The sequence below is a fragment of the Gymnogyps californianus genome, chromosome 2, assembly GCF_018139145.2.
Source record: "Gymnogyps californianus isolate 813 chromosome 2, ASM1813914v2, whole genome shotgun sequence".
Lineage (NCBI taxonomy): Eukaryota > Metazoa > Chordata > Aves > Accipitriformes > Cathartidae > Gymnogyps > Gymnogyps californianus.
In genome coordinates this window covers 128533906-128657923 of record NC_059472.1, presented here as the reverse complement: position 1 = coordinate 128657923, position 124018 = coordinate 128533906, and the positions used below count along the sequence as shown (strand labels likewise).

The window sequence follows — 124018 nt, the reverse complement described above, 5'->3', positions numbered from 1 at the left end:
TGATGAGACTAACAAAAAGCCATAATGAGTTCGTTAATTATCTGTATAGACAGTTCAAGTCAAGTCCTTAAGTGGTAGAGATTCCCATTGTACATTTGAAGACCTCAATAGGGAACATTTAAATTATTAAAAACACTAAATTATTACTGAATTATTAAAAATGTTAAACAGATAAGACCTTCTCTTTGTTAGTGGCTCTTTTCCTTGAGTTAAATGTTTCGGACAATAGTCAAATAGGTAATGCAGCAAGGTTCTTGCCATCAGCATCCCTCTGCTCCGCCTTAAACAGAGGTTGCAAGGATACCGATCCCATCGCCCGATTTCCAGCCTGCAACAGCACTGTTGGTGTGAAGCACTTCATTTTTTCAAGCAGAACTTCCCTGTGCTTGGCGAAAAAGGCCTCCAGCCCAGCTGTAGTTCTCTCCCAAGAAATCATTTCAGCTTCAGTATGGCGAGTTTAGCCTCTAGTCTTAACCTCTTTTTACCAGAGTCTCTGATCTGTTTTACAGCTTGTAGGACACCTACTGCCACATCTACCTCATCTTCAAAAACCAGTGAGATGATAGCCTAACTAGGAAACGCCAAGCCCTTGCTTTGAGTGCAGCACAAGATGGCTACCACTGTAATTGTTGCAGAAGTTGACTGAACAACTGAAATAAACAATCCTAGCGCTTTCTGAGCGTCAGAGAGAAGAATCCGTACTTACTGCAGCTCAGAACAAACAGGACTTAAGGAAACAGGCTGTATTTTCAGTCAGGAAGAGGTGACTCTGAATGATGGACCTTACGGAGTTGCCTTTTGGGGACAGTACCGTGATCAGGGTTTGCCCGTAAGCTTTCATCTTCTGGTGCCTGCAGCCTCATCCACTTCGGTTTGTGCTTCTGCGCCATGCGGCACTACACGCAAGCTGAAATTACTTGCCTCCTCAGCAGTCGCTGCAGAGCCGGAGGGGATGTCTCGTCAAATTCCCTCCTGCGCAAACGAGAGGAAGATTCTTTCCGAGTACCCCTATTTCAAGGAATGGTTCCTTGTTTGCTCACTCTAGAATGTAAATGGGACAGCGTGCTTGTCACAAAAAATAAAACCAAGGGGGTTTTGTGTTCACAAAGATCGCAGTTGACATGTCGGAGCTTGATGCTTGAAGGAAGCAGGGTGGTTTTTTTCCTAGAAACGTGCAATACATTGCTATTGGGAAGTACTGGTGCCCTAAAATAAAAACCACGCACTAGGCTCCTGCATGTTTTAACAGTGTAATGATAAAAAGATTGTGAGAAGCCTTTAAATGTTTTTCTTATGACTTTTAAATCATTAAGTGGATTATAAACTGGTTTACCCTTTTTTTTCCCCTTAATGCACAGGCTTTCTTCAGCCCAAATGACATTTCTTTCACAAACCACTCCTCAGACTTGCACCAAAACATCCATTTAACAAAAGGCATTTCAAACCCCTTTGCTTCTGTAATCATCCTCCTTTCTCCCTAACCTCTTTCTGTCATCCCCTGTTACACTCAGATTGAGCGCTATGGGGCAAGGACACATCTCTCTAATTGTATGGGCTCACCCGCTTGAAGAGTAGTAGTAAACACACACACACGCACGCACCCACACGCGCACGCGTGCTCTGCACCAAAAGATGGAGGAGAAGAAAAGCTTTGTGCCTCCCCACCCCCAAAAGCTGGTCACCTCAGTTACTGTTAACAAGAAGTTCGTTCTTACCTTGAACAGTTAGTTACCCTGCCAAAGGGCGCAGAACGCCTTCATTCCAGAACACACCTGAGGGTAATAAATGCCGTTTCTGAGCCAAGAAGCCGGGGAAGCCGTTAACATTCCCTTCCTCCGTAGCTGTTTCCTGTTGATGCTGAAGGATCTTTTGGAAGTCCCTTCTTTCTAGAGTTTAGTGGTCTTGTAGCAAAACATCAGTTTCACCTTAAAGTCTAGTATTGGATCTCAATTATTGGATCCATAATTGGAGAGACAAAACCCCTGGAAAATTAACCTATATAAACATGTGCTCTGCAAATAATTAAATAAATGTGGTACTAGCCTACAGTGGCGGGAACAGAGGGCAACCCCTGCTGTTCTTCAGCAGCTACTGAGTTGGAGAAATATTCTCATCACGTTGTCGACTCATAACATGTAATCTTAGAAAATGTTTATTCCTCTTACATTTGTGTCATCAGCTAAAGAGCGACTGACGAAGTAGACTGATTTTTTTTTTTTTTGGCAACAAAATATGAGGAGTGAGATACGTGTCCATCTATACATTTATATTTAAACTTAGTGAGATGGTTTGTGAGTTACCTGGTGTTACAGCCTTATTAGACTGAATCTTTTACTTCTTCCTGTGACATTTATTTTACCAGTTCGCTGTGTGCTCATCTGGTACAATGAATATGAAGTATTCCTATAGGATTTGCATTAATTAACTGGAAAAAGAGTGGCTATTCAGTTATCATTACATCATTGGAGTTAGTAGGGTGCTTTTAGAGTGAATAACAGAAAGCACTTAAATTGAAAAGCCTTTTTTCGCCCTTCAGCATATAGGTAAGGTACTGATTAGAGTCAGCTGGCACATTCAGCACCACAGGCACCTTTCTGCTGATGGAGGCTTTGGCAAGGATCGCCTTTTAAAGCCAGACGCGCATCTCCACTAACAGCCTTGGAGACATACGAATTGCATCTACAACGCTTAATGCATAGGTGCGTTGGTGTTGTTAGCCAGCATTCCTCATACTTCTGAGAAGCATTTATCAGCAAGAAATTAGTATCTGCTCTTCTTACACTCTTCAGTTCCGGGAGGATGAAATTCCTGCATGAAAAGCTGATCGTGCTTTATTTCTGCCCTATAATTGGCTCCCTGAGGCAAATGCACAGAGCCACGGCAACTACAAAGAAAAAGCAGGGTATCCAAATGCAGAGCCCTTCCTCTGCTCACCTCAGAAACTGAGGCTGATAGAGAAGCCAAATTAGGGGGGGAAAAAAAAGCATATTGTTTTGTACTTAGCTTCATTTCCATGCATATGTTAAAGCTACTTTGAGCTATTTCCATTATACTGTTTTCAAGTGCACAGATCCAATAATCAAAGAAATTATGGAAGATGAAGTGCCAGTCAAATCGTTTGTGCATTTAACCTCTCCTAAACTCTATGTAAACTATTTTCATTATGATGCTTCAACATTTTGGACTTCCTACCCATCTTAGTTCTACCCCTCTACCCCTGCCCCCCGCTGTTTGTTTCAATATAAAACCCCTTTTCCATCCTTCATTTAATTCAGCCACTCCTCTTTGCCATCTTCATTCAGCCGTTGACATTTCTTCACTTGTCTGAGCTGGATTTTCTCCGTTGACCTCATCCCATTTAACAATTGTTGTCCTGTTCAGATGACCACTTGCTCTAAACACCAGCACGCGTAACTCCTTCTCCCGACAGAGTAGCCCGTGTGCTCCTCCCTCAAAGAGAGGAGACTCTTGGGACTGGTCTACACACACGAGTATTGTTGGTGTAACAAGGACATGTTCATGTTAAAATACGCCAAAGTGCCACTTGCGTGTGCCGTCGTGCTTCATTGTCACCAGCCCGCATCGGTAACACGTGGTAGCACAGCCCATCAGCTCCTTCCCTAGGCATGCCGGCAATACTCAACTGGTGTCTCCTTCCCTTACAAGAGAGGCACGGTAAGATTAGTTTGCATCCTTACCGGGAGATTCTGCCTAGTTTGGGGGAAAAAAATAGATTGGGCTTAAAACGGTGGCTCTCTGTGGGAAAGGAAAGGGCCTGGCCTCTCTCTCCACCTTCTGCTGGGGGTGACAAACCCTGCTGCGGAGCTGGTGGCTCAGCGTAACTGTGGCTTCCCTGGGTGAGAAGTCAGTATGGAGTCCTGCCCTCCCACGAGTTGAAGATCGAGGCTGTACCTCTGCAGCCAAACTCCCACTGCAGCTTCTCCCACGCACGGTCTCTCCACCGTTGGCGTATTTCCCCGCATTGGTCAGGTTTTCAGATACAGGAGTTAAGCTCTGGCCTAGCCCTTTCTCTTCTCCATTCAGGTGTCAAATAAGGTGATGACTGCTTGCTTTCACTTCCTTGGCCACTCTGGTGGTCTTGTTTTTTCAAGCCCAAAATGGCAAAGGCAGCTGAGATAAAATGCACGTAACAGCCGCGGAGCCTTGCTGCTGTACCCCAAGCCTGCCTTCCCCAGCCCTCATCCCATCCGTATCATCCGTCTATGAGGTGATTTAAGCTCTGTTTACTTGAGACAGGGGCACGGTGAAAGCACCCGCACAACTCCAGACAGCTGAACTAGCGCAGAGTAATTCAAAGTCACAAGTTGGAATTGATTATGTGACTATAAAACCAAAACCGTTTGCCCTTTTAAAACTAAAAAAACAGGAAAGTTCTCTTCGAATCTTCCCCACCCTAAGCCGCTCCGGCATTTACAGGAACAAAGTTTTAAATCAAGCTTTCCCTTAAACAAGTGCAGCTTCCTCATAGACCCTTACGTGCTCTGTCAGACTGGTGACGGAAAACCAAGTAGCCAGTTCTCTAGAACTAGTAACTACTGCTAATTCAGTAGTAAGGAGCTTCCCTTCATCATCACTTAGAGACCCCGAGTTCCTCCTTTTGGGGACAAATTATCGGCAGTTGTGCAAGTACCACAAATAAGAAATTTCCTCATGACCTTTATTTTTCTTTAGTTTTGTATGCAGTTGGGATCCAGTTAAACAAGGTCAAATTGCAATCCAATAAACACTTTCTATTCAGAAGTATTTGGAGAGTTCTTTCTACTGCAACACTTTCTACTAGTAAAATGTTCATTAAATACAGTATATTTTTAAACAAGATTAATACAAAGCTGGTCCTTGAAATAGAAACCATCAGTAGAAGGATCTTACGCTAATAAAATTTGCAAACAGGTACTTAAAACTGTCCAGAGCAGAGACCTTGTATTTAAGTAGAACAACTGAAACAACCTATTTTTTGAGGCTATTGCAACTTCAGTCTAATTTCAAGAAACAGAATGAAATAATTGAAAAATACCACCAGAAATTGAAGTTACTTATAATCCTGTGGTTAAACCACTGAATTCAAAATAAAAAACTCTTTAATCAATGCAAAAAATACCACCGTGCTTTGTGTGTGAAATCGAATGGTTTAAACTTGAGTGCCGTTGTCCCAATTAGATGAATATTCAAAGTGGTATGATTTTTCCCTTCTCTGCAATGTTCTGCCAACTGCGTAATTTTTAGGCATGGAAGATGCTTTTGAACCATTCTAGGTGCACATTTGATACAGAAAATAGTTCTTTGTACAGCATTTGGATTTGAAGACTAAGGAAAATTATCAGGCACAAATCAGTCCAGGGAAAAAACAGCAAATCACTTTTGGAGCTCCTGCTTTAGAAAAACAAAAAGCAGGGGAATTTAGAATGTATTTCTCACCTTGTTCCCAGATTCCTTGACCACTTCTAAATAGGGATGAAGGCGGTTAAGAAGAGAGAAACAACTACTTCCTACATTTTTAAGAACACTGAAGTACTTGCAGAACATTGGCACAGAAACTATGTTACACATGTACATTCACTTGTAAATATTTTAATGTAGCTCCAAACATAAAAATGTTGGTAATTTTACAGAATTCCATTAGGTATCAGTCCCAAAATATGGTTACTTGTATAAAAAAAAACCCTCTATTAAGGTATTTGCATTTTGTAAGGTCATTTAGTGACATTTGTTGGCCACAACATATTTTATAACAGTGAGGAAGTGATGCAAAATCACCTGGAAGGGTCAGGAGGTAACGTCTAATTCCAATTTTAGTGAAGACAGCCACTGAAAGATGTACATTTTACCTGCTTTTTTCCCCCCTGTTTTTCTATCTTCTGAAACCCCCACAACTACTGAGAAACTGTTGACTGGCAAAGAGAACATAAACGCGAGTGACTAGGAAATGGCATTTTATATTGGAATCATCTGCCTCACACAAACTTACCACAGGGTTTGTTTACCCAGCGTGCCTAAAATAGGCACACGATTTGCTTATTGCTTAAAGATCTGCAAGAGTTAATAAAATTCAGAAGAGAGTATCATCAGTAAGTATGCAATTTGAGATAAATACAGATAACAGCCATCTTATCTAAGCTTTCCAATTTCAGCCTGTTTAAGCCCAAATACCATTTTCATGACACTACAAGCTTAATGACAAAATAACATATGGCACAATAACTTCTCCAGCAAAGATACGTGGACAAGAAAGTACTATAGAGTAAAATCTGACCAAGTGGAACGTTTGCACTGACCTAGATACAAACCTAGTTTGCTAAGGTCGGTCACAGAAAAACCCGAGTATGTTTTCTGTCCCCACTTTTTAATTTAAAATGTAGCTCTAGGAGATAGCGTAGGGCATTTCCCACTCTGTAAAGTGGACAGAATTTTGCAATTCATTTCTGTGGGTTAAAAAGCCCGGGCCCTGTAGTTACTTAAAATACCAAGATATCGGTGTGCTAAGGAGCTAAGTAAGTACAATGCCAAAGAAATGCTGAATTGAGCAATGGAGTTAGCAATGGTGATTAGCAAAATCTGTTCTTTTGTCTTGGCAAAGTATCAGCAACTCACAGGATTCTTGAAATGTAGGTGTTATTCACAGGAGCAGTCCACGGCCAGCCCTGCCCCATCGCTGCCAGTGCAGCCGTCCGAGACTGGAGCACAGCCTCCCCCCTCTGTTACCTGATCCGCACAGCAGCCAGACGTACTCTGGCTGAGGCAGACCTGCGCGTCATTGTCATCAGTATCGTAACTGGCAGGACATGTTTCTTCTGATGCCCCGTCGTGATGGGTACCTCTGTCGTTGGTCCCTGCTACCTCATCTCCCAAGTCTATGACATCATCCAGCTGCTGTTCTGGATCAGGCTTGGCTGCTGTTGAGATCTGTGCTTCCAAGTTTCTTGTGTTTTCTGTGACTTCAAATTCCTGCTTCTCCTCTGCCATTTGCTTCTCCCTAGTACTTAATTTAGCCTTCGTGGATTTCTTTGTATGTTTGTTGTGCATGTCTTCTTTGGAGAACCTCCAGTGAAACTACAAGTAAGAGATGCAGATGTTAAAGACCATTAGAGACAATCTCACATGGACAGTTGCTTTCCTGAGCAGAAATGTTTTTATTATTTATTTTTAATTCAAAGACTAGTTTGACCAAAAAGACCTACGATTAAAAAAATGGCATGACTGAATCAGACGGCTTAAGATCATTTGTGCCTACACGTATGTATCTGTTACACAGAGAAAAGAGACTGTGATGCATTCTGCTTCTGATGTTTCACTTGCCTAGTGGGTTCCTCTCCACACGCTGTGTCACTGTTGAGGCCTACAGCATCCTGGCAGACAACCTGCACCACGTGCGAAGCAAGAATATGCAAAGCTGCATAAGTGCAGACAGAGGAAGCAATCCTATGGTGTTATTCCAATGTTTTTCACCAGGTTAGCAGCAGAACTAACACCATACCCAAGACTATACCCAAACAGTAAAATATTCTGAACCATTTCTATGAATGTTTTCTGATGAGAAAGCATGAGGCTGCCTCTTGCAGCACTTGCCACAAGACTTACCATAGCCGCCATTTCAGAAGAACTGCTTTAACTGCTATTAAAAAAAAAAGGCGAGCTAGCAGTACCTTGAAATACTGACTCGACAGGTATAACATATATAAAGGCTGACAAATAAGCCACTAATATATCTGCTTCGTTTGTCAAAAATAAATGGACCTTCCCAAGGAAAGCCAGACCACGTTCCAAGCCACTGCTGAGCCATCCCACCCAAGTTTGCTAAGTACATGTGAATATGCACAACCATTTCGTCAGCAGTGTCCACGCCGATGGAAACTCAGGGATGAGTTAGGAGGCGATGTCTGAATGGCATAAATAATCTCATCGGGACATTCAGCAAATTCAGCTGTGGTCCAAAAGCCATTTTCTCCAGTGCAACCAGGTCTGTGCCGAAGTTGGTCAAAAGAAGGACTTGTGTTCATCAGTTTTTGATCTAGCTATTTATTCCTTAACCAAAAAGCCATTCAAAACGTATTAAGTTTATTAGATTACAAAGATGGAGCAATGCTGTTTCCTTCTGCTAGCCAGAACTTAATGCAAAAAGGAAAACAAAAAAAAGAAACTGGCTTTCACAAGATTCTTCTTCGTTTTACTTAGAGGAAGCTATCTTTCACTTAAATATCATTACAATTTAGAGAAAAAGGAAAGATAACACCTCAGTTCTAGAGTTCAACTGTTTAAAATTCAGAGACACCTGAATATTTTCCTCTTTGATTTGCAGAAGTGCTGGGCACCCACAGCTCCCCTTTAACTCAAAGCTCTCTTTGACGGAAGGTAAGATCAGGGCCTTAAATGTGATAAAGATCAAACTGTAGGAGACTCTGTGTGTATGTGCAAATATATGTATACTTAGTCAGGTATTTATATTGTGTTTCACAAAAATGCATGCAGCCAGTTTCTGCTGAAATAAGCATCACTTTTGTATAAAGTGAATGAACACAATTACCTCATCACTGACTGAATATCGCACTAATAAGAGTACTTCTGTCTTACTGAAGAGAAAAATAAGTTGTACCACTCCTTGCATGTTTCCTTTTCTGTTCCTCTGGCTAAACTGAACAGCAGGTGGTTGGTGTGCATAGATAGGATGGATCAGTTTCCAACACTGCAACGTCCTTTTAATCTTATCAGTCTATTTCCCTCCTCCGAGGGTTTATCTATAAACATCTTAGACATGCCGTATCACAAGTTAAAAAAACCCTGAGAGCCTCTGACGTTGTATGTACAGAATATTCAGCAACTTAATCAAATGCTAGGTTTGGCATCTTTGATGTGACTCCAACAACCACTTACAGACGTTGAACCAGTCTTTACATTAACTATATATAGCTATACATAACTTTATATAGCTATGCATAACTTTATATAACTATATATATAACTACATAACTATAATCAATGTACCCCATTTTTCCTTGACCTTTGGTATGAAAATGTGCTGTAGTGATATTTGTCCTCAAATATGTCTGTATATTTAATACTGCCAACGAGTAAATCCTTTGTTTTGTCAACCAGACATTGTTAAATAAGTTTTTTATATCCCCGAATGAAAAAATTTAAACAAAGTTTTGAGTCATCTGGATGGTATGCATTTGTTATTATAAGAAATCAGTATGGTACTAATTTCTCTATTTGAAGACACACAATTGCTTCTAGGTTCCCACCCTCTCCATTAAAACCACGCAAAGTGGTAGGAAAAGAATGACCAAATACAGGCACTCCAACCCTCATCCCAAGATCCCTTTAATCACCTGAAAACAAAGAGAAAAAACAAGAAAGATGGGCTCTGTAACACATTCACAGAATACTCTGGGCTCCAGCTTCGCTAATGAGAGAGGGTAAATCCTAAATCACAGTCATGCTCCCAGCGGTTCTCTCCTACTTCAGTCAGTTCGAACACTCTCGTGGTCTCCACTGTATCGAAAAGGCAACTTTCACAGAACCTGGCTCCAAACCAGTGAGGGCTTTAGAGACGAAAACTATCTGTAGCTATCCAAAATGTTGGGTAAAATGCTCCTAGTGCTCAGCTCTGCTTAGCATTTCCAATCTCCTACTCCAGCTCAGCTTCTACAGGGCCTCAAGCGCACCACTCCTTCAGGTGCCATTTGGCTAGCCAGCTCTCACCTAAGTGCACAGAGCTAGAATAAAAACGAGCCTTTATTAATTAGCAACCTTTTCATCATGTGGTTTCAGAGATCCTTTCCATACTTCACCTGGCTTTTCTGATCCCTTTGCATACTGAGAGGGCAAGGCAAATTCGAGTACTATAGGAAGGTCAGAACTTCCCCAGTTTCCAGTTTAAACCAGTCCTTGTACTTCCCTCTCAGCTGTACGGCGTGACAGGTTTGGGCAGGGGTTCCCACAGCTACACATTTAAAAATGGAAATGGGAATACATATGTGTATTCACATATGTACATCATTAGCTGTCACCTAGTCTCGGATAATTTAGCTGTATTCAGGGGGCTTTTTTTGTTAAATGCTAGCAGAATTCATTAACATTCACACAATAGATAGAAACACTAGCCAAGATCAGGCCTCCACCGTGCTAAGCTCTATCAAAACACATAGCAAGAAAGAGAGAGCAATTTAAATAGAAAAGACAGGCAATGGGTGAGAGAAAATAGTATTGGTTCCACCTTGCAGGCAGTGAACATGGGCAGAGAATTTTTGGTAACGTATGGAGGTTTATGGCTCAGCTGTAAAGAGAAATCTACATCTCTTCTGCTACCGTGAGTTCAACAGAGAACGAAATATAAGAGCTTTCACATCATTTGAGCATTTTTTGTTTCTCTCATTTGAACAGTTCAATTCCTTGCATCTTGTTACTGTAGCACAGAAACATCGAATAGGCCATTTTTACTTCTATGGGAAATCAATTACAATATTAAAATACCCCCAACATAAAACAAAGAAACCAAGAACTCAAGGTTATTTACCTTAGATTCTTTCTTCTTTGCTTTCTGGGGCAAAGAAGGTCTCTGAAGAAATACAATTTGCTTTGTAGATAAATTCCCCTCCCTGAAAAGAAACAAATGCACACTCCTGAGAATGAATTAAATTCACATCCAGCATCATTCAAAGCGAAAATCCATCTCAGTCATTTATTTCTGCAGGTCAAAGAACAACAAAATGAAGAATGACCTAAACATTGCCTGTCCCCAGTGTCTTTGAGCAGCCTGGTATTTTGGGGGGAAAAAAGAGCAACTGTTCGGCCTGATAGAGCCTGCCAGCCTGTGACATACTTTTCCTGAATGTTTTAGCATTAGTGTGTAAACACAGAATAAATTGTTTGGAGCAAAAAGCAAGAAACCTGAGCCCCACGGTGCCTGTGTGTAGCAGCGTCTCAGCGACAACAGAGTGCTCCCTCCCTCCTGGGGCACCGATCTGGAATGGGGCTGGGTGCTCCCTACAGGTCTGCAGCACAGCAGGAGGCACAACCAAATACCACCAGCGGTTAAACTGGGTGGCTGCCCTCCTGCACTGTCAACCTGACCGGTGTTACTGAAGTTATAAATGGGATACAGAAAGCTAGAAGAGAAAGAAACCCATATATACCTTTAAGAGACAGGGCTTACAAATCATAATTGTGATTTTCTATTCATTCCTATATTTAAACATAAATGAAAAACTTAAATACCGTTTTTCCCCCAGCACAGATGGCCTTTACTTTTTAGGTTTTTATGTGTAGGAAAATTCAGAAAGCACCGTCTTCATGACTAACAAGTGGGATGATTGTTTTTCACCACAGTTATGAAAAGTATTTTTAAGTGATTTGCATTTATAGCTAAAAACTCAGACTATTAATAATAGCAAAGTAGACCGCAGAATTATTTTATACGCAAACAAGGCTACTAGAGTAATGATACACTAATCTCACATGGTTCTTCTCAGCTAGACTGTGTATATTAGCAGCACTAGACAGACATTGATTAAGAATAAAATCACTTCTCTTCAGATAGGCAACATCGCACTCCAAACGTTATCACAGGTTTTGCTCTTAGAGGAGCTACTGGGAGATCCAGAGCAGGAATTTTTTACAATCAAGGAGTTTACAGAGAGGCAGAGACAATACCCAGAAAATTAATGCAGAAACCACACTGCCACCTTGCAGTATTTTGCCCGCCAGACACGTGCTTCCTGCCACATGTGGCTTGTGATGCTCAGAAAACCCAGAGAACAGCTGCAGCAGGGTTTGCAAGGGCAGCTGCTGCGCGCATGCAAGGAAATCCACGCTAACTGCACAGAGAATTGCTTGTACAGCCTGTGGTGCTTGTACAGCGACTTCCCTGGCCGAAAGGCAGCGCCCACCCCCTCCCTACCTGTTTGTCTTCACAATTGGAGTAGGAAGCACGCATGTCAGCTGCCAGCCGTACATGGCAAGGGAATTCAGCAGCGGAACGTAATCTGTCTGCACTTCAACTCCCTAGGAAAGAACAATCAACAGTTAGCATCATCACTTGGAGTGCAACATTCAGTTCGACACAAAAAAAAAAAAAAAACCATGAAAAAATATGTGTGTGGATTTTCTGGGAGGGAGAATGGGTTTTGTTCTGAAGTGGGTCATTTGGAATGTTCAGCTAGGCAGGAAGAAAAACGTTCGAAACCATGAGACACAGTGACCGATTGCCTGTACATCCTAAATTGTTAAATGAGTTTGTTTAAAATGGTAAACATCTGTGACCTTGTTTTTACACTGCCTGAGTCATCCATCTAGCTTTAGGTGATTCCAGACCTGAACAGGACAAATTCATTGTATTTTATCAATTATCTCCTCCCAAGCAAAAAGATATTCAAGTAGTTAAAAAATGACAACATTGCTTTGCCCGGATTCTGCGCTTGTCTAGGCTAGAGAAAATCCTGAAGATTTCTACTGAAAGCAGTCGAGTTACTCTGCCATGATGGATCAAGAGCAAAATAGCCAACAACAACAACAAAAAAATATAAGTACAGATCTATTCCTTTTATCGCCCACAAATACACATCGCTTCCTTATTATTTTGAATCAGGAAATCTGTGGGCAAGACCAAAAGCATTGCCTTTCAGTGCAGAAGTCTGGCTCCAGCCGCAGATCTACCCAGCAGAGCCTTGCTAATTCTCTTTCTACTAAATAGAAGACCCTGTAATTCGCACAGAAAGAACCACTGGTGGTTTCAACAAAGATTGCTCCAGTGAGGTGTCTAATTGCCAAGACTTCCAGTAATTTAACAAATAGATGCTAGAGCATATTTACTAGCTTTTAATTTTAATAAACACAAAGCAGACAAATGGTAACTACTAGTCTCTACAAATATAACTATAATCCATTGGAATAACAATTATATTTGCCAAAAAGCTCAGGCACTTACACTGGTTTCATGTGCACGCAAGGAGTTTTAACTGCCAATTCTCAACACTGGGTAAGGCACAATAGTTTTGCAGCTCCAAAAAATCCATTTATTCCGCAGTAATAAAATAGTCATTTGATCGCAACTAATCCAAATCCTGCTGTAGTTATTTCAAGGTATTTTAGTGAATTCCAGTCTCAGCTATTCCCTTCTTCTAACGAATGTAATTTAGGTCACTTGATATCTTCATAACTGAATGACTGCCTGACTATACCTATTAAAAACCTGATCATGACTACAAATGCAAATAGCTGAAGAAGCTGTATCTCTCCTGCTTAAAAAGGACAATGTTTAAAAACTCTACTCCAGAAAGTGCATGCAAGAGAACACTCTACTAACGTTACTTCTGATTTCTGTACAGAGGCTTTCAGGGACTTACAGAGATACTGCTACTTTACAACATCACCATGTACAGACCAGAATTGCTAACTCCAGGAGAAGAAAGAGATGCCCTGCAAGTGGGGAGCAATACCACGTGGCCTTTGACTCATGTCCTCTGAAGCGATCAGGATTTATCCTACAGCTGTGATCGTGCTAGATTCAGTGTCTCCTCAGACTCCCACTTCCCTCCATAAGATGGGTATTTCTGCTCTCGTTCCAGTTTTTAAAATAGAGTGTCCAAGGGTAATGCAAAAATTATGACGTACGTAGATGCCTTTGAGAGCTAATGTCTCAAGAAAACACATTAATAACACACTGAGATTTATGAGATTGGTCAACAACGCCTTCCAAAAATAAAGATGAAAATAGGCAACATGAGCATTAAGAATAAGGTCAGAGCATCCACCATCGCAAGCCTGCCATGAGGTGCCTGGAAGAACACATAAAAGGATCCGACCAAAACATTCCCTCCATCAAACAGCGTTTGTAGAGGAAAAACCAGAAGGAGCTCACTCATTTAGAGGGTGGAAGACTAGCAGGTCAGGAAAGACTGGCACGGCAGACCTTGTTTGTGCCCCAAGCAACACATTGCAAAGAGGATTTCTGTTTTGAATTCATTGCTTAAGGTTGGTGATTAGCAAGGAGAACCTTCTCCTTGCATCAGGATGTGCAACAAACATCAAAAATCAGAGGGAGATGACAGCAATGAGGAAGGACATCAATACCACGCAGAGCTTATTTGGCTGCTGCAGAAGCCAAATTGTTTCAGGGACGCGCCGTCACTCCTGCCACAGCCCACTGTCCCTGCAGGCTCTGAGTGGTGAGACAAGGCTGGCTTTGGACCTGTCTGACTTGTCAGGATTTAGCATCATCGGCAGCAGATGATGTTCTATTTCACAATCCCAATGGTACAGAAAGGAAAAGAGCAGGTAAGCACATTCAAAAGTGTAAAGTTATCGGAAAATAAATTTAAGATTAATTTAAAGTCAATTAGGCTTAAAAAAATTTCTTTTTTTAAAAATCTGGAAATGTAAAAAACTTTGTTGAAAGAGTGCTATACAACTGTTACAAAAAGGTGACCTCTTATTTTTCATATGTGCTGGTACCCGACACCACAATCTGCGTGTTATGCTGTTTGGAGGAAGAAAGCATATACATTATGCAGAGGTGCACACCTCCTCCAAGCTCCACATGCTCTTTAACAAGCTCTCTCTGACTCCGCACAACGCTTCGCTGGAGTCAGACACTGCACCTCTTCCTCAGGTCCCTGGGGGAATAAACTACTCTTAATAATTGGCTGCTTTTGAAGATGACAGACAAGAGAAAGGAGTCACTCCTGAATAAACAGGTGTAATTCATATGGGCTTCAAGCTCCTTACTTGCAAATACAGATGATTGAAGCTTTCTCTAAGACCACAAGAAATTACTTCTCCCTACCCATCCTGAATCATCAGTTGTAATCCTATCCCACGACTGCAATTTGTGTGCCAGCAGGAGTCATGCTTATACAGACCTTTAACTGGTGTCATATTAAATGCTTTCCAAAGCAAAAATGCTTCTAAACAAACAATACACTGGGGGACGGGTACAGACGAAAGGAGTCATCCTGTATTCATTGTATATTTAATACAATAATTAAAATTATTTTATCTACTACTATTTGAGACAATGGAAATAAAATTTCAAACATACAGTTCCATAAGATGAAATTGCAATGCTCTTTCTAGCTAGCAAATATTGGATTTGAACACCAGCAGAAGTAGAAAGTACATGCCAGAGCTCTACTGAAAAAGAAGTGCTCAAATAATGCATCTCAAACTGGGAGACATTTCATTCAGTGAAAGGGTGGAAAATTTTAATTAACTTGCTTCCCACTCTCCTGTGGATGATAAGTAATCTCTGATCACACCTTGAGTGTCAAGAAGCCAGAGCATATTGAGCTAGGTTTTTCCCTTGACTTGCATCACATGAAAAGAATTCATTTTATTTATAGTTGTACTGTTTGTTTTCAGCATTTTCTCATTTCACAGTTGCTTCTGCTCATTAGAAAAAAAAAATGATTAAAAAATGATAACGATAATATCTAGGGCAAGCCACACAAACAACTGCATTAACAATTTTTCTTTTCTTTTTCCCCCCTACTGCGGCAATTTTAACCACAGCAAGGTAATAAACAAGACAAATACTAAGCTCTTGTGAGACAGAAAGAAGTTCTTTAGAAATCGTTCTTTCCTGGGTTAAGTGAATGTGATTTAGTTACAAGGCAGCTATGGATTGTCACTATTTAATATTTTTTTCCAACATGGATTAAAGAGTGGAAGATTGAAAATCCCATTAAATAAATCTTAATAAAACCTGTATCGGCAAATCTTAAAGACTGCATACTAAGATCTATAGACAAATGGCAAAGAGGATGGGAAGTAAAAACCACGAGTCGCTTTGAAAGTGTAACCTACTGTTTGTGGGGGAAAATGGGCAGCGCCTTCAAACCTAGCTCCTTACAAAAAACAGAAGGGAGAGCCCACGAGGGAGGCAACGTGCACCCCCAGCCAGGGCAGGTAACCAGCCCCCACCACTGCCAAAGCCAGAGCTTTCTCCTAGGGCACTGAAGGGAGGAAGAGGAAGTGGCAAAGGCAGGACTTGCACCTTAGTGGAAAAGAGGGAAAATAAAATGAGAGAAATTGAATATATAGGCTGTGTGAGAATGACCCGGTAAAAGCATGCTGCAAACGTTTTATGCGTGCAGTCACACAGCCGACAAGGAGACTAAATCCAAGCTCTAAATTTGTGAATGATTTGCCTTGTTCCTTTTCAGACTTCTTCCAAAAGGTAATGTCTGCTAATAATATAACATTATCGATCCATTAAAAACACTTATTGTAAGCAAAAGAGAAGTTTCACAAGTGTTTCAGCAATAAAAGTTGGACTATGCTCCTCTAGAATTGAGCTGCTCCTAAATTTCCACGTGCAGTACACCACCGCACCTGGCTAGCAGACACTTGCTACACATCCATTAGCTGTATAGCAGAGGGGTGTTGGACGGCTCCTGCACCCTTAGAAACCACCAGTGGCTTTTGGCAGCAGATGGGTCACTGATCAACACAGACTAGCTGCCAAATTGGGATCTTACTAGAAAGTTAATAGAAAAAAAGTAATAAATCCACAGACAGGCTTTTTGCTCATTATTCTGGGCATATGTAATTTAGACTTATTTATGATTACTTAATATATGTGAATTCATACACTGTGAAATATTTTGAGATTATAATAAGGCTGTAACACTATACGGAGTAGCATGCTGTTAAGACAGTTTTTCTGTGATTCAGATGTATCCAGTCACAATTTCAATACACACATAGGCTGCTGAGTAGCATTCACATCTGTCTCCACATCTAGGGCAAAATAAAAATCAACCAACAAACCCTCCTGTGCCCACAAAGCCCACTTCTCTCAGTGACTTCTGTGAATGCAAATCCTACTTTCTAGCATATGTATAAACTAAAAACACATTTGAGTGCTCCTGATACTGCCTGCACTTGTAACATAGAAGCACATTTGCATAGCAACACAATTTTGCATTTATAGAAGCACAGGATAGGTAGCAAAAGCTCCACAAGGTGAACGTGTTGACACGAAGGGTTCTCCACAAAGGAAGCATGGGAGCATCTTATGAAAAGTGTTAAACTTACCATTGCACAGGCAACGTACACGTGATAGGACAGCTCCACGTAATTGGCCATGGAGCACAAGAAATAAATGTGATCTAGCAATCCATCAGTAATCCATCAGTACATTTTCTTAAATAACTCTGACATTTTTCGTTTCACAATTCCTGCAACAGTTGTGCACCGTACCTTAAGGTGAGTGCTGATTTTACTGTTTGTCCATCAACTGTTTCTGAGAAAAAACCCAACACAGAAAAACACTACCCGAGAACTTGTACGCTCCAGGGTGCCTTACCACACACAGCTTAATCATCTCCATGCAGCTTCCCCAACATAATTTCCTTTGGTTATAATTTATTCTCAAAAAAAATTTGGCTTTTGCAAAAAGGCTTTGTGCACCACTCCACCATCATGGACGAATAACCTATTTTCATGCGAGAAACGCAGCTGAAGCACAGACCCTCTACTGCCATCGGTTCGGGCAGCAGGAGAGCAAACGTTGGCACTGCCCTTCACTTACACGCAGGCTGTGTATGCAATTTATGGGGTCCCAGCACCTGCTTCCCATGCCCCTCAAAGTGCTGAGGCCCCTCCCAAACCTGCCTGGCAGCAGCAGAAGGACAAAGAGGTGCATTAGCCAGGGCACTACTGCCTGGCTAAAGGTGACCTGCTGGGGAAAAGAAACATGACTTGTGCGCTGTGTGATTTTTGAGAAAGATAAAAGAGGACTGAAATGCTTTTTCTCAGCTTGTTCTTAAAAGTTCAGATCTGGTATGCTCACTTTTTCCTGAAAGATTTTACGAGTGAGCAGAGAACTAATTCTTATCTCTGATCTTATCACAAACTTAAGCAAACCGTGACAGATAGGAAGTGATTTTTTTTATTCACACTGTTTTAAATCCTGTTCTTTTCTGCCTGTTTACTTCAAGTGCCCTTTACTCATGTGGAAGAAGTGTTCGCTTGTTAAGACGTTCAATACTGTGAGCACCACAAGAAAGTATCAGGGAAGTTCCAAGTTCATATTGCTAGATTTTATTACTAAATTTATTAACAAAACCAAAGAAAGATTAGCCTGTGGATTTTAATCCTGTATAGAGCATATGTCTACTGAGTTCAGTAGACAAATATATACATATATATGCTGCTTTCATATCTTACATAAAAGAATGAAACAAGAATTATAAAAACCTTTTGAAGATAACAGGCTCCTGAAGGTTTTTGTTCAGCTTTTCTTAAAAAGCAACAAGGGGTAAAATGCTGAAATATTATGCCCAGGCAACATATATGTCCTTTGGGTGGTAAAGAGGGTCACGCACAGAACTGCTTTTCATGCCCATCGCCATCAGCTCCTTTGCTGACCCGGTCATGCCTTTCTCCCGTGGCCAGAGACAGCAGAACATAGCTTAACTGACATATGACCTAAATCAGGTTTACAGACAAATCAAATCCTCATTTCCAGAGAATTTGTTTCAAGGCTTACATTAAGGCAACTGGCAACCTAGGCTCAGCAGAGATCATTTTTTAAATCTTTTGCTGTGTCGCACTTTAAAAGGTTTACCGTGTCTACAGTGGACATTGACCCCATTCAATGCTGCCAGGGAAATGGCAACATCATGAAGTACTTGAGATTTTAATTCATGTCAGTACACCAAAGATATGGTATAGCAGAAAATAAAGTGATGAATCACCAGCTTAAGATTTTCAATGAGAAAATACCTGTAGATTAAGGACAATATTTTCAAAATGAACAAGGCTTCAGAAGCAGAACAATGCAGAAATCTAAAATAAATGTTATAGCACTCAATTTTAAAGACAGTATTAGCTATTTTGTCTTGGGTGATGGGGAAAAGAAGGTGACAGATTAGAGCTGGGGAGAGGGAAATCACGCAGGCTCTGATTAATCAGAACTGTCTACCCACATTTGCCTACACAAGCAGAATTAAAACCATCAAACAAGTTTTAGGGCTAGATCTCAGAGGCTGCAGTGGAAATAATATGCCCTGACATTTTTAGAGTTAGTGATAAGGATGAGAGCAGCATTTTGTCATTAGAAGTCCTGTGGTCATTTGCAGAGGATGCCACAGCTCTGCTTTGAGAAGAAAGAGTTAAATTACTCAGAGCTATTACATCCTGTCTGCTGCTTGGCTGGACCACATACTGTGACAGCTGCGAGCTTTACATCCTCTACAAACTGACATTTTACACACATACTGAGTGCATCACACTGTTCAGCTTGTTTTCTCTATTAGCCTTAGCAACTAAAAAGGCAGCACTTTCTCTGCTAAGAGGTGTGCCAACCCCTCTCTTTTGCCTTTATGGTTAAACAGCAAAACTTTACTTTTTCATTTAGAAAGGTTCTCTTTTTATTACTAAGGGCATTGATACATGCTACATGTCTTCCTTTTTAAAACAGCTTTCTTTTGTTGTGGGTGGGATTCTTTTGTTTCTTCCTCTTAATTAGGATACAGCACAATAAATTTACATTCAGTTCAGACCACATCTGAACAAGTCCATAGCTCACCCAGATAATGAAATCTGATACAAATTTAAAATAAGGATCCATTATACACATTTATGTCATGCTGCCCATCAGGGCTTCTTCCACTGCCTTGGTACAAATGAAAACGACAAATGGAAAAGGTTAATCTAGATCAGAGCTGAACCTATACCAAAAAAATAAGAAAGTCTACATTAATGAGTCATTCCACTGCTCCATAATTATCTCTGTGATAATTATACTTTGAAGTACTCATAACAGAAACAAAGCCTTTACTGGCTTTCGGACATCTTCTGTCACTACCGAACTCCGTCTCCTTCCCTCTACATCCCCCATTTTACAGTCCCTTCCTCTGCCACTGCATTATTCCACGTTTATGGCAAATAAAGGTGAATTCTGACGGGGTTTAACAAAGAGGTGACTTGGTCTTCTGGGTACGACACTGGGCAAGTACAAGTGCCTACAGATCCCCCGGCTTCCAGTCTTTCTTTCATTCATTTGATGACTTTACCTACCTACGCCTGTTTTGTCTCAGAAAGCATGAGGCATGAAATATCCAGGCAGTTATTTAAATGTCAGGAGAAGAAAACAGAGATGGTCAGCTCTGCTCTTCCTCTAAATGGGTAAGACCTTTGCAAGAGTTCCCCAATGCTTCAACCTCTTTCCTTCAGCAGGCTTTTTCTTCTCCATATTCTTCCACTTTCAGGTTCGTGGGTAACACGTTCATAATGTCCCCAAAAGAGGGACACTTGATCTCAGAAGAGCAAAATTGCCAGGGAACACCCAGCATCCAAATTTTAAATTACAGCAGTGAATAATCTGATCATACCAACAAGCTGCGTATATGCTATCAGTCAGTTTCTGAAATTGCACATACCAAATCTTATGTCTGGAACAAGAGATACTCCACGTTAGCCCTCACACAGACATGGCGTGCAGCAGTACAGCATCTCTTGACACACCAGATGGCATTGGGAGGTTGATTCCTTAATCTGTTGACCAGCTGTGTCTCTAGCATGGAATTGCTAGAATTGAAGGCAAATGATACTCCACCTACCAGGGCTCTAATGCTTCAAGGGGCCCTGCTAGAAGATACTCTTCTGCTGTGTCTTAGTGTTTTGGTCATCACTCTGCCATCACAGGATCCCCATTATCAGATGCTGTCCTTGTCATGTAGCTTGAGACAAACTTTCTTGTGTCCACACAGAGCAAACTAAGAGGTGCGTAGGGGCCCTTATGCATAACATTGTTGCAATATCCGACTGAGACAGAGACCCTTTCACTGGCTGTCTAAGAGCCAAACTGGTTCAGACCAAGAATCCATTTAACTCAGAAAGCTGTCTCCAACATGGCTGTAAGTGACAGCTAAAGAAGAGTAATATATATCAGGGCAAGCATGTAGGATACCTGCCCCAAATATTTTGTGTACTTCCTCTCAGCACGTCTGATTTAGTTTCTACTGAAAGGAATCCAGTTTGTGCAATATGAGACCATTCTGTGATGTGAGGTGAGGCATATCAAGTGGGGAGGATCAGTGGGTTCATTTCAGAAATGCACTCCTGATCTGAATTAAAATGCTTGTATAAACACAGAGACAGAGAAGGTAGAGGAAAAAACAACATTGCTTCCACCTGAACCCATCTAAACTTCTTGAACCCACAGCATTCTCCAGAAAGGAGTTCCACAGATCAGCTGCCTGCTGCATAAAGAATTACCTGAATTAGCTCCTTTTTGTTAGCTTTGCACCCGGCCCCAACTAGTGCCATTTGACAGTCCTTAGTTCTTATACTGGAAGAGATGGCAAACAGTCAATCCCTATTTACATGCCTCCCGTGATTTAGGAGACCTCTACCTCTTCCATTCCCTGTAACTCTTCTCTTTTCCAGGCTGCAAGGACACACCATGTAAAATCTTCCTAATATGGAAGCTGTCTGTATCATTGATCATCCTCACTGCTCTTCTCTGAACAACCACAGTGCTAACATAACCTTCTGAAATAAGGTGCTGTCAAACCACGGCTTATACAGTAGTATGTAGTTGTATATGCTTGCTGTTTCACCCTCTATTCCTTTCCTAACAGTTTTTAACATACGGTTAACATTAATGCTGCTTAATATTTGCCTCCTTGATCAGCACTGACCTAATGCACTCATGGAACCATCCGTCATTATCCCAAAACCTTGCTCCTGAGTGGCGACACCACAATTTGACCCTAAAAATGAACAAGAACTTACAGTCAAGTCTGTAACAACTGGAATAACATTAAATGTAATATAGGAATCGTTTGTTCAGATGCACATTAGCACAAGAAAAGCTGCCATTAATGCATTACACTGTTCTTCAAGAAGTTTCTAGCCATTATTATATGGCCATTTCTTGCTACACTACAAAGTCGTCATCTAATAACCAAACTCTTACTCCTAGTCTCCTGGAATTTTACACATTTAGTCTAGCATCTGTCCCATTTTCCCTTAATCCATCCTTTTGGCACGTGTGTGCCTTGCTTGTCTGTCTCAGGATTTTACACCATTTACAATATATGCCAAGTGAAAAGATCAGGTATTGCCCTTATAGATACATAACATCAATTTCTGGCAGACGAGGAATCAAATAAAACAAACAAAAAAAACTTCTAAGAGTTACGCAACGGTATCTTCCTATCCCCCATGATCTTTTTGCTTCAAGTCACAAAGAATTTTAAGCCCAGCTTTTCAAATACGTATCCGTGTATCAAATTTGCTGTGGAAGATCGGTACTGACTGATCTGATCTAAACAGTGTTTCTACTGATCTGAGTGTGCACTTGGATCTGTAAAAAGCCAATCTATGACACACACGGTTTGATTATAGGGACCTATCCGAATATACAGTTCTTTCAGCATATGAAGGACGTCAGACAGAAGCAAATGCAGTTATCTGTGCATTCCTACTGCAGCTAAGCCTACCTAAAGGGCCGCCTTCTTTAGAACTGTGATGCTACAGTGACTTGTGTGATCATGTTGCCCTGACAACCAGTGGAGATCCTCTTTACAGTTAATCTAGCAGACATCTGTATTTTGGGGAGAGACAGCCCTGAGTTTCATTGCTCAGCTGAGCTTCCTACCCCCCCAATAAAGCATGGAGATTATAAAAATCAAAAGTGCATCGTACAAACCTAGAGTGTGGTTAACTGGTGTTACTGTTATGTTGCATCCCTTTACCTCAGATGCCTGTCTGGTACTGTTGAAGCACAGATCAGTACGTGAGAATCTGCCTCACAGTTTTGGAGTGTTTTGATTTACAAAAAAAAATCAAAGAAAAACTGCACACATACCTTCAGGACAGTCCACTGCTCTACAACAATTGCATCATAGCTCTGCATGGTTTTACTGTCTTCCACAGTAACATCTTCAAAGAGAAATACTCCATCCATTGTCCCATGTAAAGAATCTGTCAAAACACAGGGTTATCTGTAAGCTTTATGGAAGACACCCCATGTGGAGTGAGGCATTTGAATTTATTAATAACAAATTCTTCCAAGGATGTTAATAAAAAGTGCATAGACCTTCCTCTGATAATCCACCTCTATTAAAAGAATGAGACTAATATCTCTAGCAGTTTTTAAGAGCAATCCTATTCTCTAATAGCAAACCTCACTGTTCACTCTCTTATTCCAGTTTGTCCTCAAAAAACAAAGCTCTCCCATTTTGAGCAGGCAAAATTAATTCAGTCCTCAGTTCAGCAGTACTACTCACCTACTTGAAGTTATACACACGCTTTAGGGGCTAAAGACTATGTATTCTGTCAACTTTTCAAGGGCTTTTGAAGGTACACTGATATTAATGACTATACCCATTCACTCAGACAAGTCAGAACCCTACATATGGATCAGCTATTGCAGTTACAGTGATCTACATGGACTAAGGATGATCTGGCATATCTGAACAGTGTGAAAGAAAAGATACATTCATAACTATTTAATCAATTTATGAAGGCATTTTGACCATCTGGCTTAGTGGCTCGCTACTCTCATTTGTATTCCCAGCACGTTCAGCCTTTTTTCAGACAACATATACTATTAAAGTTACTTGAGCAGCACTTTCTCCTTCAACTTAGCCATATATTCCATAATCAGCAATCACTCCCATATGCAAGAACTCAAGTTTTGTCAGCTCCATGACAGAACAGAATCAGAATAACTGAAAAAAAAGACTTACCTTTCTTTGCTACAATAAGCTAAATGATGAAGCAATAGAATTATATTTAGAAAAACTGTAAATAAGCAGTACTGTACGCTTTATGAACACAGAAAACTTCTCTCACATTTTCACAAAGCGTGTTTTTCAGCCTTTCTAGTTTAAATAATACATTTACCCTGTATGACTGATTATAAAGACCTTGCTCATCCCCTCCCCAAGTGTTGTATTTTGCATTATAGTTTCTTTACATTTTTAGGAAAACTATGTTCCTTGCACTGGTATGATATACGTTTTTGAAATGCAACCACACACGCCAAACCGACAGATTCCTGAACTGACAGGAGAGTCTTCTGGATAAGTCTGCTTAGCTGTTTCATCAGGTCCTTCTGCCTTCCCTGGTGGATGTTACGAGGTCAAGAAATGCCAGTGGGAAGGCACTGCTGCCTCCAAGGCAAAACATGTATCAAACTCAGAACCAATTTTCACAAAGGAGGCAGTGAAGAAGATTAAGAGGCTTCCTATCTCTTGCAGACACACTCTCAGTCAACAACTTCCGATGTCATTAGATGATCTAAATTCAATTTATTATCTGGAAATAATAAATCTGTTGTGGGGAAAGCCCCCAACAAACCAGACTCCTACAGTTGGAGGCTTATGCCTACAAACACACTGCAGCAAAGACTGCTGCTGCAGGTGTCAAGCATTTACACACCCCCTTTCTTCTATTTGCACAGTCCACTGCTCTCTCTTGCTGCAGTTTCAATCAAGTCATTAAGTTGTAGGTGAGCAGATGCAAATACTTGTATCTAAACTAACACAGCATTTTTTTTTTTTTTAGTTCAGTTGTGAAGGAAAAAAGTTGTAAACCACTTACTGGGGACTCTCCTTGGGATTCTGTTGGGAGACTCAAAGAAGTAGAAAAATACACTGCCTACTTTCACACTGTCTGTCTCCCCAGGCAGGTTTCCTGTAACTCTGTTTAGAATAAAGAGAGACGAAGACTCCTCACCACTACAGCAAGCCAATATTACACATTGCTCCAAGGAGGATGAGCTGGACTACAAAGCAGTAACTTCTGTCATCTGGAAAGATTTCTCATCCAAGTGAGGAGAACAGACATTTTTGTTGTGAAATAACAGGCCAGATCACTAAGTAGCTGGGTTACAGGTTAGAAAACATAGGGACAACAAGCATGCCACATACAAATGGGTACAAGATTTAATTATTGTATTTCATTCAGAAATGGCACTTTGTTAGACCCTACATTTCAAAGCAGGAACCAACTCAACTTCTGTGCAATATATCACATTCCAACACCCAAACTCATACCCAAGTCTATTTTAGGATGCATAATGTACAAATAACTCTTTAATTTTCCAAAGCAGGGATGACAGGACAGCACCTAAGGTTGAAAGCAGAAACCCATAGATACTAGACACAGACATCCAGATCTTGCCAGGAAGCTTTATACAGTGTCGATGTACTGCTCCTGTATCGTGAATTCTCCTAATGAAATTCAGTGTCGCACTGTTGGCACAACTGCAGCCTGAGCTTGCCCCACGCGTTTGACAGCTAATTAATAAGCGATCAAAACACAATCAGCATGCGTGTGTTTACACTCACTCGTAAATCATCCTTTATGTTTCACTCTGCTGCGCATTCCACTCATGCAGTTCACAGCTTCCACATATGTGAACATTATGGCACATATATAATGTTTTAGAAACTAATAGCTGAGCTTGTGAGACCCTACAGGCAGCAGATGAACTTGGCAGTGTTAGGTTTACAGTTGGACTCAATGATCTTAAAGGTCTTTTCCAACCTAAATGATTCTATGATCCTATAACTTCACTTCCTTGTTGGATGTACAATGATTACTGTTGAATGCTACATTCAGTCAATCCGAAGATCCATTAATTTTTTGGCCAGGAAAGAAACCTATAGAAAATGAGAAAATGAGAAAACTGGAAGGGGAAAAATTATGAGGGAGAGACAGCTGCTGCATACTGGTGTTTGTTCAACAGAGTGATGCTGGTGAAAAACTCTGTAAGAGAAACTGGTTGATGACACTCATTAAGATTTTCCCTCTTAACCATAACCAACCTCCTCTCTACCTGTCATGCCACAGTGTTTAAACTTTCATGCCATGAATGCATGTCTGCCAGTTCTCACACCTTGGCCATACATCTTCCCTTTTACAGGTCATCTACTACTCTTCCAGAGAAAAGGAGGCGGTAAAGGAAAGAATAATTGGATCATTAATTCCTTCGCATGTGAAGTATTTGGGATGCTGAGAATAATTGGGGGAAAGGAGAAAGCAGCAGAGAGCTAACGGGGTCTTATTTTGGAGAAAAGGCACACATAACCCATGCTGTGGTGTCAGGATCAGCAGGAATTTCAGGGAAACTCTTACACAGAGGTGTGGAAGGGCAAGGAGATGGACACATGCACTGAGTCTACCTGCAATACCTTTATCACACAGATGATCTAGCTCTAAGAGCAACTTAAGTCTACAGTCACATGTTCTAGAGCTGGCCCACTAGGTGAGATTCACATAATCTAACATTAGATATTTATGATATAGAGGTCTACAGCCGAGTTAGTCATCCAAAGCTCTCTTTACAATTGATGGAGAGAAATAACCATTATTTCATTCAGGACCCAGTTTCATAGAAACATAGAATAATTCAGGTGGATGGGGACCTTAGGAGGCCTCCAGTCCAATCTCCTGCCCAAAGCAGGTTGAATACAAGTGCAGACCAGATTGCTCAGGGCTTTATCTAGTTGTATCTTGAAAATCTCCAAGGATGGAGACTGCACAACTTCCTGGGCAGCCTCTTCCAGAGCATGACTGTTTTCATGATGAAAAAGTTTTTCTTTATATCCAACCAGGATGCCTCTTGTTTCAATTTATGTACATTTTTTCTCATCTTCCTAACATACACCTCAGTCAAGAGCCTGGATCCATCTTCTTGATAGTCACCTCATAGGCACTGCCAGGCACTGTTAGGTCCCCCAAAGCTGTCCCTTCTCCAGGTTGAACCAACCCAGCTCCTTCAGCCTTTCCTCACAGGATCGGTACTCCAGCCACTGACTATCTTGTTGGCCCTCTGCTAAACTAGCTCCAGTTTGTCAACATCTTCCTTGCCCCCTTTTGGGGGAGGGCCCAAAACTGGACACAGTATGTGGTCTAGATGCAATCTAATAAGCACCAAGTAGAGGGGGATAATCACTGTCTTATCTACTGGCTATATTTTTGTTGTTACAGCCTGGTACACTGTTGCCTTCTCTACTGCCAGGGCATACTGCTGGTTCATCTTCAGCTTGCTGCCTACTAACATTCCCCAGGACCTATTCAACAGAGCTGCTACCCAGCCAGGCAGTCCCCAGCCTGGATGAGTGAAAAGGCCTCTCCCTTCTCAGAGGCAGGACATTTGTCCTCATGGAATTTCAAAAAGCTCCTGCTGGCACGTTCTTCTGGACAGCAGCCCAGTTCTAAAGCACATTAACTGCACCCCTGAATATGGGATCATCTGCAAATTTGACAAAAGCAAGCCCCGTTGCCTCCTCTGCATCATTGATAAAGTTGTTAAATGCAACAGGTCCCAGGGTGGATCTCTGTGGTACTCGACTTGTTACTCCAGGTAAAGTGTGACCTATTAACCATGACACCCTGAGCCTAGCCATGCAACCAGTTTCTCACCTGTCTAGTTGTCCTCCCATCTAGGCTGCAGGGTCCTAACTTGGATAAAAAAATATTGTGGGAGCCACTGTCAAACTTCCTTGATGAATTCACCCAAAATGACATCTACTACTTTCTCTTCATCCACAAATCCAGTCATTTTATCATGGAAGACAATCAGTTTCAAGTCTTGATTTACTCTTGTTAAACCCACACTGACTGTTCCCAATCACTTTCTTCTCCTTCATGTGTCCAAAAATGTGTTCCAAGAGGACTTACTCAATGATTTACCCAGGAATGAAGTGAAGCTGACCACTCTGTAGGTCCCTGGATTGTCCTTTTGGCCTTTTTTTAAAGATGGGTGCAACCTTTGCCTTTCTCAAATGTTGGAAACCTCCCTTGATCTCCATGACCTTTCAAAAATGACTAAGAGTGGCCTTGTTACGACATCAGCCAGCTCTCCCAGCACCACTGGATGTAGACCATTTGGTCTTAGGAACTCAAGCAATCCCTGTCTTGATCTTCATCCACTGCTGCTAGTCCTGCACCTCCTTGAACCTTGCCTCTAAGCTCAGAGGCCTGGAAGACTGTGTCAGTGAAGACTAAGGCAAAGGAGGCACTGAGTATCTCAGTCTTATCTAGGTCTGCTGTCACTAAATCACCCACTCCAATCTACCTGATCTCTTTTACACATTTGATGTAGGATGCGGTGGATCACAACACAAATCCTGCTGACTACATTGGTCTAGGCCTAGATGTCCATTGATTATAATGGCACTTTTGGGTGACAACTCGTATGCAGATACCTGCAGGACAGATGCCTACATTTATTCAGCTAAATCTTACCTAACCTATCTACAAAGATCAGCCATCTAAAGCTTTAGATGGAGAGCTGGTCCTTCCAGTTTCCACTATTTCTCATGCAAGGGATTTCCTGATTCTGATGCAGTTGTATTCTCTTTTGGTAATCTCTTGTTTAACAAGATTTAGCTCCTGGAACTTAGCCTGCATTAAAAAGGTCTTTAGTAATTCCAAACATTAGTTCATCTGCAATAGGGCAGTAAGGAACGCCAATAAAACAAACCATTTTGACTTTGCTGTTTGTGGTATCATTTCCCAATCTCTACTCTTGAATTGACATAACTTCACTCTTCCTTAAAGAAAAGGCTCCGAACATAAAGGTTACAATCACTGTCCTTCCTCTGAAAATGTTCCATTACCACTGCATTTTTTATCAAGGTACCCTACTGTGCACAAAAAGCTATTTTCACTGGGTTGTATAAATATTTGATGTAGCTCAGTTGACAAAAAGCTATTTTGATGTTCTTGCTTCTGATTTACAAGAAGTATATGGGAAAGGATTTCTTACTTTACCATGACAGGTTTCCTAGCGGGCAACAATTTTTCCCCTGTTGTCTTTGAACTATAAATCCCCCTTATCTAGGAAACTAACCTTTAGGCTGCTGTTGCTCTCAATGAGGAAAACTAGCTATCTGTGGCTTTATGTGGCACGTGACCTGAATGTTGGCCTTTGCTTCATATTTATATTCCTCCCTCCTCCTCAGTATTTTCACCTTCAGTAAACACAGAGAAAATAATTCCATATGGATGATAAAAATCCCAGCCACTATAGCGGATAAGGTGACTATAATTGGCCAAATACATCACTGGTTCATCTTTGTCAGAGGCAGTGCGAATATAACAGAGACAATCAATCTGACCCTCTAAAAACCTGACTACTCTCCTCTTCCAAGCAACTCACATTTTGTTTCATTTACTTTGTCTTTAAGTACTGTCAATGTTTTCTGGTTGGCTGGCTGGCTTTTTCTAAGTTTGAAAGACAGGAAATTCACAGACAGAATGGTAAAACAAATATAAGAATGCCAGGCATTTAAAGACCTGCAGTTCAAAACAACTAAAGATGAGCAGGCTTATGATTACTCTGTTAAGGCATCAAAATATAACCTTAGCTTTGACTGTTCCTCCCTTCTCACTCTCACCTTCTCACACTGCTGATTGGAGACTTGCTGTTATAGGAAAGAAGGAGACCCCACCTGTTACATCCTTTCCATTTGCAATGGTATTAATCTGTAGCTTGCTGCTAGTCTCCACTTCTCACTAGAAGAGGGCAAGGGTGAAGTCCTATGATCACTTTAGATCACTAGGCAGGATCAGTTTACACCTGGGACTACAGGCTGAATAAGCAATGACATGAGTTGGATGAAAAACACCAGCAAGTAACTGAACTCCAAATTTAAATGACTGTTATTTGTCAACATAAGAACATTCAAGGACGAAACAAGCTGCTGTTTCTCACTTACTAGCAAAATCTGAATACCTTTAATATATGGAGTAACTCTGCATGGTTTACATATTGTAATTTGCAATTGTGTTATATTTCTGTTTATAATTATCTGGTACAACAAGCAAAAAGAAACAATTGTTATCAGTGAACTTTAAAACTCTTTTAAAGACTGATTATTAAACTGTTGGCAGAAGGAAGAAACAGATTTATGACTACTGACAATCTAGAAATCTTCACTTCATTGGGCATTCCAAGGACGAGGGGGAAAAGAAGACGACAATGACCCTGCTTTTAAGTCTAATAAGCAAAATAATGAATTTGTACTTCAAATTCATCATATATCTGAAAACCCCCAGAACAAAGAAATGTGATATAACCAATTAAAGAAAGTATGCTAATATTACCTTAATTTGGGAGAGACTTAATCAGTGAATAAGGAGACCAGCTATGAAGAGCTGGATAGGCTCATAAAAGACTAGAAAAAAGTAAGGAGCTGAGAAGCCCTCAGCCCCCTCTTTCTTCCCTCCTCTGTACCCTGGGTTGTTTCATACTGGTTGGCATATAAGTGAAAAAGCTGTTCCATTTCTCTACACCATAGGAAAATTTTAGGATTTAAATCATAAACATTTAACTGCAACTGATAGCAACTTACAGATGTTCTTAGCAAATGTTCTTCTAATACCATGGGCATGTTCACAGTGTTTTAACATAACTGTTCTAATTACTACATTTTTAGAAACCTTAACTGAGCTTTTTGACTTCTAAACCTGTTCTTCCTGTAACTGTAAAATGCTAATAAAAATGTTTATTAATTGTTCATCTTCAATCTCTAATCTAACTTAATCCTGAATCTGTCCACTTTTACATAATTTGTTGTCCTGTTTGCATTGAAACTTTATTGTCATCATTCAAGCCTACTTCATCTATGTCCGCAGGCAGTTATCCAGCACTCCTCACTCTGGTATCCAAGTACATGAACTTCCCCCAGGCCTCTGTTATGTAAATGAACTTTAGAAGTTTAAATAACAGAAAAATGCTGTGTTTAAAGCATTTTAGAGCGCACTGATAAGCAGTTTTTATTAAAGAAAACACTGAGCCTGATAGAGCCAATTAGGTTTGCCTCTATGAGTTGCAATTTATACACATAAAGTAAATGACCATTTGTTTTTAAGCAAGTTAACTAGCAATTACAAGGCTTTCCAGGAAGCTGTGTGAAAGCATTCCATCAGCTGAACTTTAGACCTTCCTTTTTTGCTACTTGCTTGCAAAATGAAAAATTAGGATTGCCTGTTAATTTCCTGATTGACTTTTACCAGAACCAACTCATATTACTGTGTTTTATCATGGGTCCTGGAACTCTGACCAGCAGCAAAATGGGAAGAAGATGCTCTGGAAGCAGTTCCCCTATAATCTGGAGGCACAAACCCACTAATCTTAGTAGCAGTGCCCAATCTGTGGGTTACCACATTCCTTTTGAAGAATGCAAAACAAACCAAAATTAGGTGAAAGATTCAGCCATAAGCACTTTAACCATGAAGTATACTAGTCACATAATTTTCCAGTAAAATTAATCTGACTGTAACTTCAACATTTTTACGTTCAAGTACTTCCCTTGGTTTGTTCTCGTTGTCCTTTGGTTACATCTCTCAGATCCCTACTATGCACCAAAGCCTTTCTTTGTACAGCAGGCTTGTCTTCAAAGCCATGGTGGCCACAAGTGTAGTACAGACTGGCTACAGTATTAAGCTGGACTCAGTGCCACATTTTCACAACGTGCAAAAATCTGTGTTTTAATCTTCTCGTCTTAAATTAAGACCAACATTTATCCATCACTCATAAGAACACACTAGCTAGGATGAAACAAACATAGAAGACAATTTCGTAAAACATTGTGCCATCAAGGTGGAAAGGGTCTCTGCAAGAACTGGGAGTAACTGACTACATGTTGGCCAGATGAAACTACAGCATCCTCACACTGACCTGCAATCAAACCCAGATGCATTGTATGTCTGGACAGCTAAGAGGAAAGCCACTCTTCCATTTATGTCATCTGCTTTACAATCTTGTTAGTTTAATTCTTTTTACTTGGTACTGTTTATTAACTCTGTATATTTCTGCAATTACAAGATCATCTCTAGTATGTTTATATAATACAATACACGATCTGTTTTCCTTATTCAAATACCAAAATATTTTCTGTGCTTTCATTCCATTTCACTGAAATAGGCTGATCTAAACCAAATCTGCCCCAAGTGTATATTAAAGCACCTCCCAAACGTCTTCTCTTCAAAGATAATGACATCTATTAGAGGAGAAAGGAAAATAATCACAGCATAAAGCTTTCTGAAATTTCCATACCATTTACCATTCCAAGGCTGAAGATGGCATTTACCAATGAGCCTCCTTTCCTGAAGTGATCTGTCATGTGCTCCAGCCAATTTGCTTCTAAGCTGTTGACAGTCTGCCCATTCCTGGAGATCCTCATAGGGATAGTCACTGTGTAATACTGGCTGCATCTTTGTGGGGTTTTTGGCTTGTTGAAGAGAATGAAGATCTCTGCTTCTACCAAAAAGTAAAAAATGGAGTAATGCAACAACCATTTCATGATAAAATAATGTATAACCAACCCACTGTTTGCCCTTGCCTGATTACACTGTGCAACTGCAAAAAATATTTTGGGATATGATTCTCTCCTTAATACGTTTCTGCAGTGTCCAACACAGTAGGGTCGCAAAACCCAATACAAGATTTTGATTGCTGTTACAATATTTGTTACTAATTATGGATTCACTGTTGATAATAAAACATTTAAATACAGTAATACCTGAGTACTAATGGACAACCCCCCTACTGGAGTTTATCAGTGTAAACCAAGATAGGAAAACATGCTCCACAAACTGTTTTAAGTCCTGTAGCAGCCACAAAATCACTAAGAATTAATGCACAGAGTACCTTTATTTTTCTACCGAGTGAACTGTTAAAAGAGCTGTGACACTGAAGACAGTTAAATACAAAATCTTACTGCAAATTTAGGAGAAATAGCATTCTGTAGATCATGGCCATTGAACTAAAGTATTAAATAACTTGGTTTTGATAATACAATGGCATGGAACCAGCAAGTTGTAGTCTCATCTGAAGAAAATGCAATGAAACATTACTGTAGAGACTATGCTAGCTGGTTAGTTGATTTACTCTGGGTCTGAGCCAAGGTGAAACATTAACACAACAGTAAATGAATTTTGAAAATGGAATTGTGAAGGGTCTTACAAATGAGAACGTTTTCTAGACTCTGCTCCATATCTCCTCTAGTATATCGTAGGAGCAGTTAATGTAGGCTTACCATCACAAAAAAGTCACTGTTGACCGCAAAGGTGAGCTTTCACAGCCCTAAAATCGGAAGCAAGTTTAAGTGCAGATACACATTGCAAATTCTCAGAAGGTTACAACCATCAATAGAATTACTGAAAAATAATTTTGGACGTTAATATTTTACTTATTAATGTGCACGGAAATCAGTGGTAAAATTTCTATTGACTTCCAAATGTCAAAAATTCTCCCAAAATAAATTAATATAAAAGGTAAAGACATTATATGAAATTCATTCATTCAATAAGCTCCTCTTGTTTCCAAGTTGTTATATTCTAATCTCAAGTATTAAAGTAAAGAAAGAGATGTCAAGAGCAATGTTAAGATTGCTCTCTAACAAACGTCACTGAGCAAGAAGTAGTGTGTAAATTGAAAAAGGTATTAGAAGGGAGATGCTCAGAGACAGGCTGGCAGCACTTGAAGAAGACAGCAGGAAGCTCACGATATAACCAAGCATGAAAAAGAGACCTAATAATCTCAGACATGAACCACGATTCAAATAGAGTAGAAAGGAATAAATTGTTAACATGAGTCCTCTTGCTGTTTACCACTTGTTTAGAAAGAATAAAATTATGATAATCCTAACCCAGAAGAGCATACACAGAAAACTTCTATGATTGTTTTGATTCTGACCCCCAAAACAGACTGATGTTGGAAATGGAGATCTCTTTGGTGTATATGAAGACATTATATTAAAAATAGCAAATCATGGAACTGGAAAACTATAGGAAGATGATAGTTTGGATTTGACACAACATGCATTTAAAATGTGTGGGAGTCTTTCAGTGGTTGATTTGGTTTGTCACCATTATTGAGTGTATAGTACACCAATCCTAACCACCGTTCAAGTCACTATTGACAATAGTTTTCACCAGTGAGTCTGACTGCTCAAGCATGGACAAAGACACCTTCCGTTTGGTTCTAGGTAACACAGCACTTTTGGACATACCGCTGGAGTATCTGTGCCTTGTTCAGAGGCAAATAATTTTCAACACTGCTTTGAAGAGCCCTTTAATAAAAGGGAAAGTGAATGAGCACTACAAAATATTCAGACAAAAAAATGAAGCAGCATAAAAATAAAACTTCAATAGTATAAAACCTAAAATAAAGAACAAAATTAAAATTCCATGAATAGCAAGAATTTTTTTTTTTTTTTTTTTGAAGTTTTATGTAGGGAAGACAGAGTTCAAGAGTGGTAACTTCCTATGGAATAAGTAGGCTAACTGGAAAAAAAAACCCAACACCTGATGCTTTATGATCTTAATGTTCCCAAGGAAGGATGGAGAACTGGTGCCAAAGACTGAAATACATTTTCCATGGGAGGAAAAGGGAGTGCTGTAATAACAAAAATTCATACAAGAGTAATAAAGAAATCAGCAATGTTGTACAGGCAATCGATTTGGGAAAATCCTACTATAGGTGAACTGTCACATAAAACTGCCTTCTCAGACCTTCAGTCTTGGAAAGTATTTGCATAACTTAACAATTAAAAAAACTGTATGAGAAATAAAAAAAGCCAAAAAGCACTCAGAGAACAAAAGATAAATAAGGAAACTAAAGGCATTTTTAAAATAAAACCTCTTATCTGGCAAATCAGCAGCTGTAATAAAATCCTGGGGTGTCACAAACAGATATAAGTTGGGAAGATTGGAGGTGATCAGCTTCACATTACACAGAAATATTAAGAACATGGTTACTTGTAGCAAAAGATTTCCACTGTTCAGTATGGGGAAGAATAGCATCAAAAAGATGATTAAACTTGTTGGTTAACTCTCTCAAAGACAGTGTATGTAAAAAGAGAAAGAACTGGTCTGATTAGACTTGGAGATAACTAATTTAGAACTATAAAACTAAGAGAGGTTTTATAATGTGTAAGATTCTAGTGTCAACCAGAACAAATTATTCAAATAATAGCTACGCTTTGACCAAATCTGGCTGCCTCCTTGCCCAACAAAAATTGAACAAAGTATGGTGAAAGGTTACTAGAATGTGATCCAAATCTGATGGCAAAAAGCTAATTACACCAAAATGCAACGGAAACCAAGACAATAGTCCAAAGAGGGTACAATGCAAAGTCATTCTCAGTCCTACATACAAAATCCTCAAAGGGGTAGGATTGTTTGACTGAATCTGTGTAAGACATAAAGAATAGGGATAAATGAAAGTCAAGGACAGTCCCAGGTGAAAGGAATGTAGATGGAATTTCCTTACGTAGATTTGAAGCTTATAAGGAAAGTAAGCAAAGCGATAAGAGAAATGAGCGTACACAGTGTTTTCTAGGATTTAAGCAAATATAGGAAAGAAAAATATTTTGAGGTTTAAACTGGAAATCAGGCAAGAATATTTTTTTCTGATGACTTTTCATTTTCTAAATTACTGTGGTCTACATCCTATTTTGAACTACCATTCCCGCTACTGAAGTAATGTCTGAGCAACAAATACCTTAAGGAGGGCATTTTGAGACCTCAGCTGAGATTTTTGTTTTTTGATGGCATAAAATGACATTTAAAAGTGGAAAGCAGACCTGAGGAGAAATATGTCAAAGAAATGAAAGAAAGAAAACTGGTATATGAAGAATAATCTTAGAAAAATATGAGAATTGGAAGGCAAATTATTAGCAGCATCAATTCCAAGAGGACCTTTATTATGAATTAGCACACATGAGCCATTAACAAAGTAACTGCTGCTTTCCAGTAATTACAATTCTGACTGTAGCATTGACCCCAGACTAACTATAGCATACTAGGAGACTTCACAGTCCAGATCACATATATTCCTGCTGTTCCTGATGCAGTTTAATTTCAGCTATCTGTTCACCTGCTACAAAGGGGCTAACTGTGATAAGGCTTTGTGACTTACTCCTTCTATTGCTGCAAAACCTTGTCAAGCAGATTAGCAGGACTTTGTATTCAAATTGGACAAAAAGGATACAAAGATCAAGAGCTCTCAGGGTATCACAACAAATACAAAAAAGAACCAATTCAGCTGAACAGCAGACAAAAATAAGTCTTTACACTCAGGCATACAAACGGGCCATAACAAAGTTGCACCCGCTTATATCATCTCTTCATTTGCCATCTGACTTAGCTCAGTTGTTGTGAACTGTGTAACCATGCTGAAATCAGGTTAAGTGGCTCGTTTGGTACATCTTTTCTTTGCTATTACAGTGGTAAGGTCCTCCCCGCATCCCCACCCCCCAAAAGAGCTGGGAACATAATTGAGGCAATTTTAACTTGGCTTTTATGTATGAGAGGTCACTACAATACTTACTGCCAGTAAGTGGTTTTAAGCATGGTGCTGGTGTTTCATTCTCTGCAAGTCCATTTGGCTTGTCTGCTGTTTCTCTTACACTTGGGTTCGCATGTTCTTCGTTTCCCTTCGCAGACTTGAGATTCAGCTCTTCAGTAGCCTGTCCTTCACCTCTCCAGCCCTCCCTGGATGTGGCACATTGGTCAGCACTTTCCTCACTCGGTGCTGGAGTATTACATCCATTAATACCATCTATTTTCTCGCCATCCGGTGAAGCATGATCCTCAGGGTAATTTGAAACGTTTTTATTATCTCTTGATTGCACAGAGTTGTTACTGGCGGGTGTCAGGGAGGTGCTGACAAGACAGTTCTTTTGGGAATGGTACTGAGGTATAATTCCAACAAATTTCAAGCCTTGACTTGCAGCATCTTGAATCTACAAGTTGAAGAAGATTAAATTTTGAACTGTCAAGCTGTCTTAGCTAAATAGAAATACAGAAAATAATACCCTTCAAGGCAGCTAGCATGTCATTTTGCTACTTTTGTCCACTACCACAAGAAATTGTCATGTTACATTTACATAAAAAGTTACATTCTAGAGAAGCAGAATGAAGTTCCCTAAACCATCTGAAATACTGTGAAAGTGGAGGAAAAAAAGAAAAGGGGGGAAAAAAAAAAGAGAGAAAATGCCTACATATTTCTTCATAAGGGATAAAGTATCTGTTTGTAAAGTTTATTTATGCTAAATTACCAGAAGTGGTATTACTCACAAAAAGTTTTAGTATCAACCTTATGAAGTCAGGGACTTAATATTATACCTTCTGCTGTATTAGGTGTGTGATTATGACATTTATGCAAGGAAAAGGTTATTAATTCTCTCTGTTATATGCATCATTATAACAACAGTTGTTGTGTGTCCTATTTTGGATTGAAACACAAATGGCAAACTTCCACATAATGAGTACATAAAAGCAAAGCTATTTTAATACATCACTTTTGGGAAGATACAAAACTCAAAATAGATAAAGGCATTGCGAGATGAGCTAAGAAGAAGAAGAAAAATGGAAACTAAGGGGCGCTATTATCAATCCTTTACACTTTAGGTAAAGGAGGAAAATGAAGGAATCGAATCACAAAAGATCCCAAGAAAAAAGCATTGGGCTAGTACTAATAACAATTAGATAAAGCTGGAATCAACTAAGGAAGGTTTGAGACGAAGCAGAAAGAGAAATCTCTTTTAGGCAGACTCAGCACTACCGATGCACCGTTCATTTGAGTCACCAGTCTCACACTCCTCAAACCCAGGAGAAGCTGCAGTGAGAGCCAGACTTCTGTGAAAACATATGAGTGTCTGCTGATTCATTTATCAAAATCACCCACCGAAAAGGAAAGGTTTCCATGTAATGTATACTCTTCATATAATATAAAGTTTAAACACACGTAAATATTTAAAAAAGAAATGCCTTGAGAATGGAGAAATAATTTTACTTTCTCTGCATACCATGTAATTCCAGAGAGTTAAAGTGCCTTAATTATTCTCCGAGGCTCAATTTAGTATGAACTTATGTGAAACAGTTCAGGCCTTTTGTTTCAATAGCAAGTAAAGAGGAAGAATTTTATACAATTTTTTTTTTTTTTAATTTATTTAAGAGGAAGCACATTTCTGCATCTTCCCTACGCAGAATTTATTTTTTTTTAAATGAATCATCTACTTCCTGGTAACGTGTTACTGTTCTGAACACACAAACCTACAGATGATACCTGATCAACAACAAGAACTTCCTCTTTCAAACCACTATTATATTTCCCATATTAAATTAACTCTTGATTTCGTGATCCCAGGAACTTAAACAGAGCTCTCCAGGAAACAAGGCAATGGTCTTCACAGGTGTTTAGCCTGGTGAACACGGGATGCTGACTTAACTAAAGCTCATTGCTAAAGAGGACAATAACCTCCAAATAAAAATACTACTAACAGTATCCTGATCAAGTGAATATCTGTCTACAAAGAAAGTTAGCATGTAACTAGCTTGCTCAGAAAGGTTTAAGTGAATGTCAATGATAGACGCATTCATAATATGCTTAATGATCCTGACTCCCTGTTGTAACTTTACAAATACATTTTTATACAGTCAATGATAGAGTTGCAAATTCAGTTCCTCTCTTATCACTAATCTACAAACAGGTTGCAGGGCAGCTAATTATAGAAATTTAACTAGTATGCAACTGTTAAGAGTTTGAGGACAGTACATATGTAGTAATTTTATTGGTCCTGGTCAATAAAGACTGCTTGTCAATCTATACCAGACCCTCCCACGCTGTGATGTGGGTGAGAACAGCTTTTACAGCTATTGTAGCAATGTTTTACAGTCTTGGCTCACTCAAAAAAAAATGTGTTTGTTCTACGAAATACCTGATGCTGAGGTTTTTCTTTTGAGGCTCTTGTTCTCAGAATGGAAATAGGAGGAACTAAGGACTGAATGATAGTCTAAGCCGTATTAGCCTAATAGTTTAGCAGACAGATTGGAAAAAGAGACTGTATCTTCAAGGCCCTTTCCTAACAAGTTAATTGGCAGTATACAGAATACAAAATCTTATTTAAACCTATATTTCAAATTTTCCCAATTACATAAGGGAGAACCAAGCATCTCATTATTTTCAATAAAGCTAATTTAGCAGGAAATGTTACATCAACAGTGCAATGTAAGCTGCAGAACAGCAAAGTGATGTATCAGCAGACGCAAAGTCTTTCCTTCCAACTTTCCACAAAACCATGAAGAGGTTAGCTCTCATCATAAATAAAGTATAAGGCCTGAACATTTTCAAACTACAATTTGATTTTTCAGCATCCTGTTGAGAGCTTAAATAGTACAAAATTTTAGTGCCTTCACAGCCAGAATTAATTATGCCGTCCAGTATACATTCACATTTCCTGTTTCCTGTATTTGAAATATTGAATATTTGAATTATGAAAAACAAAACCCCAGACTTAAACAAGCTCAAACCTCAGTACCCAGACAGGTTGTGCCCAGGATCCACAGAGGGCAGAAGGGCTGTTTCTACCAGCCACCTGTGGTTTTTGGACCCTTTGAGGCATCCTGCGCTGGTACACACAGACAGATATGTCCGTTCCAGCCTTTTGGGAAAATATCTTAGCAGATGCGGTGCTGGGAATCAGTAAGAGGGCAACGCATGGCAGAAAGCAGGGGTAAAGCTGAACTGAATGGGAAGAACATGATGCTACTCTGACAGGGTCACCCAGAACATATTCCAGATCAGATAAATACCACAATTACTTGTCTCTATGTGCCAGTTTAGAGTACTAACAAAGAGTACTAACAAAGGTCCTTGTCATACTACGTTGTATGACTAAATGAGAGGAAAAAGCATAAAAAGCAGAACAACTGCATTTCCACCACTTACCACATCAGAAAAAAAGCTAGATTAAAAATGCCCTTACATTAGGTGATCCATACTAATTTCAATTGCTTTAGTGACCTTTTTTGTATTTTAAATATGCTACATACTTGCTCTTTACATCTTGGGAAATTTTTAAAAGGGAAATTCCAACAAAATTTAAAAAAAAAATTCCTTGGTTCTTTCCCCAGATAGGAACTGAAACATTTTTATTGCCTCAAAGTGCTGCTTGGATGATATTAACCACAAATACAAGAACAGGTCTCCATCACAAAAGATGTTACTGTTCAACAACAGAAGCAGAACTTAACTCATTTATTTCCATCTGGATAAACCCCTAAGTGGGTACATCCAAATTCGTTTATAACTGGCTTGCAACAAATTGGATTTACGCCAGTTTAAAAATAGAACCTGCTTAAAGAAGGGGTGAAATTTCATGTGTACAGAGGGCCGAGGCAGTTAAAGAATTTAATGTCCTCTCTATAATTTGCTTCATTAGAAACCTGGCATTTTCCCTGAGGGGAAAAAATGACAGATTTAGCCTTTGCTATCTGTGAAATAACTATCAGATCTCCCACTAACTCTAGCAGGAATAGGAACAAGCACTGTGTCCAACCCTGATGTCACTACCTTAACTGAATTTTAGCTGGGGCACTCGTGTAAACATTCTTAACATTTGTGAAGTGTTATTGTTTATTTCAGAACTGACTGACCACTATTTTTATACCGCATTTGGAAAAAATGAACTGTCAGCAGCACAAAGCGGTGTCACTAAACATTATGTTGATGTAGCAAATTTATGTCCCATCTTTTTAAATACTTCTGTTTCTCTTGAAGGCTCCCTACCTAATTAGAAAATGGCTGACAGTCTAATTTAAAGATCTGTAAAACCACACCTGGCAACAGTATGGCTGAATGATGAAAATCCTCTTTTCTGGAAACTACTTGTTTTTAAACTATAGGCCTCACAACCATGAAAGACGTGCAGAGATTGCAGGTTGAAAGCTCATTTTGAACAGTCACATACAGGTTTTCTTTTCAAATCTATTTAGAATAAAGACACTTGGCAAGTTCATTGTACAGTCCACATATTGTTTGTGATTCTGCGTTTCTTCTTGCATTATCAGCTCCATAATAATCTCCTATTCATAGCGAGCATGATGGTACTACTTATAAATACAGAAGCTCAAGGATATAGATCCCAAGCTGAACAGAATCATATACTTTTGTCAGCTTCCGTAGTTGCTTACAGGGAGATTCTGTACATTTCTCCCATGGGATGGCACACAGCAAATCAAACACTTCCCGCAAGCTCACGATAGTATTCCACCCACATCAATAAACATGGGAAATAATGCACAGCAATTTAATAATGAGGATCTCCTTCTTGGATAAGGATTTTCAAATGATTTAATAAGACAAGTGTTAGGAATTTCTCTTCACTCTTGTATGCCAGGAGCTGGACATTTTTGGGATGCATCCAGAGGAAAAGCAGCTTTACTAATGTCATCAGGGCACTCCAGTTTACAGCAGTCCTAAATGGTCTCAAGGCTTACACTTCCTGATGATCTGGAACAAAACGCCTTCAAAACCTAGGCATTAGGACTGAACATTTCATTAATAGGTTTGCTATATGGTTCATGATATAACAAAGTACTGAAAGAATGTCGTAGCAACCCAGGAAAAAGGACTGCTGCTAATATAAAAACAAACAACAGAAACAATTTAGGAAGGGCACACATAGCAAAAATGTGCTTGGAGAAAGGACAACATTCTCTAGGAGCAACAAACTGATTTTCCAATGGTCAGATGCATTTAGTTAGCTCTGCAGTGAACTAAGGGAAAGACTGCTACTTCATCCTACTGATGGCCAAACATATGGCCTTTGAAACAATAGCTGGTTAATTTTGCTCAGAGCTATCTATTTAAACCAAGCATAAACTGTCTTAGCCAATAAAAGAAATGCTTGTCTGTCTGTCTGTTTATTTGGTTGTTGTTTTTAAAAGAACAATGTTAGAGGCATTAGATCTCATAATGTGCACCAGAAACAAGATCACTGTATTTTTCTACCTTCTTTTTAGGATTCAAGCAAATCTCCTTTGACAACAGACGCAGCACCAGGGATCTTCATGCAAAGAACATGACTTTGTGGTTTGAGGAGAACGCTATGTACTGCATGCCAGGAGCTGGAACTGGATGTTCAAGACTACAGTCTTCCAACTATGTCCTCCTTCATTAATATTTAGTAGTACATGTTTCATCACAAATACTGCACATCCCCCTTCTAGTTTGTTCATTTCTGAAAACAGATGTTTAAAATTAAGACAGGCTTTTAGTTTGCCTCTGGTATTTTCTGTAGGTCTCACAACATGCTCCTTCCTGAGAAGACAGCGACAGTCATCAAGAGTTTACTGCTTATTTTAAAACCAACTAAGCTTAGCTAATGTTCTGAAGGAGGAGTTTAGTTCTTTCTAAACGACTCAAAACTTTTGTGACTTCAGCGTTTTTGCATCTCTAATACTATGTTACAAAAAAAGATAATTCTACTAATCAAACAGCAAAGCAGCAACTGCTGGTCATTTCTCCGTCCTGTTACTCTGAAACTCTGTTTCACTACTTGCAGATTTCCAAACCATGCAACGTTTCTGACTAGGATGCTCTGTCATTTAAGCCTGTACTTCCTATGCATTTTTAACCTTTTCCAGTTTACACTCACCAATTCTGAATTTGAGATAGATAGTTCACGTTCATATAAATGTAAGTAAATATAAATGTGGCTTTTAGAAAGTCAAATCCCAGTCTGCGTTCAGGCTTTCAAATTACCAAGTATTTTCACTGTCAATTACATCAAAATAGGCCATCAGGGATAAAACACCAGAGGGATGGCTTGCAAAATGTTACCGTAATCCCAAACCACAGAGTCATCCTCCTTTAAGTAGTGTTGTTGACAGTGTTATATTGATACTTCCAATGAAAACCTTGACCAGAATTTTACTGTTCGGGAACTTTAGATAAGACTATTAGAATGAAGTTGACAGATCCAAGAGAAGATAACAGAGTCTAAAAACAAACCCAAAAGCTAGAAACTAATCAGTTTCTTGAAGAAACAGATGTACGCTGCCTTTCCATCTTTGCAGTACACAGCCCATTCAACAGCATCATTGACTTGACACTTTAAGCGCTTGTTGCATTTGTGGTAGAGCGTAACGAGGCACTGAACAGGGAAAAGAAAGCAAGCTTTGCAGTTTTATGCTCACTGGTAGTAGCCTCTGCAAAAGGAAACTGAAAGCTACAAACAGAACAGGGAGAAATGTAGTGAAGCAAGTAGCTACTGCAACTCACTGCTATGCTGAATAAAACAGAATATAGGCTCTTAAGACAGTGCTACCAAGAGATATTAAGTTACAGCAACTATATGTCTCCTGCTACTGGAGCTAAGGCAGGGACGAGAGTAACAACTCGAAATTCCTCTTCAGCTTGCATTAGCTGTACATTCATTCCTGAGAACAATATAACCATACTACCACATGTAGTGCAGCGTGGTGCAAGTACACTTGTTCCTTTCAGCATATCTCACTAGATGACAGCTCTTGAAACCACACTGTCTCATCCTCTGTGATCTTGGGTGCGATGATTCTTCTCAAATTATTCTCATTTTAGCACCTGTTCCTTCACAGAGTTGGCAAAGGGTGAAGATTGTTGGACACAGGCTACAAGGGTTCAGTGACTGCAGTACCTGCCCGAAAGCAGGTAGCATACCTGCATCCTCCCATCCTTGCCCTAAACTCTGAAAAGAAATCCTGAATTTATCCACGTCATTTAAGATTTGTTCCCTAAAAATTGTTTTGGGCCTGGGATAAACTGCTACAGAGCAGCCAGCTATGCTCACTCAACACAAATACTTGATATACATTGTCAAAAAAAAAGTCTGTAGAAACTGTCCTAAGCGCTTCCTCTACGGAACAGGCATTTTCAAAATGCAGACCATGTCCTGTGTATGAATCTTCTGAGAGAAACTCCTACGCTAACGGGTGAACAAGGTGAGCAAGGGGAAAATTAAGATTTATAGAGATGGATGGTTGAGTGTTGTATCTAACAACCGTTTTAGCTGTATGAACACAATTCAGTGTTCTTTGTAGAACATGAGAAAACAGTCACTTATTTGTGATCAACTAGCACTAATGCGATTCAAAACTGGGACACTGGTTTAGTCCACCTCTGTTCTAACCAAGGAAAACAAAAAACCAAAAGGTTCAGGACAACAGGAATATATAAAAAATTAAGACTTCAGTCTCAAACTTACAGCCTTTACATTTAATTTGCAGGGAACACTTTCTTTTATCTTTATATAAACCAAAGAGTGTTTCTTTAAAATCACATTGTTTCATCAAGCCATCTGTTACTCATAGCCAAAATTACAATTTGAACAATTTGCCCATATTTTATTTTAGCACAGTATAAAATATTATCATACTTATTGTTATTTTTAAAAAAGTTATTTTTCCCCACCAGACAGAAGCAGGATCATTAAAAACATCAACTACATACTTTATAATATCTATTTTTATCTTGGTCAAGAGGATGACTCTGAAAGCTGCTGGGGGCAAAGGATTATAAAAGCACAACCAGGCTCCTGGGAGAGTCCTGAAAATAGTTTTGCAATGTTCATGGAAGATATATATCAACACCACTCTTACAAGGCTTAGTCAAAAGAACACAAGTTGAAAGAAGCTTAACCAGGAACAGATGTTTCCCTTCACACCAGGCTGTTTAAAATACAGTATATGCTATTTTTTACCATCTCTTGTTATATATACACTTACAAAATGTTAACAAAATGCACTTTAATAAATATTATCACAGGAGACAAACAGCTGAACCATTGATGTTGAGTTTCAACTTCTGCTTCATGACCATATCTACTTCTAAGATCCAAATACTTAAAAATAAAATAGGCGCTCTGTTTGCACTGAAAACATGCAGAAAACAAAGCAGTCAGCTAAGTGCTCAGCAATGGTTTTCATTACAATGTGCTAAAGAAATAAATGTTGTATTGTTCTTTTGCAAATACCCTGGAGAGTGAAGGTTTTGAGGTGGGATTTTTTGGGTTTGTTTTAAGGATGGAAAGGATTTTAGAAGAGGTTGAAATCACATCTAGATAAGTAATCCTAGGTAATAAACAGTACTCTAGAGGGGTCATTTTCTAGCCACAGAAGTAAATTTGAACTGCTTATTCATTTGAAGAACAATCCTCTGCGCAATATTAAAGACTCAATTTTTCCCCTCTTCTTTTACTACCACCTGCTCTGACTGTATACCCCACAGGAAGTTTCTGAACAGGCCAGCTGAAACATACCTAAAGTAAAGAATAATGCTGAGGATTATAATAACCATCTAAAGTACCCTGGCACCAACAGAGCAATGAGAGACTTCACAGAAGAGATCCTTGTAAGACTGCAGCAACAGAGTCAAGAAATCCACCAACAGTCTCGTGCTCTTCAGGACACATAACCTGCATCTCTTTGTTCCTTCTAAAAAAAGAGATCTCAATACAAAGATTAAGAGATGAAGAATAAGAAATGACAAACAAAAAGAGACAAGAATGTGAGAAATACTGGAACAGCTATATAAAAAACAGTATTTTTCTTAGTGATTATAAATAAAAGTTAAAAAATTACAAAATTAGTAATTTTCACATTCATTTTTTCTAGGAAATTGCAGACTTTTGTCTTCTCATTTGCTTGTCATACTGTTACAAACACAAATAATTATATATATAAAAAGTACATATTATTATGGACAAATTTGTCCTATGACACATTTCTCGTCTTCCACATCTTCTTGCTGTTTCATAGTTAGATGCTGAAGAGAGTTTTAAAACTCAGAAGTTGAGAGTTCAAAATCATTTAATATCGCTTTCACACACTATATGGATATGTGAAGTCCGTTGTTTTGATCATATAAGACAAACATTCATTCTGATGTGAGTAAATATGTAGGAAATAAGTGAGGAGCCAAGTCTGGGCTGAATCACTCCCTTGACTAAGAACATCTACGGAAAAGACTTTAAAAGCTCTTGAGAATTCATATAGGCATTCAGTTTTTATTTTAGAGGAGAAACAAAACTCCTCCTAAATACTCCAACCCTGTTTCTACCTAGCCACTTAAAAGAAGCTGGAGAATTAACCTGTCTTTTAACAGCAATACTAATACAAAAATTCTTCACCAATTAGAGCCATAACACAGATGACTCTCCAGAAAACAATGTGCATGAACTAAGACAGCAGTTATCTTGATAACACCAAAACAGCTATAGATGAACGGAGGGAAAAAACAAGAGAGCAGGAAAAAGAGTATCTCGGTAGTTTGATAAAAACATCAGCATGGAGAAACATGCAGTGAGACTGACCTGTGGTTGTTTGGGGCATGTAGCAGTTCGTTATCCAACCAGTCAGCCAGCCTCCTGCCTGCCGCTCCCTCCAAAGGAGCAAGGGCAGATAACGGGCAGGAGGATCGAACTCCTCCAAGAAATGTCTTGCCTTTCAGGAGTACACTGAGTAAGTTCAACTACAGTTTAAACTTGTTGGTAGTAATGGGTATTAATTTCCAGTGCAGAAACTAACGCTTGAAACGTACTAATTCCTCATGCCAGTTCTATTCCTGATAACATTTTCTTTTTTAAAAGACATTTAGAAAAATTCCAGTAAATACCAGTTGATACCATACATTCCATAAAACTGGCAAGAGGGCTCAAATACAGTTGATCCTTTCAGCAATGTAGGATCTGAGTTCTTCATACAAGTGTTAGTATTGCATAGCCTTTCTTTCAAAATAGTCCAATTCCCTATGCAACTTGCCTTTGTACCAAGGAGAATTGGTGGTCACTGTTTCAGATGCCAACTCTAGAACAAGTACATGGGTGTCAGCGTCTTTGCAATGTGTTTTGTTGGCATATTCCTCTCTGGGGTCCCACTTGCTTAAGTCTGAGAGGTACCACCACTTCCTTGGCCCAGCAATGCTATTACTAGAAAATACATGTCAACAAACTTATGGGCAAAGTCACTACATCTGCAGGAGTCAAGATTATTTCTAGGGTACTTTGGACTACAGAAGTTGTTCAGAGGACCACTTAAGAGAGTGACATGTTACTGGCAGCTTTTGAGCTAGTGCTGGTGATGGCATTTGTATGCTCACTGAACTTCATCAAGACTATGAACAGAGGGAACAGCAATGAGCAGATTTGACAAACACGGTCTCATACGGCAGATTTCATCGCAAGATAAGCATTACATAGGTGTTTCAAGATGGCAGTTGTGTTCCAAGCTCAACTGGTTCACTTCTGAAAATGCAAAACCAATTATTCATCTGTATAGCCTTAGGTTTGTTGGAAGAAATTACACTCATTTCTGAGTCAAGCAAGGACAGACGAGCAGGAAGAGGTCCTTGTCTAGTCAAAAACACAAAAGGAAGATGCCTGCGTTTGGATTTCAGTTAAGCTGCAGCATTTTTAAACCATGCTTTGCTGTGCTTATCATACTTCCCCAGGGAAGGATAATGAGTCCACAGGGACAAGAAATATGAACTCTGCAATGGGGTCAAATGGAAAAAAAGTTAACATACAAGAATTCCTTCTGACAGAGCATTATTAGCAGGCAACCAAGGATACAAAGATGTGCTTCCTAAATTTTAAAAAGTCAGAACTGGGAAGAAATGGTACAGAAACCATCCTCCATTTCCTAACCTTTCACCAACACCGCAAAGATGTGAACATAGAGGTAAAACCTTCTGCCTGTTACAGTTCTTCTAGAGCATGTAACTCAGATTGATGTGGAAAACAAAGGTCATGAGAAACATATTTGGCATTCATATATGACTATGTATCCAAAATAACTCTTTTCTTGGGATGTCAACCTAGCTTCTCCTCTCCTTACTTGTCTCAGCAGATTCAGGAGAACACTCTCAGATGAAAAAAACTGTAACAGGATACACAGAAATAAAGAGCAACTAAGGAAGTAATTAAAGGCTACCCTATTTTACATGAGACACAAAAATATTACAAAATACGGTATCTTAGAAGTAACATCTCCAACTTGCAACAACTTCAGAATGATCTGAGCCACAGTGATCAGAAGTTCAGAAGTTTGCTCATTAAAAAGCAGATGAGCAAATCTTTAATCTCTGTTTTGCCTGAGAGCTAGAGACAGGAGTGCTAACGCCAATACAGCAGTAAAGTACATACATGACAATTAAGTTACTTCTTTCATTGTCCAGGAATTACATGACAAAGACACCATGGGACTGTTTGAGTTCTTTAGAACAGGCTGAGCCGCACTAGGTCCACATTGATATGAAAGAACAAACAGAACATGGTGATGTCAACATGATTTTAAGGTATAAGAAGATTGTATCCTATGCAACATTATGTCCCAACACTTAACTGTCCCATGGCTCTTACCACGATCGGAAACTGCAGTGGTGGCAAAAACGTACAGAAGAGAGTAGAGAATTGGGACAGAGTCCTGAAGCACAGAAGGATCTCAGCAACAGAACACAGGTTTGACCAGAGAGTCTTCTTTGGCATTTCTTAAATGTTTTATAGTCAACATTGTACTGAGGCACTTTGTTTCAGTGAGCGAGAAGCATTCTCCAGGTGAAATAACTTCCTTGTTTCTACTTCATTACTCTCAAACATTTATATGGAGTTATAGGAGAAGAAAAAAGATACTACCTATGCTGTATGCCATTGCAAAATTGTTTTGTGTTTGCCAGGAGCAAGCAGTTAATATTCAATCTGACATACATTTTCAATGCAACAAAAAGTCAATTGAGAAAAGAAGTTATTAAAATTGTATCTTTGTTCAAACTCCATGTAAACCATACTTGCTCAGCAGTGCATAATAAAATTAATAAAATTAATTTTCTCAGGATAGAGGAATTTTTTCTAGTAAATTCACAGTTGGAGAAAAATTTGACTTGTTATTTTGTCTTGAAAATATGGGTACTCTGTTTGGTATCTTTTTTTTTAAATATAGTAATTTGCAATGCAGTAAGATGGTAAACCTGTGCTAAAAGCCTGTGTTATGAAAAGCTCTGTGATCAAGGATTTGCCTATTCAATTACAACACTCTATTAACTTCAATTGTATTTCACAGTTTGAGAAGAATTATAGGGTTGTTCTTTTTTGACAGCAAGCAATTGCCCTCTCCAACAGATTTTTGTTACTACTTTCTTTGAAGAACGTCCTTTATTTTTCATTTATTTTGTTTGTAAACATCTGTTTTATATGCCCTTAAAAGCAATGGACATTTTTGTTGCTCAGACAAATTAGTTAATATGACAATTAATTCCTAATCCCAAACAAGTTCTGTTTCCTGAATTAGATTTACATAAAAGTGTTGAGACTTTCACAATGTGTTTAATCAGATATAGACAGTGACACAGCACACACTTGACAGCAACAGCTTCAAAGAACTTAAAGTTTCTCTACATCAAATAACATCTGAGGATGAGCGACATACTCAGCCTACAGAGAAACAGTAAATATACATTTTAGCTATTAAAATTTAAATTATTATCTTTCAAAAAGGCATCTTCATAACCCTATAATCAAATGGATTCTACCAACAGAAACATTTCCATGTCTAGAAAAGCATTATAAGGAGTCTCAGAATTGGATATTTATGGAAATAAGGTGACTCCTGGATTGTCATTTTGTTTTCATGTTAGCCGTACTCTTTCTGAAGTTACAAATGCAAAGAAATTTTCTGTTGCAATGATGTAAAATTTTGCTACCAGTTGTGACAGATAAGCCTATATTTCTACTCTGACTCAAAGAACTGAAGAACAAAATCAAATATGTTGAAACTGGTACACAATAATTACACCAGTTTTGCCTAAGTGTGAATATATTGAAATAATCCAAGAATAGTACTGCAATAACACAACAAAACCCGAAGCAAAATTTGGACTCAAACTTTTGAATATTATTAAGCGTTCAGAAAACTTCAGTTTGTTCTGATGCCAAAATCTATATATCTTTAAGTATGACGACGATGATCAGATAGTCATAGCTGCATTATTTTTAATCCAGTTTTTACAATTCATAGTAAAAAGGAAAGATTGAACATGAGTGTAGTCTGTCAAGTTGCATCCCTATCAAGCTCATACAGCCTGTGCTGAAATTTGTTCTACAAAATTTTCTTAACTATTATCACTGCAAGATGGATTGAAGCTAGGGGAGTATGCCTACTCACACTATTCTTACACCATGTGGCTAAGTAAATATTGTATTTAATGCTAGTTTTTATAACATGCAATAGGACACAACAGATGCTGCAAAATTTGAAACATGCACAGTGAATCTGTCTTCACTAAAATGGACATAACCTGCTAATTTCCAGTCTGGCAGAATACTACAGCATCAAAAATAATTTTAAAAAGAAGGCAACAAATAAAGAATTTCAGGGTTCTCTTCAAATTTCCCAGTATATACAAAAGTTTATTGAAAGCAACGCTATTCTGGATGACAAAGGGATTTAGGTTACCAGTACCATCTCTAACTGCTAACATCACGTGATACTGAAACAAAACTTAAATAATCCAGGGGATTCTGGGAGTTAATAGCCCTTTTAGCTACAGTACTATCCAACAGGATATTTTGACACTAAAATGGAAATTACATATATCGTTTCAACTTAAAATGTTTACATCATTACAGGACTGTCTTCTACATTGGCAACTTAGTTGATATCATCTGTGAGAGGTCACTCTCCTGTGATACTATGAATAATTTTCTCATAATAATATGATGAAACTTTTTTCTCTCAGTAAGTATAATTGCCCTTCAGATACTTAAAATTACAAAACACCAAATTCTAGTGCAGTGTTTCAACTGCACAAAATGTACACATATTCCTATTGTCAGACTGACAGAACTAGAAGCAGTAATTATTGTGCAAATAAAAGCATGCTGTGTTTTGGTTTTTGCCCCCCCCCCCCTTTTTTTTTTACTCACTTTCTTAATAAAATCAGGTATCTCCTTTTTGTCTGAAAGTTGGTTTAAAGAGGAGCAGCACTCTACCTCCAAGACATATCCTTCACTATGGATGTCACCTTTTGGAGACCTAAAGAGGCAGACAGAAAAAAAGAATCAGTTTCTGTTGTTAACATTGTATGCCCAGACAATCCCTTTTTAAAAATATTTCTCATGGAGAGCTGACCTCCAGACAAAACTTCGGTTCCAATACATTCACTCCATTGAGCTCGACACAGTTCTAACAAGCAGCAGCTACAGCATCTCACCTACTTGCTAGGGAAGGAAATCACACCAATGGCTGCAGATGGTGGAACGCCTCAGGGACTTCCAAATTTCTTTATCTGTCCAAGAAACACTTTGTCAGCCTCGCATCTATGGCCAACGCCAAGGAGATGCACAGGTGATGTAACTCAGAATATGCAGAAAGCAGGTTCCAATGCAATGGGCTGACAGGTGCTCTGGGCCTCACAGGGCAGCCTGATGTAGGGTGTGTTTCACAGACAGTAATTAAAGGAATCCCTTCTCTTAACTACCACCATTCTAAGTCATCATTTAAAAATCAGGGGCTAATCAAAGTAGTCTATGCTTCTGTCTTACCTTATGCTTTGCTGTTGAGAAATGTAAAGCTATGTGTGAAATCCCTGCTCTTTCAGAAGACACTAACTCCTAAAATAATTCAAAGCGTATAGCATCTGCCACACACATTGCTGAACCAATCAGTGCTGTGGAAACACAGTATTCGTCAAAATATGCCAATGGAAAGTTTGGAAGTTATCCTGAATGATCTTGAGAAACAGTCCGTAGGCATGCACTGCAAAACAGTGCTACTGAACACAGTTTTCGTCTCCTCCAGACTCCCATGAAAGGAAACTGATACGCCTGATCAATAGAGGAAATCTAGAGAATCATTTGTTTTATCAGTTCTTTAGGAGAACACATGGAGGAACGCACAAAAATAAAAGCTAGTCTATAATTCTTGGGATTAGTAATAAAGTAGCTATCTTAACATCCCATATGGCAAATCAAAAGATCTAGTTTGAAGTAAAGAACTAACCCTCGCCAGCAGTCACTTGATGCACTGGGTACCTACAGGACAGGAAGAAAGATGCAGAAGTTGGAACAGCGAGTGCTGAGGAAGCAGCGAAACAACAAAACAAGGGCTTTGCAGGCTTGCCATGCTTGCCAAAGCAAGTTTGTGTAAAAGCCCTGTTCTGGGGACTGAGCTTGTGTGACATGTAAAACACGCTTCAGCTACAAATGGTCCCAGGGGCTTTCCCCAGACGCTAACAGTTACTCAGAGCCATGAGATGCGTAGGCTGCCGACTGCAAACTGGCAGTGTGTTTCCTAGGCGACACTGCAGAAATTTGCTGAAGTATCACATGACATTGTATTTTGTACTTGATCCTCCCACTTTCACACAGGCTATACTCTCACGTTATTTCTCTTATCTCACTTACACGTGGCACAGGTGGTACCACACTGTGAATTGTTTGGGAACACTGAAGTCCTTTCCCTATTTGTTCTTCCCCTCCTTTCTAGGTTGTTCTCATAACTTGTGGTCCCATTCTGTTCTTGATTCTGGACGAAAAATTTAACAAAACATTGGTGTCCATGGAAACTCTCCAAACATCTTTACAGGATTTACAGAAATCATTATTGGGGGACTAAATGTGTTGCACCACTACTCCCCTGTAACAGGCGTACATGCACTCCATTTTTGAGGGACAACACTAAGCCTCTACAAACATGAGGACTCAACGTCTCCGTCAGTTCCCTCGTTACGACAACCCACCACATTCATCACAGCCCCCTTCCAGCCCGGCTGAGGAAGCCATGCTCCCAGCCCAGAGACTCTGAAATAATACAGCTCAAATTCAAAGTTAAGATATCAAATCCCAAAAATGAAGTACGTGCCATGCTATTTCTATGCCCACTCTTTCGCCAAGGCCTGTTCCTTACATAGTGATCAGGTCTCCATGCAAACTGTGGCACTGCTATAAATACTTGCTGTGACAAACATAAAAACTTACTATTCTAATTGCTTTGAAAGAACGAGAAAGACTGTATTTTCATGTTTAAACCCACTGGCTACCTTTAAAAACAAATTCTTTTTAACCTATATTGGTGAGGTTTATACACAGGTATAAGGAAGAGGGAAGTTTGCCCTTGAACCACTCTCTCCTAATTCCTCTCCTCCCCCTCAACAGCTCCCTGGACTCTGATTTTGTGTGTTTTTTGGAGGACCTACTTCCATCTTCTTTGAAAGGAGTACGAGTTATCCGAGACACAGATTATATCCATAAAAATACAGTGATTCTTACTGCAACTGCTTAAAATGACCTGTTTATTTTTCCTCCTTTAACGAGCACTTACTTTGAAATACACTTGCTGCTTGTAAATATTTAAGCAAACAGGAGACAGTGAATTCTTTCTCTAAGAGGCTGGGGGCTATCTCTCCACTAGCGCTCATGAAAAAAATTGCATCAAATACCATTGCACTCTGTTAGGAACATTATTTTACAGAACACGCGTAACAGATCCTGCTAAAGGCTGTAAAATCTTTAGTTAAAATCTTCCAACAGAAGTACTCTATATTACCAAAAAGTATTTTCCCATGCCTTCAAGTAAAATATGTCCATATATGTTAAAGGGAAGTTTTTGTCTATACTGGTAGTTTTCATCCTTTTTAGGAAACGCTTAAGAACCTATTATTCTGTCAAAAACAAACAAACAAAACAAAAGCCATAGCTTTTCACGTGAAAATAATAAATAGCTGTAGATTTCACAGACTGCAAAAATAATTTTCCGAGCAAATCCAGGTGGGCAAAAAATTATTTCCAGCCTCTATACAATAAATAATGCATTTCATAAATGAATCGCAAACTATTTCATAAATATCATAAAAGTCTCTCATTAAACTGTTTGAATATTATTAGTATAGCCATAGAGAAGTAGCTAAATATAGGTACAGGTAAATTCTATACTGAATAGAAATTATTGTATTTTTGGTTTTATTCATTTAATGGGAGTCCTTTTAGGACCACTTTCACTAGAGACTATGAATTAGGACCTCCAAAATATGCACATCTATCAAGATCACAGAAGTCAGAGGACAAGTCAAAAGCAGAGCTCAGGTCTCCTGACTTCAGTCTTGTCCCTGCACTTGCATCCCCCTGTTCTCTTCTGAAGAAGGACTGATGTCAATCATTTGAGAAATAACCCAATAATCCATACTCTGGAGTCTCTTATCAGTTTTATAGCAAAGGAAGTTACTGGGAGTCCAATATATAAAATATTTTAAAATTAAAGCAATGGTTTTATGTAAAGTTAATTTCCACTTTCCCATCATATTTCTCAACAGAAAGCAAAAGAGAAAGAGAAATGCTGAGATCAGTTTAGTCAAAAAGATGTGTAAGCCCCAACAGTTTGAAAGATCTTCCTTTTTTCCTGGATGTACAGTCAGCAATTTCTTCCTCTTCTCCTCCTCCTCCTAGGTTGGAAAGCTGAATCTTCCTCCCTTGTCTTCAAACATTCGAGGTTGATTTATTACCTTTGTTCCTCTAATAAAAAATCCCTGGGTTAATTAAAAATGGCCCTGCCCTGAAGGAAGCACACCTAGATACAGTAAGCCTGTACCCTTCTTGGAAGCTAAGACAAACCGGAGAAGCTGGTACACTCCGACTCATTACAACACCCTGTACTCAATATAATGCATTTTGTGATGCCTGAGAGGGAACAGAAGGGACAGTGCAAACGTCATCGCTTCGCCTGCAGTGGGGAAGGGCAGTCTCCTGCCCACCCCCCCAGGAGAGGATAACCACTGGTTAATCATGGAGACTGACAGAAAATTTCACTGTCTCTTACGCACCCCAGGCTTTCATTTGTTCTTCTTCCTTTGTTATATATCTCGTTGTTTGTTTGTCTTTATCAATTTTCCCAAAGAAGGATTTTTCTGTCACTGTAGGTGCACTCAGCGACCACCATGGACAACCTTAACCAGGGGGTGGCAAAGAGCTGAGAGGGAATTTCCGTCTACCTGGCGCTGTGCAGAGGGACGGCATTTGCAGGCACATCAGGGCTGGGGGTAGAGGGTACTCTCAAATGTTACTGATACAGAAAAGGCTGAAGACCACAGTCTTAAAAAAAGTGGCATCTTGAATCCTAAATAGGACCTCTAGTGCCACTAAAGAAGAAGATACATAGAATAAATAAGATTTTCACTTATAATTGGAAGTTCACTGGCCAAAAATATTTTACAATGGTTGTTTCAGTAGGCTGTCGTTTCCTGTACAGCTGTTTGCAGTTAAGTGCCATTTCATGGTAGATAAACCATTACCAGCTGTAGAGTACCAGTAACTTACACAGTAACTATTAAAGCTGACAACTCAGTGTCTGTTACAAACTGGATTTCCAATCCTGTTCAGATACAAGAAGGAAATGAGGGAGCCAACATTTGGTCCTAATCTCTCTGAAGTTCTCCATGCCCATGAATTCGGAAAGCCAAAAGCACACTTGTAAGCTATGCAGGCACTCTAAGAATGTCTATTTGATTAAGATGATGCTAGGAATGTAAGTGCAGTTTTGAGATTTTCCACTACATAGGAATAGCTCTACAGTTCAAAATATAACTGTACATTTATAACAAACTGATCTACATCACAAAAAAAAAAACCACATCAAGGTGACATGAGCAGTTGCTATCTGTATAATTCCAGGTTAAAAATCTAGCAAAACTAGAGTATCTGAAAACCAAGAAGGCAGCAATTAAAACCACATAGGTTTTATGATGCCCACCCAACAAACATACCATTTTTTATAAAAATAAAAGCAGGTATATTGTATCATAACAACCTCAACTCTAACCCATATGACACTGTTTTAACTTTATTACCTAAACATTTTCTTTACTAAGAATTTTCTTATATAGGAAACCTTATCACTAGAATATATATTATTTGTTAGTAAAATTTATAAACTTTTTTTAATGACAGCATAGAGTTTCTTGAGAAAAGTTCAGGTATGTATGGATACATAGGCATCTTTAATGTGCAGTGTTTATAATTTTGAGAACACAGATGAAAGAACATTTATTTTGGGTCAATGTTAAAAGTTTTTGTGAGGAAATATGTATTTCTTTGAACTTGAAACAAATAACAGGCTTTAAAAACTCAAGCCATTGTCCCTTGAGCTAAAGGAAGATATCTGTTGACTCTTGGGTATGGAATAAATATTATTTTTTCAGCAAGCTGAAATCAGCCTGCTGAGAGCAACAACACACACTGCATTTGCACACAAAACATGTTTGATCCTAATGCTTATGAAGACAGTCAGACGTTTGCCATCTTCAAGCCTAAATCCTACATGAAAACCAAATAGATACATACACACACACACATTTACATTTAAATTAAAGATACCTTGTACCAATGCAAAGTATCTACTTTCACCAACTAAAGCAAGCACAGAAGCACTGGAGGAGATCACTGACATTTTTTGTCAGACTGTATCATTGTGAAGCCCCTTCGACTGGAGTTCCTGTATTTCTGCAGAGATCTTTTGTAGCACATTTCAGGGCCCATGAAGGAGAAGAGGGTTGGGAACAGTCAGCGTGGATGTAGCAAGGGAAAATCGTACTTGACTAACCTGATTGCCTCTGACGTTAAAATGAGTGGATTTGTGGACGAGTGGAGGGAGGGCAGTGGCTGTCATTGATGGCAATTTTAGCAAGAGGTTTGGCACTGGCTCCCATGCTATTCTTGTATGCAAGTTGGGTACTACAGTCTGGAAAACCAGATGAGTAAAAACCAGTTCCATGGTTAATGGTGACACCCTGTCTGGAGGCCAGTGACTAGTGGAGTTCCCACCCAGGGGTCTGCAACCTGGGACCTGTCATGTTTAACATCTTCATCGATGACACAGAGGAGGGGACAAGGTGTGCTCTTGTCAAGTTTGCAAATGACATCAGAGCGGGGGATGCAGCTGATGTGGCACAATGCGCACTCCAAGAAAGCTCCAGACCATTGCGCGTGTTTTATGCAGTGATGTGCCACTGAAGGTCAAATGTGGCATGAAAAATTTTCACATGGAAAATGAAGAAACATCCACAGAAACTCAAAGACAGGCTTGCCAGGCAGAGGCACTAGTCATGGCTCAAGGCTCTATCCACTGAATTCTGAACAAAGTCCAAGCAAGAACTCCTTGTTTCAAGTGCCTATCAAAAAAGCTGGAAGAGAAGAAAAGCTTTTTGGGGCTAGAAGGTGTCTCAAACAGCTAAGAATCAGAAATTTGATGAATTGTCCGGATGTTTTTAGAAACATTTTCCTTTGCCTTCAGAAGGCAAACGTGCAAATCCAAATGCCAGAGGACCAAACCAAGACTTCACAAAGCACAACAATTCCAGGGGCTGCTGCTACTTCCCAACATAATTATGTCTTTTCATACTTCATCAGTTCCTTGGTATAATATAGTTTTCCTTTCTTTCATGGGAAGGGCTGTTCACTACTATTAAAAGGGGAGTTTAGCATGACTGGAAAAAGACAGAGTGAAAAAGTTGGTCCTTCAGGTGTGAAAAATCAGGATTTCCCCTTCAGTCAACACAATTAAGCAAATACCAAGTGGACACTGACAACTGGAAATGCAAATGTAGCATCAAAGAAACAACACCATGACTACTGTCTTAAGTCATTCCACGTTGCAGTTTAAGCCATTTCAATGTTTTGCATTTACATCATACTACTTTACATTTTCTATAAATCCAGACTTTTCTATAAATTCATTTTCTACATTCCAGACTTCAAATGACACAGAGGACACAAAAATTTAGCTGTATCTCAGAAGATGCCATTAATTGAAATCACTTGGAATTAACGTTGCATACCAGCAAAAAAAAGAAACTGTAAAAATCCTGTTTTACTATTAAACTTTTGAACTCAGTCTGTCAAATTCCTTTGCAGATAAACAGAGTTATTTTTGGCCAAGTGATGAAAGTTTGCATTTCATCAGGATTAATGGATATAGGGAAATTATAGAAATAGAATCAGAATCATCTCATCAAGTGAATCACTGGAACACCTGACACCTCATTATTTTACAAAAAGGGAAAACAGCTGCAAAGTTGTTTGAGGTAAACATAGAAGTCTACTCTAAAAAAACTATTCTTAAATTATACTACTTAGTCTACTTCTGCATGGCAATGTTTCCCTGCTGATTGCTTTACTGATTGGAGGCAAAACCTGCAGAAGGGTATGTCCTAAGACATAGATGGAACAATGGAGAGAAAGACCTCTCTGGAATTCAATTTATATCCCCTGCTTCACTCTACTGTGGTGAAATGGAGCATCTGAAAACACATCAAAACTATTGTAAGCAGACAGTTTATGAGCCCGGACCATGTATCTTTCCTAGTGGAAGAGAATGGAGCTTGCTTTCTGGTGCACAGTATTTAGAAAGGGAAATTAAAACATTTTAATTGACATTGAATTTTGAAACTTTAAGATACCAGCCAGAGGTGTCACATTACAGGGAGCTCGCAATAAATTAAAGCAGCTTTGTGCTATGATTTTATTACAATTTTGTTCAGGGGCTGACCTTGTGATTTCTTTGCACAGAACAGGCTATCTGCAACAGCCACAAGCTGTCTGAAATAGTAACACACACAAGACACTTAAACAGAGATTGTTATATTAAAAACTAGCGAGTATGGAAATAAAAGGGCAAAGAGAGAAAGGTTATTACACACACGAAGAACTAACGACCTCTGTTCCTCAGGGGAATGTAAGTGACATATGTGCTACTCTCCTTATCTTGCTTAGCCAGAACCTCCCAAATGCAAGAACCTTCCCCTGTCCCTTCCGCCAAGAGAGATACGCTGTCACACATTCGTGCTTTCCAGGGTACCACCATATATGCCTTTTCCTGAGATTCTTGTCTTCAAGTGTAAATCAGTGTGAATCAACTTTTCTCAAGCGTGAATCAATGCAAACCAGCAGGCCAGGAGCTAGACTTCACACCTGGAGCCTTCAGTAAAAAAACCTGTAAAAACCTGAGCTTGAAGATTTTTCTTTGCATATTTTTTTACGAGATGCCTTCTCAGAGAAACCCAAGTATCTCAGAACTCAGCACAGACAGTAAAACAGTCAATGGCTTTTTAATTAAGAAGTCCATTGAAATTTAAAGAGAGAAAGAGAGACAGAAAGTATTCACAGGAGCACTGAGATTATTATTCCTTTATCTGACTCTATTCTATTCGACTTCCAAACCACTTCCAATCAACTGGTTAGTGTGCACAATGCAATTAGGTGCTACAGAAATATTTAAATTTATTACATTATATTTAATGAGAGCAATGGCAGAGTCCTTCAGCTACTTGGTAGACTACCTTCATGCCCAGTGCCTCTAAAGAATTAAACACTCCTATATTTACTTAATTTACTTTAATTTACTTTAATTGAACATGACAATTTTTGCAGTACAAACAATTGTATTATTGATTTTAAAAAAATAAATCTGTCCTTTACTTTCATATTCTCCCTAGCACTTCCAAGGGACAAACCTTGCTTTTCAACATTTACAGCTTCCATATACGTTTGGAATGCGTTTCCTCAAATGTCCTAGAGCAGGAATGACTCCTACTTCCTTATTTACCAGAAATTATTAGATAGCTAAGATAATGAAGCCACAGAGATACCAGTACAGATTAAACACAAAACTATCGTAGTGACTTTAGAAGTCACCTTAAATGTACAATGACATTGCAAATTCACACTATTTTAAAATTCCAGGACAATGGCAAAATAGGAGGAATAACACTAACAGGTACTTCTTCCATGAGTTTTAATGCATAACATGTCTAAGCACTATCTTTTCCATTTTATTCTTCAAATAAATTAAGGCACTGCAAATCTCAGCGGTAGCAGCAGCATGTAGTTCCTGACACACATCATCTGCTGCAGCTAGTACAGCCTCTTCCTACCTTTGGAGAGGCAGTGCTATAAAACTAAGCCCTCAAAATGTGAGTCAACAGTATTCATTTTAAAACATAAAACTGACATATAAAGGTGCAACACTGACTAAAGACTAATTCAAGTGTTCAGTTCTGTCTCTGTATACACAGAATTGACATTACTGTACCAAAAAGGCACTAATACAACAATTTCACTTCTGTTCCATTCAGGCAACAAAAACAGCAAGGTGAAAAACCGCAACTGGTATCTGCCAGACAACTGACAGATGAAGCGTATAACGTTGGAGCCGTCCGTGGTGAAACACCTGCAGTAAGAAAGGAGCTACAGCCTCAGGTGTTTTGCAGAAAGTGCCCGGGGAAGCCCGAGGGTGGGCCCCACACCAAGGTACAGAGCTTTTTATGACTCCTTGGCTCCCTGTGAACGCCTGGCACCACCATTACAGAAAACCGCAGGGGACCACTTTGTACTTCAGAGCATAAATGATGTTACTAGTGATCCTACAACTGTAGCTGGACTAGTTATACTCCTAAAATCTTACAACAGAAATAAACGCTCATCTGATCAACAAATATCCTAAGCAGACCTTAACTTCTACCCAAGAGTTCAACTGTTTTATACAGAGACAGCCTACAGATGCCAGAGACCTGACAGTCCTCAGTGAAAAAAGTATCATTTATTCTTTATCAGCAGTGTAATGAGAAAGGTTAATTAAAAAAATTAGCAGTATGGGTTTTTTTCCTACTGTTGCATATTTTTTCTCCCCAGCTGTTAGTGGAATGGGATAAACTCATGGTTCAATACAGCTGGTCTCTATGCAGGCCATAGTCATCTGAAATTGGTGCAACATCCATCTCTCTTCATTGCGCTTGGCAATGCAAACATTCGTTGCACCCACACACTATGGAAGCAGCTTCTCCCATACTCTCAGCCAAACTCAAGAACATTTAAACTACGTGAAACACCAAACTGATGTCATTTCCCTTTCTGGTACTTGTCTGGTTTTTCCCGCTGCACCAAGTCTTTTCTGCTTCCCTAGGCAGTCAGAAATGACAGATAAGGGAATGCAAAGAAATGGAGTGTGAATATAAAAGGAGATATAATTGGTTCAAGACACTCTACTGTCTTCAATTCTGTACAGTCTTTTACAGCTGTCTAAAGTGTGTGAAACACTGGCACCCAAGTGAGTGAGTAGGCAATTAAGATTTTGTACTCTTTCACAATCATTCTGCACAGATGTAAACTACTGGATATGGTACGACACAGCAGCGACACACCAAGCGCTCTGGCTTGAAGACCATATTGCTCTGCTGAGAGGGATGCTGCTTTTCCCTGACCTGTCTTCACAACTCACTCCTGGAAGATGCTGAACCCCCGGACCCCAATCCAGCAGAAGTGCTTAAGCGCTTACTTAACACTGCAAACTCACGCATGTAAATACTTCCATTATTTGCAGCAGGGTATTTTGTAGGCAGGGAAAGCAAGGCCCCAAAACCAGGCAAGCTCAGCCCAATATTACTCAGCAAGTCCACTGTTCAGCCAAACATTTTATGTTTTCACCATAAAACTGGAAACTCTTTAAACAATAATATCAGGCAAGCCAGCATGAAGTTCTTATTAATAAAACTAAAAGCAAGTCAAGGTAAATTGAGAGTTATTTTAGAAGCTAAAATTGCCTGCGACACCTAATGCCTACAAATATTTGCTAATGAAATGCAAAACTTTTTCCTTAGGTCACAGACCCTGTCCATAATTGCTACTGCGTGATTACCAGGTTGTAGCAAATTGAATGGTGGTTTTACTTCACTTTTAAAGAGGTGGCTAAAACAGTTACATCCTTTCCTTCAAGCATCAGTACAGAGGGACTAGGATTGGCAAATGGAGGTTTAAATATCCCCCAGCCTTCAGTATAGGTCACTGTAAGAAGGGGTGGACCAGGGAATGCAATTAATGTAGGAAAACTGTACAGAATGGCTGCAACAACACAGCTAGCTGCAGAGTTGAGGGTGGTCAGATAATGTTAAATTATGTTTTAAATAATTAACTAAAAATCGTAAGTATATGTTTATAAATATTCACATTTTCTTCTGGGCTATTTAGCAGCACATTCTATTGATTTTTTTTTTAAATCAGATTAAAACATAAAAGAACTGTATTCCTGTTTGTTTATTCATCTTCACACTTTGATTATGTAAAATATTCTTAATATATTTTAAGAGACTGAACAAAGCAGTAGAGTCATCTTTTTATTTAAGGAGTTTGCACTGACTGAAAAATTAAAAGAACTTGTATTGTTTAGAGGAAAGAAGGCCTAAAGTCTACAGATAAATTTAAGAAGTATGCTTTAGTACTGCAGTTCTCAAATTAATTACACTAACTGTAACTGTCTAAACATAAAATATGCCTTTTCTAAGCACACATTTCTTCTGTCTTAATTTAATCTAATAAATTCTTAAAGGGTACCAATGGGACCATCCTCACAAATTGTCAGGCATAGGGCTTGTTTGTTTGCCTCTCATGACAACACATCCCAAAATACAGAGCATATTTCAACTTGTTATCCTCCGAGTCGTCTGCCAAACTGCAGATGAATTGTAAACATGAAGAACATGTTAAGCCTATTCAAGCCCACCCAAAAAAAAAAAAAAAAAAAAAAATCAAGTCTTGCACAGTAAACTCTGCTACAATTTCCTGATGTAGGTCAAAACTCAGCAGGAAATCACATTGTCTATTTTTAACCCAGTTCACTGGAAGTGCTTTACCTTTCTGTTTTCTTGATAAGCACAGCTCTGAAGATTTGTTCCTGGGGAGTTTTCTCTTTTTCATCAGTTGGTTGCACGAAAGGGTGGACAGCAGCCAAGATGAAGCCCTGCTGGTACAATTCTTGCAGCTGAGCTGGAAGATCACGCAAGGAGGAGAGCTTGATTGCAGATGATCCTGGCAGCTCAGCTGGAAACAAAAAGAAATTGGTCAATAATCCTACACCAGACTATCATGTTTTTTAAAATCCAGGCTCTTCAGAGTCAAGCAAGCTTCACAATGATCTACAATATTAACACAAAAATTGACCTTTCCTGAGGCCCATTTTGTATTTCAGATTTTAAGCAGGCTGTCTTGGCAAAGGACTTGCATCACACAAGAGACTGGTGCAATTAAACAAGAAGTCAGATACATTAAAATGCCAAATTCACTACATAGTCTGTCGGAGATGAAGTGGAGGATTTAATAAAAACAAGGCAGTCAGTCAAAAGATATTCTAAGTTTTAGTAGTCGTCATAGTAATGCAAGTTGAGGAGAGCAAGCCATGAGTCAAAAATATAAAACAAGAGAAAGGGGATAGTCAATGAAGGTAGAACATGTCAAATTCAAAAGGAATAAACAGAAGCATCCATCTACACAAAAGCTATATTACCAGACTAAGAGATCACTGATGCAAAATGCTATTGAGACCAAATATCTACCAGTATGTCTAAAGAGTACTTTGAGGGTGTATTGGTAACAAGAATGCTAAGAGCAATGCATACCTGTAGTGATGAGAAACCTTTTAGAATAGACACTAAACCTTATACCTCAGGGTTTAAGAAAACCTACACATAGTAGAGATGAGGATGAGACCCAGTACATGAAAATAATCCTTCCCCAATCTGCTTACTGTGGGGTTTTATGCCTTCCTGTGAAGCATCTGATGCTGGCTCCTGTCAGACACTCGACATACACACAGACACTGCAGTCAGTATAGCAATTGCCCTTATTTCCTTGGAGTCTTGTGGGCTTCAAAAGAAAACCCCATAAATCATCTAAAACAACCTTCCATTCTCTTTCTCTCTAAGTCAGTAATTCTTCATGTTTTTCATATCTTCTGTGAAAAGACATCTTTCTTTCCTGACCTTTGCCTCTTGATTTCCATCTCTCTTGGGGGATATTTATTATTTCATCCCTAACTATGCTAGAGCATATAGGGTGGTGAAGTGCTGGATGGTTTCCGCTCCCACTGAAACCAACAGGGAGGGGATGTTGCAAGAAACATGACGGAGGTTCCCAGCACCTTGCAGGCCTTCGTTAAAAAAAAAGCACTGGAGAAAGATGCCAGCTATGCAAAATAAGGTTTCATTGTACTGCTTTTTTCATCAAACTGTGTGGCTACCCTTTATGAATAATGAAAGAGGTTATAAAAAAACTAATAAATATTCAAAACCAGTAATACAGAGGAATAATTTAAATAATAATAGAATAGCTGTGCTTGGTATGCTTTTTCTTCATATAAGACCATGTTCCAGAAGAGGATAATGGAACTTTTTGACCAAGAACTATAAGATGCAGAATTTTTATTATTTTTGCAAATAAAATGAGAAATCCAAGCAATGTGTACATTGACAGACAATAGGGCTCTACTTTCTACAACAGCATACAAATCACTTCAGAGTCATAAAAGAGAAGGCACAATGAATAATGCATAATAAATAATAAAACTGACTGTTACTTACTGGACCCTACTGGGGATCAAAATGGGGAAACCCAGATGTTAGAACTACTTTTTCTCTCTTGTGGCTCAGAGACTCCAAAATTTTTAGACTGTGCTGCAAATAATTTAATTAATTAAAATAATATGAAAGCCGGAATACCTTTCTAAATGAGGGTGTTACTTGAATACAATGAAATGACTAAACACTATTCAGTGATGTTAATCCTAGTAAAGGTGCTCCAATTTTTAACAATTATCTATGAAAACTGATGCTTGCCTTGCATATGTACCTAGTACCTGGATTCTTCTGAGGATGTCTTGGTAAAACTAGTAGAAAGTCTAGTCATTAATATGGGAGAGTGATTGCTTCCTCCTAAAAGCTAAACATGATGGCAAAGTGTGAAAACGCATGTAATTGGAGCCTTGGGATGTACACTTGATGATTAAAAAAGAAAGGTAATAGAAAACAAAGCTGGGAGAAATCATCCAGCTAGTCCATCCTGTTACCTAGAGGCAGGATCAGTTCTAGTTTAGCTATTTCTCACAGTTTTTCTCATCTATTTTTAAAAACCTTTAGGAAGGGAGATTCTACAAGCCCCATAAGTCATATTTCAGTACTTCTCTATTCTTACTATTCAAAACCTTTTCCTAGCACCTGGCCTAAATTTCCCTCTTGGGTCTAAATTTCCCTCTCTGAAATTCAAGATTGCTACTTCCTCACTAGAATATTTCTTTTCTGCATCAGCATTTTACAATTCCTAATACCTGTCACGCCTTAATCTTACCTTCTTTAGACTGTATAAACTCAGTCCTTTCAATGTTTCCTGTTCCCTTGTGTTTTCTAGATTTCTAAATAATTTTTGATGGTTCTCGCCTGATTCTCTTCAATTGGTCCACATCTTTCTTCAAGTACAGTATCTAAACCTCACCACAGTGATCCAGCACAAGCCTCATCACTGCTTTGTAGAATGGAAAAGCTCTTCTATGCTTATTACACATCCCATGTCAGTTTACATCATTTGGAGGGGAAAAAAAGGAAATTCTTTTCCCCACAACTAACAGTGGCCAAATGTCCCTGCCCTTAGTGAATTTTAGGTTTTTTTCTTTCAGTTTTCAAGAGCCATTCTGGATTCTGACCTCCACAGTGCGAACAGCACTTCTCAGATTGGCAAACCTCAATAAACATACTCAGCAGTCTATTGCTGGAATAGTTAATGAAAATGGCGAATTTTAACAGACTCTGGACAGAACCATTTCAAGCCTTACAGTTAATACATCTGTTTGGTTTGATACTGAACTACTGCTAATTTCTCCTTCAATTCGAGATCCTTCAAAAAGAAAAGACAGTTCCTGTTACACAACTGATGCCCACAAGGTCTACATGAGTCTCCTGGGTCTACAGACCTGTGCTGTGCATTCTTGTTACTCTCCCACAGACAGACTGGTTTGTGTGATGAAGATTCCTCCCCAGAAATCCCTGCTACTCATCACCCTCTGGGTATTTTAGAAGTTATTTGTTCCAGTATCTTTCTGGGCATTGTTAGGCTAACAATCATATAGTTCTCTTTAAAAGTAGGTTGAAAAAGGACACCACACTTTCCTGGAGAGTCACATTCATCCTTCAACAGTCTTCAAACTTAAATAAAATTTCAATTATTTCTTCAGCTAATTCCTCCAAGGTACATACCTGTAGGTTCAACCTACTTGAAAACGCCTAATTTATGAAACCAGTTGTTGATTTAGTCTTTCCTTACTTTACCTTAGAAAAATGCTAACATTTTCAGAAAACTTTACACAACTTCCAATAAAATCCATTAAAACTGTTGTTTTAGTTGTTAAAGAGAATTCTAATCATGCCACTTTCAAAACAAAAAGGAAACCCAAAACTGTGTACAACAGGGTCTTGTGTAAGGTAAAAGAGCAAATGAAGAACCAAATAAAATCTTGTATAACTCCAGTGCTTATTATAAGCCTCTATTTTGCAAAAAGATAAAGCTGAATTCTTTTAGCAGCCTCCATGTTGCTCTTGAAATGCAATTAGCTCTAAGTTTTATATTCTGCTCCATGTTTCTTTATTTATTGTTGCACTTCACAACCTGACCTCAAAAGATTCCTTTGTTGATTCTGTCTACATCTAGATGAGCGTGTAAGAAACTTGTAAATGACAGATGCTGTGTTTTTCAATTTTGGTAAGGCTGAAAGTGGAAATAGAAGTGCTGGCTGCTTTTGGAACTGATTACCAGGCAAATTAGTTTGTTGCCTGACTGATAATTGAAGCTGAAAACACTTCCAGCAATGCTCAGATACATACAGAAAACTACAGCTTAGAGATCCTTCAAAAAGAAAAGAAAGTTTGTGTTACACAACTGATATCCGTAAGGTGACTTTCCTGGGTCTAGGGACTTGTGCATTCTTTGCTGCTAATGGAAAAACCTGACCAAACACTCACACTGTCCCCATCTTGCCACAGAAAAATCTTTAAAAGGATTGAGTTGACATAAAAATCTACAGGTTGAGTCATGTATATTTGAAAGGAGTCATCTCTGCAGCTCCAAAAAGCAATTTATGGGCAACAGAGGAAGGTGGTGCAGTCTGCCACAGGGATCCTGAGGGACTGAGAGCAGGCTGAGAAATATGATTGGTGAGACAGGTATTGAGGAGAACTGGTTCCTCCTGTGTTAAGGAGCTCCTCTTTCCCTCCCGATGGATCATCCAGGGCTGCTACCACAGAGATCAGCCACCGACCAGCTTCAAACTAAAGCATCTCATATGACCTCTGATAATTGTGCTATGGTCCACGCTAAAGAGGTAGATGTATGCTGATCAAATACTAAGAGAAGAGAAAAGACAGTTACAGCAACTGTCCACAACAAGTAGGCTAATTTTTCTATATTAAAACAATAGATTTGGGTACCTTTGAGATGCTATAATCCAACACTTTTAAATAAGAACGGTATATTATGCTTTATAAAATAAAGCATGGATTCACCTATTAGCCCATGCTTAATAACGACAATCATCAACTACTGTACAGCTTTATATAATATATATACTCAACAGAATCAGATGCTTTTAACTCTATTCTATGTGATAAGCAGCAATTTTTCCTTCCTGCTAGTTATGTTTATGACAAAGCTAAAACAAACTTTATTTTTTTTTTAATTTCTTTCTACTTGAATGATAGCTATGCTCCAGGAAAAATAAAATGTTAAATGCCAAAGTGGCGTTTATTTAATTTCTCTTTACTGAAATGGTCAAATTCAGGGTCAAATTTAGGTCTTAGTTTCTTGGTGCTTATCCTTAATACTTTATCTAAAAGGACAAGCATACAGTTCTCCTCTAAATTTCTATTATCCTGTGTTAGGTGTTTACTTAGTTTGCTTATTCCAACAAAACAAATTAAGTGTTGGGATTTTTTGGTCTTCATTTTTTAACATGTTTTCCTGATTAAGCTTTTATGCTTTTATTCCAGTCACAGCTGTTAAAGACTGATAGAACCCTTCACATTACACATGAAAATATTCCACAAAAATATTGCACTCCTTTTAACTAGTTTCTGTTCCCTTTTAAAGTTTTCATGTTCATCTGCATTTTCAAAGTAATGTTCCTCAATTTATTATGAAACATTAAGTAAGCGTTTTTCCTCTGCATTAAAACAACCAAAGATCAAATTGGTGTGTACATAGATCATATCCACTCTCTGTCTATACTGGGTACAGAATAAAGCACTTTGCACCAATACATGCCCAAAATGTGGTGTATAATGGGGTCTGAAACAAAAAAAAGGAAGACTGGCAAACTCAATGGACCCACACTGTTAAGTGATGCAGCAACTCAGTTCCCTGGTAGCCGCAAGCACAATACTCCTATTTCATAGAATCATAGAATAGTTTGGGTTAGAAGGGACCTTTAAAGGTCATCTAGGCCAACCCTCCCTGCAGTGAGCAGGGACATCTTCAGCTAGATCAGGTTGCTCAGAGCCCTGTCCGGCCTGACCTTGAATGTTTCCAGGGATGGGGCATCTACCACCCCTCTGGGCAACCTGTTCCAGTGCTTTACCACCCTCATTGTAAAAAATTTCTTCCTTATATCTAGCCTGAATCTACCCTCTTTCAGTTTAAAACCATTACGCCTTGTCCTATCGCAACAGGCCCTGGTAAAATGTCTGTTCCCATCTTTCTTATAAGCCCCCTTTAAGTATTGAAAGGCCGCAATCAGGTCTCCCGGAGCCTTCTCTTCTCCAGGCTGAACAACCCCAACTCTCTCAGCCTGTCCTCATAGGAGAGGTGTTCCATCCCTCTGATCATTTTTGTGGCCCTCCTCTGGACCTGCTCCAACAGGTCCATGTCTTTCCTGTGCTGAGGACTCCAGAGCTAGACACAGTACTCCAGGTGGGGTCTCACCAGAGTGGAGTAGAGGGGCAGAACCACCTCCCTCGACCTGCTGGCCACGCTGCTTTTGATGCAGCCCAGGATACGGTTGGCTTTCTGGGCTGCGAATGCACATTGTTGGCTCATGTCCAGTTTTTCATCCACCAGTACCCCCAAGTCCTTCTCCACAGGGTTGCTCTCAATCCCGTCATCCCCCAGCCTGTACTGATACCAGAGGCTGCCCTGCCCCACACACAGGACCTTGCACTTGGCCTTGCTGAACCTCACGAGGTTCACACGGGCCCACTTCTCAAGCTTGTCCAGGTCCCTCTGGATGGCATCCCGTCCCTCAGGCGTGTCAACCGTACCACTCAGCTTGGTATTGTCTGCAAACTTGCTGAGGATGCACTCGATCCCACTGTCTATGTCATTTGATCAGGCCTAACACACATCAGCAGGCTCAGACCCTTCAAGAAATAGAGTCATAACTGTTTTCTTTTTCAAAGCGCAGGATGAGGCCATTCCCAAGCCCGTGATTGTTCCTGTGAACCATTGTCATTTGAGGCACCCAGAGCCAGTGAGCTACAGAGTCACTTGTGCTCCTCCTCATACCTCCTCCTTCCAGCACTGCAAACCTTGCAGGCCCTTCTGCAAAGCTACAGCTGCTCCAGGTGACTCACGGAAAGGACGATGTCCTCGTGGCTCCATAAGCCTGAGCTCTCCTGGGGAGGAGACCTCCTCAGAACAGGGAGATGGCCAACAGAAGGGCTGTAAGGGCAACTGCAGTGCAGCTCTCCCTCTCCCCACTGCGGGCTCAAAGGCAAGTAGTCGCCACTGCGCAGGGTTGTGCCTGTGAGCTAGAAAGGAGCAAACATTCAGGCACGCTACACACTTAGTCACCCCTACTTGCTACTTCCACACAGCTCCCTACCCAGCATGAATTTTTTGCTGCTGTCCTTCTAAAGCACCCAAATCTCCCTCCTGCACTCTGCAGAGCACGTAGGAGACCACCTGAAACAATCTGGACAGTGGCCAGGCATTAGCATCTACAGTCCTTAACAGATCTAACAACGAGCATGTAAGATGAAGACAAGGTACAAGCAAAATTATGGTCATATGGTAATACAGTCATTACCCCAACACCATCCACTGACATCCTGCAGGGCTTTATAATAGATCTGGCTATTTACCTCCTGCCTTTAGTGGCCGCCTCATGGAAAACGGCATTAGCTTACTCTGTTGTGCCTCATGCATCCCACCCAGGTGGTTGTAATTGCATGTCTGCTGGCAGGAAACTAAACAGCAACAACAAATGGAGACAATAATGTGGGAAGAGAGTATATCACCGAGCACATGTGTGAGCAAACACATAAATCTGGCCTGAGTCCACAATATTTCCCATACTTTCACACAGGGCACTTCCCGAGCACGTTTACGATTGTTTATAACAGCCCTGATCATTTTGTAGAATACCAAAGCAAGCACACTTCCTCTATTTAGTATGAGGACTGCTGTTTCTTAATTTAATATTAATTCCTTTCCAGCAACTTTAATTTCATTTAAAGAAATCAAATCTACAGCAGACTAAGTTCTAGTAGAGCAAAACATTGTCTTTACATTAGGGCCAGTCAGAAAATTTAACTAGAAAGTTTACCATCAGAAGACGCAGTTTCACTTACATTAAAATATTTCATAGGAACATGTCAAACGCAACAAAGTTTTTCATTTGGATAACATTCAGAAGTTTAAATAATAGTAATGCATTAATGTTTTACATGATCAAAGTGGTTAAACAAGCAGCATTTTTTCAATGGTTCTGTGAATTTCCACTCCAGTTGAAACTTTTCAATTACCTGTATTACTGGAATTGTGATTTCTTGTTGGAAGGCACAACTGCAGTGACAGAAGGTGTGCACTCACAACAATTAGGATACACAAACAAACCAGTGCCGCTCCAAGCGGCTAGTTTCTGCAAGCCAAACGCTGACTGCTAAATGAAGCACTATCCTGTCAGGTCTCTTTTTAGTTTGCCAAAGTCCTCAGATTTATCTGTGCAGGCCCTGAGGGCTGAATGGTACCACAGCTCCTTGCAGAGAGGCAGGTGAACATCAGAGTTCACCTGGAGGAAGGTACAGGGTAAAAATCTATTGTGAAGTGTTGGCTTTTGTCTAACAATGCAGCACAGACTGGAAAAGATCCCCTCTCTGTACTATAAATAAGAAAGTTTTTAAGGCGCTTTTCACTGACTTATTTAGCAGTTGGTTTGGAACAGCTGAAGGAATCCAGATCATCATCCTTTCCAACTATTAAGGCTTGGTAAGGCCAATTCGTTACTCTGAAGAGCAGAAAGCAAACTGTTACTTGAATACTATCAAAACACTTATTGACTGATCCTGGGAGAACACGGTTATTTCCAATCAGTGTCAATCTCAAACAAAAAAATATTAAGGCATCTATTGCAAATTTTCATTCTTTGTTACAAACACTAAGGAACTCTCCTGTATGTAGCACAAATAGTTTGCCTGGCAAAACAATGCAGTCATGTTACTCTCACTTAACTATAACTATTGTTTCCTCATTCAACCCACAAATAGTTTCTTGTCAACGACAACAATAAAAACCTATCAGAGAATCAGAGTACTTCCAATGAAAATAAAGGCAAACCCACTAACAATGTAACTTAAAGAACACAAAGCAGTAAATAAATTTCTGGTGAGTTTTGTGAGGAATTCCAAATAATTGTTTCTGAACTAAAACCTACCAAACAAATGCTAAAGCAGTACGACTAACATAGCAGAATACATATGGTGCTTCTGACACTATGACACAGCCTTAATTACCTGAAACACACTAATGCTAGAATTTAATGAGTTAAAAGCTCAAGCTTTTGGAGTAACAACTGTACAAGCTGTACTATAGTCTCTTTTCCTTTCTAATAGAGTTTCCATGAGGTGTATAGAGAGGTTGCTGAATTTTGAAGAAGAGACAGACAGTCCAGGTGCGGTACTGTTCAGGCTGTCAGCAGAGGCAAGACACCGGATGTTAATATATCGCATTGCTTTTCTGGTTATGCTAAATGACATTCTCAGTGGTTTTTCTTTCATTTTTCAAGGCAAATACAATAAATGTCCCCATCAAAAGAAAGACAGAATGAATACGCAAGAGAAATCAGGACTTTTAATGAAGGATTACTGTTCAATAAGCTCCTAGTGTTTACTTTTAGTGAAAAATCTAATACAGAAACTTAAAAATATTCAAAAGCAAATCAATGTATCTTAAGAAGGTAGAGAGAGGAAAAACACAGAAAGACTGTGAAACTGTATATACACCCTTTGAAAGTATGTATGTATATAAATATGTGTATATAGATATGTATATAGATGTATGTGTACATATATTTGTGCATATGTGTATACGTACACACACAGAGACATACACCAACGTCCCTTTCTTTCCTTTAGGAAATAGCAGATACATGCATTAGTCAAATTGAGAAAGTACTAAGATAACTCAAAGATACAATGAGATTAGACAACACAATTGATTAGACAAAGTTGTCTAATCTCATTGCATCTTTGAGTTATCTTGTTTGCTGTCCAGTCAAAGTTTCATTTCTGTATCTTGCAAGCATAAGATAAATATCTTAAGAACTGGGTATGTTTTCCACAAACATGATGTGATTATACATGGCATGGTTTCATTTTTGGTGTCTCAGAAAAAAGGAATACCCAGGCTATCACCTCCACTAAGTGAAAAAACAACCACAGTTTAGTTACCTAAATAAATTGACAAACACTTCTTAAATGACTCACAGCTTACATATATTAGCTTGTGGGCAGAACGATGCAAAATGTGCCAAATTAAGACCACCTACTAGACACAAGAAGGGTTAATGACTGTGCAAAAAGCAAAATGAAAGAAGATGAAAGAGGGGACGGACTTCTCATTGAAACTGTGCACAGAAAAAAAGAACCAAATCCTATCCCTTCTGTACTTGAGCAGCTCTTTGAAATGATATTTTTTTATTTGTCCCTCCCTCCTGCTTGGTTCTACTTCCTAAATGGATGCAGACCAAACACAGAGACAACAAAGACAGATAATTTACATTTCACAAATCCAAGAAAACTCCAATTATGTCTAACCAAAAGGAGAAAGTGTTCAAAGTTGCAATATTTTATTCGTACAGACTTGTTATCTGCATAAGCTCCAAAAGGCAAGTATTACATTGAATTACAGAGGAGAGAAGGAGTTAATTCTGAACTACAGGATGGGCCAGCACGTTAATTCACATCTATTTCCAACCCCCAAAAAAGTACTGGTTCCCTGCCCTAAAGCCTTTAGACACCAAGTTAATCTCCTGATGGCAATACTTTAGCTGCCAAAGTCAAATACTGAATACCACTCATTTTAACAGCATAAGTAGTGAAATAGGACTTCCCATCACTTCCATCGGCGGTGTAGCAAGTTATGTCCTCTCACAGCAAGCAGCCAGTAATCAAATACTTTTAAAAGGGAGGGAAGGAGGAGCTACCCAAGGAGGAAAAAAAAAGTAAAACTTACTGAAGAGATCTTCTGATATCTTAGAAGTTGGTGGCATCATAAAATTTGGAGGGATGATGCATCTTTTTTGCTTTGACCTCTCTCTAGCTAATGTGCTCACCATTTTTCTTAGCAGCAACACTAATGAACAGTAGCGAGTTTCACAGCTAACCTTGCAGCCTACAGAATCTTCTCATTCTCTCCCTCTCATACTTTTTAATACATATATGTCTTTTCTTCCTGGCATAACCCGCTCCTTTTCCCTTTCCTCTGCTCCTCTCTGTTTTATGCTTCAGCTTGATGTTCTTTCCGTATTTCTGGCAAATTTTCATTTCAGATTTTCAAACTGCAGAATATAACAAACAAGTAACACTGGATTCTTCGCAAATTTTACAATAAGCAAACTTGGACCGCAGTAAAAGAACTGTAAAAAGCACAGATAATATCCTCAGAAGAGTACAAAAAATTGCCTACTTTAATAAGTTCCAAATTATGCAAATTTATTCATTTTATGGTATACTTTGCTAGATGAGAAAAATCTCCTCTGAAATGGAATTTGTAGCATATGTAGGCTTTCCAAATCACTATATCCTATTGTCAATAAAACGCTGCATGTGCTGACTCTTCAAGGAGTTAAAAAGCAGAAAGGTTCATATATCAATCTACGTATTTCCATCCAAACCAACGGAGAACAACCTTGAGATTACTGTTTTTATTCTTAATCAAGCACAGATGAAGAAAGTAGGTTACATGCATTATATTAGGAATTTTTTTCCATATTCACGAGATAGTTAATAAGTAAAAATCTGATTGAAGCCTAGTTACCAAATTGAAAAATGTCAAGAGGATTTCAAAACTTTTAAGGAAAAGGGAGGAGAAAGTCATCAACAGTAGTAACTGTGGCTGAATACATGTACTATGATCTGATGTACATTTTTCATGATACACTGAAAATTGTGACTAAAATCAAAGACTTGGCGCAACTCAGACAAACAAGAAGATAAAACTGCCATCAAAGTATTACAATAAAGGGTTTTTTTCCCCCAGTTCACAAGATAATTGCTGCATATCATAAGTACATGCCAGGAGAAATAACTTGAAATTAGAGACAACATTTAAAAGTTTGCATTTTATAAATTCAGCCTTCACTACAAAGATCTAAATTCACTGACATACCCAATAACCTCAGGAAGAAAGGTTTGGATTTATCAAGATAGCTCTTATTCCCCAAGCCAACCTGTGCAACAGAGAACTGATAGTCTCCAGGGAAACCAAAATCCTCTTGGCAGGTCATGCCTGTATATATTTTATACATAACACTTTGCATTATATATACAGAAAAGGACAGATAGCTTTATAAATGCTTGAAGGCTTTATTCAAATGTTACCTGCTGGTTTCTGTTTCTTTTCACTTTATATCTCCAGTGTTTCACATGCATTTTCCCCTTCTGTTGTAATAGGTGTTTTCAGTCTTTCTTGTAATATCTTATTTAGGATGATACTGTGTGCCAAGTTTGTTTAATTTTTTTAAAAGCTAGAAATGATTTTTTTTCCAATCCTGTCACTAAAGTCCATATATTAGCCTATTTCAGATGTTCTCATTTCTTGAGTGCATCAACCAATACCATTCCTTTTCTTCAAAAGGCAGTGGTACATACTAAACATTTAATATTTTAAATTAGAATAAGTAAGTATCATAGTGACTTTCATATTTTTATCTTTTTCTTGGCTTGAAATATTTTATTTTTTAGATAAAGAGAAGACATTTCCAAATTATGCGTTTCTCATTTGGAAGATAACATAAAGCGTAACTTTTCTGTGTTCTTTTGGTGCTCCTTTAAATCAAATTCCCCTATTTGGGAAATCCTGTAATTTTTCATAAATGTCTGTTAAATCGTTTTCAGCTTTACTGGCAAAACTAAATAAATGTTAAAGCAGCCAAAAACGTAACATGCATTGTATAACTAAGCAAGCAGTGTTACTTGAAGGTATATTCTTCATTAGATTTTGGCCCCAGGTTTGCTTATGTTTGAAAAAGAAAGTTGGGTAGGAGAATGCTACATGATGAAATTCAATATAAACAGGAGATATTCAGGGGCAGGTAAATTAAATTCAGAGGAAAGGGAGATATAATGCATTTGGATTTTTTTTTAAACACATTACCCTGTAGTGATCCTAAGACAAACACTTCCAGGGGCACCTATACAAGACCCAGAACACACAACAGCTGTTAGAGTATAAACAGAAACAAAACCGATCCATCTAACTCCACCGAACTTTCCAGGAAAACTCCAAATTTTAAAAAGGAATAAAAAGTAAACTAGATCTGTCTTCATTTCCAATCGTTAGGCCTGCCTGGGGAACTGCAATGAAAAACCAAATGCAAAACATTCTCCAGAAAGTATTTACTGTTCCTCTTAGCTCTCCTGCCCCACACTTCTACTTTTTGTTCAGCTGTATTGATAACAGGAACATATCCCCATCACTGCAAATCGTAAGAATACCTCTGTTAGGGTATGTGAATTTCATATGAAGAGTCTGTGTCTGTACACAAGCAGGATTTAAATTTTACTGTCGCAGCAGACCTTGTATCACCTGCACAAGACTTGCTCTCAGTGCCACCATTGAGCTGTACTTGGAGATCTCAGCTACCCCACAGCATCAAAGGGAGCAATCCAGTTGGAACTAACGCTTTTCTGATATTTGCTGCAAAACAGGCCTGAAGAGGAAGATCGTGTGATCCAAATCCTCACTGTTTAAAACTGTCACAGGAAACCCTCTCTCCGATGACATACTTAACGTGTGAAGATTTGCGTGGGAATGTATGAAAATACAGGGTGGCAGTAATCCCTATCAAGCAATTTCCCCAACAGTTCCTGATTAATTTGGCATGTGGAAGAGCCATGTATTACCCCATCTGTGATTTTTAGAATGACCACATAAAATAAAACTAATTCCGGAAGATATAAAGCTGGAACCACCAAATGGACCAGTTACTTTGCAACGAATTAGGCAATTGCATCCTTTAGAAATGAGGTAAGGGAGAGTTACAGCTATACCAAAGAGGACCTGCTTTACAGTCAATACATTATTGGATTTGTCTACTCTATTGGTACACAAAGGTGGTTAAAGATCTGATTAAAATCAGTACTAGATAAAACACTTTTTGCTGACTTTTTGCTACCTGTATCACTATATATAGTGCTATTATACAAATTCCTACAAGTTTTTTTCCATTAGCATAGCTAATGAAGAGTGATTCCCACTGATGAGGCTTTTGTTCTCCAACCTCACTGCTGCCACAGCCTCAAATTTCCCTTCTTCTCTTTTCTTCCCACCCCTTGGATTCCTCAAACTGATGAGAAACAGCAATTCTGTGGCTCTGTTGGAGCGATGCACTGGCTCGCTGGCCAGCGAGCTGTCACTGAGGAGAGCGTGCACGGCTTGGTTCTCCTCACCTTTCCCTGATCAATACAGGTCTCTGTCCTCTACCCAACTGCCAGCTTTCACAAAATTGGGAGCAGCCTAATTGTTTTTAAAAATTTCTAGCAAATTGGTTTGAAATTGTGCGGTTATAATTATTTGGAGGGATGAGACAGACAGACTGTGAGCCTTTTTTAACTCTCGTTTCCCTAGGAAACTGGTTCAGAAACAAAACAGAAAAACCCATCGCACTACCACCTCCAAACCCTCTGAAAAAAAAAATCCTTCAAAAATAAGGACCTGAAAAGAAAATCCCGCAAAAGGTATTATGGGATATTGCCTTCTGTAACACCTCTAACAGTGTATTTAACAGCAATAAGGCTTTCACAGAATATTGAAAACGACTAGCAAGCAATGGTTCACCACTGGCACCTAAAAGAAGTATGTCACTGCCAAACACACCACATCACTTCAACTTGGCAAGAATGCTTGATAGAAAGCCAAAGAGTAGTGGAAAAGGCTGTTAAAAGTTAACAAAGCACTTCCCAAAAGTACTGTTTTGTTTTTTTAAGCAAGTCTGCTAGAGCATGGGTGATGGATTTACTAAAGAAAAAAGTTTTTCTTGGCAAAAAAACCTGCTTTTTTTCCTTAGAGCAAATTTTCCTGTCACTCTCCAGAATGTGAACTCCTACTCCCTCGTTTCAGAAAAATGTGGCCAGTTTCTGTTTTCAAGTGAAGAATTCTCACACAGTAATACTGATAGCATGCAAATCTATTATTTAATATGGGTCATGGGAAAATGGCCACAAATTCAAGCATCATTAGAATGGAATGACCAAAGCTAAATTATAATACTTTTAATTTTTATTTTGCAATAAAATGGTTGTTGTTGCAATTGTGTTTCCAAAGAGTAGCAGAATATTTCTCCAAATGTTTATGAGAAGGCATCATTTTACTTTTATTTCTCAGTGTAGTTCTGTCAGAAAAAGTGCTGTACCTAAAACATTTATTGGAAACGAAAAGGCAAGAAGCAGAGGCACCTTACCTTCAAAGCTGCCAAAGAACGAGTTAATGAAGTTATTATAATCTAATCCCAAAGTAGTAAGTACATGCAATAAGGATGTAACAGATGTCCTGTCCAACAGGGACAGAATTCTTTCACGGTATGAAGGTGGTAATTAAAAAGCATTATGCAGACAATCTTAAGATCTAAGACTTTCCTTACCCCCTGGACAGGATCCCTTTCAGGTTAGTGACATCAAAAAATTAGTTTCATAAAGGCACATTCTTACTGATTAAATAATAAAATACAGAAGCAAATAAACAGGTCAATTTCTCAGTTCCTTTTACAAGGAACAGAAAATAAACTTTATAGGTAGCACAGTGGTGTATGATGATGCATATTCACAGCCAGCACACAACAACAGAACTGTTCACTATTATTCTTGTCAGCCACTGCTAGCACAGGCAATACCTCGGGAGCAAACCTGTGAAAGCATGCAAAGCACAGTGCCTCTATGCCTTGGCTAATACTGTTCTCTCACTGTTCCTAATAATGCAACCCAAAGAGAGATCACAAGCAGCCTCACGTGGCTCTAACTTCTAATCATATGACAACCCATGTTCAAGACACTTTCACTTCTCTCCATTCCTAAGTGTTCTCTGCAAAACAGAGAATCATTTCTAAGTCCTTTTAGGTCAAGAAGGGCCAGACCTGCTACTGGCTAATAATGAAATATCACTGGCAAAATAGTCTGAGTTTTCACCAACGGTTCTGGAAGGCTTCCCTGGAAGTTTCTGTTGATGAGCAGACCAATTTTTCCCCAAAATTTACTATAATAAAAAACCTAAACAAACAACAAAGCCGACAAGCAGTGCAAGAGTGCAGCTTGAAAACAAAGTCTTACAATTATAAAATATTTTATTCAGTGAACATGTGGTGAAGAACAATGAAAATAATCCCACAGAATATGTACAATTTTATCTATTTGATCATTTGAAAGGCTTCATCAAGGCATTCAACCCAGCTGGAAAAATCGGGTAGAAGGAGGACCGCAGAGAAAGACAGATGCTGCATCTGAGCTAAGCATTCCTAAGTAAATAAACAACAAAACCAAAACAAAACAAAAAAGCGATTCTGACACAGTTCCAAACTTTATGAGACAATAACTTAACAAAAGACCATTTATTCTGTCACTCTCTTTTTGTTCTTTTGTTTTGTGATTTGAGATAAACGTAGATGCTAATTTTTTTTGCTTATTAATAATCTGTACAATAATTGCTAGTGAATTAACCCATGCAATTTAGCACTATTTGTCAATTCTTACATCAGTTGTTATTAAGAAATTCAGGAAACAATTGTTCAAATAAAAGAACACCAATAGAGGGCTTAGCAACCGAGGAGCTACAGCAGTAGACTGCTGTTTATGTATATTTCACCAGTAACCATGTCTTGGCTTATCTCTAACATTCTCAAAATTCCATCTATTTATTTGTAAACTTCATACCTCATTCTCTTTCAGATTTAAGGCCTTTTATCAATTCATTTGGAAATGCGTGGCATCTTTAGGACTTCTCACATCCTTGATGTCTTTAATTTTTTATGTGCCACATAGTATGCAAAAGCCGCTATATTCTCAGACTGAGATGAACTCTTTCAACTGATGACTGTTTAACAGAGACAGGCAATATTTTTGGAGTTCTTAACTCACCTGATGACTGTCAAGCTTGTCTTTCGTGTGTTGATCAAGAGCTGCAGCTCACAGCAAAGGCTTAATGAGATTCTCTTCCCCTTGAAAGGACTGTTTCTTTCAAGAAGAATCTGTAGCTAATCAGTGCAAGTCTCAAGTTGAGAAGATGATTATTTGGGGGGAGAAGGAAAGGAAGGAAGCTGAGAGTTCTTTACAATTTCAACTAAACAGAGCTCCATTTATATGAAATAAGCAGGGTTTGCAAAAAGCAATTGGCTGGAAAGCCTTAAACTTGCAGTTCCTGTACAAGACCTTAGCACAATGCATGGGTTACCATTTACCAGTAAGAGCCATACCAGTTAGCTACAGCAGCTGAGTAAGCATTAGACTCAGCTGAAATTTCTCATATGCCACCTCCTATCTGGGAAACCCCCTGACATTGCTGCTGATCCTAAGTTTATCATATAGCACAGTGTGTCACAAGTATCAAATCATTTGCAAAAGCATGACTGCACACAAACCAACAGTTTGCTGGGTATGCAAGTTATATCACAGAACGCAAGTCGCAATTTCATGCAGTAACTGTGTCACCTGGACTCCTCTTAAGTCCAGGATATCACATATTTGTACGACTGCAATAAGATGAAACCAAGTCACTGAGACTTGTGTTTAGTGTTTAAGATACAGGGCAAAAATATACAACACATGTCATGGTTTTGCCAAGATACCTGAACGAGTGCCAAAGGAGCTAGCTTGCGAACTGGAAGCAAGACTAGCACAGTGCTCAGCAAGTGCTAGTAAGTTCTTGTCCTCCACATGAGCCATGAACATATTTCCAGACTGCCTCATCACTTAAAGAGAAGGCCACAATCTGGAGGCCCGGATCAATCTTTATCAGCTTCATAATATGTTACAGCTGTAAAACAGTATTTCACCAAGAAATTGCATCGAAGAGTTCTGAAATTGCTGCAGACTGGCCATGAACTAGCAAGCAGGTGTCAGGAGCACCTGGAATGCAGCACTAAACTGAGGTCTAATGCAAAAAGGCACACTATACCAGGCCCAATTTGAGATGTTCGCTTAGCAGTACATTTACATCTTGTACAGACAGAACACTTATTAGGCTACCTATCACCTGTGCAGATACACACAGGCACTGACAAACAAAACAGAAACAAAGGTCTCATGTAGATAATGCACTATCACAGACATAGGATCAATGCCTCTACACAGAGACAGGTCAGGCATTCACACGCAAAGCCCATGCAAATGCCATAAGAAGACTAACCTGAAGAACAGTTAACACTTGAGACACAATCATCAAGGTTTGCAAACTACATTAGTTTGTTGAGTACAATATTCATAACCTTAATTTAAATTGCAGTCACAATTATGCTTGTTGCTAAAGCAACAATTCTACCTATTTACAGAACTGGGCAAAGAAAAAGAGAAATCCTGCAGTTTCCATGCACAACAGACATGATAGATTTAAACTACCTAATGTTCTCAGGTTATTCTTCAGACAAAATTTAAATTGAATGTTGATCTTTCCTAGAAATGATAGCATTTTAAGGTTTAAAGTAACCTTTCCCTGTTAAGTAATGAAATAATTCTAACACACTCAGCGGAGGTTTTTCATGTCACTTTCAGATTCAAAAAAACAAAACAAGTTGTCATGAAAGACCCAAAAGGGATCTGAACCCAGAAATGTAAGTTGTCTTCTTCAGTACAAGACCATGTGCTTGCCTGTGCACAATACCATGGTTTTTATTCAGGCAGAACTTGATAGCAAATCTTGTCAGAATGACAGCCGCAGTCCCTGCTGGGCTTCATTGATATCAACACAACAAAAAAGCATCCCTCCAGCAATGGAACACTCCCAAAACACTGAAAACTCATGCAATGCCGTGTTTTCTCTTCCTACTTAACAAGTCAAATGATATCTGTCCCTCCATTTTTACTGTCACCCATCACCCTCAAGGTTTTTCAGTTTGTGTGTTCAGTTCCTCCTGTCCCTTGACATTCTTTCTCTATTTTATCTGCTCTACTTTCTCTTGATGCCCCCTCCTTTCTGAAGACCTTGTCTCCTCTTCCCACCATGCATGAGTGCCCACATCTATCCTGGCAACAAAATGAGCAGAGCATATGAAGTGTCACACTAACATAGCACTCTTAGGCTTCCAGACACAGAGAGACGCTGCTGTGAAGCTCCTTCCCTATCCAAACACAGGGGAACAGAGCAGCCAACATCACAACAATGGCACTATACACAATGTTTGGGGTCTCCATGCCCATGACCTACAACAGCACGGGTCCAGGCCAGGGTAGTTCTAGCTCTCTGGAAGACATAGCAATAGGTGGCAGAGGCCATCAGGGCAGTGTCCTTCCCTTCTGCACTTAAGAAAAGTCACCTGGTCACATACTCCCTTAGGGAAGCAGCAGCAGCACCAGCAACATGCTCCTGCTCCTGGTTCTCCTCTCGGCTGTGTGTGTGATCCTCTGCACAGAGCCCACAGCATGGATGAGTAACTTTGTAGCGTGGGAGGCGGGGGGGGGGGGGGGGGGGAGAGTTGTTCAATGGAAGGATGTCGGGTACAGACTTGCTTTGATTCCTCATTTCAGCATGCGGCCTGCAGACAGGGTGCATACCTCTCATGTTCTCCCCATGACTGTGCGTGCAGTGCCAGATGCCCAAGATGGGCTCTACTGTTTAGTTTTTGCTCCAGTTAATCCTCTGGACGTGCTGGTCCACTGGGGAATGTTTTTGGTGTAGGCCATACCAGCACTCTATCACCCTTTTTCCCTATCTTTGTCCCTGCTCCAGAAGTGCCAGATCCCACTTTCCCTCCCTTGCTTTTCACTTCCTTATAACTTTTGAGCCAGCCTGATCTTCTCTGAGAATAAAGCTGGCAAAGGTGTTGCTTGAACTCTTTTTCTGATCCATTGCTGTTTAGCTGCAGCTGTGCCTTCCACTCCACTTTTTCAGCAGAGAAGCCTGAAGTGCCTGTGTTTTCTGGGGTGCAGCAGCAGGAAAGCCATGGCAGGGAGCCTGGGCTAGGGATGTTATAACTCATCACAAGGCTGACAGATATCTTGATTGCTGCATTTTTTGTGGGAAAGAGCATGGATGCAGTCTCTAGGATTGAAGGATTCTGGCTATGAAGACCCTTTGGAGCTTCATATGAGCTGACATGTCAGCTGAGTGTTGACAGCCTATCAAGCAGCTGACAGGGCATGGTCCTGCTCTGAACAGGGTGCTTCAGCCAAAAGCCTAGGAACAGGACTGGCAGGCCATTTCCTCACAAGCTAAAAGGAAAGCAGGGAAGGAACAGATGCTTCCCAGGGAGAGATGCATGTTTCCCTGTTGAGAATAGGGCAGAGCTGATCTCCATACTGCAGGACTTAATCAGCCTGTACTAGCCCCCCTCCTTGTCCTTAAAAGTCTCTCCTCTCCAAGCCAGGGCAGCAGAAGGACAGATTTTATCACTCTTCCCTTTGTCAGTTCTCCCTCCTTTGTCACTTCTCAGAAGAGCAGGGCACAAGATTCACCCTCACCCCTCCCTTTTCCTGCATGGTGTGCTGCTGCTACTTTTCAGCTATGCTTTTCCTTAGCTAACAACTCAGTCCTAAGTCTGTTAGGTTTCCTGAGGGCCATTGAGCCAGCAGCCCAAGGCATCTGCCAACAGGAAGAAAAAGTCAAAATGGGCATTGAGCGTCAGGGAAGAGACAAAGTAACTATGTCCACCTAAAATGGTCAAATGCCACCAGGAAAAGTGACTCTCCTCACTGCGAGACACTCAGCTCTGCTGTACCCCTCTTCAAGGGCAGTGTTTGGAACAGTGTTTGGAGGATGGCATTGCAGACCTTGATCATGACTTCGCCCACTGCAAATTTGCCCTCCCTCCCCAAACTGGTTAGCCACTGACCAACAGGTACTGCAATCATGGGACTCCTATAGGGTGACATGACACCTGTGAGAGCAGGTTTGGACTCCCAAAATTTCATCCAGTGATGACAAAGTCATGGCAGTAGCTTCTAACAACAGCAAGTTCTGACCCACCAGACCATCCTCAGTACAGAGAGGCAACCACTAGCCCTACCAGTCCAACCTTGTGTCCCACACCCGTAGTACCCTCCAGTGGATGTAGGGCAGAGCACACAGAAGAGTGAAAACTCAGGAAAGTAAAGCACAGTCCATGTCTTCCTCCTCAGACAAAAGTAGGGAGGGAGCAGGAGGAAGTCAGCTTGTCTGGAGTGCGCCCACACAGTAGCTGCCACAGCTGCAGGAGGACGCTTCGCATTTTTGCCAGTGGCAAAAATGTCAGGAGAAGTCATCAGGCAGTAGGTGCAGTAGTAGCATATATGAAAAAGCAGGAACAGAAAACAAACCCAGAACAGAAGTAGAACACAAACTAGACTTGTTTCTGCATGTGAAATCTCTTCACAAGTGTCACTGGCAGAGGCAATGACAAGCTACAGACATTGGGACAAAATGGCGCCTCCTAGAGTGGCCCCCAGAAGGGCGTGCAAGCCCGAAAGCAAACATTTTTCAGATACCTTTCCTTCAGGCTGCTTTGAAACATATGCAGTGGGATGTTCAGTGTACAGGAGAACACTAACTTCTGTCCAATGTAAAACCCTCAAAATGCATTTAATGCAGTGTAAACTCCCCAGAAGCAATTGCTCCAACCTGGCTGTCTACTCCTCTTGCACCACACTACTGGCTTAAGATATGCACAGCCCGATACCAGACAGTGGGGAGCTATGTGGACCCTTGGGTCTGACCCACCAAGACACTGTTACAGGTTACATGAAATAGCTAAATGTCCACACTGTTTCCAGCACAACAGAGATTCTTTATTCTTCATATAAGAAAATTAGAAAAATAAATGCAAACAGAAAAAATCCCACACAATCAAGGTACATCTACTCAGTGTTTTCTTTTCAGTATGATTAAGAAAAGCGACTTCTCACAGTCAAGAGCAGCTGACACCAACAATTCCTGTTTTCTCTCAAAGGGAGTATCCTCCGCTCAGGATTAACCAATTCTAAACCTTCATTTGCATGAGATTTTAGCCAACAACACTTATTTACAAAGTAAATGATTAAGAACTCCATTAAAATATTGCATAATTTTTTATATCATATTTTATCTGGCTGATGTCAAGGAATTTGTAGTAACAAGTCAAAAAGACTAAGCAGATTACTACAGAGATTACTCCTAATCACTTCTCTCCCATAATAAAACCATGAGGCATTTGTCACTCAAAGTTACAAGCCACTGTGTGATCTCCTGTTCCAGTTAAACACAGGGGAAGTTTTGTTTCTGAGAAAACAGGATTGAGCCCCTGTGGCTTGAAGAATTTCACCATTCCATCAGAAATGCCTGTCTACCAGCCTTGCAGACTGCAAAGTCCAGCTCCTTGGCTCTTGAACAGCATCAGGAAGATGAAAACCACATGAAGACTGGAAAAATGTGCAAAGCCAGAGGCAAAAGAAGACAGGGCCACTCAGAAAGATCATGTGCAATTCTCGAGTTGCTGACAGAAAGAAAAAGTTTCTTGGAAGTTCAGAGCTCTTTTTAGACAGATCTGTAACTATTTTTCCATGATGCGAATGAATTACAAGATTCATGTATGTGTGATGTATGGTATGCATCTCTTGTAAGAATTCAATAACTATTAAGAAGAAGCTTCAGCTAATGCAGTAGATACAATCAATGACTGCATGGTAAGAATGGAGTATTATAGCTACCCATTTTTCAGCCTAAGAATGGGTACAGACTAGGAAAGTTAGCATAGATATGACTATTGCAGCACCCATATTTTTTCACAATGTGGAACATGCATAAATAGAAAACATCCTGCAGATGTTCCTTCCCTCCCTAGTCCATTTTTCATTGGCACACACCCATTGCCCAACTACATATGCAGAATCCATGTAGAAAAAGTGGTTACTACATCGTTAGATGCATTTGGGGCGAGATTCCATAAAACCATCTAAAAGAAAACTATGTTTCCAATCACAAGTTGAAAATACAGTTCCAAAACGCATCATACGCGTGCTCTTTAATATATTTTAGACTTCTAATACACATACCATATTGTATCTAAACTTTCATCTAGCCTATAATGTATTATTCTAACACAAAATAGCAGTGCCATAGTTCAGCTGGATTTTGAGGAGACAGGCAATACCAGCAATTTTTTTTCTTTTCCCCATTTGAAAGTATGTGAAAGGTACAGCTTTTTTGCAGGTATGTAACTGTTAAGACATGGGCTAGGAAATTTAATTCATAATATGGACCAGCTTCTTGCTTTAGATTCAGTGTGAAGGGTGCTTTGAAGGCCATGATCTAGCCGCCAGAGCACTGGACTGCCCAGGACCTATTCCCAGTTCTGTCACAGTCATCTTAAGACTTTAGATAAAGCTCTTTGTACTTTCTGTTGTAGCACAATTAAGTGTAGCCATAAAGCAAAACATAAAAGATTGAATGTTCATATCCTCATGAATTACCCCTCTCAAGAATATAAATTCATATACAATACTTATGTGTGCATATGTATTACGTTATTGATGTACAGATATGCTTATACATATAGAACAGAGAATGTGTGCATACAGTCTACCATAATAAGGATCTAGCTACAATAATTATGGAAAGCAAAGCTTGTATTTAGAAACTAGAATATGTCTAACAGATTTTACTCAAGTTATGCATCCTTATTAAAAAGGCAACCATGGTAAAGAAGTTCAAATTATTCCTAACAATTCTTTAAAGCAATTACATTTATGATGTAATTTATTGCATTTATTAAACTACTAACATATGGAATGCTCCTTTTATGTCAAATTGCAAGTTTCCCAAGACACACAAATAAGCTTTATAAACTACTACAGCATGAACATTTCATTTTATTGTGACTTACAGTGGCAAGTCCTGAAGGGTTACACATTACTACAAACTGTAATTCACTTGAAACAGAATACCAAGAGAAGCCAAAAAATTTCATTTCTTCATGTTTGCGTTAATGGAGAGGACCAAAGCCCAGATCCAGCAAACCCCTTATGCCAATTCTTTTTATCATGTGAATATAATCAAACTAAGTTGAATGGGATATGCACACGGACAAAGCTTAAATGAAGGGGCAGCATTAGCAGAATCTGGGCTACGCTGAAGTAATCCATTGGCCTCTTCTGCTCATCACCTTGCAGCTCTGAACCTGTCACATATTAATCTCCTCTGAAGCAATGTTTTAGTCAGTTGTAGACAATCTATACACAGTCTGGTTCAACTATCACATCACATTAATAACCTAAAAATATTTTGCCATGCTAATTTTATTTCATCACTCCTGAGGACAAAATAGTGGTAACAGACCTGATCAACTTGAAATACAAAACTCAAATGCTAATTCCATTTATGTTCTTTTGCTTACAGAAATGAAAACAGCAAATTAAATAACTTCACCAATGAGGAAACTATTGCTTTTACTAGTCTTAAATCAAATAACAACACCTGCAAATGCAGGGTTGCAGGGTTTGTTCTTTTTTCAGACATAGAGCCACTTGCTCGGAGAAGTGGGGGTTTTTTGTTTTTGATGGTTTGGGTTTTTTTAAGTCAATGGTGAAGAGAAACAGAAAGCAGAAGCCAGGCACAAATAACTGCTTAATGTAATATAAAAATTACCAATAGGAAGAGACGGTAAGCACTGATGTCAACAACAAATATTACATTCTGTAGCAAACAGAATTTCCTAATAAAAAATGCCTACATATTCTATAGGAAGAATGCCCTCTCTATCCTCAACTCACACACTTTCCAGTGTATGACACTTCCAAGTTCCAATTAGACGACTTCATTCCCCGCTCCGAGGGGAAAACAGAGGGGTTTTTATTAATTTAAGCTGACACACAACTGAAATTTAATCCCAAATTAAGAATATGTCCATACTGAAATGTTTCTTTAACTATTGAATGTAATATAATAATTATGTCTTTTATAAAGGTTCATTAACACATTATTTGTGTCTTGTATTAGAAAAAAAAGCAATAAAAATCAATCAAAAGCCCGGCTATAGCAGTTGTAATAGGACTAACAGATGTTTTTTGAGTAGTATAACTGGTTCCAAAACATTACTGTATAGTATCCAGAAGCTTATCAGAACCTGAAAGACAGATACACTTTCAAATTTTATATATATATGCATACATATAAATATATATATACACATACATATAAAAAATGCCTCAAATCAGAAGGTTTTATGTGTGTAGTAAATTTGTTACACTAGGATTATTGTGCTGGTAAAATACATGTCCTTAGACAACAACACTTACAACACTCAAGCAAAAAATACGGTGGAAGTGTTGGAATGTAACTAATAACCTTACTTTTTAAATAATTTTCTTTGTTTTGATTTTTTTCACTAAAGAGACAACTTCTTGACAACAAGGATAAAAACTATACACCCTTGTATTCACATTATAACTTAAGAACTTCTTTGGGACATGTGAAGTATTGCTATTTTTCATTCCGTCAGTCAAAACATCTGGATTTTAGTGGTTTTATAGCACAAACAGCTTGTTCAGAGTATAGCCTTTCCCCATTTAAAAAAATTTATACCCCCATTTCATTTTCATCACATGGCTAGCATATGTTTCACGCCAACGTTATTCAAGGCCAAAACCTGTCGTAACTCATCAGGCCAATGAATTACTACAGGAATGTAAAGCAAAGCAAAAAAGATCCAATCAAGCCAATTAAAAAAAAAAAAAATCCCCTAAATACCAAAAAAACTCTACACTATTCTGAGGCGAAGGGAAGAAATAACTAACAGATTCCCAGTTTCTCTCAGAAGGTCATCATAAGTGAAAAGAGGTGGAAGAAAAGAAATAGAGGATGAAGAAAAGGGAGAGCTCAGTTTCTGTACGACCTATCATTGCAAGTGAAGTTTTCCAAAATAAGTAGATCAGATAAGAGCAGGGAAGGAATGCAGAAATATTTCTCTTTCAAACAAAATAACAAAACAAAACAAACCAGCTTGCCCCACGGAGTCACTGTTGAAAACGTGGTTGCTTTAAATTAAGGCTATTCCATTTGTCAGTACATGTCCTCCTCAAGTTCGCTCACCATTTACCTCTTATTTCCAATAAAACTTGGAGATGAGAGGTACAAGATAATCATTATTCAGCTCCTTTTATTTATACAGAGAGGGATGCAAAATAAACAACAGTTTTTTACTTTTGGGCAGGTGATAGAATCTTTTTGTTTTTTTTTTTCCAGTAAAGTCCTGAGTATATAAACATAGACCCTAATTTGTCTCTTCCAGCTTTGTAGCAAAAGGTTTGCTGCAACATTAATCTAATGGTACTGCCTTTTACTTTCCTCAAATTTTTTTTGTTACAAAATTCAATCATTGCCACTTAGCATTAGTATTGTCTCAAAGTCAGTGAGAATGCAACCAACTGAGCAACTCTGAAGTGAGGATTAGCCAGCAAAGAGCTAGAAGAACATTCAAACTGTAGATAAAGCTATTGAGAGTAAGTTGTTATGGTGTACACCCTCTCCAAGGGACTACCTGCACCCGTTGCATGCCACCATTGGGAGTGGTGGGTCTCTGAGACAGAATGACTCAGGGAAGCAGCAGAAGAAATGGCTGGGGGTAGAAACCTGTTAGAAGAAACCAGCTGAAGATGGAGATGACACAGGACTGGACTGTACAGTGACAGATGAGCCTGACTCAGTGAAGGAATGAGCCTTAGATGCCAAGATGACAGTGAGGTGGGTAGAGTTCAGGAGCTGGATGAGCACACCAGGAATGAAGCCACACGTTACAGTCGGGGCAACCTAGTAACTCACTGCTGCCAACAGGGGAAAGATCCTGCTCTTCCTCTGCACCTCCTCTGGCATTTTGCTGACCCAGCAATGAGCCATCCAATTTACAAACCTATTAATGTTTTCTTGACAAGTAAAAATATGTGATGATTTTATCAATTCAATTTGGGTGAAATCTGGTGTGATTTTGCCTGAGGGAGAGCAGCAGCCCACAAGCTTTGGACAGCACAGATTACATTGTCAAGGGACAACACTAAAGACAGACTGTGATTTCTTGGAAGAGGCCACTTTAGCAGAAATAAGAAAGGTAAGGCTCATAAGCAGACATTATAAAGCCAACAACTCAAAACGAGCATACCCACCTCAAGGTTTTGAAATGCCTTAGCAAAGTGCTCCTTATTCCTCAAGTGCCAATCTACACTAGATGATAACCCTTTGCTACTATCAATTATCACACTTGCTCAAGAAGTGAAGTAAAGGACAGTGGCAAATCTAACCAGTTTAATTCTGAAGAACCATGCAGATTATCAGTGTTGTGGCACACAGTGGAAACTGATGGGTTCTTCATAACCTGCTTTCCTTGAAAGCTTGGGAAATCTTTAGACACTTTACTTCCAAGTAAGTCAATCCTGTAACACTGGGAAATGTGAGAATAAAGTTTAGGCTTGCAACCTTAGTTCTGTCTTTTGCATCTCTGTGTTATTTATATAGCACTTAAATAAGTGATCAAACACTATTTTCCACTGGACATCTGCATCAGTGCAGAGCAAGGCTCAAGTTCAGAAATTAATAAAAATGTATAATAAAGGAGCATATTTCCTTACATTCCTTCAGCTGTGTATGTCAGAAGGTAAACAGTAACCAAAGACAGCAAGCAAGCAAAGTTAAGTTTCTGGCTAACATAGCAAAGAAATGACCAGCAGGACAGTATTTTATCCCTGTTTTCAACAGAGTAATGCTACGGGAATGAGTTCATAACAGTGTGAGCTGATTTAAAGAAGGTCCTATGTCTTTTCCTGACTGCATACTCCCACCACTTCTACCAGCTCCAGCATTCTTCAGACCCTTCCACAAGACACTGATCTGGCAGAGGATAACCAGACAAAACGACTGCATAGCCTTCTGCCAGACCCATGAGTTAAATCAATTCACAGAGCTGACAGGAGGTGAGAGAGGGGAGCAATATCTCCCCACATATAGCTGCAGAAAACTTACGTCCACCTAACTGCCTGTGAAACTGCAGTTAAAACATACACCACATTCTGGAAGCGATCTCTGATTATCTGGATATCAGATTTGAGAATACATGCAGTTCCAAACTGCAAATACGACCAGCATCCACCTTTACGTCTAAAGTCAACGAGAGCTGCTTTTAGAACACATGAAGAACTTGGAAAACTTCTGGCAGTAATCTGTGTATTAGCTCCCACTTGCAACATGGAGATAATCACATCCTTCTCACCATTAAGATTAAATGCTTGTGAGAGATACAGTTATCAGAGCAGTAAACGTTACAGAAAAGCCCCATATAGAAAAATGAGTACCTGTCTTCAGAGCCAGGCTCACTAGTGTTGTAAATAAGGCCTAGAATAAGGATACAATAAAATATTCTGCAGCAACTCATAATTTAGCATCGCTTATTCTAAAAACCTAATGAAGCAGAAAACCTGTGGAAAAAATTATGTCAGGATATATATACACACTGAAAGAGCTAAAGTAGATTCACAGAAGACAGACTTCACAATCCAAATGTTCTTTTTACACAGCTGTGAGCATTTCATTTTTAGAAGCCTCTGAATCCACACAGACATAGGTGAAACTCATCATTAACTCTGGTTATCTGCAGAGGTTATTTCTGAGCAAAAATATAAATGAACCAGTGATGCTGTCACCATTGAGAAAAACCTGGAACGTCACAACACTACGTAGCGCGACATGAGCCTTCATACAACCAATGACATGAATAGGGAGGGAGCTGCATAACCACAAGCTGTTGCCCTGCCAATCCTCAGAGCACAGTCGTGGGTGATACTAAGGAAAAAGAGGAGGAACAACAGCTCCATCCCCTCCTCATCTGCCTATCCACTGGCATCTTCAGAGACCGGAGTGATGGGGATACAACATGCCAAAGCAGAACTCAATGGGAGCTGGATAGCTTACACTCTTTGGTGAGCCAAAGAATTTAATAAAAGTACTTCTACTTACAGTCTCTTTAAAACCATGCCTCCTAAAATCATAATAAAACAACGAGTAAGAGAAATGTACAAGTATGTTTTACAACAAACCTATCCATTTAATCAGACTTGGAAAGTCTCGGTTTAATTTTTTGCTCTGTGCCAGACAACCTCTGTGCCTGAGGCAAGTCACATTGCTATCGCGTGTACTGAATCTTCCTCCATAGAATGACAAAGATGAGACTTCATGAGGTATCAGGAGAATGCACACGCTAAAGCTTGTGAGAAAAATCAGACAGAATAGTGATGAGCATCCCAGAAAAGCCCATAGAAATGTGTCCTCAATATTAATTCATTTTCACTAATGACACAACATGCAGTACATCTCAGTAAAAGTTGTCAAACTATCAAAGGACATAAACAGTTCACTTTGAAATAAAAATACATAAACATAGAAACAACTGCAATACATAAACATGAAAAAAATTCTTCTCCTATTTGTTTGGTGCTCTCAATAACTGCAGCGCATCCCAATTAGTGTAACAAAAAACATAAGAATCCACAAGTGCGGGAGACAGGCAGAAAAGTCTGCAAAGACAAAATTTCTCAGCTCCCACATTGCCTACAAAAGCGCGCTCCTGTCCAACCACCTATTCCAAACCTCCACCTTTTTCCAAATTCAAGTTCACTTGCAGCAAGTTTTAAAAACCAACAAATTCACATTACTCTGGGCTGAACATACTGAACTGCATTAGAGGTGTCACATCAAGTGACATACCAGCAGCTCTTTGTCTCACACAGTGAGAGACGTACCGCTTTGGCTTTTCCTTTGACCTGACTTGCAAAACACGAGAAGTAGCAGCACACTGCAGGGCAAAAGCACAGAGGCTCTACCTGGCATCCTGCCAGCTAGTTATAACAGATTTTGGGACTGTGTTGTTTTATATATAGCAAGAAGCAGGTCCCAGCCTTCTGCTCAAGCTTCAGATTTCCAAATGGTGTGAGGAGTAATTGCTTGTAGAACAGGCTAATTTTGAAATGAAAGAGGGCACAGGCGATGGTGTGAGCAATACTGGCAGAGATGCTTGATGTCAATCAGGAAGGAAAGAAATGGAATATCTGTGGATTGTCACGTGAATTAAAGCAAGACTATTTCAGACAGAAAAAAAAAAAAAAAGGTAAAAACTGCATGAGACTGGACCTTCACCCCTTTGATGTTTTAGATCTTCAGCGTCTCCCACCATCCTGTTTCTACCCACATGGGTGCACCTATAAGTATCCGTAACTGCATAAGAGTTATTTAAGGTAAGTTACCAAAACTGAAAACACTAACTTCAGCCTCTCAAAACACTCTTGAGGGAACACAGGGAGCAGAAGGGGAGGAAGAAAAAAGAGCAGTAAAGTATATAACCTGGCAGACCTGAATTGCTTTATGATATGAAACTTGGATAAAATGCAAATTAAGGAAACAAACATCCATATTAGAGTAAATAAAAAAAAAAAAGTGAGGGGGTAAAAGAACCTAAAATCTGATGACCTACAACTAGCTCTAAGGTTAAAAATTTACAGAAAATTCTCAGTAAGATCTCTGCATGTAAGCATTGTGACTGAAGAGAAGGCATTTACTTAAAGAAACCGAAGACATTTTAAAAACTTAACTACTATTCAAAAAACATTATGGAGCAATTAACATGTTGATTTGAATAGGAAAAAAATCTAAAGGAAAATATTGTGTACTTACTATCATTTAGTGTCGTGAAATCCAGGAATCGATATTCATAGCAAACATCTATCTTGGTTTCTACCTGGGGCCTCTTCAAAGTTGAATAGATGTTACCAGGTCGTTTTTCATCATGCTTCTCTAGTTTATTCAATCCACAACCCATTTCAGCAGCTCCTGATACAAAGAGGCAGGGAAAGGGAAAAGGGAAAATACATAAACACCATTCATTTTGATTTTTTCTTTCCGGTTTCATGCACCACACCAGTACATTATGATGATTTTTATTTTTTAAATACAAGCTACCTACAAACTATATGAAATAGTATAATTAAATAAACGCTCAGATAATAACTGAAGTATATACCACTCATATCAACCCTCAGGCATGCTATTATTTTATTGGAAAATTGACAGTTTAATGCATGTATTTTCCATCTTTCAAGTGTATTCAATAGTATACTCTGGAAGGTGCATATTCCAGTATAAAAAGTGGCTGAAAATGCAAAATAACTTGCTAATATAAAAGGGTTGACAACTTAATAACAATTCCTATATATGCAGTTACTATGAAGGCAGGTAGTATTATCTTTTACACAGATCTCTGTAACATTCAAATTAATATCTAGACTTGTAATTCAACGGAAGAAGCAGGTTTGCAGAGAACTACCAGCATTTAGAAAACTACCTCACTTCCTTCCACCTCATTTTTTCAGGTAAACCACAGGAAATAATGGCACTTTATAGAAGCCATCTTCAAACCAGAAGAGGCACATGACCACAGAATTGGACTAGATAAAGCTAGTTCTCTTTAATAAGCTGCCAGTCCACAACATTTTAAAGGATGACTCCTGACAACCATTTCTGCTACACAGTAAACATTTCTCAATATCCTGCACACTACAGCTCATCTGAATATGAAAGAATGGAAGAATTGCTTGGTGAAAATACTCAGATGATCCAAATCCTCTCATTCTTCTTCAACAACGCTGGTCGGACTGAGGCAAATTATTTCAACCAGCAGTGAGTATGAAAAGATCAAGACACACCAGCTAGGCACCTGAGGTTTTTCATTACAACCCACCCAACATCCTGCCTCCGCCTACATGAGAAACTCATGCTTTGGGGATGGAGAGGGAAACGCAGAATAAACACTCAGTGACAAAGAGGAGCTACTGCAGGCCACCTCGGACACTTTGAGGCACGGGATCCATTCAGTGTAAACGCGCTGCATGAAGCATCACAAAGATCAGCGTTTCAGCCTCCCTGCAACCTCTGACGGATAGCAACGAGCACCTGAAAAACTTCAGTCACAGACTAGGGCTGCCTTTACCTTGACAGTTAATAAATCTAAAGCAGAGAATGAAAAACTAGTTCAGGTTCCCTATCTCCAAAGAGGTGCTTGTAAGCCTATGCCACAGCTCCATCCCCCAAATGGTTAGAGAGTTAGTCAAATTTCCAGCCCCAATGTATTTGGAATCTACTTGTAGAAATGCATTTATACTTACATTGTGCTTTAACTTTTATAATTTTTGTCCCTCCTTCGTATTTCCTTGTGAAATCATTTTTATGAATAGTTACCAAAGCCCTTCCCATATTTTGCTAGGATAAATGTGCTCAAGTCCTTTCCTGCCACTTACAAGACAGGATCTCTGCTCCCTTCATTGCCCCACTCACTCTCATTTGCATCGCTCCTGTTTTCGTTTCTCTACATGAACGCAGGTGACCATATGCTCAAAACGAGATCTTAACAAGGCCTATTAAAATAACATTGATGCTTCCCTGTCTCTACTGCAAATAACATGCCTACTGCACCTAAAATCATCATTCACAGCTGAATCACATTCACAGTTTACTGTCAGCTTCCCAGTAGACAAAGAACCCATTTCTCTTTATTTTTATCCAACACAGCTAATTGAGGAGTTTCCAGCTCATCTCCCATAACTTTGCGCTATTCCTTTGCATTTCTACTATTCAGTAATAATCTCATCCCATTCTCCTGCGCCCCTGGAAGAGCTGGAAGTCTTTCCAGGCTCAGCAATGCCACCCACCTTCACGTCATCTGCAGAGTCCAAAAGTGCACATCTACATCTTATTGCAAAGTCACTAATAAATACATCAAAATAGGACTGACCAACACATCACACCTTAAAAAAAATATCATAGTAAATATCTGATCACAGAGAAACTGGAAGCAGAAAAAACATTTGCTAGAAAGACCTGCAGCATCAAGAAAAATGGATGATGTATCACACATGTTCCTGAACTTTAAATACTTGGCTGATTCATCCAACAGAAAACAACCTTCCCTGCTTATTTTGAGAGAAAAGTAAAAACTACTTTATTTTAACAATTTCTACAAATGAAAGCTAGGTTTGGGGATTTTTTTTTTTCTTTTGGCATTTGAGGTTAAAAATCCTCAGGATCTTTTTCTGTTCCCAAAGTGATACTTCCTACTTTTTTTTTTGTAATGACAACTACTACCATTAAGTAAAGAAAAGGATTATTCTTTCATTTATACAGCAGCTTCTTTCTTCTGCCCGTGCAATATGATTAGCTTAAGTCTAAAATGTTATTTATTTTAATATATAAATGTGTATTGTATATTAATGTGCCTAACAAGATACTATGCATATTTCCATGGACTGTAATGGAACACATCTAGCAGTATACTTGTGCTTTAATATATTGTAGAGTGAGGAATTAAGATAGCAATAAGTGTTAGCAAGTGTATCAAATTTCCTGTTTCAGCAATGGCCCAGTAATTCTTATACATCATAAGTATACAGTATGGCATTTCATAAGGAAAAAAATTCCATTTCAGAGGTCATTAAGCCGCAGTGCCTGCAACCCTTAGTTATACAAAGACTCTGAAATCCACAGGACTCTTCAGACAGTGATGGCTGCAGAAGGAGGCCTTGGGGACTCAGTATTTCACATCCTGGAGAGTTTTGCATTCTTTCCTAAATTGGGGTGAAAGTGCTAGAAAATACAAGCCTGCTCTTCCAGCGGCAGCCACAGACACTCTCCTATGCTTCTCTAGCAAACATTTCCTTGGCCCTTTTGAGAAAACCGGTCCACCCTCATTGCCCATGCAAGTAGTGATCTCTGCAAACAGTGCCAACTCACAAGTCATTCAGCATGGAGACACCTGCCCACCTGGGACTGGAGTGAAAACATACGTTTTTTGTATTAATTCACTGAGTGCTTACCAGAAGACTGATTTTCACCTTCCTGCTGCTTGGCTAAAACTTCAATTAGTATCCTTGAGGATAAATACTTCCCTACATTTCATTAAGTATAGAAAATTATATTTATGTTACCAAAGCACACATATGTAAAAGGATGTTTCCACTTCAATAAAAATGAGGTATCAGTAGAAAAAAATAAGTTTCACATCATCACAATCTTTTCCACAGTAATTAGGATGCAAGTGCTGCAGCAGTAGAAAATAAATCTTAAGAAATAAAGTTCCTACTTTAATACAGGAGTCTAAGTATTAAGTATTCATACATCTCTGGAATTTTTTTAAAGTTTTCTCAAAGATACCGATGATGTGTGTATGACAAGTAACCACTGAATCACCAAATTCTGCTCAATGTTATCCCACAAACTTCCTACTGGGACAGCTTGGTTTATAACCTTCCGAAGACTTTTAACATTAGTTATTACCCTCCTCCTTCCTTTCCTTTGCAGAAAAGTTAGTGCTGTTCAGAGTGTTTCCACCCTCATCTGAAAATATCTCCTCGCTTTTCAGTTACAAATCTAGTTGTCAACAGGACATTATTCACCTTCTTAATTTTCTACATTGAAGTTATCAAAAAGTGCTGTAAGAAATGCTCATCATTGATGCATTCAAAGTAATCTAAACCCACTTCAATCCCCTTTTTCAGCAGGTATATTGTTTTGCCATAAGGGATGCTTAAGGTTACTGTACTACATATATTTATCCTGGCTTTCTATACCCACATGTGAATTCTACTTTTTTTATTCAGTATTAAAACAAAATACTACCACTAATATTCACTTTTTAGTAAATAAAAAAACAATTCTTCAAAAACTGCCAAATTTTCAAATATTTTTTGCTCTGCAGTAGGTTCTAAGACAAACTTTTTCTTTTTCATTAATGTAAAAATTAATTATCAACTCACTAGTTTCATACTTACAAGAAATACCTTGAGTGAGAGAAAAAGTAACATCTAATGAAGAATATTAACCACTAAAATTAAGATTTAGCTATGGGCTCTTATATGCTGGAAAAACTAATTCTGTCCACAAACTCACTGAGATTACGAATTAATCTTACATGTGCTCTATGATCTTGATAATCTCTAAAATTGTTCTTGTGTTCAGCCACGTGATGATAAAACTAGAACTGAAACCCAGATCTAACAACAGACTGGGCTTTTTTTAGTCTATATCTCATTTTAATTTTGCAAAACATCAAAAATGGAAGCTGTGATGAGTTGCAGAACAACAGCAAAGCCTACAGTCAATTAATTCCTAAGTTTGTCTTGTGAATGACAGCAAAGGCCCTCACTGGTTAGGAAATGAGCAGCTTGCTTCTGCAAACTGAGTTCAGAAATTTAACCCAGGATTTGTACAGCCCAAGCAAATACCCAACTTGCAAGCCACAGAATAAGCCTCTTGTCGCCACCTCCTCCTCCCCGTTACTGTCCTTCATTGTGCATTTTAGGAGTAGAGGAGCTCTGGGGAGCATCTGGAGGAACAGGACAGAAACCCATTAAACCAGAAACAGCATAGCAAATGACCTGCCCCTGAACATTCCTTCCCAATGCAAGTTTTACTGAAACTGGTACCATCCTTTGCCATGAAAAACAAAAACTTACAACAAACTGTACTCAGCAAGAGAAAAAAAATAGTATTTCCATTTTTAAGCACCTCCGTGATTCATGAAAACAAGTGTATCTTGAATAAAATATAGGAATTTTTATAGCTCTTTTAGAGATCTGCAAGTTTTCAACTCATCATCTCTGAACCTAAGCTTTGTTAAAACACCCTCTGCAGCTTAGGTTTGCTTTCTCACTTTACTAGCTTGTGTTCAAAATAGATGAAATACAAGTTCAGAATTAGCAAAGAAGAACAAGAAGCATAAAATAATACCATGTAGCTAGCAACTTATTTTCTTGTTAATAGTGGTTCAGGCCCCAGGATTCCTTTTCAGCAGGAAAAGAGCACAAAGAAGAGAAGAAAAAAAAACGTGCCTTCTATCTCATTTTCTGTTTGGGGTTTTCTGGGGAACAAACACAGCTAATTTTCTGATGTATCGCCCCCTCCTCTCATGGAACTCCACAACAATTTATCTCCAAGGAATAATAATGAAAACTACACTGAAACGTAACAGAACCACACGGCTAATAGAAGCTTGAATAGATTACCAGACTAAGTAATTTAAGGGATGTTTATCAACAAAGTATATAGTGGCTAAACAGTTTATTTCAACTATATCAATATTACGGAAAGCATTGTGTCAATGACTACTTACAGGGATGATCTGAAAAGAAATCCTAAACAATATTATAAGTATTTAAAAGAATTGGAGTCAACTGCTAAGTATATAGCATTAGACTGAATATTCTAATACACGTGTAAGTGCAATACACTACCACCTGAAACAGAAACAAGGTAATTTTAATATTTACAATGGTATCCAAAGAAAACGTGCTGTATAGACAAATTATGCTGTCAGCTTGTTTTTAAGTGCAATTAGTGAGAACAAGCTTGCTTGCATTATCACATTTAAAATGTTTATTGTCCAGAACTAGTGACTGCATTTTGTAAGCTTTATCATTAATTAATTTATTTTTTAAAATACTTATCATAAGTTATTGCTAAAGTTCCTTTCACAAAATTATGGAATACAGTGTTCTTACTGATGAGTGCAGCATCTGGGAAACAAGATAACTGCAATGTGTTAATAGGTTTTCTCTCTTGATTTCGGTTAAGTCCTTTCATCCTGGTTCTTCCTTCCATGGGTAATACTTAGCTACCTCACAGGGATGCTAGAAGGCTTTTACAAATAATTACAGGACTTCACATTTGTTGTGCAGTAATGAGACACACTTATTTTCTTAAACGCTCACTCCTGCAATCCTGACCTTTCCATTTTCAAAATAATAAGCACTTCATGCTCAGCTCAGTTCACTTGCTGGCATGTGGTCACTTAATTCTTCCATCCTTCCCAGTCTACAAAACACCAGAGTGTTTAGTCCCCCATTCAGCTCTAAACAAACCCTGAGAGACTGTGCAAATTATAGTCGAGTCCCTTTCCTAGCATAGTTAAAGCAATGAAGCAGAAGAGGAATAACAAGGCAAAAAAACATCAGGCAGAGAAGCATAACCGAAGCAGAGGATTAAAAACACCAGACCTGACAAACTGGGTGTACAGGTAAACAAAGAAAGGAGAATAGTATGCTAGGATGATCCTTTATAGGCTCCCAGAATAGAGCCATACTCCTGACATATCCCCATTTTTGCCTCTCTGGCTTACCACTGTATAGTTTCATTGTGAGATCACACTCATTAAGAGCGAAATTCTGTACAAAGAGATACCTACTTGGTCCTTTTTGAAGAGTATTACCATACAGGTAACTATGTAAGCATATATTCAATAAACACCTCAATTATTTTTATTTGTGGGGAAGGATTAGTTGTTTAAGTAACTAATGTTTATCAAGCAATTTAAAAGATTCTCAAAGACTTATTTTGAAAACGCAAAGAACAATTACCGTAAATCAGTTGTGTCTATTGCTGGATGTCACAACTGACCCATTTTTTCACCGTATACTTACCAATTTGACTAGCACTACCAGGATTTTAGACCTGCAGCTGATAACTAAATCTCTGCTTATAGAAAGGTTGGTGAAAGAATAATCCCAGATTTATTCTTTATGACTCATTTTACTTAAATGAAACAGTAGAGCAACCCGAGTAAATCTGCAATTAAGGTTTTCAATTTCAAAAGGCAAATCTCAAAAACTAAGGGAACTCATTAGTGAGATGAACAGGAATGAGAAGTTGGAGGACATGAGCATAGGGGAGGTCTGGAACACGTTTAAACTACAATATGAATATCTGCAGAATTTGTAACCCAAGGAAGTGACAAGAGAATTCATAAGAAGGTTTCCAGACCCAGCGAGATGAATTACCTAATAAAGAAGGAAAGGTAGAATAAGCAGACAGCTTTCAAAGGACAGGAAAAAAAGCTCAGCAGAGGAAACTACAGTCTCGGATCAAGAAACAGCAGTATGAAGTGAAATGTGCCAGAAGTCAAGCTCAGTTAGAGAAGCCAAAGATACCACAACTAAATGGAAGCAGAACGCAAATCAGGAGGACTAATTTGGACTCATACCAAGAACTCTGGAAGACCTGTCACGATGAACCGCATATCCAATTGCTAGAATTAAAAAACAAACTATTGCACCGGATTTGGTACCATCTCCCTGAGAGACAAGAAAATGTACTGCCTACACGAAAAAAAGGAGGAAAACATAATTTGGTCAATTAAGACGACTGCTAGTCGAGCCTCAAGAGTTTGCTAACCTTTAGGAAGTTTTAAGAAAAAAACAAAATAATATATAGATAAATATGATATGGATTCAGCAAAGTTAGAACAGACTGATAGGTCTTAATCACAAGTCATGGAGAAAGCACAGCCCTAGCATGCAGCACGTCAAATAACACACCACCATGATAATGTGATTTCAACAAAATATTATTAGGTGCTATTGTTTTTATTACGGTGTTCACAACACTAGTCTTGGGCTCAACTCTGCTGCCCTGCATCACACACACTTACTTTCCTGTGCCCTGTCCCTGGGTCTGCAGGTGGGCGGGCTACCTCTGCTGGCTCCCTACCCATAACCAGGGGCTGCCACCAGCTGCACTTAACCCTCTCTAGGGAAACAAAGCTGGTTTGCGTGTGTGTGCACGTGGGCGAGAGGGTGGGAGGAAGAAAAGCAAGCAGGATCAGAGAGAACTGGTGGAGGAGTAAGGCAAGTGTTGTGCTGGTGTTGGGGAGCAATCTGAGGAACTGTAGGTTGGTGGGAGACCCTTGCTTCTTACCCCACCCACATCACCCTATAATGCTCATCCAAAAGATTTACTACTTAGTGATACCGTGGTGTCTTTCAATACAGCAAAAGATTCAGATGGTACCACATATTTCTACAAAATACTTTTAGGCAGGGTATTTGTGGTCAAGATAACAAAGTGTTAACGTCACTGGACAAAGTACAGGTAAAATTTCTTCTGAAATACCATGGCTGCAAATGTTCGAGCAAGATGCCTCCACATGAAGACAGGAGACTACTGAGATGCTAAGGACTAGAGAACTACTCTCAAGAACTTAAGGGGAAACTATAGCAGCTAACATTTATTGTCTAGCAAATTAAAGACTGAATGGGCCTGACAGAAGCATGCATAGGAATGTTAGATATGAATCCAACTTTCCTTTAAAGTTAATCCCACACCACTCTGAACCCACAGAAAACAGGCATGAAAAACAGATGCATATTGCAGTGTATGCACAGTAGCTTCAAGGACAGCGAGTAAAACCATGGTAAAACACAAAGCTAGACAGACTTGACAGTCCTATGCTTACTGTCTTTTGCTAGTTTGCCATGGAGTAAAACCCTGGCCAACCGATTTGGGGTAGAAGGTAAAGTGGACCACTGGAGCCAGATGTGAAGCTGTGGGATCTCACATGAAGTTGGGGGATGGACTAATAGTTATGTGATTATTTTTTATTTATTTAAATATAGACTTCATCGATTTTGATTTTTATTCTTCGAAAGGCTGTGGCTCCAGCTTTTCAGCTTTTTCACCACAGATTCTAAGGCCACTTCATTACACCCAATATGGTATCTGCGTTTCCCAGTACCACAGCTCAGAACTCCCCTAGGTATTTAATCACAGCTGTATGTACTCATTTCATGCTACATTCTCACTCTCAGGCCAGGGGAATGCCAGCATTCAAGCTGTGGAAAGCCCCTTGTCTAATGTAACTAACTTGAGGTTAAGTTAGATTCCTAAAATAACCCTTCATTCTGAGACTTTTTTTTCTTAGAAAAAACAGAAATTAAATACACAAATGTGACCACTAGTATTGTGAAAAAGAAGGTTATTGCCAGTAACTTGTTATTCAATACCAGAAGCTGAAATGGATTGGATTCATTAAAAATAAAACATAAAAGCAGACGTACAAAAAGATTTCCCCTTGTAAACTAGAGATCAGCTATGTCTTGACAGTGTTAGTTATTCTCCTACTAAATAAAAAAAAAGCATACTTTGTTTTTTACAGGAATAAAAATAGAAGCAGTATACAATCATACCATAGCTTCCAAACTTTGGCTGAAAACATTAAAGAACGTTTCATCAGCTATAGTTAAATTTTTATTATTTTACATCCAACAATCACTTTAGCACAACTGCCACCCCTACCAAGACCACAAGACGACTCCAAGCACTGCTCTCTGTCCTGCCACACAGCAGCCTCTGGTTCAGCCTGTTCCTCTGGTCCGAGTTGGCAGCGCTCTGGAGCAAAGCACGCTCAATCGTAATGGAGAGCAAACGTCTCCCATTAATTATTTGACCAAGTTGGAAGTAACACAGAGGAGCTCTAAAAGTCCATCCGACTAAATTCCTCTTTTCCAGAAATACACAGCCTGTGAGAAGTAGCCGCTGTGACAAGTAGTTGCTCTGACAAGAATTTAGATAAACCAGAGAGGAGAAAGATGTATTTCATACTGAGATACACAGCTGCTGACCCATGGTCACACTACCTCGCCTTATATTGTAATAAAAATGTGCTGAAACAGTATTGCGGACTTAAAAAGGCAATATCCAGGCCAGCCTTTGAAAATAACAACTGTAAAATCACAAACGCCAGCTAGCCACACGATGGCACGTCGCGGTACCGCCGCTTCCCAGGTGCCCGGCATGTGACGAGCGGCGCCGGGCTGGGCGCGCAGGCAGGCAGGCACCCACCCCGTCTCCTCTCAGTGCTCTCCTCCTTTCCCGACTCTGCCTCACCGCGGCGTTGGCTGGACGCGAAGAACCGCGCTGGCTGGAAGCGATTGTCAGCAATGCCGCCTCCGGTCCCCGCAAGCGCCCCGGCCGCAGAAAGCCCCGGCGGAGCCCGAGGGGGTCTCCTCACCGTCTGACAGGACGGCGCCGCCCGCCGGCCCCGCCGCCTTCCCGGGCCTAACGGCCAGCGGGGGCGAGCTCCGCACCGGCCCCTCGGCAAACGGCAGGACCGAAGCGGGCAGGACCGAGGCGGGCGGGACCGCCGGCCCCTTCGGAGCAGCGGCTTACTAGCGCTGCACAAACCGAAATCCGCTTGGGGAGAGGGCGGGAAGGAGTGCCTCCCCCCGCGCCCCCGTGAAAGCCTCGAGCAGCCCCTCCAAAGCCGGGCACGCCAGCCAGCCCGGGCCCCGCTCCGAACTTCAGGAGCCAGAGGATCAAGACGACTCAGAGCCCCGGACCCGCTTTCCCCGCTCTGCCGCGCCGACCCTGCCCAGCAGCAACCCCCGACCGGCCCCGGACCCCCCTCCCCTCGCCAAGTTTGCCCGCCGGGCCGGGCGGGTGCGCGGCGGTACCTGGGACAGGCGGCGGGCGAAGCGCAGCCCGGCGGTGCTGAAGGATGCCCAGCGGGCGGAGACGGCGGGCCCCACTGACAGTGCTTCCTCCTCCTCCTCCTCCTCCTCCCCCGGCTGCCGCCCGTGCCCGCCCGCCGCGCTCCGGGGCCGCTCCCCCCTCGGCTCCGCGACAGGGAGGTGCCGGGGCAGCGCCGCGCCGCCACACGGCCCCGCTGCCCGGCAGAAAGTTTGTGCCGCGTAGCCCGGGGGCGGCGGCACGGCGCGGGGAGGCGCCTCCGCGGGGCCGTGCCGGGCAGCTCCGCTCCGCGCCGAGCCGAGCCGAGTCCGGCTGGCCTGAGGCCGCGGCCACTTCCTCTTCCTCCGAGCTGCGGGGCCGAGCCCAGCGAGAGCCGCGGCAAGGCAGGGAGAAGGGCAGCGGCGTTTCCCGCCTACTCCACCGACACGGCCCGAAGGTGGATTGCTCCGCCCGCCGGCCAGGGCTGGAAGTCCCTCACACACCGCCCGCCTCAGCCCCCACGCCCGGCCCCAGCGCTAGCCAGTGCTGCAGCTTTGCTCCCTTCCCCTCCGCCGTAGGCCGAGGACTCTGCCTCAGTGCTTTCAGTCCCACACCGTCGAGTCAGACCTGGGCTCACCACAGTGGAACCGGCCTCCTTATACCCAGAGCCTGAATATCTCCTTTCATTGTGCCTCTTCTCTCATCCTCCCTTAGATGGTGGCAAGCCCTCCCTTCTCCAGGTCAAACAAGTTCAGCTCCCTCAGCCTCTCCTTGCAGGACACATGCTCCAGCCCTGGTGGCCTTCCACTGAGCTTGTCCCAGCTTGTCAACAACTTTCTTGTCACAGGATTGTGAGGGGGAATGACACACCTGGACACAATATGTGGTCTAGAAGAGCCCTAATGAATGCCAAATAGAAGAGGATAATCACTTTTTCCAAGCTACTGGCATGCTGTTATCATCTTTGTTCACTATGGTCAGCTTGCTGCCTACTAACATGCCCACAGCCTTTGCAACAGAGCTGCTACCCAGACAGGCAGTCCCCAATCTGGATCTGTGCAAGGTGCCCTGCCTTCCCAGAGGCAGAACGTTTGTCCTCGTTAAATTTCAGAAAGTTCATGCTGGCCTGTTCTTGAGCCTGCCCAGGTCCTTCTGGACAGCAGCCCAGCCCTGAGGCATGTCAACGGCACCCCCAGTATGCGGTCATTTGCAAACATGGCAACAGTGGAACCTGTCATCTCCTCCAGGTCCTTGAAAAAGATGTTAAAATACAACAGGCCTCCACTTGCTACTGCTCTCCAGGCAAAGTGCAACCCATTACACTGCAACTGTCCGAGCCCAACCATGCAACAAGCTTTTTACCCATCTAGCTGTCCACCCACCCAGGCTAGAGAGTCCTAAGCGCATATAAAAATAGCATGGCAGCCAGTGCCAAGCACCTTACTAAAGTTGCCATGGCATCCACTACCATCCCCATGCCTACAAATGCAGCCATTTTATCACAGAAGACAAAACAGTTGGTGAGGCATGATGGCACCCTTTCTAGACACATGAAATACACAAAAGCAAGTCTGTTCCAAGGGGACTCAATGATTTTCCCAGGGACTGATTTCCTCATGGTTCCCCAAATTATCCTTCTGGCCTTTTCTGAAAATGGCTGCAACATTTGCCTTGCTTTAGTTATTGTGGACCCTCCTCACCCCACTCTAAAAAGTAGAGAGCAGCTGCTCTCAAGGCATCAGCCAGCTGTTCCCAGCACCCTCAGACACAGTCCAGCTGGCCTCAGATCTGTACACGTCAAGTTCTCAAAAGAATCCCTGTCTTGATCCTCATCCATTGCTGGTAGTTCTTCACTTGCTTGAACCTTGCCTCCAAGCACACAGGTCAGGAAGACTGAGGCAAAGACAGCTCTGAGTACATCAGCCTTACCTGTGCTCACATTCAACAAGAGGCCTACATGTTCCTTGTTCAGCCTCTTACTGTTAACATATTTTTTTGAGAGCAACATGAGATTCCACAAGCCCTTGCGTGCGTCAGCACCATCCCTATGTGCCTTGGCAACATTTCCAATAACTCCTTTGCCACAACCTTGTTCTTGCTTCCACCATGTGTTTTGCAAGGAAGTTGTCGGGTGTTCCCCGTTTAGCCTAGCCGATGTCCCAATTCATCAACTTGTCTTCCTATATGGATGTACCACTCTTGCATAGGGAAAAGGTTCCCCTTAAAAACCTGCCAGCTTTCCTATGCTCCCTCCACCTTTCAGAGCTGTCTTCCATGGCATCTGCTCTCTGAAGTCCAAGGACTTGCCTTCCTCACTCCCTTCAGGATCTTAAGCTCCACTGTATGATCATGACTACAGCCAGGGTTGCTATTACCACGTTCCTAAACAATTCTTCCTTGTTAGTGGACATCCATTTGTGCAACACCCCTGGTTGGCCCATTCATTGTATCTACCAAGAAAGCTTTCTGAAATCTGCTGGATTGCTTTCATCCCACCATGTTACCCTTCCAGCTGTCAGGGAGATTAACTTCTCTCCAAGAATGAGGATCTGTGACCCACAGATGTTGAGATGCTAATTTAATCAACCTTCATCGTGAGTAGCTGGTCTGTAATCCACCAACATGTCACCCTCAGTAGCCTCTCCTTTGATCCACAGCATTCTCAACCAGCCTGTTATCCATCCAAGAGCTCCATACATTCCAGCTGCTCTTTTTACAGAGGGGGCAACCCTCCACATTCATCTTCCCTGTCTCTCCAGAAAAATGTGTATCCATCCCAAATGTCATGCTTGTGGACCAAGTCTGGAACTTTGCTTGCCACCGTCATTGTACTTCCCCTTATCAGGCCAGAAACCTGTTCAGCAACTCCTAAAACACCCATGATTAACACTGAAACTGCTTGAAGCCCTTGTACCCAGCAGACACTGCATTTGCTACACTTTGTCCATGTAAGAATCTCTCTCCCTACTGTGTAGGTGCATAAACCTAACCGAATTATGTAAAGATATGTAAGCAAACGCTACATTAGCACCTCTATTCATTCCTAACTGCAGAATATTTCTGTATTTAAGGCTGGTATTATGATGGATGAAATCTATTTGAAAGTACTCCCTCCACTTTTCCCTCAAGTGCCATCAGGAAACAAGAAAATTTCCCCAGAGTGGCCTCTGTCCGCATTCAAGTCCTCTTAAAGCACAACTATCAGCATTAGCTAGTAGCCAGCAACCAAAACCATAACATCAAAACAGTGGAAGTGGGGAAATGAAGTTACTTCTTTACTAGTGCTGAACTATGAAGCAAACACTAGCAATGCATTTTGTGTGGGAACTTCACCCATCTCCTTTTTCTACTTTCTTCCGTGTGTTTTGTTTTTTTCCTCTCCATTTCTTTTAATTATTTACACAGTTTTTCCTCTTTCCTTGTCCTTCATTTTTCCTCCACTCATTAGTTTCTCTGGCTTTCCGACTGTGTGAGAAAGCAGCATGCAGTCACATCAGGGTGCCATGTAATTGAGCTGTTTTTCTGATACTACTGTTAAAGCATATGGGGAAGGATTGCTAAGTGTGTAGGAAGAAGTGAAAGTGCAGCTTTCCCTGTATTATAAACACATCAGGTCATAGATGGCTCCAGAAGGAGCACCCTGGGCACCAGACCTTGCCAACACCATAGGATTTGCAGATCTACACCTCAGGGGTTGAACTGAAAGGCTGTCTGACAACATTAAAGACTTTTGCTGGTGCAAAGTCTTCTCGGATACAGAAAGGGACATCAACACTAAGAAAACAGCATTCCTGGATGACCATAGCTTGCTATGCAGTAGCAGTCCTGTACAGATGAAAAGTGTTTCAAATCAATGTTTATAGTGGGTCACATAGCATAAACCATCTTTCCACTACCCACTTCACAGTCAGTAACTATCACACATCTCCAAACTTAGAGCTATCAGATAAGAGGTGCTTTGATGCACCAATTTCAACCTGGAATTCCTCTACTCCAGTGTTAAATATACAACCCATTAAGACATTTCTGCACTTTATAATAGAGACAAATTTGAATTAAAATTTTGTTCGTAGGATTTTTGACATGAAGGTGTTTTTCTGACTACAGAAGTATATTACAGAAGCAGCAGATTAATTACCAGGATAGGATACCTCTACTATCACCTATTTAGGTGTGTCTACATTGAAATTCAAGAAAACAAAGATGGTTCTAGTGCCTGGTATCAAGGCATGTGAGTTGAAGCATAGCATACAATCTAAACTGATGCTGTTAGTCTAGAAACAATAGTTTAGATGTAACACTGTGAGAATTTCAGAATTCTACTCTGGCTCACTACTGTTCATACATTCTTTAAAAAATAAATGCACTGTTCCCATATTTTGAGATTATTTGCCTCTTTCAGAACCATTTTGGTACAATTTGATTTGATAAGATATGATCTAGAACTTATTCTGACTGTAACAGGTATTTTATGTGGTACTCTAAGAGGCAACATTCTTCCCATGAGAAATCTGATGCACTTGAAAAAAACCTAAACAAGCATCCTACATATTTCAGGGGTTTTTTATATATATATAAATGCGTGTGTATACACCCCCCCCCGAACAATAAACTACTGCAAAACACAAGTGACTTGGTAATTAAATAGTAAAATACTGCTCTAACCACCATTTAACTATAAACAACTGAAGGACCTTATTACTTTCATCAACAGTTAAGACGTTGCCTCTAGACACTCCATTAGGGAATATTAGTTTACTTTACGAGTTAAAAAGTGCTTTGATACATTTTATTTCTGTTTCAAGCCACTGTAATCTCTCTTGTAAATCCACACATTTAGCAGTGCAGAGCTCTACAACCTCCTGTATCACAAGCAGGAGTGATCACGTTTTCCATTTGCACTTTGTAGTGCTGCGTGCAGCTGGGTAAGGCAAGTTCAACGTAGGTGTAAATTGCTACTGGTAGGGCATTGAAGAATTCTGCTTTGCCAAGTATCTGTACTTATTTTGGCATAGGCAGAAAAGATTACACATTGTGAAAAGCAGCGAGAAATCACATGCACAGCACTTCTCTCATGCAAGGTTTTTCTAGTTATGCCACTAGATAACCCCTTGCTTGGTTATTCCAAGCATTATTTGAACAACTAATTGGAAAGATGCACATACATATAAGCCATTTATTTTTTTTGTATGAAACTCAGTGTAATGCCAGTTACTGTTATTTTCACTACAAAGTCAGACTCCAGCATTCAAGTTAACCACATTCCATTTTTCTATTTTTCACAGTAGTATGAAAAATATTTAAAGCTAATTCAGAACAAAATTTGTTTCCTCTGTCAAAAAGCAAGACACCTGCAACATCACATTGAACATGATTCAGAAAAATTTAAGTTACTTCTGATTAACTTAAGCTAAACAGAAACAGATACACAAATATCAATAAAGAAAATTAGTTTTGTTATATTGCTAGCACTCTGCAAAAGCATGTTTAGTATCTACTGAGATTTTTATTAACAAGACAAAATCCAAAAGAAAAGCCAAAATGAGGAAAACTAGACTCCATTTGAGATAGACAAGTCATTTAGCATCTTTTCTTCATTTATTGTTAACATTAGTTTCAGATCACTAGTGCAAACTGCTATGAAACATCTTAATTGCTCTTCAAGGATCAGACTTTTTTCTTATTTATTGATAAACCACCTTTCTGATTTCTAGTTTGTGTTTTAGGCACTGTAGTAGAAAGCACCTCTGTCTTACCAATGCCAAATATATCATTCCCCCTGTACTCACTTCCGTTTCCACCTCAATTGGTACGAATTGGTATGATTGCTAGGGAAAACCATTCCTTTAGTTTTGCACAATTCCTTAATGCCAAGCAATCTGCCACCATGGTAGCTCCAAGACAGGATCTGTAGCTGTCTGACCCGTGTCTGGTTCCGATTTGTTTTTCCAAGGCTCTTGCATTCTCAAGATCTTGAATGTCTTGTAGTTTTCAACAGGTTCGAGTCATCAACAGGCTGAAGCACTCAAGACACAGAGGTAATTATAAGCTTTAGTGGAAATTGAAAGTTTTAATTTTTTATGAACTGTTTTCTTATTGCAAAATTATTTCATCGGATGTTATTCAGAACCAGGCCATAGCTTCTCAGAAATACCAGGAAAACTGCCTCCAAATCACAGAAGGAACCAAGACAATAGAAAGCTATGGAGAAGTCAGGTCTATGCTGCTAAAGAGAGAATCAGACCAGTCCCCTATTGCTGGTGGTGGTGGTGGTGGTATAATCCTTTCTGCCCTAGCAGCAGCACACAATCCGACCTTTGCTCAGAAGCAGCAGCTACTTTTGCCCTTCCAGGGTTCCAGAACAGGGAAGCAGCCTAGGCCCACTATGTACTCAGACTGGGTCACAATTTTAGCCCAATTAGTTATTAAAAATAGCTCATATTTTATTTCCAAAGAAGAGTAACTTAAACATGAGTCCTACCACCACAGCATTTTAATGGCATAGGACAATTTTTTTTTTATTTTATTTTTTATTATTTAAGTGCTTCTGTTGCTCATCTGTAGGCAACTACTAGGGAGCTTCAGAGGCTAGGTATAATTAAGGATCAATTTTCTGTTTTGGAAGCTCTTTCTGAAAGCTGGTTTCTATAGTCTTGAAACTTAAAATACACTTACGGCCATAGATTTCTGAAGACTACACATAGTTATATAACATTATGCGCACGTAATTTTGACTTGATCAGTATCTGATAGGATATGCCTCTGTAGGAGTAAGAGGAAAGCTGTGGCTACATTTGAGAATTACCGACAATTTATTTAATTCATCCCTATTTATTTTACCTTTCTTGAATGTTTCAGTACACATCTGACAGAAATGCAGATTTCATTCTCATTTCATTAATAATTTTGGTTAAATCCAAGCTGTAGAAGAACCTTCAGAAACAGGAGAGAGATGCCCCGAAATGGCTGCATATAAAAAACTGTTGGCCAGAGAGCGACATTTATTGCTTTATCAAGTTGGCACTAAAGCAGCTCTTGCTCTAGGTGATCAAAACGGTGGCCAAATTTTCCCTGTCAGAAGGGCCAATCTAACCAAGCATTAGAGAAGCTATGACCTGTTTCAGATTACATTACACAAGTTGTTTCTCTTGCATCTCTGTTCTCAGAAATAAAGAACAGAGAGTTATATTGATTTCTGTAAGGTGCTTCAAAAACCTGCAAGTGAAAACCCTACATAAAAGGTCAGCTAGTAATAAGCCAGTGCAGAAGGCTGAGTAAAACTTAATGTTAACAAGAAACACTAAATTACTGAAGGAGCTGGAATAACTGCTTTTTCCTTTCTTTGGATATCCAGACTAAACACTACTCACTACCATCAGTAAGCAGTTAGATACGTACTCATACTTCTGTTTCTTGAACATTCCAGTAGTTTAGAGCACTATAACAAATCAATGCATTTTTCAATTTCTCCACTGCATTAAGGTAATTCACATATAAGGGAAAGTAATTCTCAGAACTTTTGATGTTTTAGATTTCCACCTACCAGATCCCTGGTGCCCAACTGTACTAATGAGGTCAACTGAGATTCTTATTTGAATAAATTTCACTAATATGAAAAAGGACAAGACAACCAGGCACTTTAAATAATGCAAAAAGGTTACTGAAATTTTAATAAGTCTTAGTCTATTACCTTTATAGTAGATGGATAGGTAAGATACACCCCAGAAAAAACTATTCTACAAATTTGCAGCAGCCCAGCCGTTCCAATGGCACAAACAGTGACGACACCAGGCGAAAGACTAGAATGGGTCACTATCTGAAGCTTACGAGCTTGATTCTAGCCCTATGGGTAATAATTTGTGGAAGGAGTTTGCTTCATTTCCATCTGAATAAACACTACATACATACAGTCTCAGGAAATTCAGTACTTAATGCAATGATCTGAAAACTGGTACATTTGGTAAGTACAGTTTCCCAACCTACAGAGAAAAAATATTTCTGGGTAGTGGAAGGGGAGAAGCAACAGCAGCTTGGTATAGTAACTTACAATAGAATCCGTATCATCCAAGTAGATCCAGTTCATTAAGTTAAAAGCAGTATCACAATCTAAGACTTTCTAGTCAAGGAACACTTCTCTCAATTCAAAAGTCACTTTACTAATTTAACAGGAAAAAGTATTAAGACCCTTGAAAAAAAATACATCTCATGGCAGCTGTGATCTTTTACATGGCCCTCCAGCCTCTGAGCTCTGGTGAAGAAGGATGACATCAAATTCTAAGCAATTTCACATTTTTTTGGTATCAAGAGACTTTTCTGCAAGTTAACTGAAGACACTTAAGGCTTCTTAGTCACAAACAGATCAGATCTGTAGCAGTTTCAATGGATGCACAGGACCCAGATCCAACTCTAGTTCCCTGGGAACAGTATTACAAGAAAGTGAAAACCACCACATAACAAGACACTGTGGTATGTAGAGTCTGGTTTACACTAGAATTAGTATCTCAGAAATGCAGTATTGTTGATATATTCCAGCAAGCTTTGATGAAGTCCCAAACTTAGAAAAGAGGTTGTACAGCTGCACGGACACCCAATGCATTCAGTACAAGGTACATAATGTCACCCCAACTGGTAACAACTGGGGCAAAGTGCCTTGAGTCTAGGTGGTCTGTGAATGCACCCTAATATTCAGCACCCTCGGAAGTATCTGCACAGGTAACGCAATCAGGATGAAAGGCTGAAGAGTCTCAAGCAACTATTTATCAATTTGTGGCAAAAGAGAATCTAAAGATAAATACAGAAACTTTGGAAATACTCTTTTAAAGTCAAGTTGTTTATCAGCAAGTATGAGGAAAAATTTTGTATGTGCTGCAACACAGTTAAAAATGCACAGCCAGTCCTCCAATAATTAGAAATTCACCTGCTCAGCAGAAATAGTATGTACAGATTCCTGATCTGCAGGTGAAAACTAACTTACCCCTACCACACCTAACGAAACCATTGCTGAATATGGCAAACTAAACTTGTGCATATACAGTAGGTGCATCTCCAAGCTAGTCTGAAAACAAATCACTGAAGTGGCACAACGCTTACTGAATGAGAAAGTAAGTTGTAATGAATTAATTGTTTTCCCAAACTTAGGATCTCATACAAGTTGTACATGAACTGTGTATTCTGAGTGCATTAATAGGTTTTATACACCAGAAGCATCACCTTGGCCTGAACTACCCTACCTCTAAGTTTTCTTTAAACTACTCAGACCTAGAAGTCTTCAAACAGTGTTTTACCCTCCACAGTAAAACATGCAAGACTCTCTTCGGATATCTTCGTTGCATAACTGCATCAGGTATAGCTAGTAAGATAAAGCTTGGCAAGAGAGGATATGAACAAGGACCACAATCTAACCCAGACTCCTAAGAAGCAGTGTAAAGAATGAGTATCAAAAAGCACTTTCTATACTAGATCCAACGAGAAATAACAGTTTGGGACAGGACTAGCCTTCTCCAGACTCAGTTATCAAGAGAAAAGGATGAGCAGAGGAGCTATGCATTAGTTCCAGATTTTGAAAACTATATAACTATACTGATCTAGGCAGTTCCATTATGAAAGTGATTTCAGCATGCAGAACTTTATAATCTGTGACACCAGAGACAGAAAGCCAAATGTGTTGAAGAGAAGCTGGTTGAACACATGACAAATTAACAAAGTGACTAGCATTACAACAACGTAGATGTGGACTGTGTACTCATTAGCATTTCCATACAGATACAATAAAACATAAGCTTGTCTGATGTTATCTGTACACTTCTACTAATACACAAAGCTTTTAGTTGACTAACTTACTGTAAGAGCAAAAGCTGGTATTTTCTGCACTATTTTAGTTTTCTGGGATGGTAAGGTACAAAACCTGCTGCAAGTCTTTAGAAATCTTATTCTGCTATGCAACGCACTTGGGGAACAGTATTTGAAAAATAAAAAAATTAAGTTTCATCCTTGACCTTACAGTTAAGTATGTATATTTAAAGTATATCCTTGTTGTCATAGGTAACAAACCCAGTAAGAAAACACTAGTGGCATTTGTGACTAGTCACAGCAACTCCATTTTCCCCATTAGCTCCGCCTTCTCTTTATCCCTAGGTATGAAGTGCAGCACACAGGATGAAAGAGCAGGTAATAAGATTCGTAAAATTAAGTATCACAAAAATCAAGTTTTCAAACTTAAGTTTCCTAACAGGTCAAAGAGACTGAAGTTTAACTCTCCATGTTATTTAATTCAGACCAGAGTAAAATGAACTTTGCTCTTGAATAAGGCAAGACAAAGATCGTCTGTTTCCCACAGTGCCTTGCAAGGGGCACTTAACGGACATTTCAGCCAATCTTCTTAACCGCTCCTATGCTTAAACTAAGACAGAATTCTGTTTCCAATTAGGTTTGAGATTTCTGCTTTCCAAGTTGAAAAGCATTCTTTCCAAAACAATTAACAGTACTATAATACAATTCTGTTTCATCCTTAGCTTGTACATATGAGAGGGAACAGACACAGAAACATGAATTTTATAGTTTCTGAAGCTGCACATCACAAGCCAAGCAGGCTGGTTTGAGATAATACATCATCTGCTGCCAAAACACAGAGCCCTGCCAGCTGGATTAAGAGACCACTCTAGTAGTTGTAAAAGGATCTGTTGCCAAGAACTCAAAGCTTCAGGACGCAGTCAGAGTCATCACTAGCTACGTACATCCCCTACATTTGTTGTAAGAATCTTATTCAGACAGTACTTTATCATTTACACTAGAACTTCCCTGATTTAGCTTGTCTGGACACAACCTGTGGCCTCAGGAGCTGCTTCTAATTCTGCATACAGGATATTTTTGGCTAGTTAGGCAGCATGTATACAGCACTTGAAACTACCATATTCACAACAAATACGGAGTACTTCTGGAGAGCTCTAGGTATAAATACATAGTATTATCTACTACTGCCTTCTTTTTAGGCAGTTCCATCACAGGGTTGGGGTTTTTTTTATACATTTGAAATTATTTTCAGAACACTGAGTATGGCAGAAAATCTGTTAAAGAATCCTAATGGTCTATGAAAGAAGTTTGCTTCATGGTTTTTTTGTTTTTAAGTAACACCTTTATTGCAAGCTAATGGATTGTTATTTAGATTAAAGCATTACTAAGTCTGTAAAGACAGAGATGAAAACATATTGGACTCATACAGCAAATATAATTCCTTTTATTTATAACTGCATTCTATGACATTGTGGCAAAATACTGTAGTACAGCCTGCCTTGCTACTCTGTTCAATATATACCAAAAGGAAGGATCAAAGACAGGCTCAGAAATCCTGAGGCACAAGCTGCTAGAACCTGAGCATGTTCTTGAGGATCTATTTTCTTGCCTTTTTACTTTTCCATTTACAGACAGGCTTCCAATAATGAGCTACAATACTGAACTACACAAGCCTTGATCTGGACAAGTATAGTAGTTTTTAACTAAGATTGTTTAAGGGTTACCACCAAATGTATGAACTCAGCAAAATACTATTTTATTATTTTTCACTTTTTCAGTGGTGCTTCTACAATAACAAGATAAGCAAATATGTAAGTGAACCTTTTTTTTTTTTTTTTTTTTGTTCACTGTTGGCTTCATAATACCCTGTCATAAAGTGTCATTTATATTGGAAAATGTCACCCAAGAAAGCAAACATTTCAGAGAGCTCATAATTCCCTAGGGGAAGCAGACACAGCAACTGAAAATTAAGTTATCCACAATTTCTGCTAGATAACCCCCTCCCCTCCTCCAACCAACCTAGAGGGATCTGGTCCTAGGAAACATTGAAAAAAGCAGGTAACACTAAACACTAGTAGCAAAGATAAACCACATAGCTGAGTTCCCATCCATTGCCAATTACTGTGTTCAATTTACAAGAACAGAGAGATCCAGAACGAGCATCCAGTTTAAAGAAGTGGTCCATGTTCTTACTCATTTCAACCCTACCTCCGTAAAGAAGGCGGCTAAATGAGTACATTCAGAATATACCTAGATTTACGTATCACTACAGGCTTTTCTTTTTACTCTTTTGTATTTCTCAAATTCTTGGGATTGCAGAATAAACTAGACTTACCTGAAAGCAGAAAGGAAGACCAAATCCTCTTCTGAATTATACCCCTTTGAAATACTGTCAAGTTCATTTAAGGATTTGATTTGTAAGCACTGTACAAATGAAGAGAGGAACTGAAAAGAGTTACGAATAAGCTAACAGGAATTTTTCAGCTACAGAATACATCAATGGTTTAAACTTCCCTGTCCTGCTTCCCTATGGAGTGCCCAGCTCTGTCCTGACAATATACTCAGAACCAGTGTCAAACCTGCTAACAAACCCTGCCTTTCTGCCAAGCCCATCACGCATTGTAACGCAACTTCTGGTAATCTACAAAGTGTTTTCATTGCATTTCTTACAGCTGTATTTTTAATGCATAAATTAATTAGCCTGCAGTAAGAAGTGCTACATTCTGCAATGGACAGCTTTTATTGTAAAAAGGACAGACTGTAGTGTTCCACAAGAGAAACGTTTCTTAAATTACAGTATTTGGTAGGGTTTTGTTAGCTTAATGCCCCACCTGCTGGCTGATGACTAAATTACATTGTGACAGTTATCAAAGAAGTCACATGCCTATTATTCTGTCACCAGTAGGTAGCTATACGCTGTCATGGCAACTGGTACAATTTTATGTAGAAGATGGACTGCACAGCTGGGTCCACCACAGTGTGAAGATTAACATACAGAAATAGAACCTAGATGGTTATAAAACAGACGTTAGTCTAAGATTTTTAATATCCATCCAGATTGATCACACTGAAGTATTACAAAGCATAATATGAATAAGAAATACTACAAAAAACAGTGAACTCCTCACGTATCTTTAGTCTGTAAGAATTCCTACACCTTCAGCTGCGCCCAGCTCAGTCACCATACTGGGCTATGTTATATTCAGGGATAGTTTCTCAAAAATGGATCAGAGTCTAGGAGAAGAGACAGAAGTCAAGGCTTATAATGTAAAAATATTTCAGTCTCATTTATTTGAGAATGCCATTTGAAAGAACAGTTTTAAAGCTTGGCTTATTTTAAAGAACGAGTACCATCCACTGCCCGCTTAGTAACCAAAACTCACTTGGTTGAAGGAGCTCTGCTTGCAGTTAGTGCTGGCCTGAGTTTAGGACCTGCTTAACTAATTTGATAAAGCACAAATAAGGGACCTTTCAGAAGAAGATGTGCCTGTCTGTCATGTCCACCCCCCAAGCTCAGGGAAATGGAGTCAGTAGATGCTTTCTCAGCTATGCTGAGACATGAAATGTTTCTGCAGTGGCCCTGAATTTACACAGGAACCTAGAAAATGTTCTTTCCCTGGACATACAAGGATTTGCTAAGGCGTCAATTCCAGGATTTTCTTCTATTTCAATCCACTGACACCCCAGCTTAAGACTCCTGAACTTCTTGCAAATATTCCCGCATGGAAATCAACTGCCTAAAAGACTGTTATTAAAAGCTGAGCAAATACAATCAAGTTACATGTAGCAAGAGAAGCCAAAAATCCATATTCACGCTTCCCTCACCCCAGTAGACATGTTTAGTACTGTCTCAGTGTTAGAAAGCATGCTTTGGTGTGAACTGTCACACAGCACAGCAGCTCCTCATCTTCTAGTAGCCTAGCATTCTTAAGTGCTGTGCACCTTACCAAGTCTCCAGAAACCACAGCAAAACAAAGCTTATCAGCCTAGACTTCACAATTTACTAACAGGCAACACAGCACTAAAATATCATTTCTGAAACTCCACCGTTGATCCTTTTTATCTTACTTCGAAAAATCTGTTTTTAAAACCTGTTAACAGAATAGCACTTTTAATTAATGAAACTATGACAGACCACCTAAGAAAACAAATAATTTCCGAGTCTGACTGTCTCCGAAGTCAGGGAATAACCACTGCAACAGTGAAATAAGCACAACTGACAAGTTAAGTTTTATGAAAGCTATTGTAACATTCAAATAGAAAGACTATACAGACTTATTTCCCTGTCAAAAATAGAAGTCCAGCATTTACAGGAAGTGTCTTATCAATAAAGATCTGTTGTTGCAACGTTTTTCCTTAGAAGAGATTCAGCAAATAAATTGCTTAGCTATGTATAAAGATCTCTATTTGAGTGAATCTAGAATCAGGAGCACTAAGCAAGCAACCTCAATTAACGTTCCTAACATTTAGTGCTGTATCGGTAACTTTTATCTGCACAAGTGAAACATCTAACAAAAAGGAAAAGACCTACTTTTTCCTTTTTAAAAAATTTTTACTCTGGTATTGTAAGCAAATCAATTCTGCACATTTGCTCAAAATAAAAGTAATTAATAGCCTTAAGGGACAGTAAGGGAAATCTTATTCACAATGTAAGGTTTTGTCTATATGCTATATATACATACCTTGATCAATGTTTTCAGTTTGATTGCTGTTTGACATCTCTTAACTACAGTATGATCTTTTTATGTAGCACTGAATGTGAGAGCCCTGCAATAGCTACAGTGAAAACATCATCTGTAGCAGACGAAACCTACCTGCAAATCACAGGGCAGCTGCTCAGCACAATGGGGTATTGTCCTACGAATCCTGACAAGTCCAAAGAGGATTTTCTCCCAGTAATTAAAAATACTACCTTCAGAGATTTCCACCCTAGTAGGCACATAGAATAAAGGAAGATACTTTAAGGGTATGTCACAAAGTTTTGCAGGAAGAAAATTAGAAGGGCCAAAGCCCAACTAGAACTTAAATCTGGCTACTGCCATAAATAAAGAATGTTTCTATAGATACGTTAGCAACAAAAGGAGGGCCAAGGAGAATCTCCATCCTTTGTTGGATGCGGGGGGAAACATAGTGACAAAGGATGAGGAAAAGGCTGAGGTACTTAATGCCTTCTTTGCCTCAGTCTTTAATAGTAAGACCAGTTGTTCTCTGCATACCCAGCCCGCTGAGCTGGAAGACGGGGATGGGGAGCAGAATGAAGTCCCCATAATCCAAGGGGAAATGGTTAGCAACCTGCGACACCCCTTAGACACACACAAGTCTATGGGGTCAGATGGGATCCACCCAAGGGTACTGAGGGAGCTGGCAGAAGTGCTCACCAAGCCACTTCCCATCATTTATCAGCAGTCCTAGCTAACTGGGGAGGTCCCAGTTGACTGGAGGTTAGCAAACACAACACCCATCTACAGGAAGGGCTGGAAGAAGGATCCAGGGAACTACAGGCCTGTCAGCCTGCCCTCGGTGCCAGAGGTTATGGAGCAGATCATCTTGAGTGCCATCACATGGCACATACAGGACAACCAGGTGATCAGGCCCAGTCAGCATGGGTTTATGAAAGGCAGGTCCTGCTTGACTAACCTGACCTCCTTCTGTGACAAGGTGACCCACTTAGTGGATGAGGCAAAAGCTGCGGACGTTCCTAGACATTAGTAAAGCCTTTGACAGTTTCCCACAGCATTCTCCTGGAGAAACTGGCTGCTCATGGTTTGGACAGGTATACTCTTTGCTGGGTAAAAAACTGGCTGGATGGCCATGCCCAAGGAGTTGTGGTGAATGGAGTTAAATCCAGCTGGTGGCCAGTCAGAAGTGGTGTTCCCCAGGGCTCAGTATTGGGGACAGTTCTGGTTAGTACCTTTATCAACTATCTGGACAAGGGGATGGAGTGCACCCTCAGTAAGTCTGCAGACGACACTAAGTTGGGCGGGAGTGTTGATCTGCTTGAGAGCAGAAACAATCTAGAGAGGGATCTGGACAGGCTGGATCAACAGGCCAAGGCCAACTGTATGAGGTTCAACAAAATGTATCAGAAATAGTGTGGCCAGCAGGACTAGGGAAGCGATCGTCCCCCTGTACTCGGCACTGGTGAGGCCACACCTCAAATAAGATGTTCAGTTGTGGGCCCCTCACTACAAGAAAGACACTGAGGTGCTGGAGTGTGTCCAAAGAAGGGCAACGAAGCTGGTGAAGGGTCTAGGGAACAAGTCCTATGAGGAGCGGCTGAGGGAACTGGGGTTGTTTAGCCTGGAGAAAAGGAGGCTGAGGGGAGACCTTACCACTCTCTACAACTACCTGAAAGGAGGTTGTAGCAAGGTGGGTGTCAGTCTCTTTTCCCAAGTAACAAGCAATAGGAGAAGAGAAAACAGCCTCAAATTGCACCAGGGGAGGTTTAGATCGGATATTGGGAAAAATTTCTTCACCGAAAGGTTTGTCAAGCATTGGAACAGGCTGCCCAGGGCAGTGGTTGAGTCACCATCCCTGGAGGTATTTGAAAGACATGTACACATGGCACTCAGGGACATGGTTTAGTGGTAGACTTGGCAGTGTTAGGTAAGGGTTGGACTTCATCTTAAAAGGTCCTTTCCAACCTAAATCATCTATGATTTAGCATATGGCCTCTGACCAGTACATATTGTATCACCTGCCCTAATATACTCGTAAAACCCAGCGGTGACAGTGTGTGCCCATCCCAGTTACAAGCACGTTCCTAAAGGATTACTCCACCCTGTGGATATTTTAAGAAAGGTATCATTTATCTTGCTTGTTATGATGCACAGGAGCCATTAATCCTGTTTTAATCATTTAACTGCTTTCTACATTCAGTTTAAAGCCAGCTTATAGCAAGACCTGTATGGCTGCACAGCTCAGCCACAGATGATCCTATGAACTGCTACAGGCCAAAACATTTTTTTTTCCCCCATGGGAGGCAATTCTGCCCCTCTGCTCCACTCTGGTGAGACCCCACCTGGAGTACTGCATCCAGCTCTGGAGTCCTCAGCACAGGAAAGACATGGACCTGTTGGAGCAGATCCAGAGGAGGGCCACAAAAATGATCAGAAGGATGGAACACCTCTCATATGAGGACAGGCTGAGAGAGTTGGGGTTGTTCAGCCTGGAGAAGAGAAGGCTCCGGGGAGACCTTACTGCAGCCTTTCAATACTTAAAGAGGGCTTATAAGAAAGATGGGAACAGACATTTTAGCAGGGCCTGTTGCAATAGGACAAGGGTTTTAAATGGTTTTGAACTGAAAGAGGGTTGATTCAGACTAGATATAAGGAAGAGATTTTTTTTATGAGGGTGGTGAAACACTGGAACAGGTTGCCCAGAGGGGTGGTAGATGCCCCATCCCTGGAAACACTCAAGGTCAGGCTGGACAGGGCTCTGAGCAACCTGATCTAGCTGAAGATGTCCCTGCTCACTGCAGAGGGGGCTGGACTAGGTGACCTTTAAAGGTCTCTTCCAACCCGAACTATTCTATGATTTTAGAGTTCTAAGTACCAATTTTTCCCAGGGAAATAAGTGAACCACCTCTCTTAACTGGTGGCTCTAGGAAGACTTCACAAGATGTTTAAGAATTCCTTCAACACTCATTCATAGTGTACTGAAGGAACCAGCACAAAATAAAGGGGAAAAACATTTGGTGAAGTTTGTTTTAGCCAAAAAAAGGCACCACTCAGGAAAATATTATTCCTCTAAATTTAAGACACAAAGCATATAGAGGATAAGGCCAGACTTATCTTGAATGGGATGGGGGAAAAGGAAAGCAGCCTCCTTGATAGTTCAAACAATACACTGAAATTTGAACACCTGACTTACAGAAGTACCAATAGGAACAGGTTAACAGCTAGAAGCTTAGAGGGCACAATTACAAACACACACCCCAAGAACAGTAGAGGAGTGTTGCAGACCCATAGATAAGAGTACTGTCTTAAAAGCACTGTTACCTCTAATATTCCACTATATCAGAAATATATTGACTAACTGCAGCATGCAACTTTACTGGACCACATATTCAGAGGTTTTGAGAGAGTCTGTGGTTTTAATTATGCTGCTAGTCCTAAAACAGTTAATGTATGGATAAAGATACTTATTTTCAGCTCTGACATCGTATTTCACAGTAACATTTTTACATGTAAAACCTGTCCTCCTCATTACTATACTTACTAGAGCCTCCCAACCTCAAGCTAAAAGAACGAACAACCCTTTTTCATGTTTGTCTCAAGCACCAAGTACACAGAAGTTCACACTACTGGAAAAAACTTTGAATTTATTCACAGTAGCTAAAGCCAAAACAGTCACCGGGGCAATACAAAGGCCTCTGTAAACTCAGCTGGTGCCTTCTTTCTTTAAAAAAAAGTTACAGTGAAAGTGTGTTTCCCCCTCCCCCCCCTTCAAGAAAGTTTAAAGTGAAATTCACCCCAAACTTTAGAGTACGAATGAAAAAGTATGAAGAAAGAATCCATCTAGATTGTAAAACTACTTAAGCTTTTTCTTGAGATGCATGTTTCATCTGAAGAAGCCCTGATACTTACTCTTTATAGCATGGATCATCTTAGTTTTTTACTTTCTGAGCTACATTGAAAGTGGCAGACATTAAAGCTTTTAAATTATACATCATCCATCCTTTAATACTAGTTTACCACGTCATTCCTGCAAGGAATATAGACTGTACCTGTTAGAGGGCTTTAAAAAAATCTGTTCCATTAAGGCATGCAAAAGAAAACCCTGTGAAATACAATTAAGGGAAAATCCTTTTGCTGCTTTGTAGCATTCAAGGATCAGATCACCTTCATGTAAGACAGAATTTAGCATCTTGGTTTAGCACACAAACAGCTAGAAGGAAAAAAATATTTCCATTTTGACAGGGAATTAGTGTCTGTGCCAGACAATCATTCTAATGAGACCCACGAATACCATCTGGCTGGCTCTCTCATTCCAAGAATAATTCTGTCAGGTGGCAAAGGCTTGTAAAAAGAGTACAAAAAGGCCACAGCACGAAGCAGCTCACTGGGACACTTCAGGTAAGAACCATAAAACAAACAAGTGTCACAGCTCTATAAGAGCAAGTAAATGCAAGCATTGTATTTTTCTATCTTGTCTAAACAATTGTTTCTTTTGACAAAAAGCTGTCTTACTGTTTAAAGGAGGCTTGCATGCTTTTGGGTCCCACAGAGAATGTATGTACTCTGTGCAAGCAAAGGGAGATCCACGAGAACTCACTACTGCCTACTAGTTCACAATTAACATGGTCCACTTGATTTGATAATACAAGAGGTTCAAACTTCCAAGAAGCTCCAATTGTGCACCTATTTTGGAAATGCCTTTAGCTACAGTCATATTAAACAGATGTTTCAACTTTCTGAATGCAACACAAAAGAGATTTACCTACTGTTTTTGTGTTATGCTTACAGGGTACTTCAAAGAACATTAAAAATGCATGTTCTTAGTTATAACTTGTTACTTTTACTGGCATATGCCACAAAATGTACAGTTCCCAGATGGGAATTAAAAAAAATTAGTTTCCTATGGGTGAGAAATGGCTAACTAAACCAGCACAACATGATCTAATGGAAGAGAAAATAAATGGCACTCATAAGGCCTGGGCTATGCATTTCACTGTGATAAGCCTTCTCAGCATGCTTGTAAGAACAGTTCATATCTAGCACCAGCATTTCAAACACACTGAACAATCAACTCGCTCACCAGATGGTCCTACCGGTAACACTTGGTCAAATAAACATAAAATATGCACTCTTATGTAGATATGTTCTGTTTTATCTCTTCTTTTGGTGTTGAGACTTTTCAATGAGAACTACATTTAGGCACTTTGTGTTTTCTTATAGCTATAGCATAAAGCCTCAAGTACATCCCAGGGCAATCAAGCCAACTAGAACATTAAGCCACAATGAAATCTGCATTTGCAAAGAAACAATTACCTTGATCAATAAACTGACATCACAGCTTTAACAGCCCGACTAGGCTGTTTAGGTACTTAAAGTTGCAAAGGAAAGGGTCCTGATATTCAGAAAACTCCAGATTTATTCTTTTTTTTTTTTAAATATTGAGTTTAACTGTGCAAGATTAAAAAACCTTATAAAGAAGCTGGTAACAAGTTAAGTATAATCTAGCTACTATCTTTAAAACAGTAGTCTGAGAAAAACATGGCAAATTGATATGGCAACACTTAACACTATCTTTAGTGACATGGAACAGTCTGAGCAGAGAGAAGGTCAAAAGCTTTGCTTTTTCAGGTCAATTTATGCTATCAGGACATTGGTACAATTCTGCATAAAGTGGCTCCAAACCCTAGAATCATTTTATTCCCCTCCCCCCACTTTCTTCATTAATAAACTTCCATCCAGAACACTCCTGAGAAGCAGTCCTTGGACATTTTTCATGCTGCAGCCATATTCCCTTAAATGTCCAGGTCTCTAGCAATTCACTTCCCTTGTATACACTTCACTAACTTCTGGGTAAGTCTTTTCCTAGGCATTACTACTTCTAAATCTTCTGGAAATTTGAAGCAGAACATGCAATCCTATTCAAACTCATGTATACATCATCAACAAGAGAGGCATAGTTTCCTTTTTTGGCTGGAGAGATTGAGGTGTTAGAGTAGGAAGAAAAAA

At 39.7% G+C, this 124018-nt stretch overlaps 1 protein-coding gene across 1 annotated transcript; it reads right to left on the bottom strand.

Moving 5' to 3' along the window:
• Nucleotides 1–4674: 4674 nt before the first annotated feature.
• RFTN1 (raftlin, lipid raft linker 1) lies at nt 4675–103583 on the bottom strand. The gene is made up of 10 exons (XM_050891298.1): nt 103550–103583; nt 92952–93107; nt 62477–62663; nt 50733–50841; nt 36323–36737; nt 32045–32248; nt 22835–22950; nt 11915–12018; nt 10532–10613; nt 4675–7068 (listed from the first exon to the last, which is right to left on the bottom strand). The coding sequence occupies exons 2-10, from the start codon at nt 93094–93096 to the stop codon at nt 6631–6633; spliced, it is 1800 nt and encodes a 599-aa protein (XP_050747255.1). The 5' UTR covers nt 93097–93107; nt 103550–103583; the 3' UTR covers nt 4675–6630.
• Nucleotides 103584–124018: the final 20435 nt, after the last annotated feature.

Excerpts from the sequence above, each read along its gene's own strand:
- RFTN1 (XM_050891298.1), bottom strand. The coding sequence starts at position 93,096 with ATGGGTTGTGGATTGAATAAACTAGAGAAGCATGATGAAAAACGACCT. Across the intron at positions 36,738-50,732 it reads TACCTGATTTTATTAAGAAA|ATTCAAGATGCTGCAAGTCA; the intron begins GTGAGTAAAAAA and ends TTCAACTTGTAG. Across the intron at positions 32,249-36,322 it reads CTTAAAACCACTTACTGGCA|AAGCAGAGATCTTCATTCTC; the intron begins GTAAGTATTGTA and ends ACTTTTTGGTAG.